General features: G+C 43.9%; 3 protein-coding genes and 3 pseudogenes across 8 annotated transcripts in view; 3 read left to right on the top strand and 3 right to left on the bottom strand.

Moving 5' to 3' along the window:
• Positions 1 to 7,220: 7,220 nt before the first annotated feature.
• Positions 7,221 to 16,117, bottom strand: LOC311148408 (uncharacterized protein). The gene is made up of 2 exons (XM_084185377.1): positions 15,906 to 16,117; positions 7,221 to 9,557 (listed from the first exon to the last, which is right to left on the bottom strand). Exons 1-2 carry the CDS (start codon positions 16,081 to 16,083, stop codon positions 8,293 to 8,295), a joined length of 1,443 nt encoding a protein of 480 aa, XP_084041503.1. The 5' UTR covers positions 16,084 to 16,117; the 3' UTR covers positions 7,221 to 8,292.
• A 17,949-nt stretch (positions 16,118 to 34,066) lies between these two features.
• On the bottom strand, positions 34,067 to 34,987 carry LOC311148423 (annotated as a pseudogene). Its single transcript has one exon. The product of its transcript is annotated as an uncharacterized misc_RNA (transcript).
• A 37,062-nt stretch (positions 34,988 to 72,049) lies between these two features.
• Positions 72,050 to 98,650, top strand: LOC311148866 (uncharacterized protein). 3 transcript variants are annotated; one of them, XM_084185860.1, is made up of 2 exons: positions 72,050 to 72,303; positions 97,026 to 98,650. In XM_084185860.1, exons 1-2 carry the CDS (start codon positions 72,120 to 72,122, stop codon positions 97,970 to 97,972), a joined length of 1,131 nt encoding a protein of 376 aa, XP_084041986.1. In that variant the 5' UTR covers positions 72,050 to 72,119; the 3' UTR covers positions 97,973 to 98,650. The 3 variants fall into 3 exon arrangements, with proteins under 3 accessions (XP_084041986.1, XP_084041988.1, XP_084041987.1); XM_084185862.1 differs by lacking the exon at positions 72,050 to 72,303 and adding an exon at positions 72,801 to 72,833; XM_084185861.1 differs by lacking the exon at positions 72,050 to 72,303 and adding an exon at positions 74,822 to 75,009.
• A 2,651-nt stretch (positions 98,651 to 101,301) lies between these two features.
• On the top strand, positions 101,302 to 106,126 carry LOC311148772 (annotated as a pseudogene). Its single transcript has 3 exons — positions 101,302 to 101,506; positions 104,952 to 105,083; positions 105,368 to 106,126. The product of its transcript is annotated as an uncharacterized misc_RNA (transcript).
• Positions 106,127 to 106,883: 757 nt separating this feature from the next.
• LOC311149276 (small ribosomal subunit protein mS35-like) lies at positions 106,884 to 119,992 on the bottom strand (annotated as a pseudogene). Its single transcript, XR_014615657.1, has 8 exons — positions 119,851 to 119,992; positions 119,674 to 119,711; positions 118,435 to 118,602; positions 118,227 to 118,279; positions 117,066 to 117,212; positions 111,494 to 111,603; positions 111,221 to 111,290; positions 106,884 to 108,922 (listed from the first exon to the last, which is right to left on the bottom strand). The product of XR_014615657.1 is annotated as a small ribosomal subunit protein mS35-like (transcript).
• Positions 119,993 to 124,785: 4,793 nt separating this feature from the next.
• Positions 124,786 to 144,179, top strand: part of LOC311148771 (potassium voltage-gated channel subfamily KQT member 1-like) — a gene marked incomplete at both ends in the record, with an annotated part of 216,911 nt that continues 197,517 nt past the window's right edge. Inside the window, one exon of the mRNA XM_084185734.1 lies at positions 124,786 to 125,297. Within this exon, the coding sequence (XP_084041860.1) occupies positions 124,786 to 125,297 (512 nt within the window). The remainder of the gene's footprint in view (positions 125,298 to 144,179) is intronic.

Here is a 144,179-nt window from a genome sequence, read left to right as displayed (position 1 = left end):
GCATCTCCTTCCTGAGCGGTATGACGGCTGCGTGGTCCCATGGTGTTTATACTTGCGTACTATTGTTTGTACAGATGGTCCCGTGTAGCTCAGTTGGTAGAGCATGGTGCTTGCAACGACAGGGTTGTGGGTTCGATTCCCACAGGGGGCCAGTATGAAACATTTATGCACTCACTAACTGTAAGTCGCTCTGGATAAGAGTGTTTGCTAAATGACTAAAATGTAAATGTAATGAACGTGGTACCTTCAGGCGTTTGGAAATTGCTCCAAAGGATGAACCAGACTTGTGGAGGTCTACAATTTTTTTTCTGAGGTCTTGGCTGATTTCTTTTCATTTTCCCATAATGTTAAGCAAAGAGGCACTGAGTTTGAAGGTAGGCCTTGAAATACATCCACATGTACACCTCCAATTGACTCAAATGATGTCAATTAGCCTATCAGAAGCTTCTAAAGCCATGACATAATTTTCTGGAATTTTCCAAGCTGTTTAAAGGCACAGTCAATTTAGTGTATGTAAACTTCTGACCCACTGGAATTGTGATACAGTGAATTATAAGTGAAACATCTGTCTGTAAACAACTGTTGGAAGAATTACTTGTGTCATGCACAAAGTAGATGTCCTAACCGACTTGCCAAAACTCTAGTTTGTTAACAAGAATGGTTGAAAAACGAGTTTTAATGACTCCAAACTAAGTGTATGTAAACTTCTGACTTCAACTGTATATATTATATAGAGTAGGGGGAACACAATCACTGTGGTGAAGTGTGTGTACCAATGGTAAATAAGGCTGGTGAGGGGAGGATGGCTCGTAGTGGTGGCCGGGGTGAGTGGAATGGTATCAAGCACATGGTTTTCATCTGTTTGGTGTTGTTCCATTCACTCCATTCTGGCCATTGTTATGGGCCATCCTCCTGTCACCAGCCTCCACTGGCTTTTATATATATATATATATATATATATATGAGAGAGACCCACAATGTATAGCCAATGTGTATTTTATGTTGACTTTGACATGCTGTGGCTGTGGTTTTCGAGGGCCTTGTTTGCTAATCATACACATATTTCATTAGTGATTATATATATATATATATATATATATAAGCAATCAAAGAAAAAATCTCAAAAATCTCTCAAATGAATAATATGCAACCATTCAAACAACTGCATTAGCATGAGTAGAGAAAACGTATTTCACTTACCAGTCTAAAGTGGCGTCCTCTCCTTCCAAAAACATATCTTCAGCTGTTGAGTCTAAACTATATTCACTAAGTCCACATCTACTGGTTCTGTAACACTTTCCCGGTCGATTTCTGCTATATTATTGTCCAAATCAGTATACCTGGACTTTGATTGAGCTTTTCCAGTATTAGTAGCCATATTGTACTTTCAAAATTTGCAGAAAACGTTGTTTACTAAATCGACCTGTGCATAATGCGATGCGCCACTTCCTTGTTTAGATTTCCAATGGACACTAAACGGCGTTGTGCACGTGCTGAATACACAGGCTTTTCCTCAGACAAAGGACCATCTCATACTCCTGTAAAGCCCAGCTCATCTAGCTAGCTGTGTTTCAAAATGATAGGTGGTCATTGAACCAAGATACAGTCATTCAAGTGAACACCGCCCGCCTCATTGGTGTGTAATCATGTCAGTTCTTGGTGGGCTCAAATAGCTTTTGTGTAGCCTATACGTCATGCAGAATGATGGAAAGTATCTGAGGAGTATCTGAGTATCTGAGGATAGCAGAAAAACAGAACTTGACTGGGTGAAACAAGGTGTAGGGTTTATATTATGTCTAAATGTTTTGTTGCAAGTTGAACGAGTCAGAATTCAGGCGAAATGCTGTATAAAACATGGGTCGTGTTAGGATATAAAAATGGATTTTATCAAACAAAACAACTCTACATTTTATCTCTGGGATCCTCAGGCTGACAAATCAGAGCAAGATTACTGAATGTAAGAATATTATTTACCTTTAGAGGTGAATGTATCAAACCAGTTGCCTTGATACAGTGGGGGAAAAAAGTATTTAGTCAGCCACCAATTGTGCAAGTTCTCCCACTTAAAAAGATGAGAGAGGCCTGTAATTTTCATCATAGGTACACGTCAACTATGACAGACAAATTGAGAAAAAGAATTCCAGAAAATCACATTATAGGATTTTATATGAATTTATTTGCAAATTATGGTGGAAAATAAGTATTTGATCACCTACAAACAAGCAAGATTTCTGGCTCTCACAGACCTGTAACTTCTTCTTTAAGAGGCTCCTCTGTCCTCCACTCGTTACCTGTATTAATGGCACCTGTTTGAACTTGTTATCAGTATAAAAGACACCTGTCCACAACCTCAAACAGTCACACTCCAAACTCCACTATGGCCAAGACCAAAGAGCTGTCAAAGGACACCAGAAACAAAATTGTAGACCTGCACCAGGCTGGGAAGACTGAATCTGCAATAGGTAAGCAGCTTGGTTTGAAGAAATCAACTGTGGGAGCAATTATTAGGAAATGGAAGACATACAAGACCACTGATAATCTCCCTCGATCTGGGGCTCCACGCAAGATCTCACCCCGTGGGGTCAAAATGATCACAAGAACGGTGAGCAAAAATCCCAGAACCACACGGGGGGACCTAGTGAATGACCTGCAGAGAGCTGGGACCAAAGTAACAAAGCCTACCATCAGTAACACACTACGCCGCCAGGGACTCAAATCCTGCAGTGCAAGACGTGTCCCCCTGCTTAAGCCAGTACATGTCCAGGCCCGTCTGAAGTTTGCTAGAGTGCATTTGGATGATCCAGAAGAGGATTGGGAGAATGTCATATGGTCAGATGAAACCAAAATAGAACTTTTTGGTAAAAACTCAACTCGTCGTGTTTGGAGGACAAAGAATGCTGAGTTGCATCCAAAGAACACCATACCTACTGTGAAGCATGGGGGTGGAAACATCATGCTTTGGGGCTGTTTTTCTGCAAAGGGACCAGGACGACTGATCCGTGTAAAGGAAAGAATGAATGGGGCCATGTATCGTGAGATTTTGAGTGAAAACCTCCTTCCATCAGCAAGGGCATTGAAGATGAAACGTGGCTGGGTCTTTCAGCATGACAATGATCCCAAACACACCGCCCGGGCAACGAAGGAGTGGCTTCGTAAGAAGCATTTCAAGGTCCTGGAGTGGCCTAGCCAGTCTCCAGATCTCAACCCCATAGAAGATTTTTGGAGGGAGTTAAAGTCAATGTTGCCCAGCGACAGCCCCAAAACATCACTGCTCTAGAGGAGATCTGCATGGAGGAATGGGCCAAAATACTAGCAACAGTGTGTGAAAACCTTGTGAAGACTTACAGAAAACGTTTGACCTGTGTCATTGCCAACAAAGGGTATATAACAAAGTATTGAGAAACTTTTGTTATTGACCAAATACTTATTTTCCACCATAATTTGCAAATAAATTCATAAAAAATCCTACAATGTGATTTTCTGGATTTATTTTCCTCATTTTGTCTGTCATAGTTGACGTGTACCTATGATGAAAATTACAGGCCTCTCTCATCTTTTTAAGTGGGAGAACTTGCACAATTGGTGGCTGACTAAATACTTTTTTTCCCCACTGTACAAGTGTTTTGTTGTTGTGCACTATCTTCAAACAATAGCATGGTATTTTTTTGCTGTACTACCTACTGTAAATTGAACACTGCAGTTAGATGACCAACAATTTAAGCTTTCTGCACATATAAGACATGTACACTACCAGTCAAAAGTTTGGACACACCTACTCATTCAAGGGTTTTTCAGAAGATAGCCCTATTTTGTAAAAGACCAAGTCCATATTATGGCAAGAACAGCTCAAATAAGCAAAGAGAAATGACATTCCATCATTACTTTAAGACATGAAGTCAATACGGAAAATGTCAAGAACTTTGAAAGTTTCTTCAAGTGCAGTTGCAAAAACCATCAATCGCTATGATGAAACTGGCTCTCATGAGGACCACCACATAAATGGAATACCCAGTTACCTCTGCTGCAGAGGATAAGTTCATTAGAGGTACCAGCCTCAGAAATTGCAGCCCAAATAAATGCTTCACAGAGTTCAAGTCACAACTGTTCAGAGGAGACTGTGTGAATCAGGCCTTCATGGTCGAATTGCTGCAAAGAAACCACTACTAAAGGACACCAATAAGAAGAAGAGACCTGCTTGAGCCAAGAAACATGAGCAATCCACTACTAAAGGACACCAATAAGAAGAAGAGACCTGCTTGAGCCAAGAAACATGAGCAATGGACATTAGACGGGTGGAAATTTGTCCTTTGGTCTGGAGTCCAAATTGGAGATGTTTGGTTCCAACCGCCATGATGGTTTGGGATGAGTCGGACAGCAGAGTGAAGGAAAAGCAGCCAACAAGTGCTAAGCATGTGGGAACTCCTTCAAGACTGTTGGAAAAGCATTCCAGGTGAAGCTGGTTGAGAGACACTAAGAGAGTGCAAAGTTGTCATCAAGGCAAAGGGTGGCTATTTGAAGAAGAATTTCAAATATAAAATATATTTTGATTTGTTTAACACTTTTTTGGTTACTACATGATTCCATTTGTTATTTCATAGTTTTGATGTCTTCACTATTATTCTACGATGTAGAAAATAGTAAAAATTAAGAAAACCCCCTGGAGTACGTGTGTCCAAACTTTTGACTGGTAGTATTTGATACACTGCCGATTTTGCAGGTTTTCCTACTTACAAAGCATGTAGAGGTCTGTAATTTTTATCATAGGTACACTTCAACTGTGAGAGACGGAATCTAAAACAAAAATCCAGAAAATCACATTGTATGATTTTTAAGTAATTAATTTGCATTTTATTGCATGACATAAGTATTTGATACATCAGAAAAGCAGAACTTAATATTTGGTACAGAAACCTTTGTTTGCAATTACAGAGATCATAAGTTTCCTGTAGGTATTGACCAGGTTTGCACACACTGCAGCAGGGATTTTGGCCCACTGCTCCATACAGACCTTCTCCAGATCCTTCAGGTTTCGGGGCTGTCGCTGGGCAATACGGACTTTCAGCTCCCTCCAAAGATTTTCTATTGGGTTCAGGTCTGGAGACTGGCTAGGCCACTCCAGGACCCTGAGATGCTTCTTACAGAGCCACTCCTTAGTTGCCCTGGCTGTGTGTTTCAGGTCGTTGTCATGCTGGAAGACCCAGCCACGACCCATCTTCAATGCTCTTACTGAAGGAAGGAGGTTGTTGGCCAAGATCTCGCGATACATGGCCCCACCCATCCTCCCCTCAATACGGTGCAGTCGTCCTGTCCCCTTTGCAGAAAATCATCCCCAAAGATTCCACCTCCATGCTTCACGGTTGGGATGGTGTTCTTGGGGTTGTACTCATCCTTCTTCTTCCTCCAAACACGGTGAGTGGAGTTTAGACCAAAAAGCTCTATTTTTGTCTCGTCAGACCACATGACCTTCTCCCATTCTTCCTCTGGATCATCCAGATGGTCATTGGCAAACTTCAGACGGGCCTGGACATGCGCTGGCTTGAGCAGGGGGACCTTGCGTGCGCTGCAGGATTTTAATCCATGACGGCGTAGTGTGTTACTAATGGTTTTCTTTGAGACTGTGGTCCCAGCTCTCTTCAGGTCATTGACCAGGTCCTGCCGTGTAGTTCTAGGCTGATCCCTCACCTTCCTCATGATCATTGATGCCCCACGAGGTGAGATCTTGCATGGAGCCCCAGACTGAGGGTGATTGACCGTCATCTTGAACTTCTTCCATTTTCTAATAATTGCACCAACAGTTGTTGCCTTCTCACCAAGCTGCTTGCCTATTGTCCTGTAGCCCATCCCAGCCTTGTGCAGGTCTACAATTTTATCCCTGATGTCCTTACACAACCCTCTGGTCTTGGCCATTGTGGAGAGGTTGGAGTCTGTTTGATTGAGTGTGTGGACAGGTGTCTTTTATACAGGTAACGAGTTCAAACAGGTGCAGTTAATACAGGTAATGAGTGGAGAACAGGAGGGCTTCTTAAAGAAAAACTAACAGGTCTGTGAGAGCCGGAATTCTTACTGGTTGGTAGGTGATCAAATACTTATGTCATGCAATAAAATGCAAATTAATTACTTAAAAATCATACAATGTGATTTTCTGAATTTTTGTTTTAGATTCCGTCTCTCACAGTTGAAGTGTACCTATGATCAAAATTACAGACCTCTACATGCTTTGTAAGTAGGAAAACCTGCAAAATCGGCAGTGTATCAAATACTACCATTTTATAAATGGTATAATTGCGTGATATGATAGCATCTTGCAAACCCGCTCCCCCCGTCGCCCCAAGATTATGAATGCTTTTGACAGTGAAGTAAAAATACTTTAAAGTACTACTTAAGTTGTTTTGTTGGGGTATCTGTACTTTACTATTTATATTTTTGACAACTTTTACCTCACTACATTCTTAAAGAAAATAATGTACTTTTTATTCCATACATTTTCCCTGACACCCAAAAGTACTCGTTACCTACAAGTGTGATCGGGGATTTCTATTGGAGAAGCAGTTTCTGCCTGTCTTCATACTGTACCAAAGATTTTTCACAACTAAACCTCATTGTTCTGTGACTATACTGGGTAATGTTTTCATCCCTGTCTGTGTGGCAACAACAGTATCCGGTGTGTCGTGTAATTAGAATAGTCCACCTGCTGGACTGCAGTGCAACATGGCCAATTCGGCTAGTGTACTGAATGACAGTAAATATACGGCTTTATGATAAGAGTGGGAGACTGTTGAAAAAGCCTACAAACAAAGCGCATCCTCCTTCCTTGACGTAATAACTGATGGGTATGTAATTCGATACGAGAAAGGTTGTACTGCTATCGTTAGTTCAACCCTCTCAGAGCAGATGGGTTCAAGGAAGGGAGCTGCATTTCGAAAGAAACTTCAATGAAGTATGACACAGTACAATATTATGCAGTGCACATGAGAAGATTGAGAAAAAATGTAATGCTTCTTGATGGACCTTTAAAGTGCTTTAAAATGTATATCAATTGTATGGATTGCTGATTAGATTAGAAACATCTAAATAAATGTTTGATTTTATTATCTTTAAAAATTCACTTATCTCAAACGTTTTATTTAAAGGAGCTTTCTAGCAACACAAGATAGACTGATCATGGAACACTGTCAAAAGAGATGGAGAAGAGAGCAGGTAAAGACACCTTAATGAACAAGGTTATCAACATTTATTCTGTTGTGGGAAAAAAAAACATTCAATCTCTGGATGAAGAAAAACACATTTCACAAGGCTAATTTATATGAATGGGTCCACTTGAGCGTTTCACACCAATTGTCTTAATGCTTGTTAAAACATGGAAAACGAAATAAAAATGTATTTTCCCTCAAAGAGTGGATACTGGCATCAAACTCATAGGTAATAACACAAATGGTAGGAATCTTTCAGCTCTTGAGGACACTTGAGGAAACATAAGCACAAAGTAACTGATATTGGGAAAACTACTTTATCAAAACATACAGAGTATACCAAACATTAGGAACATCTTAATATTGAGTTGCAGCACCTCCCCTACACTGATTGAAATGGATTTAACAAGTGACATCAATAATGCATCATAGCTTTCACCTGGATTCACCTGGTCAGTCCGTGTCATTGAAAGAGTAGGTGTTCCCAATGTTTTGTACACTCAGTGTACATAATGTAGCAGACTAACATTTTAAACAAATGTTTACTCTAAAAAACAAAAATATGTTTTATGTACAAAGGGAAGACAGTTTCCCAAATGTCTGTTGTGTCATCCTATAATTAACAACTAGACTCCTGTTTCTCAGAAATCCACTAACTGCTCTGTTAGACAGTGATGGGGAGTTCTTACGTTCAAGCAGTAATTCAGTCATAACTTATTCACCCAAGAATAGTGTTCTGAGGGGCATCTCCTCTCACAGGTGGAAGTTACAATGTGACGCTCAATTTTCTGTCTTCAGACCTTTCCCCAAACAGCACACCGTTAAGTTCTTCCTCTAGTGACTATTCTATCATTTTGAAATGAAAGACAGTGTTTTCTCATTGTGGTCTGATTGTTATTTAATGTACCTGATTGGGAAAAGCATTTTCTAAATTGAGGATATCTATTCTCTCCCGAGTCCTTATGGTCATTTCAGATTGGTGCCAGCGCAGACTCCTTTACCACAGTCACTAATGATACCGTTTCTCTCCAGTATGAATCCTCATGTTGAATTTCAGAAGGCCACTAGTGCTGAGAATCCTTTGCCACAAATGGCAATGATATTATTTCTTCCCTTTGTGGATCCTCATGTGTAATTTTACATTTCCACTCCGATTAAATGTCTTGCCACAATCAGGACAGCAAAAAGGCTTCTCCCCTGTGTGAATCATAATGTGTCTTTTCAGAGCGCTGCCAGTGCTGAATCCTTGGCCACAATCATGACAGTGATAAGGTTTCTCTCTTGTGTGGGTCCTCATGTGTGTTTTTAGATTTCCCTTCTGGTTGAATCCTTGGCCACAATGACAACAGCTATATGGTTTCTCCCCTGTGTGAATCCTCATGTGTATTTTTAGATCTCCATTCTGACTGAAACATGAACCACAAACAGGGCATGAAAAAGGTTTCTCCCCTGTGTGTATTCTCATGTGTATTTTTAGACTACCATTCTGTTTGAATCCTTTGCCACAATGACAACAACGATATGGACTCTCCCCTGTGTGAATCCTCATGTGCACTATCAGCTTACTGTTCTTGCTGAACCCTTTACTACAAACATCACAACAAAAACTAGCTGCAATGTGAGTTTGGAAGTGATCTTTCATACTTTCTGTGGACTGAAAGCATTTTCCACACACACCACAAATACCTTCATCTTTTTTATGAGTTTGCACGTGTTTAACTAATGAACCCATTTGAAGAAAAGACTTGCCACACACCTTACAACAGCAGCGAGTATAATTACTTCGACTGGGTGATTTCAGGAGGGACAACTGTGTAGATTCCCTACCCTTAGTATTGATATGGGACCTTTGTCCTTTTACCATCTTTGTTCTCTTTGATATGACTGGCTTAAAACCTGACTGAAGTCCTCCTGTCTCCATACCACTGACACGTTGACTGTTTTCACTCTGATCTGCAGAACAGTCTGGATGTACTGTACAGAAAGGCTGAGAGACACCGGTTGGTTCTGCTTCTACATAGATCTCTCCATCAGGTTCTGTTTTGATCTTTTCAGTTTTCGTATTGGGTAGAGTGTCTCTCTCTCCGTTTCCTTCCTTTGGGGCTTGATAGAGATGTGAGAGCTGAGTTGGGTCCTCATCACAGTCACTTTTCACACAGACAGGTTTGAATATGAACTCTATGGTATCTGCCTCAAGCCCTTGAATCTGCTCTTCCTCCTGACTGGTCCTGAGTTCCTCCTGTTCCTCTTTAATCTGTGTGGGCTCTGGGTCCTCCTGCACCAGACTGGGGCTCCACTCCTGCTCACAGTGCTGCTGCTCAGGGGGAACCTCCTCTTCAGAGACAGCGAGAGTGAGCTGTTGGACGTCTGGAAGAAAGGATGAAATAGAAAATTCAATAACATTGTAGACCTACCTCCTGTCTGGTATGCCTGCAATAATTAACTTCTACTAGTCAAATATAAAAGTAATGGGTCTTTCTCAATTAATTCAATCACATTTTTGACTGCACCCCTTTTGATTTTAACAAAACATTCCATACGTTTGCCCATGGCAGAAATGGTCAGAAAATATATTTTTGGACCTGAACGCCAAAACAAAGTTGACCCATTTTGCAAAACCCCACCTTACCATGAGACAACCATATCTTTCTTAATCACTGAAAAAGATAACAGTTGCCAAACTATTTTTGAAATGTCTTTAAAAAAAATTTTCAATAACAGTTAGGTCATTTAACATCTATGATCTAAAAACGTGTGAGATTTTTCTTCATTTTCTCATATGTTGTAGCTTAGACCCAATTTTACATCTGAGGTACAGTGCATTCGGAAAGTATTTAGACCCCTTGACTTTTCTAAATGTTGTTACGTTACAGCTTTATTCTAAAATGGATTAAATCGTTTTTTTCCACTCATCAATCTACACACAATACCCCATAATGATAATGATCGAAATTGTTGCACATTTATTAAATATAAAAAAACAGAAATATCACATTTACATTAGTATTCAGACTCTTTACTCAGTACTTTGTTGAAGCACCTTTGGCAGCGATTACAGCCTCAAGTCTTCTTGGGTATGACGCTACAAGCTTGGCACACCTGTATTTGGGGAGTTTCTCCAATTCTTCTCTGCAGATCCTCTCAAGCTCTGTCATGTTGGATGGGGAGCGTCGCTGCAAAGCTATTTTCAGGTCTCTCCAGAGATGTTCGATCGGGTTCAAGTCCGGGCTCTGGCTGGGCCACTCAAAGACATTCAGAGACTTGTCCCCAAGCCACTCCTGCGTTGTCTTGGCTGTGTGCTCAGGATTGTTGTCCTGTTGGAAGGTGAACCTTCGCCAAAGTCTGAGGTCCGGAGCGCTCTGGAGCAGGTTTTCATCAACGATTTCTCTGTACTTTGCTCCGTTCATCTTTCCCTCGATCCTGACTTGTCTCCCAGTCCCTGCCGCTGAAAACTATCCCCACAACATGATGCTGCCATCACCATGCTTCACCATAGGGATGGTGGCAGGTTTCCTCCAGACATGATGCGTGGCATTCAAGCCAAAGAGTTCAAACCTGGTTTCATCAGACCAGAGAATCTTGTTTCTCATGGTCAGAGTCCTTTAGCCGATTTTTGGCAAACTCCAAGCGGGCTGTCATGTGCCTTTTACTGAGGAGTGGCTTCCGTCTGGCCACTCTACCATAAAAACCTGATTGGTGGAGTGCTGCAGAGATGGTTGTCCTTCTGGAAGGTTCTCCCATCTCCACAGAGAAACTCTGGAGCTCTGTCAGAGTGACCGTAGGGTTTTTGGTCACCTCCCTGACCAAGGCACTTCTCCCCCGATTGCTCAGTTTGGCCAGGCGGCTAGCTCAAGGAAGAGTCTTGGTGGTTACAAACTTCTTCCATTTAAGAATGATGGAGGCCACTGTGTTCTTGGGGACCTTCAATGCTGCAGACATTGTTTGGTACCCTTCCCCAGATCTTTGCCTCGACACAATCCTGTCTCGAAGCTCTACAGACAATTCCTTCGATCTCATGGCTTGGTTTTTGCCCTGACATACACTTTCAACTGTGGGACCTTATATAGACAGGTATGTGCCTTTCCAAATCATGTCCAATCAATTGAATTTACTACAGGTGGACTCCAATCAAGTTGTAGAAACATCTCAAGGATGATCAATGGAAAGTCTCATAGCAAAGGTTCTCATAGCAAAGGTTCTGGATACTGTAAATAAGTTATTTGTTTTTCATTGAATACAATTATTATTATTTAATTTGCAAAAAATTGTAAAAACCTGTTTTCTATTTGTCCTTATAGGGTATTGTTTGTAGATTGATGAGAGAAATAGTTATTTAATACATTTTAGAATAAGGCTGTAACATAACAAAATGTGGAAAAAGTCAAGGTCTGAATATTTTCCGAATGCACTGTACATGCATGCATACACACACACAGTACCAGTCAAAAGTTTGGACACACCTACTCATTCAAGGGTTTCTTTATTTTTACTATTTTCTACATTGTAGAATAGTGCAGACATCAAAACTATGAAATAACACATATGGAATCATGTAGTAACCAAAACAAATGTTAAACAAATCAAAATATTTTATATTTGAGATTCTTCAAAGTAGCCACCCTTTGCCTTGATGACAGCTTTGCACACTCTTGGCATTCTCTCAACCAGCTTCATGAGGTAGTCACCTGGAATGCATTTCAATTAACAGGTGTGCCTTGTTAAAAGTTAATTTGTGGAATTTCTTTCCTTCTTAATGCGTTAACAAGCCAATCAGTTGTGTTGTGACAAGGAAGGGGTGGTATACAGAAGATAGCCCTATTTGGTAAAATTATTATTATTATGGCAAGAACAGCTCAAATAAGCAGAGAAACAACAGTCCATCATTACTTTAAGACATGAAGGTCAGTCAATACGGAAAATGTCAAGAACTTTTAAAGTTTCTTCAGGTGCAGTCGCAAAAACCATCAAGCGCTATGATGAAACTGGCTCTCATGAGGACCGCCACACGAAAGGAAGACCCAGAGTTACCTCTGCGGCAGAGGTTAAGTTCATTAGAGGTACCAGCCTCAGAAATTGCAGCCCAAATAAATGCTTCACAGAGTTCAAGTAACAGACACATCTCAACATCAACTGTTCAGAGGAGGCTACATGAATCAGGCATTCATGGTCAAATTGCTGCAAAGAAACCACTACTAAAGGACACCAATAATAAGAGGACACTTGCTTGGGCCAAGAAACACGAGCAATGGACATTAGACCGGTGGAAATCTGTCCTTTGGTCTAGAGTCCAAATTTGAGATTTTTGGTTCCAACCTCCGTGTCTTTGTGAGACGCAGAGCAGGTGAACGGATTATCTCTGCATGTGTGGTTCCCACTGTGAAGCATGGAGGAGGTGGTGTGATGGTGTTGGGGTGCTTTGCTGGTGACACTGTCTATGATTTATTTAGAATTCAAGGCACACTTAACCAGCATGGCAACCACAGCATTGTGCAGCGATACGCCATCCCATCTGGTTTGCGCTTAGTGGGACTATCATTCGTTTTTTTAACAGGACAATGACCCAAAACACACCTCCAGGCTGTGTAATGGCTATTTGACCAAGAAGGAGAGTGATGGAGTGCTGCATCAGATGACCTGGCCTCCACAGTCACCCGACCTCAACCCAATTGAGATGGTTTGGGATGAGTTGGACCGCAGAGTGAAGGAAAAGCAGCCAACAAGTGCTCAGCATATGTGGGAACTCCTTCAAGACGGTTGGAAAAGCATTCCAGGTGATTACCTCATGAAGCTGGTTGAGAGAATGTGCAAAGCTGTCATCAAGGCAAAGGGTGGCTACTTTGAAGAATCTAAAACATATTGAACACTTTTTTGGTTACAACATTATTCCATGTGTTATTTCATACTTTTGATGTCTTCACTATTATTCTACAAATGTAGAAAATAGTAAAAATAAAGAAAAACCTTTGAATGGTACTATATTTTTTTGTTGTTGTTGTTGTTGTTGTTACTGCTCGACAAAAAAAATCTGTCGACCAAAAGCCTAACGACCAAATAAATCGGCCAGTCGACTAATTGGGGTCAGTCCTACCGCACACCCACTCACATACAGTGCATTCGGAAAGTATTCAGACCCCTTGACTTTTTCCACATTTTGTTACGTTACAGCCTTATTCTAAAATGGATTTAACCATTTTCCTCACCAATCTACACACAATACCCCATAATGACAAAGCAAAAACTGTTTTTTTAGAAATGTTAAAAAAAATTATAACTGAAATATCACATTTACATAAGTATTCAGACTCTTTACTCAGTACTTTGTTGAAGCACCTTTGGCAGCGATTACAGCCTTGAGTCTTCTTGGGTATGACGCTACAAGCTTGGCACACCTGTATTTGGGGAGTTTCTCCCATTCTTCTCTGCAGATCCTCTCAAGATCTGTCCGGTTGGATGGGGAGCGTCGCTGCACAACTCTTTTCAGGTCTCTCCAGAGAGTTGGGCCACTCAAGGACATTCAGAGACTTGTCCCGAAGCCACTCCAGCGTTGCCTTGGCTGTGTGCTTAGTGTTGTCCTGTTGGAAGGAGAACCTTCGCCCCAGTCTGTGGTCCTGAGCGCTCTATAGCAGGTTTTTATCAAGGATCTCTCTGTACTTTGCTCAGTTAATCTTTCCCTCGATCCTGACTCGTCTCCCAGTCCCTGAAAAACATCCCCCCAGACGTGACGCTTGGCATTCAGGCCAAAGAGTTCAATCTTGGTTTCATCAGACCAGAGAATCTATTTCTCATGGTCTGGGAGTCCTTTAGGTGCCTGAGAGTCCTTTAGGTTCCTTTTGGCAAACTCCAAGTGGGCCGGCATGTGCCTTTTTACTGAGGAATGGCTTCCGTCTGGCCACTCTACCATAAAGGCCTGATTGGTGGAGTGCTGCAGAGATGGTTGTCCTTCTGGAAGGTTCTCCCCTCTCCACAGAGAAACTCTGGAGCTCTGTCAGAGTGACCATCGGGTTCTTGGTCACCTCCCTGGCCAAGGCTCTTCTCCCCCGATTGCTCAGTTTGGCCGGGCGGCCAGCTCTAGGAAAAGTCTTGGTGGTTCCAAACTTCATCCATTTAAGAATGATGGAGGCCACTGTGTTCTTGCGGACCTTCAATGCTGCAGAATTTGTTTGGTACCCTTCCCCAGATCTGTGCCTTGACACAATCCTGTCTCGGAGCTTATTTGTTAATGTCTTTAAACTAATGAGCTGTATGTGGGAGAGAGGATAAGGACATGCCATGTGTTATTTATGTCACTGGTGGGTGGCAGAAGGTCTGCGTGCCAAGATAGATTGGGGGCCACCTGCTAATCTTAGATGGAGTACGTGATGGAATAGCCTGTCTAGGGTGCCACACGATACCATGTAGGGGGATCCTATTGTAGGAGATGAGTGATACTCAATAATGGTTGGCAACTGTTGGATGGAAGTAGCTCGGAAAGCATTATATAAACAGAGGTTTTCTATGTAAGTGATTCGGATGACAATAGGCTACGCCCGTACCACTTGTCATGTGAATCCAGTACTGTAACTATTAAATAACTATGAATCAACTCTTCATCTAAGTGTTTAACTATTCTCTTACATCCTGAAGTACTAGATAACAGAGAAACTCGTCATAACAGAGCTCTACGAACAATTCCTTCGACCTCATGGCTTGGTTTTTGCTCTGACATGCACTGTCAACTGTGGGACCTTATATAGACAGGTGTGTGCCTTTCCAAATCATGTCCAATCAATTGAATTTACCACAGGTGGACTCCAATCAAGTTGTAGAAACATCAAGGATGATCAATGGAAACAGGATGCACCTGGCTCAATTTCGAGTCTCATAGCAAAGGGTCTGAATACTTATGTAAATAAGGAATGTCGTTTATTATTTTTAATACATTCGCAAAAAAATTTAAAAACCTGGTTTTTTCCTTTGTCATAATGGGGTATTGTGTGTAGATTGATGAGGAAAAACATGTATTTAATCAATTTTAGAATAATTCTGTAACGTAACAAAATGTGGAAAAAGGTTAGGTGTCTGAATCCTTTCCGAATGCACTGTACAACCACAAAGAAGAAACCATATAAATGAATGCAAAAAACTGCATCTCCTCTTCTCCTGTGCGTTTGGTAGTGGTAATTGCGTTTGGTAGTGGTAATCGAGCGAGCATTGTAGTAGTTTTCCTTTGTTCGTAGCTAGTGCAGTAATACCCACAGTGCAGTAATACCCACAAGGATGGGGTTTTGACTCATTTGTGGCCCAAAAAGGAGAAGCTTTTTGTCCGGTTAAAGCGAGCAGAGTGGAGTATGGGAACCATGCGCACGTCTACTGTATGCGACGCTAATTTCACCCCGGAAGATTTCGATGGCTTAGTATAACAGGGGGAAGTCAGGATTCGGAATGAGACTGACTGAAACCAGGTGCTGTGCCGAGCGTGAATATACCTTTTGAATGGTTGATCATTCAAATCCAATATTCACATTCTGACAATTTTACCATGGACAAACATGTATGTAGCTACAGTTTCGTTCAAATAAAGAAAGGGTGCGGCCCAAATATTCCTCTTTTTTTATTGGTTTCATGTGGAACGACTAATCCTAAACTTCTTCTCAAAAATAACTACCTTTGCCATTGCGCCAATGTCCTATAAAATGAAGGTTGAGTTAGTTAGACAAACGTAATGAGTTAGCCTACCTGCTCTGTGTAGGTTTTTCTCAGGTTGAAGAACAATGTCAATGTCGAGCAGCCTCTGTAGACGGACAACTTCCTCCTGATACTCTGCTATAGTTTTTTCAACAACCCCGAATATCTCCTCAGCAGCAGCTGTTAATCTCTCGTTGAGGAAAACCCTCAACAACTGTATTTTAGACATTTGTAGAAAATGCAAGTTGAGTAGCTAGCTAGCCAGATAGATAGCGCGTTGTGTTGTTTTCATCACGTCCGGTATTAGCGACAAAAGCATCCGGTTGCAAAAATGCGTCACTCGTTACTACAGCCACAAAGTCATAATTATGGCTGAACCCCTCCTATTCCTTCTTCTTCTTCTTTTTCCGTGGGGGGTTTATCGGCGGTTGGCATCCAACATTATGGTGCATTACCGCCACCTACTGTACTGGAGTGTGGGCCAGCGACCGGGAGAAACTAAATCCTTGTTGCCAGCCCCGTTGCTCTTAAAAAAGATAACAACATCTTTGAGACTATATCTAATGACGTTCTACTCAATATACTCTTTAAACTAATTTCCTGTATCCCCTTCTCCCTCATACTAGATCTCATCCTCTCTCTTTCCCTCTGATACTGCCCACACTGTTGCAATACATACTCCACGGTCTCTGTTTCCTGACAATAATCACACTTTCCTGTTGCAAGCTTTCCTATCACATTTAATGTCTTATTCAACTGGCTGTGTCCCACCCTTAATCTTGTAAAAATAGCCTCCTCTCTTCTGTCCCTTCCTGCTGTCCTCCCCTCCCCGACTTATAGATCAGTCTTTTTGCCTCTGCCTTGCTTGTTGAAACTTCAACATCAACACCCCCGACCTAATTTCCCTTCAAGAGACGAAATGTCTGCAGTACCAAATCTACTGTAATTAAAAATAAAAAATAAAAATGCACACGTAAATATATACATAAATAAATGGATGAATGTATGCACACAGAAATAGATAAATAATTATTTTAATAATGAATCCACTTTTTCATTTTATTCATTTATATTATTTATTCATTTATTTATTTCTGTATTTCTTCCTCCAATATGAAAATGAGGGGGTGTCAAACAAACGTATATGGGTGGTATCTAACACACCATTGGTTGATCAATGCCAAAGTGTGTTGCTCGATTGCATTTGCCTGGGGATGTTAGGCTATATAAGTTATCCTTTATGAGCTTTTGTGCCGAATACATTACGTTGTTACAGGGGTCAAGCTTATGGGCATGTGGCAGCAGTGTGTAGGAGTGAGGTTCCTAGGTGTGAGAAGTGTGCAGAAGGGCATGAGACAAAGGAATGTGTAGCATTGGGGAAAGGAGTGGTATGTGTTAATTGTAGGGGTGCCCATGGGGCTGGGGATCAGAAATGTCCAGTGCGAGAGAGGCAGGTTGAGGATTCCAGGGTTAGAGTAGTGCAGAAGTTGTCGTATGCTGAGGCAGTGAAGAAAGTAGAAGAAGATGGGTCAAGGGGGAGGGATCCTGTGAGGAGTGGTGTGAATATTAGATCATCTATGTTTTAATTTCAGTCTCCTCCATTTCCACTAACTGAAGTTCATTGTAAGGATTTTTATTTTATTAATAGTGTAAAATTAACAGCTATACAGAAAGACTCATGTGAAGGCCTAATTATAGAGGAGGAACTTCTAGATGCAATTAAAGCCTTCAAGTCTTGGAAAACTCCAGGGCTGGATGGCATACCAGTTGAGGTATTATATATCAAATATTTGTTCTATGTACTCAAAGGTCTGTTATTAACATGTTTTAAACACTCCTATAAAAATGGTAGACTATCAGATAGTGGTCCTCTGTAGCTCAGCTGGTAGAGCACAGCGCTTGTAACGCCAAGGTAGTGGGTTCGATCCCTGGGACCACCCATACACAAAAATGTATGCACGCATGACTGTAAGTCGCTTTGGATAAAAGCGTCTGCTAAATGGCATATTATATTATTATATATTATATTATATTATATTATATTATATTATATTATATTATATATATTATATAGATACTCAGCAAGAAGGTGTACTGGATAATACTTATTTTCCACCATAATTTGCAAATAAATTCATTAAAAATCCTACAATGTGATTTTCTGGATTATTTTTTCTCAATTTGTCTGTCATAGTTGACGTGTACCTATGATGAAAATTACAGGCCTCTCTCATCTTTTTAAGTGGGAGAACTTGCACAATTGGTGGCTGACTAAATACTTTTTTTCCCCACTGTATGTGATATTTCTGTTTATTATTTTTAATAAATTAGAACCATAAAAACAACAGCTGTTTTTGCTTTGTCATTATGGGGTATTGTGTGTAGATTCATGAGGGGGAAAAAAACAATTTAATCAATTTTAGACTAAGGCTGTAACATAACAAAATTTGAAAAAAGTCAAGGGGTCTGAATACCTTCTGAAGGCACTGTATATTATATATACAATATCTTATACAATGTGTTACAGTTATGTATAGAAACGGCAGGTGTAAAATAGTAAATAATGGCTACTTCTCAGAAAGTATTAAATTGTCAAGAGGAGTAAACAAGGCTGTCCACTATCGGCATATCTATTTATTATGGCCATCGACATTTTAGCTATTAAAATCAGATCCAACAATAATATCAAGGGGCTAGAAATCTAGGGCTAAAAAACAAAGGTGTCATTGTATGCTGACGATTCATGTTTTCTTTCAAATCCGCAATTTCGATCCAGCCTCATAGAGGATTAAAACCGAATTATGATAATTGCACCGTATTTTTTTTAAATACAACTTTTACATTACTGTGTAGTTTACCAATAAAATAGTCAGATGGTGAAGTGGACATACTCGGTATTCATATCCCAAAAGAAATAAATTATCTCACTACAATACATTTGAATAGAAAGTTAGCCAAATTAGATAAGATTTTGCTATCATGGAAAGGACAACACCTGTCTCTTTGTGGAAAAATCACCCTGATTAATTATTTAGTCATGTCCCAGTTTACCTATTTACTTATGGCCCTGCCTACACCTAACGACTTGTTTTTTAAATTATATGAGCAAAAAATATTCACATTTATTTGGAACGGCAAGCCAGACAAAATTAAACAGGCCTATTTACAGTGCATTCGGAAAGTATTCAGACCCCTTGACTTTTTCCACATTTTGTTACGTTACAGCCTTATTCTAAAATTGATTAAATTAAATTTTTTCCTCATCAATCTACCCACAATACCCCATAATGACAAAGCAAAAACTGGTTTCTATAAATATTTGCTAATTTATTACAAATAAAAAACAGAAAAACCTTACATTTACATTACATTTTTTGTCATTTAGCAGACGCTCTTATCCAGAGCGACTTACAGTTAGTGAGTGCATACATTATTTTATTTTTCATACTGGCCCCCCGTGGGAATTGAACCCACAACCCTGGCGTTGCAAACGCCATGCTCTACCAACTGAGCTACACCTTATTTACATAAGTATTCAGACCCTTTGCTTGAGACTCGAAATTGAGCTCAGGTGCATCCTGTTTCCACTGATCCTCCTTGAGATGTTTCTACAACTTGATTGGAGTCCACCTGTGGTAAATTCAATTGATTGGACACGATTTGGAAAGGCACACACCAGTCTATATAAAGTCCCACAGTTGACAGCGCATGTCAGAGCAAAAAACAATCCATGAAGTCGAAGGAGTTGTCCGTAGAGCTCCGAGACATGATTGTGTCGAGGCACAGATCTGGAGAAGGGTCCCAAAAAATTTCTGCAGCATTGCAGGTCCCCAAGAACACAGTGGCCTCCATCATTCTTAAATGGAAGAAGTTAGGAACCACCAAGACTCTTCCTAGAGCTGGCCGCCCAGCCAAACTGAGCAATCGAGGGAGAAGGGCCTTGGTCAGGGAGGTGACCAAAAACCAGATGGTCACTCTGACAGAGCTCCAGAGTTCCTCTGTAGAGTTGGGAGAACCTTCCAGAAGGACAACCATCTCTGCAGCACTCAGGCCTTTATGGTAGAGTGGCCAGACGGAAGCCACTCCTCAGTAAAAGGCACATGACAGCCCGCTTGGAGTTTGCCAAAAAAGCAGCTAAAGGACTCTGACCATGAGAAACAAGATTCTCTGGTCTGATGAAACCAAGATTGAACTCTTTGGCCTGAATGCCAAGCGTCACGTCTGGAGGAAACCTGGCAACATCCCTACGGTGAAGCATGGTGGTGGCAGCATCATGCTGTGGGGATGTTTTTCAGCGGCAGGGACTGGGAGACTAATCAGGATCGAGGGAAAGATGAACGGAGCAAAGTACAGAGAGATCCTTGATGAAAACCTGCTCAAGAGCGCTCAGGACCTCAGACTGGGGCAAAGGTTCACCTTCAAACAAGACAATAACCCTAAGCACACAGCCAAGACAACACAGGAGTGGCTTCGGGACAAGTCTCTGAATGTCCTTGAGTGGCCCAGAAATTATTAAATATTAGAGCACTGGACCTCTCACTAAAGGCTTCAGTCATACAAAAACTATACTTAAATCCTAACTGGTTCTGTAGCAAATTAGTAAGAATGGCTCACCCCATGTTCAAGAATTGACTTTTTCTCTTCATTCAGATTACAACCTCTCACTTTTGGTTATTTGAAAATGATATCTCCAAAATATAGCTATTTCTAAAACAAGCAATAGAAAGCTGGTTGCAATTTCAATTTAATCCACCAGAAAAGACAGATCAAATATTAGAAAAAATATTATGGTTAAACTGAAATATAGTAACTTATAAAAAAAACTTTTGTGGGGGGAAGAAATGTTTAAAAACTGTATAATCTTTGTAAATGATATCATAAATTAGGACTGGTGGAGTTATGTCACACATGCAGTTAACAAAAATATATGGCAGCTAGAAATCAAAACTGGATGGTCTTCAGAGACATATGGGAGGGGTTGAGTGTAGCTGAAAAGATAACTAATGTAAAATATACTGTCCATGGAATGTATGTAGTATGTATAAGCTGGAAGTGGAAGCCTAAGTATTGTCGTCCATCAGTTTACTCCAATTAGGGGAGGGGTGGAAGGGTTAGGGCAAAATAATACAGAAGGAAAATATATTAAAGTATTTAAAATAATATATATATTTGCAAAAATATATATTTATATGGGGGATTGGAAATGAGGCAGCCAATTACATTGATAGAAGCCACAATCTATCTGAAATATTAAAGCTGATCTACCCCCTAAATATATTTTTAAAATATGAATAAAATAATAGGATGCAATGTTCAACACAAAATATAAGATTTGAATTTAGTTAAACTACCATCAAGTTACTGCAAAATGTAGTTCAATTACTAGTTGAACTAAGTGTAGTTCACTACTCCCCAACACTGGATCCAGCTGCGACCGGAAGTGACTTTTTCGTAGCAGGTTAGGAGAACTTATGCATCAGGTTAGGATAATTAACGTAGCAGGTTAGGATAATTAGGTTAAAGTTAGGAACATAGTTAAGGTTAGCGAAAATGCTCTCCTAACCTGAAAAATCACTTCCAGTCATAGCTGTATCGAAGTGTACTGAAAAGAGTGTGTCCCGAATGACGAATGGTACTTGTACATATTCACGAATTGGGTGTGGGAATTTCCACGAGGAGTTGATAAACATCTGCAAATAGGGCACTGACAGCTGTCAGTGTAGCTAACTAAAATGCTAACCTTATTTAGCTAGTTAGCTATCTTGCTAACCTAGCTAGATAATGTTATAATAATATGCCATTTAGCAGATGCTTTTATCCAAAGCGACTTACAGTCATGCGTGCATACATTTTTGTGTATGGGTGGTCCCGGGGATCGAACCCACTACCCTGGCGTTACAAGCGCCGTGCTCTACCAGCTGAGCTACAGAGGACCACTATCCGTTATCTGTTGTTGCTGGGTTTTTTTAAACTACACTGTGTACAAAAGATTAGCCAGCTGGCTCAATGGCTGGTTCTGGAGCTGGATTTGTCATAAGCATTGATTTAGGGAAAACTTCGCCACAGATGGAAACCACTGGCCTATCTTTGACTTCGCCATCTATTGTTATCTCCAAAGTTTTGGCATTTCCATAAATTGCGGCCGCGATTCCGCCATAGAAAAAGTTAGAAAGAATAAGATGAAGCTCCAGTAATATTGATCTCTATTGAAAGATAGCTGATATGGACACGGTGCAACCTTTGGTTGGTAGGCTGCTGGCAGGCTTCAGCCCGTGCTCATGGTTCTCACAAGGGAAGTGAAATGATCGGCTACAATGACTTTGCTCCTGATCATGCACTCCACAAATGACATGCAACTAACTATACGTTTCTTGAATTTTCTTTCACAGGTGCCGTTTCATTATAGACACTTGTGGAAAAAAATACCTAATTGTCATACTTGAGTAAAAGTTTTTATTTTTATTTTTTTATTTCACCTTTATTTAACCAGGTAAGCCAGTTGAGAACAGGTTCTCATTTACAACTGCGACCTGGCCAAGATAAAGCAAAGCAGTGCAATAAAAACAACACAGAGTTACATATGGGGTAAAAAACATAAAGTCAAAAATACAACAGAAAATATATATACAGTGTGTGCAAATGTAGCAAGTTATGGAGGTAAGGCAATAAATAGGCTATAGTGCAAAATAATTACAATAGTATTAACACTGGAATGTGTTAGAATCCTGACTAGAATCCTGACTAGAACCAAGAAATTTGATCATATTACTCCAGTGCTAGCTTCCCTACACTGGCTTCCTGTTAAGGCAAGGGCTGATTTCAAGGTTTTACTGTTAACCTATAAAGCGTTACATGGGCTTGCTCCTACCTATCTTTCCGAGTTGGTCCTGCCGTACATACCAATACGTACGCTATGGTCACAAGACGCAGGCCTCCTAATTGTCCCTAGAATTTCTAAGCAAACAGCGGGAGGCAGGGCTTTCTCCTATAGATCTCCATTTTTATGGAACAGTCTGCCTACCCATGTGAGAGACGCAGACTCGGTCTCAACCTTTAAGTCTTTACTGAAGACTTATCTCTTCAGTAGGTCATATGATTGAGTGTAGTCTGGCCCAGGAGTGTGAAGGTGAACGGAAAGGCTCTGGAGCAACGAACAGCCCTTGCTGTCTCTGCCAGGCCGGTTCCCCTCTCTCCACTGGGGTTCTCTGCCTCTAACCCTGTTACAGGGGCTGAGTCACTGGCTTGCTGGTGCTCTTTCATGCCGTCCCTAGGAGGGGTGCGTCACTTGAGTGGGTTGAGTTACTGACGTGATCTTCCTGTCTGGGTTGGCGCCCCCCCTTGGTTTGTGCTGTGGTGGAGACCTCTGTGGGCTATACTCGGCCTTGTCTCAGGATTGTAAGTTGGTGGTTGAGGATATCCCTCTAGTGGTGCGGGGGCTGTGCTTTGGCAGAGTGGGTGGGGTTATATCCTTCCTGTTTGGCCCTGTCCGGGGGTTTCTTCGGATGGGGCCACAGTGTCTCCGGACCGCTCCTGTCTCAGCCTCCAGTATTTATGCTGCAGTAGTTTATGTGTCGGGGGGCTGGGGTTAGTTGGTTATACCTGGAGTACTTCTCCTGTCTTATCCAGTGTCCTGTGTGAATTTAAGTATGCTCTCTCTAATTCTCTCGTTCTCTCTTTCTCTCTGAGAACCTGAGCCCTAGGACCATACGTCAGGACTACCGGGCATGCTGACACCTTGCTGTCCCCAGTCCGCCTGGCCTTGCTGCTATTCCAGTTTCAACTGTTCTGCCTGCGGTTACGAAACCCCTACCTGTCCCAGACCTGCTGTTTTCAACTCTTAATGATCGGCTATGAAAAGCCAACTGAGAGACCTGAGCCCTAGGACCATACGTCGGGACTACCGGCCGTGGTGACTCCTTGCTGTCCCCAGTCCGCCTGGCCTTGCTGCTATTCCAGTTTCAACTGTTCTGCCTGCGGTTATGGAACCCCTACCTGTCCCAGACCTGCTGTTTTCAACTCTTAATGATCGGCTATGAAAAGCCAACTGAGATTTATTCCTGATTATTATTTGACCATGCTTGTCACTTATGAACATTTTTGAACATCTTGGCATGGTTCTGTTATAATCTCCACCCGGCACAGCCAGAAGAGGACTGGCCACCCCTCATAGCCTGGTTCCTCTCTAGGTTTCTTCCTAGGTTTTGGCCTTTCTAGGGAGTTTTTCCTAGCCACCGTGCTTCTACACCTGCATTACTAGCTGTTTGGGGTTTTAGGCTGGGTTTCTGTACAGCACTTCGAGATATTAGCTGATGTACGAAGGGCTATATAAAATAAAATTGTTTGATTGATTGATTGAATGCTAGATGTGCAAGAGATTATGTGCAAATAGAGATACTGGGGTGCAAAAGAGCAAAATAAATAACAATATAGGGATGAGGTAGTTGGGTGGGCTAATTTCAGATGGGCTGTGTACAGGTGCAGTGATCGGTAAGGTGCTCTGACAACTGATGCTTAAAGTTATTGAGGGAGATAAGAGTCTCCAGCTTCAGAGATTTTTGCAATTCGTTCCAGTCATTGGCAGCAGAGAACTGGAAGGAATGGCAGCCAAAGGAGGTGTTGGCTTTGGGAATGACCAGTGAGATATACCTGCTGGAGCGCAGACTACGGGTGGGTGCTGCTATGGTGACCAATGAGCTAAGATAAGGCGGGGATTTGCCTAGCAGTGATTTATAGATGGCCTGGAGCCAGTGGGTTTGACGACGAACATGTAGTGAGGACCAGCCAACAAGAGCGTACAGGTCACAGTGGTGGGTAGTGTATGGGGCTTTGGAGACAAAACGGATGGCACTGTGATAGACTACATCCAATTTGCTGAGTAGAGTGTTGGAGGCTATTTTGTAAATGACATCGCCGAAGTCAAGGATCGGTAGGATAGTCAGTTTTACTATTTTCTAAGATACCTTAATAGAAAATGACTCAAGTAAAAGTGAAAGTCAGCCAGTAAAATACTACCTGAGTAAAAGTCTGAAAGTATTTGGTTTTAAACATACTTAAGTATCAAAAGTAAATGTAATTGCTCAAATATATTTAAGTATCAAAAGTAAAAGTTTAAATAATTTCAAATTCATTTTATTAAGCAAATCAGATGGCACAATGCCAGGGGCACACTCCAACAATCAGATATCATATACAAACCAAGCATTTGTGTTTAGTGAGTCCGCCAGGGATGTTCACTTGATAAGTGTGTGAATTGGACAATTTTTCTGTCCTGCTAAGCATTCAAAATGTATGGAATAAAAAGTTAATTATTTTCTTTAGGAATGTAGTGAAGCAAAAGTTGTCTAAAATATAAATAGTAAAGTACAGATACCCAAAAAGACGACTTAAGTATTACTTTAAAGTATTTTTACTTCACTGTCAAAAGCATTCATAATTTAGGGGCAAGATGCTATCATATCACACAATTATACCATTTATAAAATGGTAATATATACACTACCAGTCAAAAGTTTGGACACACCTAGTCATTCAATGGTTTTTCTTTATTTTTACTATTTTCTACATTGTAGAATAATAGTGAAGACATCAAAACTATGAAATAACACATATGGAATAATGTAGTAACCAAAAAAGTGTTAAACAAATCAAAATATATTCAAATGGCCACCCTTTGCCTTGATGACAGCGTTGCACACTCTTGGCATTCGCTCAACCAGCTTAGCACTTGTTGGCTGCTTTTCCTTCACTCTGCCATCAGACTCATCCCAAACCATCTCAATTGGGTTGAGGTCGGGGGATTGTGGAGGCCAGGTCATCTGATGTAGCACTCCATCACTCTCCTTCTTGGTCAAATATCCCTTACACAGCCTGGAGGTGTTGGGTCATTTTCCTGTTGAAAAACAAATGATAGTCCCACTAAGCCCAAACCAGATGGGATGGCGTATCTCTGCAGAATGCTGTGGTAGCCATGCTGGTTAAGTGTGCCTTGAATTCTAAATAAATCACAGACAGTGTCACCAGCAAAGCACCCCCACACCATAACACCTCCTCCTCCATGCTTCACGGTGGGAACTACACATGCAGAGATCATCAGTTCACCCACACCGCGTCTCACAAATGGCGGCTGGAACAAAAAACTCAGGACTCATCAGACCAAAGGACACATTTCCAACGGTCTAATGTCCATTGCTCGTGTTTCTTGGCCCAAGCAGATCTCTTCTTCTTATTGGTGTCCTTTAGTAGTGGTTTCTTTGCAGCAATTCGACCATGAAGGCCTGATTCACACAGTCTCCTCTGAACAGTTGATGTTGAGATGTGTCTGTGACTTGAACTCTGTGAAGCATTTATTTGGGCTGCAATTTCTGAGGCTGGTAACGCTAATCCTCTGCAGCAGAGGTAACTCTTGGTCTTCCATTCCTGTTGTGGTCCTCATGAGAGCCAGTTTCATCATAGCGCTTGATGGTTTTTGCGACTGCACTTGAAGAACGGGCATGGGCCGTGCCGGACTGGACACACGCACCACTGGTCTGGTGCGAGGAGCAGGAACAGGCCGGGCCGGACTGGCGACGCGCACCACTGGCTTGGTGCGAGGAGCAGGAACAGGCCGGGCTGGACTGGCGACGCGCACCACTGGCTTGGTGCGAGGAGCAGGAACAGGCCGTGCCGGACTGGACACACGCACCACTGGCTAGGTGCGAGGAGCAGGAACAGGCCGGGCCGGGCCGGGCTGGCGACGCGCACCACTGGCTTGGTGCGAGGAGCAGGAACAGGCCGGGCCGGGCTGGCGACGCGCACCACTGGCTTGGTGCCAGGAGCAGGAACAGGCCGGGCCGGCGACGCGCACCACTGGCTTGGTGCGAGGCGCAGGAACAGGCCGGGCCGGGCTGGCAACGCGCACCACAGGCTTGGTGCGAGGAGCAGGATCAGGCCGGGCCGGACTGGCGACGCGCACCACAGGCTTGGTGCGAGGAGCAGGAACGGGCCGGGCCGGACTGGCGGCGCGCACCACAGGCTTGGTGCGAGGAGCAGGAACGGGTCGGGCCGGACTGGGAACACGCACCACTGGCTTGATGCGGGGAGCAGGAACGGGCCGGACCGGACTGGCGACACGCACCACTTGCTTGGTGCGAGGAGCAGGACTGGGTTCCTTTATTAACCCCCGCTCCTTCTGCTGCCTAACCAGCTCCTCTCGCTGTGCCTCTACTTTTTCCTTCTCCCTTTTAGCCTCCTGTAGCGCCTTACTCTGAACGAATAACACCTGCTCCCTCTGAGCCAACAGCCCCCGTAACATGGTGGCCTCCTCTCCTAACCTGCAGATCCGCCCTTTCACGATCTCCTGCTGCCTAGTCGTCCACACCGTGTGCCCCCCCCAAAAAAATGTTCTTGGGGTTGCCTCTCGGGTCTCCGTTGTCGGCACTGTTGGTGCCGTTTCTCCTCTCCTACCCGGGCTTCCTCCTTCATCGCCTTCCGATAACGGACGGCCTCCTCCTCTGTAATTCTCCCCCAACCGAGGAGGACATCTACTAATGTTACCTCCTGTTGAGTCCCAGGCGTTTGCTCCTTCTCGGCACGCTGCTTGGTCCTTGTTTGGTGGGATCTTCTGTCACGTTCGTTTAATGACGGGTCAGACCAAGGCGAAGCGTGATATGCGTACATGTTTATTAACTTACAGTGGGGAAAAAAAGTATTTAGTCAGCCACCAATTGTGCAAGTTCTCCCACTTAAAAAGATGAGAGAGGCCTGTAATTTTCATCATAGGTACACGTCAACTATGACAGACAAAATTAGAAAACAAAATCCAGAAAATCACATTGTAGGATTTTTTATGAATTTATTTGCAAATTATGGTGGAAAATAAGTATTTGGTCACCTACAAACAAGCAAGATTTCTGGCTCTCACAGACCTGTAACTTCTTCTTTAAGAGGCTCCTCTGTCCTCCACTCGTTACCTGTATTAATGGCACCTGTTTGAACTTGTTATCAGTATAAAAGACACCTGTCCACAACCTCAAACAGTCACACTCCAAACTCCACTATGGCCAAGACCAAAGAGCTGTCAAAGGACACCAGAAACAAAATTGTAGACCTTCCCTCAGGGAAGTTGCCGTCACTCTTCTCTATTTTTATAAATGATTTGCACAAAGCTAGAATGACTATGTATGCAGATGATTCCACACCCTACATGTCAGCACCCAAAGCCAGTGAGCTCAGTGAAATTCAAAATAAGGAGTTACAGTCAGTACCAGAATGGGTGATTAATAAACTGTCTTAAATACATCTAAAACTAAAAGCATTGCAATTGGTTCAAAACATTCTCTAAGACCTAAACCTAAAATGGAGTTGTACATAAAGGGTGTGACCATTGAGCAAGTAGAGGAAGCTAAATTCCTAGAAATAACTTTGAATGGTCAATTATCATGTTCAAAGTTGTTGTGCAGATAGGGAGGGTTATGTCTGTTATAAAAAGATGTTCTGCGTTTTTGACACAAAAATCAACTGTACTAGTTGTTCAGGCTCTGGTCTTGTCCCACCTTGATTATTGTCCGGTAATATGGTCAAGTGCAGCAAAGAAAGACCTAGCAAAGCTGCAGCTGGCTCAAAACAGAGCAGCACGTATAGCCCTTAACTGCACATACAGAACTAACATCAACAACATGTTGTCACGCCCTGACCTTGAGAACCTGTTATTCTCTAGTTAGTTTGGTCAGGGTGTGAATGTTGACATATCTAGTTTATCTATTTCTATGTTGGCCGGGTGTGGTTCCCAATCAGAGGCAGCTGTCGATCGTTGTCTCTGATTGGGGATCATACTTAGGCAGCCATTTTGCCTACCTATGTTGTGGGATCTTGTTTCTGTTTCGGCTTGTTGCTGTTAGCTTTTAGAACTTCACGTTCAGTTGCTTTTGTTATTTTGTCAAGTGTTTATTTAATAAATTAAACATGTACGCATACCACGCTGCACCTTGGTCCGATCCTTTACACAACGAACGTGACACATGTATGCAAGTCTTTCCTGGTTGAGGGTCGACGAGAGATTACCTGCTTCTCTTCTAATTGTTATGAGAAATATTATTGTGACAAAAATTCCAGATTGTCTGCATAATCAAATAACATTCAGCTCAGACACCCATACGTACCCCACAAGACATGTTACCAGGGGTCTCTTCACAGTCCCCAAGTCCAAAACAAATGTACGGCAATGCAGTTTTATACAGAGCCATGATCGCAAGGAACTCTCTTCCAACTCCAATTACTCAAGCAAACAGCTAAATTACCTTTAAAAAACGGATTAAACAACAACTCCTTGAACGGCGGTGACTTCCTTGAGAAATAATATTGTAGGAAACAATAATAGTATATTAATAACATATTAATAGTATACTCAGGGCTCAGTTCGTAGAGCATGCTGCTTGCAAAATGATCCAGTCATATTCCTATCAATAGCTAGGTTTCCATGCAATTGGCGACTGATTTTAATGCGAATATTCAAACATCTGCATTCAGAAAATATGCGAATTTTCCTACCAGCGGTGTGTTTCCACCAAACTGACTTGTTGCAAATATGAGTGTGTGATGACTTAGTACACACAAAATGTACTTTTTCACTTAAGTTTTCATGTACCGAATAAAAATCTAATGTTCAATGTGTTTCCAGCTCATTTTCAACTCTACTGTCACAAAAACAACTCTGTCACAAAGACTGTTGCGTTGAATAGTAACAGCTGGTCTCTAGCCAATAGCTCACAGATACAGTGCTGGTAGGCTGAGCAAGAATGGTTTTATTTGTCAGACGGCAGTCAAGCATCGATCATCATGTCACCAGAATAGGACCCTCAATATTTATTGGAAAGGAGCATCAAGCTCATACTATGCACTTTTACCACCCTGTGAAGTTCATCATAACCTATAGTGCATTCGGGAAAGTATTCAGACCCCTTGACTTTTTCAAAATGTTGTTACGTTACAGTCTTATTCTAAAATGGATTAATTTGTTTTTTTCCTCATCAATCTACACACAATAGTGGTCCCATAATGACAAAGTAAAAAAAGGTTAATAAATGTGCAACATTATCTAGAAACCTGTTTTCGCTTTGTGATTATGCGGTATTGTGTGTAGATTGATAAGGAAACATTTTAATTTAATCAATTTTAGAATAAGGCTGTAACGTAACAAAATGTGGAAAAAGTCAAGGGGTCTGAATACTTTGCAAATGCGTTCTAACTGTCAAACATTTAAATGTTTCCAATGTTTTAGATTCGTGCAATGAACACAGTCAGAGGAAAGAGAAATGTGCAGGTAAAGACACTTCACAATAAACATGTGTTATCAACATTTATTCTGTTATAGAAAGGTGGATAAAATATACAATCGCTAGATGGAAAAAAAAACATGTTTCAGAAGGTTCATTTACAGTATATGAATGGGTCTACTTGAGCATAGCAGAATCATTTTCTTAATGCTTGTCAAAACATGGCAAACAAATTAAAAATGTATTTTCCCCTCAGAGTGGATATTTGCATCAAGCTCAGAGGTAATAATAATGGTAGGATTCTTCCAGCTCCTGTGGACACTAACTGATATACAAAGTAACTGATATTGTGAAAACTACTTTTATTCTGTTACCAAACTTTGAATCTGCACAGTTCTTCCTTTAAATGTGTTTTTGTAAAATCTTCTGTGGAAATTGTTAAAAGTGGTCCTTGTGCATAGAGTTCTATGGTTTGTTAAACATTGAAATCAATGGTTTTTGTTTGGTATAAACGTTAAAGTGAAAAGTCTGAGTCTCAGCGTAATTCTGTTACCATAGAATTGCCCTTTAACAACTTGAAAACAGATGTAATGTGGCAGAATTCAACATATTGACAAAAACATATTTTATGTAGAGATGGAGGACATAGTTTCAAATGTCTGTTGTGTCATCCTATAACGAATGACCAGGGACTCCTGTTGCCCAGAAATCCACTAACTGCTCTGTTAGACAGTGATGGGGAGTTCTTATGTTCAAGCAGTAATTCAGTCATATTTTATTCACCCAAGAGATGTGTCCTGAGGCACATCTCCTCCCACAGGTGGAATATACAGTGCCTTCAGAAAGTTTTCATACCTCTTGACTTATACCACATTGTGTTGTGTTACAGCCTGAATTCAAAATGGATTAAATAAAACATTCTCAACCATCTACACACAATACCATATGATGACAAAGTGAAAACATGTTTTTAGATTTTTTTTCACATTTACTGAAAATGAAATATAGAAATATTTCATTTACAGTATTCACACCTCTTTGCTATGACACTCCAAATTGAGCTCAGGTGCATCCAATTTCCTTTGATAATCCTTGAGATGTCACTACAACTTGGAGTCCACCTGTGGCCAATTCAATTGTTTGGAGATGATTTACAAAGAAACACACCTGTCTATATAAGGTCCCACGGTTGACAGTGCATGTCAGAGCACCAGTCAAAAGTTTGGACACACCTACACATTCAAGGGTTTTTCTTTATTTTTACATTGTAGAATAATAGTGAAGACATCAAAACTATGAAATAACACATATGGAATCATGTAGTAACCAAAAAAGTGTTTAACAAATCTAAATATATTTTATATTTGAGATTCTTCAAATAGCCACCCTTTGCCTTGATGACAGCTTTGCACACTCTTGGCATTCTCTCAACCAGCTTCATGAGGGAGTCACCTGGAATGCATTTCAATTAACAGGTGTGCCTCGTTAAAAGTTAATTTGTGGAATTTCTGTCCTTCTTAATGCGTTTGAGCCAATCAGTTGTGTTGTGACAAGGTAGGGGGGGTATACAGAAGATAGCCCTATTTGGTAAAAGACCAAGTCCATATTATGGCAAGAACAGCTAAAATAAGCAAAGAGAAACGACAGTCCATCTTTACTTTAAGACATGAAGGTCAGTCAATATGGAAAATGTCAAGAACTTTTAAAGTTTCTTCAAGTGCAGTCGCAAAAACCATCAAGCGCTATGATGAAACTGGCTCTCATGAGGACTGCCACAGGAATGGAAGACCCAGAGTTACCTCTGCTGCAGAGGTTAAGTTCATTAGAGTTACCAGCCTCAGAAATTGCAGCCCAAATAAATGCTTCACAGAGTTCAAGTCACATCTCAACATCAACTGTTCAGAGGGGACTGTGTGAATCAGACCTTCATGGTCGAATTCCTGCAAAGAAACCACTACTAAAGGACACCAATAAGAAGAAGAGACCTGCTTGGCCCAAGAAACACGAGCAATGGACATTAGACCGGTGGAAATTTGTCCTTTGGTCTAGAGCCCAAATTGGAGATTTTTGGTTCCAACCTCCGTGTCTTTGTGAAACGCGGTGTGGGTGAACGGATGATCTCTGCATGTGTAGTTCCCACCGTAAAGCATGGAGGAGGAGGTGTTATGGTGTGGGGGTGCTTTGCTGGTGACACTGTCTGTGATTTATTTAGAATTCAAGGCACACTTAACCAGCATGGCTACCACAGCATTCTGCAGCGATACGCCATCCCATCTGGTTTGGGCTTAGTGGGACTATCATTTGTTTTTTAACAGGACAATGACCCAACACACCTCCAGGCTATGTAAGGGATATTTTACCAAGAAGGAGAGTGATGGAGTGCTGCATCAGATGACCTGGCCTCCACAATCCCCCGACCTCAACCCAATTGAGATGGTTTGGGATGAGTCGGACGGCAGAGTGAAGGAAAAGCAGCCAACAAGTGCTCAGCATTTGTGGGAACTCCTTCAAGAATGTTGGAAAAGCATTCCAGGTGAAGCTGAATGACAGAATGCCAAGAGTGTGAAAAGCTGTCATCAAGTCAAAGGGTGGCTACTTTGAAGAATCTCAAATATAAAATATATTTCTATTTGTTTAACACTTTTTTGGTTACTACATGATTCCATGTGTTATTTCATAGTTTTGATGTCTTCACTATTATTCTACAATGTAAAAAATAGTAAAAATAAAGAAAAACCCTTGAATGAGTAGGTGTGTCCAAACCTTTGACTGGTACTGTATACCATTAAGTCCAAGGAATTGTCCATAGATCTCCAATATAGGATTGTGATTAAACATATCTGGGGAAGGGTATAAAACAATTTCTAGAGCGTTGAACATTTCCAAGAGCACAGTGGTTTCAATCATTGGGAAATTGAAAAACTATGGAACTACCCAGACTTTGCCTAGAGCTGGCCTTCCGACCAAACTGAACAACCGGGCAAGAAGGACCTTGGTCAGGGAGGTGACCAAGAACCCAATGACCACTCTGGCAGAACTACAGAGTTCCTTGGGTGAGATGGGAGAACCTGCCAGAAGGACAACAGTCTCTACATCACTTCACGAATCACTGAATGCAAAGTGGCAGCATCAAGCTATGGGGATGTTTTTCAGCGGTAGGGACTGGGAGACTGGTAAGGATAGAGGGAACAATGAATGGAGCCAAATACAGGCAAATCCTTGATGAGAACCTGCTTTAGAGTGCAAATGACCTTAGACTGGGGCGAAGATTTACGTTCCAACAGGACAATGACCTCAAGCATACAACCAAAGCAACGCTGGAATGGCTTCAGAACAAGAATGTGAAAGTCCTTGAGTGGCCCAGCCAAAGCCCAGACTTGAATCCCATTGAAAATCTGTGGAAAGACCTGAAGATTGCTGTTCACCGCCACTCCCCATCTAATTTAAGAGCTTGAGAAAATCCCCAAATCCAGATGTGCAAAGCTGATACAGACATACCCATGACGATTGAAAGCTGTAATTGCCGCCAAAGGTGCTTCTACAAAGTATTGACTTGGTTGTGAATGCTTATGTAAATGAGATATTTCTGTATTTCATTTTCAATATATTTGCAAACATTTCTAAAAGTTTTCACTTTGTGATTATGGGGCATTGTGTGTAGATGGGTGAGGGGGAAAAAACAATATAATCAATTTTGAATTCAGGCTATTACACAACAAAATGTGGAATTAGTCAAGGGGTATGAACACTTTTTGAAGGCACTGTCCAATGTGCATCTCAATCTTCTGTCTCCAGACCTCTCCCCAAACAGAACACTGTCATGTTTTCTCCCTCTTGTGATTGTTCTTCATGTTACTTTATCAGAGTTCTATCATTTAGAAAAATACTGCCAGTATCACACATTTACAGTCCTTCCTTGGTGTGTTTGATTGTTATTCAATGTACCTGATTGGGAAATGCATTTTCTACTATGAGGACATCAGTATGGTCTCTCTCCTGTGAGTCCTCATGTGCACTTTTAGATTGGTGCCAGTGCTGAATCCTTTTGTCTTTTCTCTCCTGTGTGAATCCTCACGTGCACTGACAGATTACTGGCAATGCTGAATCCTTTGCCACAATCAGGGCAGCTATGTGATTTCTCTCCTGTGTGGGTCCTCGTGTATTTTTAGATGTCCACTCTGAGTGAATGATTTGCCACAATCAGGGCAGCAAAATGGCTTCTCTCCTGTGTGAATCCTAATGTGTCTATTCAGAGTGCTGCCAGTGCTGAATCCTTGGCCACAATAATGACAGCCATATGGTTTCTCTCTTGTGTGGTTCCGCATGTGTCTTTTTAGATTACTGTTTAAGGTGAACCCTTTACCACAAACGTGACAACAAAACCTATCTGCAATGTGAGTTTGGAGGTGATCTGTCATACTTTCTGTGGACTGAAAACATTTTCCACACACACCACAAATACTTTCTTTATCCTTTGTATGAATTTGCACGTGTTTAATTAATGTACCCATGTGATGAAAAGACTTGCCACACACCTTACAACAACAGGGAGTAGCATGACTTTGACTGGGTGATTTCAGGAGGGACAACTTTGTGGATTTCTTAGTATTGATATGGGAGCTTTGTCCTTTCATCATCTTTGTTCTCTTTGATATGACCGGCTTAAAACCTGGTGGAGGTCCTCCTGTCTCCATACCACTGACACTTTGACTGTTTTCACTCTGAGCTGCAGAACAGTCTGGATTTACAGCAAAGAAAGGCTGAGAGCACTGGTTGGTTCTGATTCTATGTACCGTATTTTCCGCATTATAAGGCGCACCGGATTATATGAATGGCCTATTTTAGAACTGTTTTCATTTATAGGGCGCACCGGATTATAAGGCGCATAGAATAGAAGATACTGCAGTCAAACGTTTGACTGGGGTTGCGTTATGCATCCACTAGATGGAGCTGTGCTAAAGGGAATGTCAACAAAACAGTCAGATAAAGTCAAACTTTATTAAGCGTTCTGACAACTCCGTTCACTCCCATGGTAACGTTGTTCAAACGTTAATGTGCATATTAACAATATCTCCCAGCCTTGCTCACTCTTCTCCCAAACGTGGAGGGGAACTTTTCCCTGATTCAGTAAACACGTAGTAAAAGAAACAGTCTGATACCACTAAATCAAACGTTAATGCATAACTCAACATTGTTCAGTTACGTATAACACGTAAAGCTCACTTTTTCAGTTCATTCCCCGTCCACGAATCCCTCGAATTCTTCTTCTTCAGTGTCCGAATTGAACAGTTGGGCGACTACGGCATCCAACCTGCCCGGCTCCCTCTCGTCATTATCCGAGTCAGTGTCGCTGCTGTTGCCTGGCAGTTCAGAGATTATTCCTGCCTTCGTGAAAGCTTGGACCACAGTTGAGACTGATATATCAGCCCAGGCATCCACGATCCATTGGCAGATAGTGGCGTAAGTCGCCCGGCGCTGTCTCCCCGTCTTGGTGAACGTGTGTTCGCCTTCTGTCATCCACTGCTCCCATGCAGCTCGCAGTCTAGCTTTGAACGCTCTGTTGACACCAATATCTAGCGGCTGGAGTTCTTTAGTTAATCCACCCGGAATGACGGCAAGCTCTGAATTAGTTTGCTTCACTTGTTTTTTGACAGCATCGGTGATATGGGCGCGCATGGAGTCGTATATCAATAGGGACGGAGCTGTGTGGAAAAAGCCACCCGGTCTCTTGACGTAAATTTCTCTCAGCCACTCACTCATCTTTTCCTCATCCATCCATCCCTTCGGGCTAGCTTTGATGACGACGCCGGCTGGAAAGTTTTCTTTTGGCAAGGTCTTCCTCTTGAAAATAACCATGGGTGGAAGTTTCTGGCCATTAGCCTGGCAGGCGAGAACTACAGTGAAGGATGACTTCTCATTCCCTGTGGTGCTTACAGACACCGTACTGGTCCCCGTTTTCTCCACAGTGCGGTTCACGGGAATATCAAAGGTGAGTGGAACCTCGTCCATGTTGGTGATGTGCTCTGGCCGGATCTTCTTTTCAGTGATCTTCTTTTTGCAGTATGCGCGGAAAGTGACCAGCTTTTCTTGGTAATCTTTTGGCAGTTGCTGCGAGACGGTAGTTTGTGTGCGGATGGAGAGATTACGTCTTTTCATAAAACGAAAGCACCAAGAAGGACCGCCTCGAAATTCATCGATGATCATGTCCCGTGCTAGCGCTGTTGCCTTCATTCGAATAGTGACTGTAGAGACGCTTCTACTTGCTGCTCTCTGTTCAACAACCCACTGTTCAAGTTTGTCCTCTAACTGTGGCCATCTCGCTTTGTTCCCTCTGAAACTCTGTCTAGTCTTCTTTACTTGGCGCAGGTCATCTTCTTGCTTCCTCCACTTCCGTACCATTGATTCATTAATGTTGAATTCTCTTGCTGCTGCTCTATTCCCATATTCTACTGCATGACCGACAGCCTTGAGCTTGAACTCTGCGTCGTAAGCGTGTCTCTTGAAAGGTGCCATTTTGGGGTCTTTATACACACACAAGTGGTGTGGGACTGTGAGTAAGCAGTCCTCTCTATCAGGTTCTGTTTTGAGCTGTTCAGTTGTAGTATTGGGTAGAGTGTCTCTCTCTCCGTTTCCTTCCTTTTGGGCTTGATAGAGATGTGAAGGCTGAGTTGGGTTTTCATCACAGTCACTTTTCACACAGACAGGTGTGAATATGTTATCTGTCTCAAGCCCTTGAAGCTGCTGTTCCTCCTGACTGGTGCTGAGTTCCTCCTGTTCCTCTTTAATCTTTGTGGGCTCTGGGTCCTCCTGCCCCAGACTGGGGCTCCACTCCTGCTCACAGTGCTGCTGCTCAGGGGGAACCTCCTCTTCACAGACAGAGAGAGTGAGTTGCTGGAGGTCTGGAGGAAAGGAGAAAGGATGAAACAGAAAAGTCAATGACATGTAGACCTACCCCCTGTCTGGTACGCCTGCAATAATTAACTTCTACTAGTCAAATATACATTAACTGTAATCCTAAACTTTGTCAAAAAAATACCTACCTTTGACATTGCTCCAATGTCCTATAAAATGAAGGTTGAGTTAGTTAGACAAACGTAATGAGTTAGCCGCAGGTTCCCAAAGTGGGGACGACACTGCAGGGAGTCCACAACCAGATCTCAAAATATAAATACAATTTTATTTGTAATGAATATTGCTAACAATAACAGATTACATTAATGTTGGGGAAGGGATCAGTGGAAAAAGTTGAGGGTGCAATACAATTTAATATTATTCATCCACAATTTATGTTCTTAACCCTTAGATGCACAACATGGGCCTGGGTAGCCCAATAATGGACTAATTGAGCCTAACGTTACTCCTTATAGTCCAAGGACCTTACATGTTCTGTTTAGAGGCTGTAAACATCTGCTCTGGCAGCAAAAACAGCAAAATACTCCATCTAAATGTGAATATACACGGCCGTGACGATGACCGAAGAGAATTCTCTCGGGAGGTAATGCGGTCGGCATTTGATGATGAAGTATTCCAGATCGGGAGAACAAAAGGACTTGAGTTCCTGTACGTTACCACAATCACACCATGAGTAGTTAATCATGAAGCATACACCGCCACCTTTCTTTTTCCCCAGAGAGGGGAACGATGTACGGAGAACCCTGGCTGTATGGACGTGGACAGTATATCCAGAGAGAGCCATGATTCCGTGAAACAGAGTATGTTAACAAAGCCACCGAGCCGCTCACGAGGACCACCGTCACTTACGAGGACTGTAATCTCGTTCTCCATGGCCAACATGAGTAAGACATTTAAGTGTGTTAACCCTTGCAAGGCTGCCGGCCCAGACGCGATCCAAATACCCGTCCTCAGCGCATGTGCAGACCAGCTGGCTGTAGTTTTTACGGACATATTCAATCTCTCCCTATCTCAGTCTGTTGTCCCCACTTGCTTCAAGAGGTCCACCATTGTTCCTGTACCCAAGAAAGCGAAGGTAACTGAACTAAATGACTATCGTCACGTATCACTCACTTCTGTCATCATTAAGTGCTTTGAGAGGCTAGTTAAGGATCATATCACCTCCACCTTAACCGACAACCTAGACCACTACAATTTGCATATTGCCCCAACAGATCCACAGATGACGCAATCGCTATCGCACTGCCCTATCCCATTTGGACAAGAGGAATACCTATGTAAGAATGCTGTTCAACGACTACAGCTCAGCCTTCAAAACCATTGTGCCCTGCAAGCTCATCACTAAGCTTGGGGCCCTGGGTCTGAACCCCATCCTGTGCAACTGGGTCCTGGACTTCCTAACGAGCCGAACCCAGGTGGTGAAGGTAGGCAACAACACCTCCGCTATGCTGATCGTCAACACGGGGGCCCAACAAGGGTGCGTGCTCAGTCCCCTCCTGTACTCCCTGTTCACCCATGACTGCGTGGCCACGCACGTCTCCAACTCAATCATCAAGTTTACAGATGACCAATAACGACAAGACAGCCTACATGGAGTAGGTGAGGGCCCTGGTGGAGTGGTGCCAGGAAAATAACCTCTCCCTCAATGTCAACAAAAACGAAGGAGCTGACTGTGGAGTTCAGCACACAGCAGAGACAGTACGCCCTCATACACATCGACGGAGCCGCTGTGGAGAAGGTGAAAAGCTTCAACTTCCTCGGCGTACACATCACTGACAACCTGAAAATGGTCGATCCACAGACAGTGTGGTGAAGAAGGTGCAACATCGCCTCTTCAACCTCAGGAGGCAATAAAAAATAGTCTTGGCCCCTAAGACCCTCACAAACTTCTACAGATGCAGAGAGCATCCTGTCAGGCTGTATCACCGCCTGGTACGGCAATTGCACCATCCGCAACAGCAGGGCTCTCCAGTGGGTGGTGCGGTCAACCCAACGCATCACCAGGGGCACACTGCCTGCCCTCCAGGACATCTACATTACCTGGTGTCACAGGAAGGCCAAGAAAACCATCAAGGACCTCAGCCACCCGAACCACGGCCTGTTCACCCCGCTTCCATCTAGAAGGCGGAGACAGTACAGGTGCATCAAAGCTAGGACCAAGAGATTGAAAAACTGCTTCTATCTTCAGGCCATCAGACTGTTAAATAGTCACCACTAGCCGGCCTCTGCCCAGTACCATGACCTGAACTTAGTCACTGTTACTAGCCGGCTACCACCTGGTACTCTACCTGCACCTTAGAGACTGCTGCCCTAGGTACATAGTCATTGAACACTGACCACTTTAATAATGTTTACATACTGTTTAACCCACTTCATATGTATATACTGTATTCTAGTCAAGGCTCATCCTATATAACTACTGCTGTACACACCTTTTCTATTCCTATACTGTCTATACACACCATCATACATACTGTATATATACTGTATATTTATATTCCAGACTGACATTGCTCGTTCTGATATTTCTTAATTTCTTTCTTTGTATTGTTTTGTATTGTTTTGTATTACTGCACTGTTGGAGCTCAAAACATAAGGATTTCGCTGCACCTGTGTCACACCCTGGCTCTGGGGACTCTATATGTTGAGCCAGGGTGTGTAGATTTCTATGTGTTCTTGTTCTATGTCGGTATTCTAGAGTTGTGTTTTCTATGTTGGCCAGTATGTTTCTCAATCAGAGGCAACGAGTATCAGCTGTTGCTTGTTGTCTCTGATGGGAGCCATACTTAAGCAGCCAGTTTACCCACAGTAGTTGTGGGATCTTGTTCCTTTTGGTTTGTTCCGTGTTGGTTGTGTTTAACCTAGGACGTCACGTTATCGTTTATTGTTTTGTTTGTGTTATCACTAAAGATAATAAAGTATGTTCGCTCATCACGCTGCGCCTTGGTCTACTCCGTTCAACGATCGTGACAGAAGATCCCACCATACCAGGACCAAGCAGCGTGTCCAGGAGCAGGCAGCCTGGACATGGGAGGAAGCGCCGGGTAAGGAGCTGGAGAGGTTGGCGATGGCCCATGTGGGCCAATTGTGGTCCTGGGAGGACATGCTCGGGGGAAAAGGGCCATGGGCTAAGGTTAAGGCCCTGGCGAGAGAGGAGCAACGGCGTCAACAGTGTCGTCGTCGGACGGACGAGAGGCAACCCCAAAATATTTTTAGGGGGGGGCACACGGCATGGGCGACTGGGCAGCAGGAGGCTGCCACAGGGCGAATTTGGAGATTAGGAGAGGAGGCCACCGGGTTTGGGGGGCCAGGAGGCAGGTTGGCGGAGCCTGGATGGAGAGCAGAGCCAACTCCCCGTACTCAGGCATGGCAGCATGAGACTGGGCAGGTTCCGGGGTATGCGGAGCTGCGTACTGTGCCACGAGTGGTCCGGCATAGTCCGGTACGTCCTGTGCGAGCACCCCGCACGTGTCGTGCGAAGGTGGGCATGCAGCCAGGACGGAGTGTGCCGGCTCAGCGCTCGTGGCCTCCAGTGCCTCTCCTCGGTCCCGGATATCCTGCGCCAGTGTCACGTGCTGTTATGTCAGTACGGGTACACAGCCCTGTACGTCCTGTGCTGATGCCTCACACAGAGTGTGTGAAGGTAGGCATTCAGCCAGGACGGGTTGTGGCAGCTCTTCACTCCAGGTCTCCTATCCGTCTCCACAGCCCGGCCCGGCCTGTTCCTGCTCCCCGCACCAAGCCAATGGTGCGCGTCGCCAGCCCGGCCCGGCCTGTTCCTGCTCCCCGCACCAAGCTAATGGTGCGCGTCGCCAGCCCGGCCCGGCCTGTTCCTGCTCCCCGCACCAAGCTAATGGTGCGCGTCGCCAGCCCGGCCCGGCCTGTTCCTGCTCCCCGCACCAAGCTAATGGTGCGCGTCACCAGCCCGGCCCGGCCTGTTCCTGCCACTCGCACCAAGCCTACGGGGTGCGTCGCCAGCCCGGCCCGGCCTGTTCCTGCCCTTCGCACCAAGCCTACGGTGCGCGTCGTCAGCCCGGTAAGGCCCGTTCCTGCTCCACGCACCAAGCCAGGGGTGCGCATCGTCAGCCCGGTACGGCCCGTTCCGGCTCCACGCACCAAGCCAGGGGTGCGCATCGTCAGCCCGGTCCGGCCCGTTGCTGCTCCACGCACCAAGCCAGGGGTGCGCATCGTCAGCCCGGTCCGGCCCGTTCCTGCTCCACGCACCAAGCCAGGGGTGTGCGTCGTCAGTCCGGCACAACCCGTGCCTGGGTCACCGGTGCCTGGTCGGGTACCGGTCAACTGCTCCACACCGGAGCTTAAGCAATCCGCTCCTACGATGTCCAGTCCAGCTCCAGCCAGCGGGGCCAGACCGGACCAGGGGCGCTACGGGGGGATTATTGGAGGGTGGTGGGCAAGCCCGGAGCCGGAACCGCCTCCGAGGAGGAATGCCCACCCAGCCCTCCCCTGTTTGGTTTAGGTTGAGGCGCGGTCGCAGTCCGCGCCTTTGGGGGGGGGTACTGTCACACCCTGGCTCTGGGGACTCTATATGTTCAGCCAGGGTGTGTAGATTCTATGTGTTCTTGTTCTATGTCGGTATTCTAGAGTTGTGTTTTCTATGTTGGCCAGTATGGTTCTCAATCAGAGGCAACGAGTATCAGCTGTTGCTTGTTGTCTCTGATTGGGAGCCATACTTAAGCAGCCAGTTTACCCACAGTAGTTGTGGGATCTTGTTCCTTTTGGTTTGTTCCGTGTTGGTTGTGTTTAACCTAGGACGTCACATTATCGTTTATTGTTTTGTTTGTGTTATCACTAAAGATAATAAAGTATGTTCGCTCATCACGCTGCGCCTTGGTCTACTCCATTCAACGATCGTGACAACCTGCGATAACATCTGCAAAATATGTGTATGCGACCAATAAAATTTGATTTGATTCTTAATTGCAGTATGGTTCTAGAAACATAAAGCCCCCTGTAACATGGAAATATGGCTGTGTAGGAACCCTAACCCTATAAAAAGGTGTGTAGTAATATGAAAGATACGTTACTTATGTTTCAAAAAACTTACCGTGTTTTAGCAGTCAGAACAAGCGTTCGGGGCTCTTAACAAAACTCCCCTGGCCAGAAGATACTATCGGCAATAGGTGCTAAAGGTAGTTAGCATCTATGAATGGGTTAGGGCCTGGGAGACTCACATGGATATTGGTATCCACAGTACTCCATCAATGACAAATTTTTTATTCTTATTTTTTTACCCCCTTATTCTCCCCAATTTCTATCTTGTCTCATCGTTGCAACGGGCTCGGGAGGCGAAGGTCGAGTCATGCGTCCTCGGAAACATGCTAGAGCTTCCCCGGTCAACTGCAAGTGCTGTTATTGTGAAGTGGAAACCTCTAGGAGCAACAACGTCTCAGCCGCAAAGTGGTAGGCCACACAAGCTCACAGAACAGGGCCGCAGAGTGCTGAAGCGCGTAAAAATCGTCTGTCCTCGGTTGCAACACTGCCTCTGGAAGCAACATCAGCACAATAACTGTTCGTCGGGAGCTTCATGAAATGGGTTTCCATGGCCGAGCATCATGCACAATTCAAAGCGTCGGCTGGAGTGGTGTAAAGCTCGCCAACATTGGACTCTGGAGCGATGAATCACGCTTCACCATCTGCCAGTCCGACGGACAAATCTGGGTTTGGCGGATGCCCCTTAGTTCCAGTGAAGAAAAATCTTAATGCTACAGCATCCAATGACATTCTAGACGATTCTGTGCTTCCAACTTTGTGGCAACAGTTTGGGGAAGGCCCTTTCCTGTTTCAGCATGACAATGCCCCCATGCACAAAGCGAGGTCCATACAGAAATGGTTTGTTGAGATCTGTGTGGAAGAATTTGACTGGCCTGCCCAGAGCCCTGACCTCAACCCCATCGAACACCTTTGGGATGAATTGGAACGCCGACTGCGAGCCAGGCCTAATCATCAGTGCCCAACCTCACTAATACTCTTGTGGCTGAATGGAAGCAAGTCCCCGCAGCATTGTTCCAACATGTAGTGGAAAGCCTTCCCAGAAGAGTGGAGGCTGTTATAGCAGCAAAGGGGGGGGCCAACTCCATATTAATGCCCATGATTTTGGAATGAGATGTTCAAAGAGAAGGTGTCCACATACTGTTGGTCATGTAGTGTTTGTACAGTGCATTCGGAAAGTATTCAGACCTCTTGACTTTTTCCACATTTTGTTACGTTACAGCCTTATTCTAAAATGGATTAAATTAAATGTTTTCCTCATCGATCTACACACAATACCCCACAATGACAAAGCGAAAACAGATATACCTTATTTACATAAGTATTCAGACCCTTTGCTATGAGACTTGAAATTGAGCTCACGTGCATCCTGTTTCCATTGACCATCCTTGAGATGTTACTACAACTTGATTGGAGTCCACCTGTGGTAAATTAAATTGATTAGATAGGATTTGGAAAGGCACACACGTAGAGCTCCTAGACAGGATCGTGTCGGGGCACAGATCTGGGGAAGGGTACCAAAAAATGTCTGCAGCAATGAAGGTCCCCAAGAACACAGTGGCCTCCATCATTCTTAAATGGAAGAAGTTTGGAACAACCAAGACTCTTCCTAGAGCTGGCCACCCGGCCAAACTGAGCAATCAGGGGAGAAGGGCCTTGGTCAGGGAGGTGACCAAGAACCCGATGGTCACTCTGACAGAGCTCCAGAGTTCCTCTATGGAGATGGGAGAACCTTCCAGAAGGACAACCATCTCTGCAGCACTCCACCAATCAGGTTTTTATGGTAGAGTGGCCAGACGGAAGCCACTCCTCAGTAAAAGGCACATGACAGCCCGCTTGGAGTTTGCCAAAAGGCACCTAAAGGACTCTCAGACCATGAGAAACAAGATTCTCTGGTCTGATGAAACCAAGATTGAACACTTTGGCCTGAATGCCAAGGATCACGTCTGGAGGAAACCTGGCACCATCCCTATGGTGAAGCATGGTGGAGGCAGCATCATGCTGTGGGGATGTTTCTCAGCGGCAGAGACTGGGAGATTAGTCAGGATCGAGGCAAATATGAACGGAGCAAAGTACAGGGAGATCCTTGATGAAAACCTGCTCCAGGGCGCTCAGAACCTCAGACTTTGGCGAAGGTTCACCTTCCAACAGGACAACAACCCTAAGCACACAGCCAAGACAACGCAGGAGTGGCTTCGGGACAAGTCTCTGAATGTCCTTGAGTGGCCCAGCCAGAGCCCGGACTTGAACCCGATCGAACATCTCTGGAGAGACCTGAAAATAGCTGTGCAGCGACGCTCTGCACAGAAGAATGGGAGAAACTCCCCAAATACAGGTGTGCCAAGCTTGTAGCGTCATACCCAAGAAGACTTGAGGCTGTAATCACTGCCAAAGGTGCTTCAACAAAGTATTGAGTAAAGGGTCTGAATACTTATGTAAATGTGATATTTCTGTTTTTATTTTTATGAATGTGCAAACATTTATAGAAACCTGTTTTTGCTTCGTCATTATGGGGTATTGTGTGTAGATTTGAGGGGAAAAATATATTTAATCAATTTTAGAATAAGGCTGTAACGTAACAAAATGTGGAAAATTCAAGGGGTCTGAATACTTTCTGAATGCACTGTACATGTAGGTAGGGGTAAAAGTGACTACGCAATCAATATACATAATAAACAGAGTAGCAGCAGCTTGTGTGAAAGTGTGTCTGTGGCATCAATATGCATGTGTTTATTTTGATATTATTTTCTCCCCAATTTCGTGAGATCCAATTGGTAGTTACAGTCTTGTCCCATCGCTGCAACTCCCGGACGGACTCGGGAGAGACGAAGGTCGAGAACTATGCGTCCTCCGAAACACGACCCCGCCAAGCCGCACTGCTCACTTAACCCGGAAGCCAGCCGCACCAATGTGTCGGAGGAAACACTGTACAGCTGGCGACCGAAGTCAGCGTGCATGCGCCACAAGGAGTCGCTAGAGCGCGATGGACATCTCGGCCAGCCAAACCCTCCCCTAACCCGGACGACGCTGGGCCAATTGTGCGCCGCCTCATTGGTCTCACGGTCGCGACACAGCCTGGGATCGAACCCGGGTCTGTAGTGACGCCTCTAGCACTGCGATGCAGTGCCTTCGACCACTGCGCCACTCGGGAGGCCTCAATGTGTGTGTGTGTGTTTTGTGTGTGTGCATGTGTGTGTGAGCGTATGTAGTGGGTGAGTGTGTGTGTAAATGTGTGTGTTGGAGTGTCAGTGTAATATGTGTGAGTGTGTAGGTAGAGTCCAGTGAGTGTGCATAGAGTCAGTGCAAGACAGTTAGTGCAACAACAACAAAAAGGGGGGTCAATGCAAATAGTCCGGGTAGCAATTTGTTCAGCAGCCTTTTGGTCCCAGACTTGGCGCTCCGGTACCGCTTGCCGTACGGTAGCAGAGAGAACAGTCTATGACTTGGGTGGCTGGAGTCTTTGAAAATGTTTAGGCCTTCCTCTAAAACCGCCTGGTATAGAGGTCCTGTATGGCAGGGAGCTCGGCCCCAGTGATGTACAGAGCCGTACGCACTACCCTCTGTAGTGCCTTACAGTCGGATGCCAAGCAGTTGCCATACCAAGCAGTGATGCAGCCAGTCAAGCTGTATAACTTTTTGAGGATCTTCCTGAGGGGGAAGAGGCGTTGTCGTGCCCTCTTCACGACTGTGTTGGTGTGTTTGGACCATGATAGGTCCTTAGTGACACAGAGGAACTTGAAGTTCCACAAGAGCCCCGTTGATGTGGATGGGGGCTTGCTTGGCCCTCCGTTTCCTGTAGTCCACGATCAGCTCCTTTGTCTTGCTGATGTCGAGGGAGAGGTTGTTGTCCTGGCACCACACTGCCAGGTCTCTGACCTCCTCCTTATCGGCTGTCTCATTGTCGTCGGTTTCTTACACCACAGATTATCCATTATATTGACCAGATACTGTAGTGGCCGCTCTAACATTGAAACAAAAATATACTTAAAAAACAGAAGGCAGTCGGGAGGAGGCAAGATCAGGTGGGACCATTCTACCAATGAGAGGGCAGATCCGCATATGAACAACAGGCACAACGGTTTCCACTAGTTACCACAGCCACAACGTCAAAATTGGCTATATCGTAAAGATTCATGAAAACAAAACGTTTTAATTTAAGGTTATGGCTAGCATAAGGTTAGCTGTGTGGTTAGGGTTAAGTTTAAAATCACATTATAAGAAGATACATTTTAGAAATAGGCGGGCGGGGTTTATGACTTTGTGGCAACTCGTGACGACCAGGCACAACTCCGATATGAAGTGTTTTCAGTACACTCATAATAATCTAATCATTTTAACCCTAAACATTTAAATTTAAAAAAATAAAGTACCCTGACGCTGAACATTAACATCGCTTGCGGTACGGTTATGGAAGCATAAGGGCCTTATCTTTCATATCAGCAAGAAATAATAATAAAAGGTTAAATTGATACACACCTTTATAGGGTTAGGGTTAGTGTTCCCACATGGCCATGTCTCCATGTTACAGCGTGTGTTTACAGAAGACAGAGGGACCACCTGTGCTAATTAGCTATCTAGCATGCTAAAACACCTGTGTGTAACGGAAGAAGACCGCCAGAAATGTGTTGTCATTGAAAAATACTGTTGGCTGCAACTGTGATAAAGCCGGTTAAAACAGTGTACAGTAAGTGTGTATTTTGCATTTGTGAATTTATAATGATGTGATATGAACGTAAAGGGCTTTATGTTTCTAGAACCGTTTCGCAATTGAGAATCGATTTACGTTTAGATGGAGTATTTGGCTGATTTGGCTGCCAGAGCCAGTCTACCTCTGAAAATAACATAAGGTCCCTGAACCTTTAAGAGTAATGGTAAAGTTTGGTTCCTTAAAAGCCTATTTATGCTTGATCCGAAAATGTGATTGGAGGCTCCGTATAGAGGGTCTGACGCAATTGCGGAGCCTCCGGAGGCCTGCAGAGGCCAAATTGAGCTCCGTACCGCATCGGCGTGTGGTTTCCAAATTTTGTAACAATGTATAGCTCCGCATTGACATGATTGGTTGACAGTAGGTGGAGGCGAGAGGTCCTGTATAAACACAAACACACTTCATTGACAACTTCCTTGAAACCACTCAGAGTGGTGATCTGCTCTGATTCGGCTTCAGTGTTGAGTAGTGTGAAGACGGGCAGGTCAGATAGGGGAGACTTGTTTGTGGAGATGATGGTGCTGTTAATGGGATTGGAGTGGTGGTAAGCTTTTGCTGGGTTCTCGCCCATGTGGGTGTGGAGGGTAATGAGAAGGCTGATGTGGTGGCTAAGAGTGCAGTGAGGAGAGAGGGGGTAGATATTCAGATCTCGCTGGGCCGCAGGGAAGTCAAGACCTTGATCTGGGGAAAAGGGCCCGAGTGGGATGCTAGTAATAATGGGAGGCAATTTTATCTTGTGCACTGGTCAGTTGAGGAAGAGGTGGGGAGTATGGGATGTAGGAGAGAGGAAGTTGTGTAGACTACGGTTTGGGAACACAGGTTTGAATGCCACGTTGTGGATGATAGGGAGACATGAAACAGGTCTGTGTGAGGAGTGTTTAGTGGAGGAAACGGTGGAGCATGTGTTGATATTTTGTGAATTGTATGATGTAGATGGGAGAGATTGTGTGAAAGGGTTAGAGAGGCTGGACGGGGTTAGGGCTTGGGTGGTGTAGTGGGGGGGCAGAAAGTGGAGGGAAGTGACGTCTAGGGCTCTATTTCACTTTCTTAGAAGAACAGGTCTAATGAAGAAAATGTTATGTAGGTAGGCCATGACTGGCCTCACATGCTATGCTACTTGCCTCATACATTTACATTTTAGTCATTTAGTAGACGTTCTTATCCAGAGCGACTTACAGTTAGTGAGTGCACACATTATTTTTTTATTTTTCATACTGGCCCCCCGTGGGAATCGAACCCACAACCCTGGCGTTGCAAACGCCATGCTCTACCAACTGAGCTACATCCCTGCCGGCCATTCTCTTCTCAACCCAACCCAACCCAACCCAACCCAACCCAACCCAACCCAACCCAACCCAACCCAACGCTGGGCCAATTGCGCGCCGCCCCATGGGTCATACTATGAATATGCATAGCCATCTCGATACAACTCCGATATAAAGTGTTTTTTCTCAGTTGCCGGGATGTGACGTGTCCTACTTATATCAGTACACTCGTAACAAATGAAGCATTACGAAACTTCTATTCGATCAAATAAACCTCACGTAGCAAATAAGCCATTAATTTTTTTGTTGACCAAATTCGACTCATTGATCTCCATACAAAAAAACTCCTTGCTTGGTGGGCGAAACAACGAAAAAATGCCACCTGCTGGAGGTAGACCGATTTTCCGCCGAGTTGGGCCTCTCTTCCTCTTTGCCTATCGTTAGCCTACCTGCTCTGGTTATGTTTATCTCAGGTTGAAGAACAATGTCGAGCAGCCTCTGTAGACGGACGACTTCCTCCTGATACTCTGCTACCGTTTTTTCAACGACCCCGAATATATCCTCAGCAGCAGCTGTTAATCTCTCGTTGAGAAAAACCCTCAACAACCGTATTTGAGACATTTTTTGATAATTCAAGTTGATTAACTAGCTGTATTGCTTTAGGTATCAATACCGCTACGAAGCAGGCAAAAATAACTAAGTACTTCCAGGTTACGGATCGTTGGAATCCTTCAGAATAAGAGTCTTCTACTTCTGTGGGTTTTGTGGCGGGCTACAACCCAAAAATGTGTGTTGCCGCCACCAACTGGACGGGTTTTTACCTTGAAACCAAAACAAGGTAAAAATAAAATCCATATGTAATAGGGAAACTAACTTAATTCACCCAAATAAAAATAGTACACAAAACAAAACTCCCACTTCTTCCTTCTTTCAAATCTCCTTATCTCCCTTCTCAGGCTCTAGGGCCTGAGATGGTGGTACGGCTTGTGACAATATTCCATGTAATTCCTTTGCAGAGAAATCGTTCAGCCCCAGGAACCGCTCCGCCGCATCCACAATGATTTCTATCTTCCTGTACCTTCTCTCCACCTTGGCAGTGCCATTAATCACCATAGCTATAAAGGCCACAAAGTCCACCTTCTTAACCTTTAAAATATCAGGATCCTGCTAGTGAAAGGCAACCCCTGCAGCCTGCAGTGAAGGCCTATCCACCACCATGGACTTTTTAGGTGCACCATTCAAACCCTCAACCCTTTTAACAGCTGCTGCATATGAAATGCTCTGGACAGGCCTGACTTTGGCCACCTCATTCTGTTTCACCCTTGTGGGGCATTCGAAAGATGTGGCTTCATGGTTCCCACCACAATTGCAACATGTCACATTTTCATCACTTTAATAACACATGATATGATATTTTCCACAACTTGGACATCTCAGCTTCACCCTTCTGCAAACACTTGAAACATGCTTTACAATGATCACACTGCATTGGTCTTGGGATAAATGCTCTGTCTCTGTAGTTAATATACAGTGAGGGAAAAAAGTATTTGATCCCCTGCTGATTTTGTACGTTTGCCCACTGACAAAGACATGATCAGTCTATAATTTTAATGGTAGGTTTATTTGAACAGCGAGAGACAGAATAACAACAACAAAATCCAGAAAAACGCATGTCAAAAATGTTATCAATTGATTTGCATTTTAATGAGGGAAATAAGTATTTGAACCCTCTGCAAAACATGACTTAGTACGTTGTGGCAAAACCCTTGTTGGCAATCACAGAGGTCAGACATTTCTTGTAGTTGGCCACCAGGTTTGCACACATCTCAGGAGGGATTTTGTTCCACTCCTCTTTGCAGATCTTCTCCAAGTCATTAAGGTTTCGAGGCTGACGTTTGGCAACGTTTAGCTCCCTCCACAGATGTTCTATGGGATTAAGGTCTGGAGACTGGCTAGGCCACTCCAGGACCTTAATGAGCTTCTTCTTGAGCCACTCCTTTGTTGCCTTGGCCGTGTGTTTTGGGTCATTGTCATGCTGGAATACCCATCCACGACTCATTTTCAATGCCCTGGCTGAGGGAAGGAGGTTCTCACCCAAGATTTGACGGTACATGGCCCCGTCCATCGTCCATTTGATGCGGTGAAGTTGTCCTGTCCCCTTAGCAGAAAAACACCCCCAAAGCATGATGTTTCCACCTCCATGTTTGACGGTGGGGATGGTGTTCTTGGGCTCATAGGCAGCATTCCTCCTCCTCCAAACACGGCGAGTTGAGTTGATGCCACAGAGCTCAATTTTGGTCTCATCTGACCACAACACTTTCACCCAGTTCTCCTCTGAATCATTCAGATGTTCATTGGCAAACTTCAGACGGGCCTGTATATGTGCTTTCTTGAGCAGGGGGACCTTGCGGGCGCTGCAGGATTTCAGTCCTTCACGGCGTAGTGTGTTACCAATTGTTTTCTTGGTGACTATGCTCCCAGCTGCCTTGAGATCATTGACAAGATCCTCCCGTGTAGTTCTGGGCTGATTCCTCACCGTTCTCATGATCATTGCAACTCCACGAGGTGAGATCTTGCATGGAGCCCCAGGCCGAGGGAGATTGACAGTTATTTTGTGTTTCTTCCATTTGGGTATAATCGCACCAACTGTTGTCACCTTCTCACCAAGCTGCTTGGCGATGGTCTTGTAGCCCATTCCAGCCTTGTGTAGGTCTACAATCTTGTCCCTGACATCCTTGGAGAGCTCTTTGGTATTGGCCATGGTGGAGAGTTTGGAATCTGATTGATTGATTGCTTCTGTGGACAGGTGTCTTTTATACAGGTAACAAGCTGAGATTAGGAGCACTCCCTTTAAGAGTGTGCTCCTAATCTCAGCTCGTTACCTGTATAAAAGACACCTGGGAGCCAGAAATCTTTCTGATTGAGAGGGGGTCAAATACGTATTTCCCTCATTAAAATGCAAATCAATTTATAACATTTTTGACATGTGTTTTTCTGGATTATTTTGTTGTTATTCTGTCTCTCACTGTTCAAATAAACCTACCATTAAAATTATAGACTGATCATTTCTTTGTCAGTGGGAAAACGTACAAAATCAGCAGGGGATCAAATACTTTTTTCCCTCACTGTAATTAGATTTGTTTAAAATTTTTGGTTACTACATTATGTGTTATTTCATAGTTTTGATGTCTTCACTATTATTCTACAATGTAAAAAATAGTAAAAAATAAAGAAAAACCCTTGAATGAGTAGGTGTCCAAACCTTTGACTAGTAGTGTATATATATTTTCAAATACTTTTTTCCCTCACTGTACTCCAATTCTCCTTGATTCTACCGCCATTAGATTCAGAATCCACTTCATTTTTTATTTGTTAATTTTTTTTATTTAACCTTTATTTAACCAGGTAAGCCAGTTGAGAACAAGTTCTCATTTACAACTGCGACCTGGCCAAGATAAAGCAAAGCAGCGCGATAAAAACAACAACACAGAGTTACATATGGGGTAAAACAAAACATAAAGTCAAAAATACAACAATATATATATACAGTGTGGGCAAATGTAGCAAGTTATGGAGGTAAGGCAATAAATAGGCTATAGTGCAAAATAATTACATTTAGTATTAACACTGGAATGATAGATGTGCAAGAGATGATGTGCAAATAGAGATACTGGGGTACAAATGAGCAAAATAAATAACAATATAGGGATGAGGTAGTTGGGCGGGCTAATTTCAGATGGGCTGTGTACAGGTGCAGTGATCGGTAAGCTGCTCTGACAACTGATGCTTAAAGTTAGTGAGGGAGATAAGTGTCTCCAGCTTCAGAGATTTTTGCAATTTGTTCCAGTCATTGGCAGCAGAGAACTGGAAGGAATGGCGGCCAAAGGAGGTGTTGGCTTTGGGGATGACCAGTGAGATATACCTGCTGGAGCGCATACTACGGGTGGGTGTTGCTATGGTGACCAATGAGCTAAGATAAGGCGGGGATTTGCCTAGCAGTGATTTATAGATGGCCTGGAGCCAGTGGGTTTGGCGACGAATATGTAGTGAGGACCAGCCAACAAGAGCGTACAGGTCACAGTGGTGGGTAGTATTGTCACGGATTCTGCCGAGGCTGCTCCTCCTCCTAGTTCGGGCAGGCTTCGGCGTTCGTCGTCCCCGGAGTACTAGCTGCCACCGTTGAATATTTCTATGTTTGATTGCTTTTGTCTGTCTATTACACCTGTGTCCGTTTGTGTCTGATTACGTGTTCTATAAGTTGCCTGTTTTGTATTGGTTAGGTTGTGTGTTGTTTTTCGCCTGTCCGTAGTGCTGCGTGTTTTTCTCTGTTTTGTTGTTTTACGCATAGTTGCGTAATTGCTCGCCTCTGTCGTTTTGAGGCCGTTCATTGTATCTTTGCCTTGTGGATTACAAGTAAACTTTGTTGGACTAAGCTTCGGTGTCCTGCGCCTGACTCCCACACTACATACACCTCAGCCTTGACAGAACAACACACCAGTATGGAGTCAGCAGGAGCAGTGGCGGCACCCAAGTCGCTGGAGGATCGGATCAGCGACCAAGACACCATGATCCGGAAACTTGGGGCCGCCATGAACGAGGTGTCCAACACTCTGCGCCGGTTGGTTACGGGAGAGGTGCCCACGCCTTCTCACACCATCCCATCACCAACGGCCAGTCCTCCTCTCTCAGCACCGGGACTCAGTGGCATTTGGCTCTCGCTCCCGAGGGCATATGATGGTTCTGCAGCCGGGTGTCAGGGGTTTTATCCTGCAGGTGGAACTCTACCTGGCCACCATACACCCAGCGCCCTCGGGATACGAGAGCGTCTCCGCCCTCATCTCCTGTCTATCCGGCAAGGCGTTGGAGTGGGCCAACGCCGAATGGAGGGGAATAGACGCCGCTACCATCACCTACGCGGAGTTCTCCCGCCGCTTCAGGACTGTCTTCGATCATCCACCTGAGGGGAAGGCGGCGGGGGAGCGTCTGTTCCACCTCCGACAGGGGAAGAGGAGCGCACAGGAGTTCGCCCTGGAGTTCCGGACTCTAGCGGCGGATGCGGGGTGGAATGAGAGGGCCCTCATCGACCATTACCGGTGTAGCCTACGAGAGGACGTTCGTCGTGAGCTGGCCTGCAGGGACACCAACCTATCCTTCGACCAGTTGGTGGACATCTCCATCCGTCTCGACACCCTGCTGGCTACCCACGGACGTCCCGAGTGGGGGTCGTCCATTCCACCCTCCAGCACCTCCGAGCCGATTCCCATGGAGCTCGGAGGTGCTGGCGCTAGAGAGAGGAGGAGAGAGAGCCCGAGGGGGGCCATCCCCTGCACCAACTGTGGCCGTGGAGGACACACCGCGGCCAGGTGCTGGGGAGGGTCTCCTGGGAGAGTGGACCACAGGTCACACACTGGGGAGTCATTCCAGGTGAGTAGGCGCCCCACTTACCCAGAGCTCTCTGTTGGTCACATGTGTATACCTGTGAGATTTCCACAGGTGGCACCTCATTCCCAGCATAAGGCGCTAGTAGATTCAGGCGCAGCTGGGAATTTTGTTGATCGTGCATTTTGTTATAGGTTAGGAATTCCCCTTCGGCCGGTAGAAGCCCCCTTTACTGTTCATGCCCTAGACAGCCGGCCGTTGGGGTCGGGGTTGATCAGAGAAGTCACAGCACCACTTAAGATGACGACGCAGGGGGGTCATGAGGAGATCATTCAGTTTTATCTGATTGACTCTCCTGCGTATCCCGTGGTGCTGGGGCTTCCCTGGTTAAGCGCCCATGATCCTACCATTGCGTGGCAACAGAGGGCTCTTATGGAGTGGTCTGCCCAGTGTGTAGGGAGATGTCTAGGTGTTTCCTTAGGGGCGACCTCGGTAGAGAGTCCGAACCAAGTGCCCGCAATGCGCATTCCCCCTGAATATGAGGATTTAGCACTTGTGTTCAGCAAAACGAGGGCAACACGGCTACCACCTCATAGACAGGGGGATTGTGCGATAGATCTCCAAACAGGAGCGGCACTTCCGCGGAGCCGTGTGTATCCCCTGTCTCAAGAGGAGACAGCGGCTATGGAGACTTACATAGCCGAGTCCTTGGCACAGGGATACATACGGTCCTCCACTTCCCCGGTTTCCTCGAGTTTATTTTTTGTGAAGAAGAAGGACGGGGGTTTGCGCCCGTGTATTGATTACCGTAGTCTCAATCAGATCACGGTTAAGTACAGTTACCCTCTTCCACTGATTGCGACTATGACAGAATCATTACGCGGAGCGCGGTTCTTCACAAAGTTGGATCTCAGGAGCGCGTACAATCTGGTGCGCATTAGGGAGGGGGATGAATGGAAAACAGCATTTAGCACCACCTCGGGTCATTACGAGTATCTCGTCATGCCATACGGGTTAATGAATGCTCCTTCAGTCTTCCAATCCTTTGTTGACGAGATTTTCCAGGACATGCATGGGCAGGGTGTGGTAGTATACATCGACGACATCCTAGTGTACTCTTCTACACGAGCCGAGCATGTAGCCCTGGTGCGCCGAGTGTTGAGGAGACTGTTGGAGCATGACTTGTATGCCAAGGCAGAGAAATGCTTGTTCTTCCAGGAGTCCGTCTCCTTTTTGGGTTATCGGTTGTCCGCGTCTGGTGTGAAGATAGAGGTTGACCGTGTGTCGGCCGTGCGTAATTGGCAAACTCCAACCACTGTAAAAGAGGTGCAGCAGTTTTTGGGTTTTGCTAATTACTACCGGAGGTTTATCCGGGGCTTTGGACAGGTTGCAGCTCCCATTACGTCCCTGCTAAAGGGGGGTCCGGTTCGCTTGCAGTGGTCAGCTGAGGCGGACAGGGCATTTGTCAAACTGAAAAACCTGTTCACCTCGGCTCCGGTGCTGGCGCATCCGGATCCCTCTTTACCATTCCAAGTAGAGGTAGACGCGTCCGAGGCCGGTATTGGGGCAGTCCTGTCGCAACGGTCCGGCACGCCACCTAAGCTCCGCCCCTGTGCGTTCTATTCTAAGAAGCTCAGCTCGGCGGAGCGCAATTATGACGTAGGGGACAGAGAGCTGTTAGCTGTAGTCCAGGCCCTAAAGGTGTGGAGGCATTGGCTTGAGGGGGCTCAACACCCTTTCCTCATTCTGACTGACCACCGTAACCTGGAGTACATCCGGGCAGCTAGGAGATTGAACCCTCGTCAGGCTAGGTGGAACATGTTCCTGACCCGGTTTGTTTTTAAGATCACATACATCCCAGGGTCCCAGAACGGTAAGGCAGACGCCCTGTCCCGGTGGTATGACACAGAGGAGAGGTCCATTGAACCTACTCCCATACTGCCGGAGTCTTGTCTGGTGGCTCCGGTGGTGTGGGAGGTCGATGCGGAGATCGAGCGGGCACTGCGTACCGACCCTACTCCCCCCGAGTGTCCTGTGGGGCGGACGTACGTTCCGCTCGAGGTTCGTGATCGCCTTATCTATTGGGCTCATACATCACCCTCATCTGGACATCCAGGTATTGGCCGGACAGTGCACTGCCTTAGCGTGAAATACTGGTGGCCAACGTTAGGTAAGGATGTGAGGGTTTATGTCTCCTCCTGCTCGGTGTGCGCCCTAGACATTTGGCCAGGGGAAAGTTACATCCCCTGCCCGTTCCACAACGACCATGGTCCCACCTCTCGGTGGATTTTGTGACCGACCTACCCCCCTCCCAGGGGAATACCACCATTGTGGTCGTTGTGGATCGGTTTTCCAAGGCCTGTCGTCTCCTCCCAATGCCGGGTCTCCCTACTGCCCTACAGACCGCTGAGGCCCTATTTACCCACGTGTTCCGGCACTATGGGGTCCCCGAGGATATTGTGTCTGACCGAGGTCCCCAGTTCACCTCCAGAGTCTGGGGGGCGTTCATGGAACGCTTGGGGGTCTCGGTGAGCCTTACCTCGGGGTACCACCCAGAGAGCAATGGGCAGGTTGAACGAGTCAACCAGGATGTGGGTAGGTTTCTGAGGTCCTATTGCCAGGGCCGGCCGGAGGAGTGGTCTAGGTATATCCCCTGGGCAGAGATGGCCCAGAACTCTCTCCGCCACTCCTCCACCAACTTAACACCTTTCCAGTGTGTTTTAGGGTATCAGCCGGTCCTGGCACCTTGGCACGAGAGCCAGATCGAGGCCCCTGCGGTGGATGAGTGGATTCGGCGCTCGGAGGAGACGTGGGACGCTGCCCATGTCCATCTGCAGCGGGCCATCCGTCGACAAAAGGCGAGCGCCGATCGCCACCGCAGTGAGGGACCGGTGTACGCACCGGGAGATCGAGTCTGGCTCTCGACTCGAAACCTGCCCCTCCGCCTGCCCTGCCGGAAGCTGGGTCGGCGGTTTGTGGGGCCCTTTAAAGTCCTGAGAAGATTGAACGAGGTGTGTTACAGGTTACAACTGCCTATTGATTACAAGAATATTAACCCCTCGTTCCATGTGTCTCTTCTCAGGCCGGTGGTAGCTGGCCCACTCCAAGAAGATGAGATAGGAGAGACCCCTCCGCCCCCTTTGGACATCGAGGGGGCCCCGGCGTACAGGGTCCGGACCATCTTGGACTCGAGGCGCCGGATGAGTGGTCTCCAGTATCTCGTGGAGTGGGAGGGGTACGGTCCGGAGGAACGGTGCTGGGTGCCTAGGAGGGACATCCTAGATCCATCCCTCCTGACGGAGTTCCACCGTGGGCATCCCACGCGCCCGGGTCCGCGACCTCCTGGCCGTCCCCGAGGCCGGGGTCGGCGCACGGCTGGAGCCGCGCGTCAAGGGGGGGGTACTGTCACGGATTCTGCCGAGGCTGCTCCTCCTCCTAGTTCGGGCAGGCTTCGGCGTTCGTCGTCCCCGGAGTACTAGCTGCCACCGTTGAATATTTCTATGTTTGATTGCTTTTGTCTGTCTATTACACCTGTGTCCGTTTGTGTCTGATTACGTGTTCTATAAGTTGCCTGTTTTGTATTGGTTAGGTTGTGTGTTGTTTTTCGCCTGTCCGTAGTGCTGCGTGTTTTTCTCTGTTTTGTTGTTTTACGCATAGTTGCGTAATTGCTCGCCTCTGTCGTTTTGAGGCCGTTCATTGTATCTTTGCCTTGTGGATTACAAGTAAACTTTGTTGGACTAAGCTTCGGTGTCCTGCGCCTGACTCCCACACTACATACACCTCAGCCTTGACAAGTATATGGGGCTTTGGAGACAAAACGGATGGGACTGTGATAGACTACATCCAATTTGCTGAGTAGAGTGTTGGAGGCTATTTTGTAAATGACATCGCCGAAGTCAAGGATCGGTAGGATAGTCAGTTTTTTACGAGGGCATGTTTGGCAGCATGAGTGAAGGAGGCTTTGTTGCGAAATAGGAAACCGATTCTAGATTTAACTTTGGATTGGAGATTCTTAATGTGAGTCTGGAAGGAGAGTTTACAGTCTAACCAGACACCTAGGTATTTGTAGTTGTCCACATACTCTAGGTCAGACCCGTCGAGAGTAGTGATTCTAGTCGGATGGGCGGGTGCAAGCAGCGTTCGGTTGAAGAGCATGCATTTAGTTTTACTAGTGTTTAAGAGCAGTTGGAGGCTACTGAAGGAGTGTTGTATGGCATTGAAGCTCGTTTGGAGGTTTGTTAACACAGTGTCCAATGAAGGGCCAGATGTATACCGAATGGTGTCGTCTGCGTAGAGGTGGATCTGAGAGTCACCAGCAGAAAGAGCGACATCATTGATATACACAGAGAAAAGAGTCGGCCCAAGAATTGAACCCTGTGGCACCCCCATAGAGACTGCCATAGGTCCAGACAACAGGCCCTCCGATTTGACACATTGAACTCTATCTGAGAAGTAGTTGGTGAACCAGGCGAGGCAGTCATTTGAGAAACCAAGGCTATTTAGTCTGCCAATAAGAATGCGGTGGTTGACAGAGTCGAAAGCCTTGGCCAGGTCGATGAAGACGGCTGCACAGTACTGTCTATTATCGATCACGGTTATAATATCGTTTAGGACCTTGAGCGTGGCTGAAGTGCACCCATGACCAGCTCGGAAACCGGATTGCATAGCGGAGAAGGTACGGTGGGATTCGAAATGGTCGGTGATCTGTTTGTTAACTTGGCTTTCAAAAACTTTCGAAAGGCAGGGCAGGATGGATATGGGTCTGTAACAGTTTGGATCTAGAGTGTCACCCCCTTTGAAGAGGGGGATGACCGCGGCAGCTTTCCAATCTCTGGGGATCTCAAACGTTACGAAAGAGAGGTTGAACAGGCTAGTAATAGGGGTTGCGACAATTTCGGTGGCTAGTTTTAGAGAGAAAGGGTCCAGATTGTCTAGCCCAGATGATTTGTAGGGGTCCAGATTTTGCAGCTCTTTCAGAACATCAGCTGTCTGGATTTGTGTGAAGGAGAAGCGGGGGGGGCATGGGCAAGTTGCAGCGGAGGGTGCAGAGCTGGTGGCCGGGGTAGTGGTAGCCAGGTGGAAAGCATGGCCAGCCGTAGCAAAATGCTTGTTGAAATTCTCGATTATTGTAGATTTATCGGTGATGATAGTGTTTCCTAGCCTCAGTGCAGTGGGCAGTTGGGAGGAAGTGCTCTTATTCTCCATGGACTTTACAGTGTCCCAAAACGTTTTGGAGTTAGTGCTACAGGATGCAAATTTCTGTTTGAAAAAGTTAGCCTTTGCTTTCCTAACTGCTTGTGTATATTGGTTCCTAACTTCCCTGAAAAGTTGCATATCGCGGGGGCTATTTGATGCTAATGCAGTACGCCACAGGATGTTTTTGTGCTGGTCAAGGGCAGTCAAGTCTGAGGAGAACCAGGGGCTATATCTGTTCTTAGTTCTGTATTTTTTGAATGGGGCATGTTTATTTAAGATTGAGAGGAAATTACTTTTAAAGAACAACCAGGCATCCTCTACTGACGGAATGAGATCTATATCCATCCAGGATACCTGGGCCAGGTCAATTAGGAAGGCCTGCTCGCTGAAGTGTTTTAGGGAGCATTTGACAGTGATGAGGGGTGGTCGTTTGACCGCGGACCCGTTACGGACGCAGGCAATAAGGCATCATCCGCTTCCGCCATCTTTTTCAGTCTCCCCACTCTCAAAGCCTGGACAAACCACTGTTCCGTCTACCGACTAGCCGTTCTTCCAAATGTTTGTAAATTGCGGATTCATGGCCAGAATAAGAGTCCCGTCCTGTACACGTTGTAAATGAATAATTAGGCCGAAAATGCACAATTATCGATATGTTTTATACTAGTTATCATACAAAGAATAATTGAAAGTATTTCCATAAGATATTATGTGATTTGACCCACTTCATATGTATATACTTTATTCTAGTCAAGGCCATCCTATTCGACTATTGCTTTACATACTGAATACTATTTTGTCCTACGTATTCTTCCGATATACAGTGGGGGAAAAAAGTATTTAGTCAGCCACCAATTGTGCAAGTTCTCCAACATAAAAAGATGAGAGAGGCCTGTAATTTTCATCATAGGTACACGTCAACTATGACAGACAAATTGAGAAAAAGAAATCCAGAAAATCACATTGTAGGATTTTTAATGAATTTATTTGCAAATTATGGTGGAAAATAAGTATTTGGTCACCTACAAACAAGCAAGATTTCTGGCTCTCACAGACCTGTAACTTCTTCTTTAAGAGGCACCTCTGTCCTCCACTCGTTACCTGTATTAATGGCACCTGTTTGAACTTGTTATCAGTATAAAAGACACCTGTCCACAACCTCAAACAGTCACACTCCAAACTCCACTATGGCCAAGACCAAAGAGCTGTCAAAGGACACCAGAAACAAAATTGTAGACCTGCACCAGGCTGGGAAGACTGAATCTGCAATAGGTAAGCAGCTTGATTTGAAGAAATAAACTGTGGGAGCAATTATTAGGAAATGGAAGACATACAAGACCACTGATAATCTCCCTCGATCTGGGGCTCCACGCAAGATCTCACCCCGTGGGGTCAAAATGATCACAAGAATGGTGAGCAAAAATCCCAGAACCACACGGGGGGACCTAGTGAATGACCTGCAGAGAGCTGGGACCAAAGTAACAAAGCCTACCATCAGTAACACACTACGCCGCCAGGGACTCAAATCCTGCAGTGCCAGATGTGTCCCCCTGCTTAAGCCAGTACATGTCCAGGCCCGTCTGAAGTTTGCTAGAGTGCATTTGGATGATCCAGAAGAGAATTGGGAGAATGTCATATGGTCAGATGAAACCAAAATAGAACTTTTTGGTAAAAACTCAACTCGTCGTGTTTGGAGGACAAAGAATGCTGAGTTGCATCCAAAGAACACCATACCTACTGTGAAGCATGGGGGTAGAAACATCATGCTTTGTGGCTTTTCTGCAAAGGGACCAGGACGACTGATCCGTGTTAAGGAAAAAATGAATGTATCGTGAGATTTTGAGTGAAAACCTCCTTCCATCAGCAAGGGCATTGAAGATGAAACGTGGCTGGGTCTTTCAGCATGACAATGATCCCAAACACACCGCCCGGGCAACAAAGGAGTGGCTTCGTAAGAAGCATTTCAAGGTCCTGGAGTGGCCTAACCAGTCTCCAGATCTCAACCCCATAGAAAATCTTTGGAGGGAGTTTGAGTTTGAGTTTGAGTTTATTTTTACAGGGACAGTGCACATTAATCAACGTTTCAGTAAAAGTGCCGGTTTTAGCCAGCCGGCTAATTTTCAACCGCAGTCCCTGGGCAGGTTATTAAAAACAATTACAATATAGACAATAACAACATAGAACAAGACATAGCATACAGACATAGCAACATAGGACAAACAAGACGTAGGATACAGACCGAGCAACATAGAACAAAAAGCAGCAAGACAAAATTAATAAAAGCAACAAAGTGTTTCCACACCTCACAAGTTACAGACAACAGACATGAAAAGCGGCAACACACAGCTAGGGACCATGTTCACAAATCTGATTGACCTTTAGCCATGTCTTCAAGCATTTTGTGAAAGTGTGATATGTAGTGCAGTTATGTGTGTCTGATGGCAGTGTATTCCAGACATGGGAAGCTCTCACAGAAAAAGCGGATTTACTAAAGGTGCTTTTCCTTAGGGGAACTACACAGTCACCTCTCATGGCAGACCTTGTGGATCTGCTGCCATATGTTTGGGTTTTCTGTTTAACAAAAATACTGAGTGGAGGGGGAGCCAAGCCATTTAGGATCTTGAATACAAGACATGCATCGGTGTATTGCACAAGATTTTCCCAACTCAGGAGCTCATGCTTTCTAAGGATGTGACAGTGATGATGGCTATTGGGCTTCCTATCAAGCACTTTGAGAGCCTGTTTGTAGACAGACTGAATAGGTCTTACTGTTGTACAGCAAGCTTGGGCCCAACTAGTGAAGCAGTATGTTAAGTGGGGGAGTATCATAGATTTGAAGTACAGTTTTGCTACCTCTGTAGTCAAACAATTTCGTATAAATCGGAAATTAGCTAGGTTGAATTTGGTTATTTGAATTACCTTTTTCACATGCTTTTTAAAAGAGAGGTTGGAATCAAGTATGATGCCAAGGTACTTAAAATCAGATACCCCCTGGAGCTTCTCCCCTGACACATAGACTTCTGGCTCAGTAGCATCTGTTGCCCCCTTTGTGAAGAACATGCAAACAGTTTTTTTCACATTGAGATGCAAACACGAGTCACTGAGCCACTTTGTAACCTGGACCATTACAGTAGTGAGTTCTTGTGCAGCTTGTTGTTTGCTCTTTGCATGCACATATATCACTGTATCATCTGCATACATTTGAACTTCAGACCCAGTACAGACAGAAGGCAGATCATTAATGTACAGGCTGAACAGGAGGGGCCCCAGTATTGACCCTTGGGGCACACCCACATCATAGCTAAGAGTGGGCGACAGCTCATTGCTCACTCTGACACACTGAGTTCTGCCTTCAAGGTATGATTTCATCCATCTCAAGGCATCGGGGGAAAAGTTGAACTTGGACAATTTTGTGATGAGAATCTCAGTTGAAAGTCTGTGTTGCCCAGCGACAGCCCCAAAACATCACTGCTCTAGAGGAGATCTGCATGAAGGAATGGGCCAAAATACTAGCAACAGTGTGTGAAAACCTTGTGAAGACTTACAGAAAACGTTTGACGTGTGTCATTGCCAACAAAGGGTATATAACAAAGTATTGAGAAACTTTTGTTATTGACCAAATACTTATTTTCCACCATAATTTGCAAATAAATTCATTAAAAATCCTACAATGTGATTTTCTGGATATTTTTTTCTCATTTTGTCTGTCATAGTTGACGTGTACCTATGATGAAAATTACAGGCCTCTCTCATCTTTTTAAGTGGGAGAACTTGCACAATTGGTGGCTGGCTAAATACTTTTTTTCCCCACTGTACTACATATTCTATCCACATACTGACCATAGTCTTTATACATCTCATCACATATATATACATATTTATACTCTGGACTCTGACATTGCGCATCCTAATATTTATATATTTCTTAATTCCATTCTTTTACTTTTAGATTTGTGTGTATTGTTGTGTAATGTTAGATATTACATTTACATTTTACATTTTAGTCATTTAGCAGACGCTCTTATCCAGAGCGACTTACAGTTAGCGCATACATTATTTTTATCGAACCCACAACCCTGGCGTTGCAAACGCCATGCTCTACCAACTGAGCTACATCCCCTGCCGGTCATTCCCTCCCCTACCCTGGACGACGCTGGGCCAATTGTGCGCCGCCCCATGGGTCTCCCGGTCGCGGCCGGCTACGACAGAGCCTGGATTCGAACCAGGATCTCTAGTGTCACAGCTAGCACTGCGATGCAGCGCCTTAGACCACTGCGCCACTCGGGAGGCCATTACTGCACTGTTGGAGGCCATTACTGCACTGTTGGAGCTAGGAACACAAGCACTTCACTACATCCGCGATAACATCTGCTAAATATGTGTAAGTGACCAATACATGTATTATTATTATAGAAAATTGTTTAAACCTAAATCGACAATGTTTTTTGTGTGTGTATTCCTATCATGTATTGCACTGTATACTGTACATCATTTCCTGTACATTGTGTCGCTGTAAAAGGGGGGTCCATTCTACTCAGAAGTACTTCTAGTTTCCAAATCCACAAAGTTTACATCCAGAGGAGCGTTGCTGCTCATTTTGCTACACAACGTACAGAAAATTGTGCATGGTGCAATATGTACGGCCAATATGAAAAAACTATTGGATTTAAACTGATTGGCCGCAAAATGGGCAGTGATGCCCCTCTGGGATTTGGAAACTAGAGGTGCTCATGAGTAAAATGAACCCCCTCTTTTACTGCGACACTATATGTATGTCAATATGTATGTCCAATTTGAAAAACTTACTGAACATCATGCAATATGAATGGGCTAAATAACAATGGGATTTAAATGGGTTTCCTATAGTTGATTATAATAATAATGATAGTAATAATGATGATGATGATGGTCCTCTGTAGCTCAGCTGGTAGATTACGGCGCTTGTAACGCCAAGGTAGTGGGTTCGATCCCCGGGACCACCCATACACAAAAATGTATGCACGCATGACTGTAAGTCGCTTTGGATAAAAGCATCTGCTAAATGGCATATTATTTATATTATTATAATGATAATAATATGATTTACATTGTTATTACTATTATTATTCATAGTAGCCTTATAAATCATGTTTTGTTACTTTTATTACTATTGTTACCATAATAACTATCTAGTTGTATATATTATTGTATAGATTATTGTATTGTATAGATTATATTATTATTATTATTAGTTGTATTATTGTTTCATTTACACCTGCACTGTTTGAGCTCAGAGCGTAAGTTTTTTTTTTAGTAATCATTACTTTCAATCATATTATTTGTGCTATTAAGGCTACTATTTATTTTTATTTTTTGATATTGTAAAAAAAATTATACGCCTGCTAACATAAATAAAAAGTTACGAATTTCGACATTTTTGGATGACTTTTTACCATCTTCATTGTGGGACTTTTATTTTGAAGGGAAATCTTCAAGGTCACGGCCTTATTCTTGTTAGGTCTAGCTGGCGTCTGTGCGGCAACAACAGTATCAGGCAGAAGAAATAGACGGGGTTTATGACTTCCTAACCTAACGTAACAGGCGTAGAAATACTTTGTGGCTGTGGTAAATTAACTAGTGACGGGGCTTCTCCATGGGTCCCAACCTTACTATAGCTCAATCGTCCCGACTGCCTGATTCTTCTCAGAAGCCTAACTACATTTTCGCACTCCACTCCAGCAGCTGGCGATAGGGAAAATGTGTTTACTCGTGCACCACCAGTGGCGGCTCCTGAAAAAATTCTCAGGGGGGGCAATTTTTCTGATGATTTAGGTGACCTACACACATTTTAAAAAAGATATGTCCAGCAACAACATGAAGACAGGGGCAGCATATAAGTCAATACCAGAAGCATTTATTGACTGATCTCAAAAGTGTTGGCTTACCAGGGTTGGTGGAGCCCTCAGTTTCATCTTTGCCTCGCAAAGCTAACTCAAACACTCCGCAAAACTTCACACACTGGATTAGCCGGCTGAGGATGTGGCGGTTCTTGCTAATGTCGTAGTAAATATATTTGTTATAGTGAATATGGAATATGATATGTTGAGTAAAATGTTGTGCTAAGATCTATTTAGGTCAGGAGCTGGTTATAAGTTCTGTTCCTATCCAATAACAATGGACAAAAGGGTCCTATCTTGTCAGCCTTGTCAGCAGGTGGCCAAGGACAACACCCACGCCATAGGCCTCTCAGTTCTTCCAACTCACGAGTTCTTGCTCTGAGGACACACACACACACACACACAAACACACACACACACACACACACACATCATCACTGTTAAACACACACACACACACACACAAAAATCCCCTCTCTTAGGCTGAACATTTGAAGACAGAGAACCCGACTCAGAGCCAATGCAACAGTGACAGTAGCCTGGAGGGGACCTCGCCCAACTCATCAGGACCAATCAGAAGATCAGAACTACTAGATTCAACCTACTTCATTTATTGCATAAAATGTCTGCACACAATGTTTCGGGGCTCTCTTCAGATAATAATAATGATATAATAATGATAATAATAATAATAATAATAATAATAATAATAATAATAATAATAATAATAATATGCCATTTAGCAGACGCTTTTATCCAAAGCGACTTACAGTCATGCGTGCATACATTTTTGTGTATGGGTGGTCCCGGGGATCGAACCCACTACCTTGGCGTTACAAGCACCATGCTCTACCAGCTGAGCTACAGAAAGTGGATACTCATGGATGCGCATTGCAATTGTAAAATGTCAACACAATTGGAGACACCACGTCATTTTTGGAGACATGTTATTGACAGTAAACTATTGTAGATGCGACTGCTAACTAAATAAAACATTTTAGCTGGCTAGCTAATCATCTTAGCTAAATGTGGGGCAAACAATTCAGTTATTTACCGTTAATTTGAGGGATTGGGGTGAAAGAAATCGAGTTACATAGTGATACTTTACGATATACTGTATTGACAATATCGCAATATTTTAGCGCTAGTTGGCTGTACCTGCACCAAAACACCATTATTGTTCCTTCATAGCTTGTTCTCAATCTTTTCACATTGGGAGCCAATTTGTTTTCAGCACTTTTATTTCCATGACTGATCAAAACTCGTTCTCATGGCTTTCTGATCCCTCTGCAACAGACATATGGTGCGCAATAAAATCACAGTATCGAATCGCAATACGTATAGAATCATGAGACTCGCAATGCTGATGCATATATCTTATCGTGAGGTTCCTGGCAATTCCCAGCCCAAGTTCATTTGCCACAACAAATCTCTTCGCTAGCAAACGCGGTCTTCTCCAAAACGGCAATGTGTCTCCAGCAATGTTTACTTTTTTGACGTTCTATGGCATCTCCACTTTCCAAGCATATATGACCACATGTAATATTTTGGTAAGTGATGCAAATAGTGAACTATGTAGGGCCAGGATGTAAAATATATGTAGCTGCAGCAATTTCTCTTATCTGATATGGTAAGTAATGGGGCTTAATTTATAGCTCCCTAAGAGTTTGACGAACGGGTCCGTGCACGCGATTCCAGATATCTTTACCTCTGAATAAACTGCCTTTATTATACCATATCCACCCTGTCCAAAGTCTCTACTTGGTCTCAGTTCTCCAGTAAACTTGTGATTATCAACACTAACCTCATCGTTGTGGCGGCGGACAGCTAGCCTGTATCCCTCATCAAGTTGAGTGGCAATGTTATTTTTCCGTTCGTACCAATTTTTGGAAAATCCTCGGGTGTAGGACTTTCCGCCTTTAGTAGAAACCTGTTGAATTATTAAATTTGGTCTGGGAGGTCCTAATTGTTTCGTTGCCAATTTATCTTCATTTGTTCGCCGACAAAAAGGAACTTCTTTCAAAGACACAATCCGCTCTTTTCTCAGTTACGTTCATGGTTACGTTACGTTACGTATGACGAAAGCGCGTAAGTGCAAGCCCTCAGACACCCATAGAGATTGTATTGAAGGCTCTGAAATTTGAAAAAAATAGATTTTACATTAGAGGCTATGAGAGACTTCTGGGCGATTTTCAACCTGACTGAAATCGCCCCAAAAGGGGGGGGAGCCATTTGAAGCACGACTTTAGCCTGATTCGACATTTAGTGGCAGTGTGGCACTGTGGCAGATCAGACGTATAGATTACAACACTGATAACTACTGTTGCCGTGATATAATTGATTAGAAAAAAAATCCCTTCCTTTTCCCGTTTGGCAGTGCGTCGCCCATATCGCCCTATTGAACAGGCCGCCCCTGAGTGAGGGCCAGCCAACGAGAGCGTACAGGTCACAATGGTGGGTAGTAAATGGGGCTTTGGTGACAAAACGGATGGCACTGTGATAGACTACATCCAATTTGCTGAGTAGAGTGTTGGAAGCTATTTTGTAAATGACATCGCCGAAGTCAAGGATCGGTAGGATAGTCAGTTTTACGAGGGCATGTTTAGCAGCATGAGTGAAGGAGGCTTTGTTGCGAAATAGGAAGCCGATTCTAGATTTAACTTTGGATTGGAGATGCTTAATGTGAGTCTGGAAGGAGAGTTTACGGTCTAACCAGACACCTAGGTATTTGTAGTTGTCCACATATTCTAAGTCAGACCCGCCGAGAGTAGTGATTCTAGTCGGGCAGAAGGGTGTAGGCAGCGTTCGATTGAAGAGCATGCATTTCGTTTTACTAGCGTTTAAGAGCAGTTGGAGGCCACAGAAGGAGTGTTGTATGGCATTGAAGCTCGTTTGGAGGTTTGTTAACACAGTGTCCAATGAAGGGCCAGATGTATACAAAATGGTGTCGTCTGTGTAGTGGTGGATCTGAGAGTCACCAGCAGCAAGAGCGACATCATTGATATACATAGAGAATAGAGTCGACCCGAGAGACTGCCAGAGGTCCAGACAACAGGCCCTCCGATTTGACACATTGAACTCTATCTGAGAAGTATTTGGTGAACCAGGTGAGGCAGTCATTTGAGAAACCAAGGCTATTTAGTCTGCCAATAAGAATGCGGTGATTGACAGAGTCAAAAGCCTTGGCCAGGTCAATGAAGACGGCTGCACAGTACTGTCTTTTATCGATCGCGGATATTATATCGTTTAGGACCTTGAGTGTGGCTGAGGTACACCCATGACCAGCTCGGAAACCAGATTGCATAGCGGAGAAGGTACGGTGGGATTCGAAATGGTCGGTGATCTGTTTGTTAACTTAGCTTTCAAATACTTTCGAAAGGCAGGTTAGGATGGATATAGGTCTGTAACAGTTTGGATCTAGAGTGTCACCCCTTTTGAAGAGGGGGATGACCGCGGCAGTTTTCCAATCTCTGTGGATCTCAGACGATACGAAAGAGGTTGAACAGGCTGGTAATAGGGGTTGCGACAATTTCGGCGGCTAATTTTAGAAAGAAAGGGTCCAGATTGTCTAGCCCAGCTGTTTTGTAGGGGTCCAGATTTTGCAGCTCTTTCAGAACATCAGCTATCTGAATTTGGGTGAAGGAGAAGCGGGGGGGGGGGGGGGGGGGTAGCCTGGTGGAATGCGGAGGGTGCAGAGCTGGTGGCCGGGTAGGGGTAGCCTGGTGGAAAGCATGGTCAGCCATATCGGTAGTGACAGTGTTTCCTAGCCTCAGTGCAGAGGGCAGCTGGGAGGAGGTGCTCTTATTCTCCATGGACTTTACAGTGTCCCAAAACTTTTTGGAGTTAGTGCTACAGGATGCAAATTTCTGTTTGAAAAAGTTAGCCTTTTCTTTCCTAACTGATTGTGTATATTGGTTCCTGACTTCCCTGAAAAGTTGCATATCGCGGGGGCTGTTCGATGCTAATGCAGTACGCCACAGGATGTTTTTGTGCTGGTCAAGGGCTGTCAAGTCTGGGGTGAACCAGGGGCATGCTTATTTAAGATGGAGAGGAAAGCACTTTTAAAGAACAACCAGGCATCCTCTACTGACGGAATGAGGTCAATATCCATCCAGGATACCCGGGCCAGATCAATTAGAAAGTCCTGCTCGCTGAAGTGTTTTAGGGAGCGTTTGACAGTGATGAGGGGTGGTCGTTTGACCGCGGACCCATTACGGACGCAGGCAATGAGGCAGTGATCGCTGAGTTCCTGGTTGAAGACAGCGGAGGTGTATTTAGAGGGTAAATTAGTCAGGATGATATCTATGAGGGTGGCCATGTTAACAGATTTAGGGTTGTACCTGGTAGGTTCCTTGATAATTTGTGTGAGATTGAGGGCATCTAGTTTAGATTGTAGGACGGCCAGGGTGTTAAGCATATCCCAGTTTAGGTCACCAAGCAATACGAACTCTGAGGATAGATGGGGGGCAGTCAATTCACATATGGTGTTCAGGGCACAGCTGGGGGCTGAGGGAGGTCTGTAGCAAGCGGCAACAGTGAGAGACTTATTTCTGGAAAGGTGGATTTTTAGAAGTAGAAGCTCAAACTGTTTGGGCACAGACCTGGATAGTATGATAGAGCTCTGCAGGCAATCTCTACAGTAGATTGCAACTCCGCCCCCTTTGGCAGTTCTATCTAGATGGAAAATGTTGTAGTTGGGAATGGACATTTCAGAATCTTTGGTGGCCTTCCTAAGCCAGGATTCAGACACTGCTAGAACATCACAGTTGGCGGAGTGTGCTAACGCAGTGAATAACTCAAACTTAGGGAGGAGGCTTCTGATGTTAACATGCAAGAAACCAAGGCTTTTGCGGTTACAGAAGTCAACAAATGATAGCGCCTGGGGAGCAGGAGTGATACTGGGGGCTACAGGGCCTGGGTTTACCTCTACATCACCAGAGGAATAGAGGAGGAGTAGAATAAGGATACGGCTAAAGGCTTTAAGTACTGGTCTTCTAGTGCCTTGGGTACAGATAAAAAAAGGGGCAGATTTCTGGGCGTTGTAGAATAGATTCAGGGCATTATGTACAGACAAGGATATGGAAGGATACGAGTACAGTGGAGGTAAACCTAAGCGTTGGGTAAAGATGAAAGAGATAGCATCACTGGAGGCACCGATTGAGCCGGTCTCCGCATGTGTGGGGGTTAGGACAAAGGAGCTATCTGAGACAGGTTGAGCAGGACTGGGGGCTCTACATTGAAAAAGTACAGTTAGAACTAACCGAAACAGCAATAGGCAAGGCATATTGACATGGGAGAGAGGCATAAAGCAGTCACAGGTGTTATTCGAGAGAGCTAAGACAACAGCTGGTAATGGCGACGAAAGTTTGAGCTGAGGCTAAACAGATAAACAGGAATGGGTGGAGTAAAAGGCCAGCAACACTCCATATTATTCCGAGCCCCATGAAATGACACCATATACAGTGAGGGAAAAAAGTATTTGATCCCCTGCTGATTTTGTACGTTTGCCCACTGACAAAGAAATGATCAGTCTATAATTTTAATGGTAGGTTTATTTGAACAGTGAGAGACAGAATAACAACAACAAAATCCAGAAAAACACATGTCAAAACTGTTATAAATTGATTTGCATTTTAATGAGGGAAATACGTTTTTGACCCCCTCTCAATCAGAAAGATTTCTGGCTCCCAGGTGTCTTTTATACAGGTAACGAGCTGAGATTAGGAGCAAACTCTTAAAGGGAGTGCTCCTAATCTCAGCTTGTTACCTGTATAAAAGACACCTGTCCACAGAAGCAATCAATCAATCAGATTCCAAACTCTCCACCATGGCCAAGACCAAAGAGCTCTCCAAGGATGTCAGGGACAAGATTGTAGACCTACACAAGGCTGTAATGGGCTACAAGACCATCGCCAAGCAGCTTGGTGAGAAGGTGACAACAGTTGGTGGTCGATTATTCGCAAATGGAAGAAACACAAAAGAACTGTCAATCTCCCTCGGCCTGGGGCTCCATGCAAGATCTTACCTCGTGGAGTTGCAATGATCATGAGAACGGTGAGGAATCAGCCCAGAACTTCACGGAAGGATCTTGTCAATGATCTCAAGGCAGCTGGGACCATAGTCACCAAGAAAACAATTTGTAACACACTACGCCGTGAAGGACTGAAATCCTGCAGCGCCCGCAAGGTCCCCCTGCTCAAGAAAGCACATATACAGGGCCGTCTGAAGTTTGCCAATGAACATCTGAATGATTCAGAGTAGAACTGGGTGAAAGTGTTGTGGTCAGATGAGACCAAAATTGAGCTCTTTGGCATCAAGTCAACTCGCCGTGTTTGGAGGAGGAATGCTGCCTATGACCCCAAGAACACCATCCCCACCGTCAAACATGGAGGTGGAAACATTATGCTTTGGGGGTGTTTTTCTGCTAAGGGGACAGAAAAACTTCACCGCATCAAAGGGACGATAGACGCGGCCATGTACCGTCAAATCTTGGGTAAGAACCTCCTTCCCCCAGCCAGGGCATTGAAAATGGGTCGTGGATGGGTATTCCAGCATGACAATGACCCAAAACACACGGCCAAGGCAACAAAGGAGTGGCTCAAGAAGAAGCACATTAAGGTCCTGGAGTGGCCTAGCCAGTCTCCAGACCTTAATCCCATACAACATATGTGGAGGGAGCTGAAGGTTTGAGTTGCCAAACGTCAGCCTCAAAACCTTAATGACTTGGAGAAGATCTGCAAAGAGGAGTGGGACAAAATCCCTCCTGAGATGTGTGCAAACCTGGTGGCCAACTACAAGAAACGTCTGACCTCTGTGATTGCCAACAAGGGTTTTGCTACCAAGTACTAAGTCATATTTTGCAGAGGGGTCAAATACTTATTTCCCTCATTAAAATGCAAATCAATTTATAACATTTTTGACATGCGTTTTTCTGGATTTTTTTGTTGTTATTCTGTCTCACTGTTCAAATAAACCTACCATTAAAATTATAGACTGATCATTTTTTTGTTTGTCATTTAGCAGACGCTCTTATCCAGAGCGACTTACAGGAGCAATTAGGGTTAAGTGCCTTGCTCAAGGGCACATCGACAGATTTTTCACCTAGTCCGCTCGGGGATTAGAACCAGCGACCTTTCGTTTACTGGCACAATGCTCTTAACCACTAAGCTATCTATAAGCCACTGTCTTTGTCAGTGGGCAAATGTACAAAATCAGCAGGGAATCAAATACTTTTTTCCCTCACTGTATACATTCTACAGACCCTACTGAGTATTACCTATAATATTTTTACTGTGGCACCCAGAATAGTTTTTGCTCTTTAAGCCAATATGCATTCCATATACAGTGATTAGCATTGTGTCCATTTATTTGACTTTGTAACATGTTTTAAAACCCAATTTAATGCACATGTCACTTAAATATGAACAATTATAAATTACTGTTAATGTTTAGAATATTTTTTATATATATCATTCATAATCACAGGTTATTGACACGTTTCTACTATTACGTGGGGTACTTTTATTTTGAGAAATTCCTTGACCCGGAAGTACTTTTCAAGTGTTGCTGATGAAACGCTGATAACCTACCGGATGCTTTTGTCTTTCATGCTGTGCCACGTGATGAAAACAACACCTTTTGCTAGCTAATATCTACTCCACTTGCATTATCTAAAAATGTATAAAATACAGTTGTTGAGGGTTTTTCTCAACGAGAGATTAACAGCTGCTGCTGAGGATATATTCGGGGTCGTTGAAAAAACGATAGCAGAGTATCATGAGGAAGTTGTCCGTCTACAGAGGCTGCTCGACATTGTTCTTCAACCTGAACCTGATATAACGTTAAAGCTACACAGAGCAGGTTTGTTAGCTACTCAGTACACATTACTTTTGTCTAACTCAGGGGCGCAATAGAGACATCGATATGGAGGTATATCATTGACATAATGATTTGAGTGTGTAGAATAGATTTGTATTTGTAAACACAATTTGCAAGTGTGTAACTGATGAGTTGTGAACATGAAATAATAATATGTACAGTAGTTGTAAACACGTTCTCAAACGTGTAACTGATGAGTTGTGAACATGGAGAAAAAAATGTGATTGTAATGGCATTTGCAAACGTGCAAAGCAATAATTGCATCTGTACACCTGCACATATCAATTTCGCACCCTCAGACTTTTGGTAGAGCAAGAGAGAGAGACCTGTTTCTTCTAACCAATCAGGTGAGGTTTTTCATAGACCAGCATACTCTACACTGTTTGGTTGATGACAGCTCACATGGGCTGTGTTGTCTGGCGCAACCACCTGTCAATCACGACGTGCGTTACCAGGTTACCACTGAGACTGATTGCACACCAAAGAAGCCCAACTGTTAGTTGTCATGGCTGGTAAGTTTACATTTCTTTATTTTATGGCTAGGTAACAAGCTTATTTCTTCTTTGTAATACGTTTTTGAAAGCTATTGTCCAAGTCATTGTTATTAAGCGATTGTAACTCTTACGTTGTAGTCTGACGCTAGCTTCCGAAATCAATTAGGTGAAGTTATTTTGCAAACATTTTTAAAGCTTGATTCTGTATGGAGCCATAGCTAGCTAGCTAGCATAATCATTAGAAATTGAATTATTCACCTGCTAAGACCTAGCAACTGACATAAATCACATGATTTATTGATCACCCAGTTAGATCTGGAGTTTTAGTAGAAGCCCGACTGAAGGTAGAAAATAAACTCAGCAAAAAAAGAAACTCCAGATAATTTGTAAAAATCCAAATAACTTCACAGATCTTAAACTGTTTCCCATGCTTGTTCAATGAACCATAAACAATTAATGAACATGCACCTGTGGAACGGTCGTTATGAAAACTTAGGACACTAAAGAGGCCTTTCTACTGACTCTGAAAAACACCAAAAGAAAGATGCCCAGGGTCCCTGCTCATCTGCGTGAACGTGCCTTAGGCATGCTGCAAGGAGGCATGAGGACTGCAGATGTGGCCAGGACAATAAATTGCAATGTCTGTACTGTGAGACGCCTAAGACAGCGCTACAGGGAGACAGGACGGACAGCTGATCGTCCTCGCAGTGGCAGACCGTGTGTAACAACACCTGGACAGGATCGGTACATCCGAACATCACACCTGTGGGACAGGTACAGGATTGCAACAACAACTGCTCGAGTTACACCAGGAACGCACAATCCCTCCATCAGTGCTCAGACTGTCCGCAATAGGCTGAGAGAGGCTGGACTGAGGGCTTGTAGGCCTGTTGTAAGGCAGGTCCTCACCAAACATCACCGGCAACAATGACGCCTATGGGCCTGTGGTCCTCTGTAGCTCAATTGGTAGAGCATGGCGCTTGTAACGCCAGGGTAGTGGGTTCGATCCCTGGGACCACCCATACCTAAAAATGTATGCGCACATGACTGTAAGTCGCTTTGGATAAAAGCGTCTGCTAAATGGCTTATTATTATTATTATTATTATTATTATTATTATTATTATTATTATTATTATAAACCCACCGTCACTGGACCAGGCAGGACTGGCAAAAATTGCTCTTCACTGACGAGTCGCGGTTTTGTCTCACCAGGGGTGATGGTCGGATTTGCGTTTATCATTGAAGGAATGAGCGTTACACCGAGGCCTGTACTCTGGAGCGGGATCGTTTTGGAGGTGGAGAGTCCGTCATGGTCTGGGGCGGTGTGTCACAGCATCATCGGACTGAGCTTGTTGTCATTGCAGGCAATCTCCTGCAGGCTCATCCTGACATGACCCTCCAGCATGACAATGCCACCAGCCATACTGCTCGTTCTGTGCGTGATTTCCTGCAAGACAGGAATGTCAGTGTTCTGCCATGGCCAGCGAAGAGCCCGGATCTCAATCCCATTGAGCACGTCTGGGACCTGTTGGATCGGAGGGTGAGGGTTAGGGCCATTCCCCCAGAAATGTCCGGGAACTTGCAGGTGCCTTGGTGGAAGAGTGGGGTAACATCTCACAGCAAATCTGGTGCAGTCCATGAGGAGGAGATTCACTGCAGTACTTAATGCAGCTGGTGGCCACACCAGATACTGACTGTTACTTTTGACCCCCCCTTTGTTCAGGGACACTATTCAATTTCTGTTAGTCACATGTCTGTGGAACTTGTTCAGTTTATGTCTGTTGTTGAATCTTGTTATGTTCATACAAATATTTACACATGTTAAGTTTTCTGAAAATAAAAGCAGTTGACGGTGAAAGGACGTTTCTTTTTTTGCTGAGTTTAATTTGTTTAGCTTTGACAATGGCTGCACGCTTGTGAGTATTTAGCTACTGCCCTTTGGTTAATGTAAAACCCTATCTAAACTATTTACAATGGTCTGTCCCCACTCTCCAGGCTGCAATCCACTCAGAGTTAGACGGGGTCCGTTCAGGCCTCCGTTAGCTCCACAATGCCCTGGTGGACGTGAAAGACATCCATAACTCCTTGGAAAAAGCATCAACACCATTGAGAATCTAAAGGATGTAAAATATGCTGGGATGCAACACAGTCAGCTAGCCTCAGCCGTGGAGAACCTGAAGAATATCTTCTCAGGTATGTTCAGCTGCACCATTACATGCCACTTGATTGGGAATTATTATTGTTGGCTTGCATTGCATTTGATGTGACACTACAGTTACAATGTATTTGTATATTCACCAAGGAACTTGTATACACAACCAGAGGAAAAAATACTCTAGACAACCTTTACTCCACACACAGAGACGCGTACAAAGCTCTCCCTCGCCCTCCATTTGGAAAATCTAACCATAATTCTAAATTCCTTAATCCTGCTTACAAGCAAAAAACGAAAGCAGTAAGTACCAGTGACTCACTCAATATGGAAATGGTCAGATGACGCGGATGCTATACTACAGGACTGTTTTGCTAGCACAGACTGGAAAATGTTCCGGGATTCATCCAATGGCATTGAGGAGAATACCACCTCAGTCACCGGCTTCATCAATAAGTGCATCGACGACGTTGTCCCCACAGTGACCGTACGTACATATCCCACCCAGAAGCCATGGATTACAGGCAACATCCGCACCAAGCTAAAGGCTAGAGCTGCCGCTTTCAAGGAGCGGGACACTAATCCGGACACTTATAAGAAATCCCACTATGCCCTCAGAAGAACCATCAAACAGGCAAAGCGTCAATACAGGACTAAGATTGAATCCTACTACACCGGCTCTGACACTCGTCGGATGTAGCAGTGCTTGCAAACTATTACGGACTACAATGTCTACTGCCCCGTAGCACTCACGTCGGTCGCCATAAAGTGTTTTGAAAGGCTGGTCATGGCTCACATCAACACCATTATCCCGGAAACCCTAGACCCACTCCAATTCGCATACCGCCCCAACAGATCCACTGATGACGCAATCTCAATCGAACTCCACACTGCCCTTTCCCACCTGTACAAAAGGATGCCTATGTGAGAATGCTGTTCATTGACTACAGCTCAGCGTTCAACACCATAGTGCCCTCGAAGCTAATCACCTAGCTAAGGACACTGGGACTAAACACCTCCCTCGGCAACTGGATCCTGGACTTCCTGACGGGCCGCCACAGGTGGTAAGGGTAGGTAACAACACATCTGCCACGCTGATCCTCAACACGGGGGCCCCTCAGGGGTGCGTGCTTAGTCCCCTCCTGTACACCCTGTTCCCCCACGACTATGTGGCCAAGCACGACTCCAAATTAAGTTTGCCGACGACACAACCGTGGTAGGTCTGATCACCGACAACGTTGAGACCGCCTATAGGGAGGAGGTCAGAGACCTGGCAGTGTGGTGCCAGGACAACAACCTCTCCCTCAACGTGAGCAAGACAAAGGAGATGATCGTGGACTACAGGAAAAGGAGTGACGAACACGCCCCTATTCACATCGACGGGGCTGTAGTGGAGCTGGTCGAGAGTTTCAAGTTCCTTGGTGTCCACATCACCAACAAACTATCATGGTCCAAACACACCAAGAAAGTCGTGAAGAGGGCACAACAACACCTTTTCCCCCTCAGGAGACTGAAAAGATTTGGCATGGGTCCTCAGATCCTCAAAGTTCCACAGCTGCACCATCGAGAGCATCCTGACCAGTTGCATCACCGCCTGGTATGGCAACTGCTCGGCATCCGACCGTAAGGCTCTACAGAGGGTTGTGCGTACAGCCCAGTACATCACTGGGGCCAAGCTTCCAGCCATCCAGGACCTAAATACTAGGCGGTGTCAGAGGAAGGCCCAAAACATTGTCAAAGACTCCGGTCACCCAAGTCATAGACTGTTCTCTCTGCTACCGCACGGCAAGCGGTACCGGAGTGCCAAGTCTAGGTCCAAAAGGCTCCTTAACAGCTTCTACCCCCAAGCCATAAGACTGCTGAACAATTAATCAAATGGCCACCCGGACTATTTGCATTATTATCTATGCATAGTCACTTTACCCCTACCAACATGTACAAATTACCTCGACTAACCTGTACCCTCGCACATTGACTCGGTACTGGTACCCCCTGTATATAGCCTCATTATTGTTATTTTATTGTGTAACTTTAATTTATTGATTTATTATTACTTTAGTTTATTTAGTAAATATTTTCTTAACTCTATTCTCTTAACTGCATTGTTGGTTAAGGGCTTGTAAGTAAGCATTTCACGGTAAGGCCTACACCTGTCGTATTCGGCGCATGTGACAAATGATTTGATCTGAACGTGGAGTGCTCATGGAATGAGCTCATGTACGGCACGGGCAGCAAGAACACGCACAACATTAACCTCATTCGAAAATATACTGAACAACATAGAAATGCAACAATTTCAAAGATTTTACTGAGTTACAGTTCATATAAGGAAATCAGTCAATTGAAAGAAATTCATTAGGCCCTAATCTATGGGATTTCACATGACTGAATACAAACATGCATCTGTTGGTCACAGATACCTTAAAAAAAAGGTAGGGGCATGGATCAGAAAACCAGTCAGTATCTGGTGTGACCACCATTTGCCTCATGCAGCGCGGTACTTATCCTTTGCATATAGTTGATCAGGATGATTGTGGCCTGTGGAATGTTGTCCCACTCCTCTTCAATGGCTGTGCGAAGTTGCTGGATATTGGTGGGAACTGGAACACGCTGTCGTACACGTCGATCCAGAGCATCCTAAACATGCTCAATAGGTGGCATGTCTGGTGAGTATGCAGGCCATGGAAGAACTGGGACATTTTCAGCTTCCAGGAATGACGCCATACACGTGGTCTGCGGTTGTGAGTCCGGTTGGACGTACTGACAAATTCTCTAAAACGACGTTGGAGGCGGCTTAGGGTAGAGGAATTAACATTCTCTGGCAACAGCTCTGGTGAACATTCCTGCAGCCAGCATGCCAATTGCACGCTCCCTCAACTTGAGACATCTGTGGCATTGTGTTGGGTGACACAACTGCACATTTTAGAGGGGCCTTTTATTGTCCCCAGCACAAGGTGCACCTGTGTAATGATCATGCTGTTTAATCAGCTTCTTGATATGCCACACCTGTCAGGTGTATGGATTATCTTGGCAAAGGAGAAATGCTCACTAACAGGGATGTAAACAAATTTGTGCACAACATTTGAGAGAAATAAGCTTTCTGTGCGTGTGGGAAAATTTCTGGGATCTTTTATTTCAGCTCATGAAACATGGGACCAACACTTTACATGTTTTATTTATATTTTTGTTCAGTGTACTTTGGGAAGGTGCAGGGCCTGTCGTACGACCTGGCCAAGCAACTGTGGATAGTGCTGCAGTGCGCCATGGGCAAGGATGGAGACTATAGTGAGCAGTGACACTGGTGCAGTGCTTCCCAATACATTACAACACCTTGACCGGTTCTTCAAGCTCTACCATAACACTGTGCAGAGGACCTGACGGCCAACAAGATAGTGTCCCTCCTCACCTGGGTCCTCAATTAATACTTACAAAAGTATGTCTGTACTGCCCTCTCTGTAACTCATGCATAGGGCCCTGTGTTTTGGTTAATCATGTCACATGCAGTAGTTGGTACAAACCGTTGCGCCTGGCACCTACTACCATACCCCGTTCAAATGCACTTAAATATTTTGTCTTGCCCATTCACCCTCTGATTGGCACACATACATAATCCATATCTCAATTGTCACAAGGCTTAAAAGTCCTTCTTTAACCTGTCTCCTCCCCTTCATCTACGCTGATTGAAGTGGATTTAACACAGCGGTTCCCAAACTAGGGGTCATGGGGTCGCCTGATATGAAAATGTTGTTGCGTGAGAATGTCAAATCCTGGTCCCAAAAAAAGTATAATACAAAAAACAAGTATAATATTGGCTTTGTCTCTCAAAACCATTGTAATGTGGTTAACCTTCATCGAAATAAAAATTATTCACACATAAAAGTTAAAAAATCAACCAGAGAGCGCCCTTCGATGGTGGGAAAAGGCCGCTCTTGACCGTTGCACTTGAATCATTCCCACGGTGAATGGCTAGACCCGCTACGCTATGAAACCACACACTATTGCCGAGACTTTGATATTACCGGCCGCAATTGATATGGTGAAAACAATGTGTGGAGAGGCGGAGGCACAGAAATTCACATCAGTACCTTTGTCAGATAACACAATGAAACTAAGAATTTATGCTATAACTAGCAATCAAGAGGAAACAGACTACCGACCCGTAGCACTGACGTCTGTAGCCATGAAGTGCTTTGAAAGGCTGGTCATGGCTCACATCAACACCATTATCCCAGAAACCCTAGACCCACTCCAATTTGCATACCGCCCCAACAGATCCACAGATGATGCAATCTCTATTGCACTCCACACTGCCCTTTCCCACCTGGACAAGAGGAACACCTACGTGAGAATGCTATTCATTGACTACAGCTCAGTATTCAACACCATAGTGCCCTCAAAGCTCATCACTAAGCTAAGGATCCTGGGACTAAACACCTCCCTCTGCAACTGGATCCTGGACTTCCTGATGGGCCGCCCCCAAGTGGTAAGGGTAGGTAACAACACATCTGCCACACTGATCCTCAACACGGGGGCCCCTCAGGGGTGCGTGCTCAGTCCCCTCCTGTACTCCCTGTTCACCCATGACTGCATGGCCAGGCACGACTCCAACACCATCATTAAGTTTGCCGACGACACAACAGTAGTAGGCCTGATCACCGACAACGATGAGACAGCCTATAGGGAGGAGGTCAGAGACCTGGCCGTGTAGTGCCAGGACAACAACCTCTCCCTCAACGTGACCAAGACAAAGGAGATGATTGTGGACTACAGAAAAAAAAAGAGGACTGAGCACGCCCCCATTCTCATCGACGGGGCTGTAGTGGAACAGGTTGAGAGCTTCAAGTTCCTTGGTGTCCACATCACCAACGAACTATCATGGTCCAAACACACCAAGACAGTCGTGAAGAGGGCACGACAAAGCCTATTCCCCCTCAGGAGACTGAAAAGATTTGGCATGGGTCCTCAGATCCTCAAAAAATTTGACAGCTGCACCATCGAGAGCATCCTGACTGGTTGCATCACCGCCTGGTATGGCAACTGCTTGGCCTCCGACCGCAAGGCACTACAGAGGGTAGTGCGTACGGCCCAGTACATCACTGGGGCCAAGCTTCCTGCCATCCAGGACCTCTATACCAGGCGGTGTCAGAGGAAAGCCCTCAAAATTGTCAAAGACTCCAGCCACCCTAGTCATAGACTGTTCTCTCTGCTACCGCACGGCAAGCGGTACCGGAGTGCCAAGTCTAGGTCCAAAAGACTTCTCAACAGCTTCTACCCCCAAGCCATAAGACTCCTGAACAGCTAATCATGGCTACCCGGACTATTTGCACTGCCCCCCCACCCCATCCTTTTACGCTGCTGCTACTCAGTTAATTATTTATGCATAGTCACTTTAACTCTGCCCACATGTACATATTACTTAAACTACCTCAACTAGCCGGTGCCCCCGCACATTGACTCTGCACCGGTACCCCCCTGTATATATAGCCTCCCTACTGTTATTTTATTTTACGTCTGCTCTTTTTTTCTCAACACTTTTTGTTGTTGTTTTATTCTTACTTTTTTGTTTAAAATAAATGCACTGTTGGTTAAGGGCTGTAAGTAAGCATTTCACTGTAATGTCTGCACCTGTTGTATTCGGCGCATGTGGCCAATAAAATTTGATTTTGATTTGAAACTCCCCACCTAATGCTCTCCAAATGGACGTTAGCTGTGAGGGCTGAGATGCCCGTGCATTGATTTTGTTCACTACATCGGGGGATGCTATTCACGAGGACGTATTGTTCTGTCTCACGATTCCCGAGCTTGAAACGGCACATGGGATGTTCAGTGGGCTGCGTGGCTATATTGATGAAAAGTAGATTCCATGGGATTGAATGGTGGGCTTTTGCACAGATGGGGCTCCATCTATCACGGGATGGTGGGCAGGCCTCTGCACTCTGAGGAAATACAAAATAATTCTACAGATGAGTGACTGAATTAGCTAAATCCGTTTGACTGTGATCCTGGCTTAGTTGACATGCCAGTAAGTGAAAGTGAACAGCTCATCGAGCTGTCATGTGACCAAATGCTGCAGACAACTCATTCACGTGTCACTATGGAGGAATTTTGGTGCCGTCTCCCTCCGAGCATTAAAACTCATGGTACGCTGATTCAGTGCTCTCGTCTGCATTAAAAACAAATATCGATCCAGGTTGGATGTGACAGGAGAGATGAGGTGCACACTGTCGACCACTCCCCCTGACGCTCCGAAGCGACATGCATCAAGCACACCCATCTTATTAGTGGTGGTGAGATAAGAGCAATTATATCAGACTAATTTGCAATTGACTGTCAAAGCCTCACATTAAAAGTATATGATGGTAAGTTGGGAATACAATCAGAAATACTGTTAGAATGTTTTGCAATTGACTGCCATAGCCCCTATAAAATAAAGTAAACATTGGCTATTTATTATAATTTATTTTTTCACAGGGTTGGGTCTCGGGAATTTTCAGATATCAAAATGTGGTCGCGGGCCAAAAAAGTTTGGGAACCCCTGATTTAACAAGTGACATCAATAAGGGATCATAGCTTTCACCTGGTCAGTCTGTCATGGAAAGAGCAGGTGTTCTTAATGTTTTGTTTTCTCAGTATATTTGATTCTGTTATATAGAATACTAATTAATCATTATGTGATCGTCCTAGATATTGATTCCGCTTTTATCAAAATCTTACTAAACGAGCACCATTGTGAGAAGTGGTGGAGCGCTGCTCAGGTGTGCTCTGGCAGCACTACACCCCTGCAGTCCGCTGCACCGAACGAGCAATTGAAGCGTAGCCAACTCTTTTGCCTTTTTGTGATGCAAAAACGAGAGACCGTGTGTGGCTGTTTCATGAAAATCTGGGAATATTTGGCCAAGGAAACATTTCTGATTGGTCTCAGGGAATGTAAAACAGGATGGGAGACTTATACAGGATTATATGTTGAATGAGCAACTATGAGCATGGAGAGCCTCACAAGTTTGATGTAATTACTTTTATATCGTTCAGTCTAATATGGCTATTTACTTTTGTAGCTCTTCATCAGAAACATGCTTTTGTAAGTGGTTAGGAGGCCTATCTCTCTAAGTTTAGCAGGAATTTAGCCAGAAAGGATTTGAGAAATATTGGTTGACGTTAGGCCTATGACATTGGCCTATGTCTTGCGCTGCACAGAATATCAGATCTCAACGATTGGAGAAGTGTTTAACATCACCATTAGGCTTAGGCTACCACATCCTTAAGATATATATTTTTTCATCAGTGCAACGTGACTGCAAGAGACAGGTTGGAATGTATGACTGAAATACGGGACAAATTGACAGTTTTTTTCTAAATTGGTGGTGTTTGAATTTGTTGATAGAATGCAGGACATTGTTTGGTTGCGGGACAAAGGGCCAAAATGCGGGACTGTCCTGCACAATCCGGGACATGTGGTCACCCTAACTCTAGACAGATAGCATAGTAGCCCACACATGAATAGTAATGTTAATCCTAATTGTATGGTTACGGTCTAAAAGTTTCATTACTTACAGGGCTGTGAAAACAATGAACACAACACTGGGACGCAAACCAGGTGTATGTTGGATCATCTGGGCCTTTCCCAGGCATGTAGGACAACTTGCACCTCACTGAAGACCACTATTGAATAGGGGTAGGATATGGTGCTAGTACTTCAGGGGAGTTGGTGGTGCAGAATGCAGCCCTTCTCACTCGGTAGCCTACTGGAGGCAGGAACAAAGCTAGGCCCCTCTTGGTTCTCACTAGCAAAGACTGTGTCCTTCACCCTTGATGGTAGGAAGGTGCACTAGTCAAACATAATGGTACTAAAACCATAGACAAATGGCTTGAAACAGAGCAATTACACAGAACTCAGGTTTGGGTTAGTGTTGAGATTTCATGTTGGACTCACTAATACCAATCTTCCCCAAAGATTGTAAATTAACCCCTTTTTAAGTTTGTACATACAGTGGGGGGGGGGGAAAGTATTTAGTCAGCCACCAATTGTGCAAGTTCTCCCACTTAAAAAGATGAGAGAGGCCTGTAATTATCATCATAGGTACACATCAACTATGACAGACAAAATGAGAATTATTTTCTCCAGAAAATCACATTGTAGGATATTTAAATGAATTTATTTGCAAATTATGGTGGAAAATAAGTATTTGGTCACCTACAAACAAGCAAGATTTCTGGCTCTCACAGACCTGTAACTTCTTCTTTAAGAGGCTCCTCTGTCCTCCACTCGTTACCTGTATAAATGGCACCTGTTTGAACTTGTTATCAGTATAAAAGACACCTGTCCACAACCTCAAACAGTCACACTCCAAACTCCACTATGGCCAAGACCAAAGAGCTGTCAAAGGACACCAGAAACAAAATTGTAGACCTGCACCAGGCTGGGAAGACTGAATCTGCAATAGGTAAGCAGCTTGGTTTGAAGAAATCAACTGTGGGAGCAATTATTAGGAAATGGAAGACATACAAGACCACTGATATTCTCCCTCGATCTGGGGCTCCACGCAAGATCTCACCCCGTGGGGTCAAAATGATCACAAGAACGGTGAGCAAAAATCCCAGAACCACACGGGGGGACCTAGTGAATGACCTGCAGAGAGCTGGGACCAAAGTAACAAAGCCTACCATCAGTAACACACTACGCCGCCAGGGACTCAAATCCTGCAGTGCCAGACGTGTCCCCCTGCTTAAGCCAGTACATGTCCAGGCCCGTCTGAAGTTTGCTAGAGTGCATTTGGATGATCCAGAAGAGGATTGGGAGAATGTCATATGGTCAGATGAAACCAAAATATAACTTTTTGGTAAAAACTCAACTCGTCGTGTTTGGAGGACAAAGAATGCTGAGTTGCATCCAAAGAACACCATACCTACTGTGAAGCATGGGGGTGGAAACATCATGCTTTGGGGCTGTTTTTCTGCAAAGGGACCAGGACGACTGATCCGTGTAAAGGAAAGAATGAATGGGGCCATGTATCGTGAGATTTTGAGTGAAAACCTCCTTCCATCAGCAAGGGCATTGAAGATGAAACGTGGCTGGGTCTTTTCAGCATGACAATGATCCCAAACACACCGCCCGGGCAACGAAGGAGTGGCTTCGTAAGAAGCATTTCAAGGTCCTGGAGTGGCCTAGCCAGTCTCCAGATCTCAACCCCATAGAAAATCTTTGGAGGGAGTTGAAAGTCTGTGTTGCCCAGCGACAGCCCCAAAACATCACTGCTCTAGAGGAGATCTGCATGGAGGAATGGGCCAAAATACCAGCAACAGTGTGTGAAAACCTTGTGAAGACTTACAGAAAACGTTTGACCTGTGTCATTGCCAACAAAGGGTATATAACAAAGTATTGAGAAACTTTTGTTATTGACCAAATACTTATTTTCCACCATAATTTGCAAATAAATTCATAAAATATCTCATTTTGTCTATCATAGTTGACGTGATGAAAATTACAGGCCTCTCATCTTTTTAAGTGGGAGAACTTGCACAATTGGTGGCTGACTAAATACTTTTTTTCCCCACTGTATATTATAATGACAGCACACCAATCATCTTAGGCGAAAGGGTCAAAATGGTATACAGATGGTGTCCATGAAGATTAGTTACAAGTGGGTGTTCAATTCTGTGTCAGGCTCTCCAAACTGCTTTATTTGATCAACTTACACAGAAGCCCCTGGCTCTGTATCCGTCTTGTCCATCTGCAGAGCCTTGTGCAGCCATTCTGTGATGTTGGACTGTGGAAGGGTGAGAGAGTGTAAGCTGGTCTTTCTGCACAACTCAACCTTGTTAACCTTTTTAATAACCAATAATAATAATAATAGCTCTGGGTGACCCATCTCCACACTGGAACACATTCACAGTCGGATATATAAATGAGAGAACCATGTACAGTTGAAGTCGGACGTTTACATACACCTTAGCCAAATACATTTAAACTCAGTTTTTCACAATTCCTGACATTTAATCCTAATAAAAATTCCCTGTCTTAGGTCAGTTAGGATCACCACTTTATTTTAAGAATGTGAAATGTCAGAATAATAGTAGAGAGAATTATTATTTCAGCTTTTATTTCTTATATCACATTCCCAGTGGGTCAGAAGTTTACATACACTCAATTAGTATTTGGTAGCATTGCCTTTAAATTGTTTAACTTGGTTCAAAAGTTTCGGGTAGCCTTCCACAAGCTTCCCACAATAAGTTGGGTGAATTTTGGCCCATTCCTCCTGACAGAGCTGGTGTAACTGAATCAGGTGTGTAGGCCTCCTTGCTCGCACACGATTTTTCAGTTCTGCCCACAAATATTCTATAGGATTGAGGTCAGGGCTTTGTGATGGCCACTCCAATACATTGACTTTGTTGTCCTTAAGCCATTTTGCCACAACTTTGGAAGTATGCTTGGGGTCATTGTCCATTTGGAAGACCCATTTGCGACCTAGCTTTAACTTCCTGACTGATGTCTTGAGATGTTGCTTCAATATATCCACATAATTTTCCTTCCTCATGTTGCCATCTATTTTGTGAAGTGCACCAGTCCCTCCTGCAGCAAAGCACCCCCACAGCATGATGCTGCCACCCCCGTGCTTCACGGTTGGGATGGTGTTCTTCGGCTTGCAAGCATACCCCTTTTTCCTCCAAACATAACAATGGTCATTATGGCCAAACAGTTCTATGTTTTTTCATCAGACCAGAGGACATTTCTCCAAAAAGTACGATCTTTGTCCCCATGTGCAGTTGCAAACCGTAGTCTGGCTTTTCAATGGCGGTTTTGGAGCAGTGGCTTCTTCCTTGTTGAGCGGCCTTTCAGGTTATGTCGATATAGGACTTGTTTTACTGTGGATATAGATACTTTTGTACAGTGAGGGAAAAAAGTATTTGATCCCCTGCTGATTTTGTACGTTTGCCCACTGACAAAGAAATGATCAGTCTTTCATTTTAATGGTAGGTTTATTTGAACAGTGAGAGACAGAATAACAACAAAAAAATCCAGAAAAAGGCATGTCAAAAATGTTATAAATTGATTTGCATTTTAATGAGGGAAATAAGTATTTGACCCCCTCTCAATCAGAAAGATTTCTGGCTCCCAGGTGTCTTTTATACAGGTAACGAGCTGAGATTAGGAGCACACTCTTAAAGGGAGTGCTCCTAATCTCAGCTTGTTACCTGTATAAAAGACACCTGTCCACAGAAGCAATCAATCAATCAGATTCCAAACTCTCCACCATGGCCAAGACCAAAGAGCTCTCCAAGGATGTCAGGGACAAGATTGTAGACCTACACAAGGCTGGAATGGGCTACAAGACCATCGCCAAGCAGCGTGGTGAGAAGGTGACAACAGTTGGTTCGATTATTCGCAAATGGAAGAAACACAAAATAACTGTCAATCTCCCTCGGCCTGGGGCTCCATGCAAGATCTCACCTCGTGGAGTTGCAATGATCATGGGAACGGTGAGGAATCAGCCCAGAACTACACGGGAGGATCTTGTCAATGATCTCAAGGCAGCTGGGACCATAGTCCCCAAGAAAACAATTGGTAACACACTACGCCCGCAAGGTCCCCCTGCTCAAGAAAGCACATATACAGGGCTGTCTGAAGTTTGCCAATGAAGATCTGAATGATTCAGAGGAGAACTGGGTGAAAGTGTTGTGGTCAGATGAGACCAAAATCGAGCTCTTTGGCATCAACTCAACTCGCCGTGTTTGGAGGAGGAGGAATGGTGCCTATGACCCCAAGAACACCATCCCCACCGTCAAACATGGAGGTGGGAACATTATGCTTTGGGGGTGTTTTTCTGCTAAGGGGACAGGACAACTTCACTGCATCAAAGGGACAATGGACAGGGCCATGTACTGTCAAATCTAGGGTGAGAACCTCCTTCCCTCAGCCAGGGCATTGAAAATGGTTCGTGGATGGGTATTCCAGCATGACAATGACCCAAAACACACGGCCAAGGCAACAAAGGAGTGGCTCAAGAAGAAGCACATTAAGGTCCTGGAGTGGCCTAGCCAGTCTCCAGACCTTAATCCCATAGAACATCTGTGGAGGGAGCTGAAGGTTCGAGTTGCCAAACGTCAGCCTCGAAACCTTAATGACTTGGAGAAGATCTGCAAAGAGGAGTGGGACAAAATCCATCCCTGAGATATGTGCAAACCTGGTGGCCAACTATAAGAAACGTCTGACCTCTGTGATTGCCAACAAGGGTTTTGCCACCAAATACTAAGTCATGTTTTGCAGAAGGGTCAATACTTATTTCCCTCATTTAAAATGCAAATCAATTTATAACATTTTTGACATGCGTTTTTCTGGATTTTGTTGTTGTTATTCTGTCTCTCACTGTTCAAATAAACCTACCATTAAAATTATAGACTGATCATGTCTTTGTCAGTGGGAAAACGTACAAAATCAGCAGGGGATCAAATACTTTTTCCCCCTCATTGTACCAGCATCTTCACAAGGTCCTTTGCTGTTGTTCTGGGATTGATTTGCACTTTTCGCACCAAAGTACGTTCATCTCTAGGAGACAGAACGCGTCTCCTTCCTGAGCGGTATGACGGCTGTGTGGTCCCATGGTGTTTATACTTCCGTACTATTGTTTGTACAGATGAACGTGGTACCTTCAGGCGTTTGGAAATTGCTCCCAAGGATGAACCAGACTTGTGGAGGTCTACAATTTTTTTCTGAGGTCTTGGCTGATTTCTTTTGATTTTCCCATGATGTCAAGCAAAGAGGCACTGAGTTTGAAGGTAGGCCTTGAAATACATCCACAGGTACAGTTCCAATTGACTCAAATGATGTCAATTAGCCTATCCGAAGCTTCTAAAGCCATGACATCTTTTTCTGGAATTTTCCAAGCTGTTTAAAGGAACAGTCAACTTAGTGTATGTAAACTTCTGACCCACTGGAACTGTGATACAGTGAATTATAAGTGAAATAATCTGTCTGTAAATAATTGTTGGAAAAATTACTTGTCCCTAACCGACTTGCCAAAACTATAGTTTGTTAACAAGACATTTTGGAGTGGTTGAAAAACTAGTTTTAATGACTCCAACCTAAGTGTATGTAAACTTCCCACTTCAACTGTATGTGCTGTAATGTACTGTGAACATTTAGACATTGAGCAATGCACAGACACACACAACAATGCCTGAATATACATTTTACACACAAAGAAACAGTCATGAGCGCAGACACATGCATTCAATCAGTGACGTTACCCACTCTAAAACCTAGAAGTAGTAGTTTCTCTCGCTCTGAAAGGGCCACAGATTTGTGGAGCGATAGTTAACAATGCTTCGTGGGTGACAGTTGTCAATGTGTTCAGAGGGTCCCTGGTTTGTGCCCAGGTTGGGGCAAGGAGAGGGACGGAAGCAACACTGTTACAGTACATACAGAAACACACACCCATTCACAGAAAATCTGAGAGAATATCTATAATTTATTGCAGGCAGGCTAAATGTAATGCAGGCAGGCTAAACAAACAATACATTTCTGATCTGGCATTTACGATAGCAGCAGCGACCATATTTAGTGTATAACCTAAGATAATAGAAAGGTATGATTGGACTGGTGCCCAGATATCACTGATGCTACATGAGTCACAGAGAGGGCAGTAAAGACTTACTTTTGTAAGTATTAATTGAGGACACAGGTGAGGAGGGACACTATCTTGTTGACTGTCATGTCCTCTGCACCCTCATGGACACGGTGTTATGGTAGAGCATGAAGAACCTGTCAAGGTGTTGGGAAGCACTACACCAGCGTCACCGCTCACTGTGGCCTCCAGCCTTACCCATGGCGCGCTGCAGCGCTATCCACATTTGCTTGGCCAGGTTGTCCGTCAGGCCCTGCACCTTGCCAAAGTAGTTTCAAATGAGGTTCATGTTGTGAGTGTTCTTGCTGCCCATGTGGGACTGATCGTACATGAGGTCATTCCATGAGCACTCCAGGTTCATCAGCTTGTGCTGGCCCTCCAGCTCAGCTTGCTTTATCATTAACGGAGTGTCTGCCACCATCTCAGGCACTGCACACGAAGGGTGGAGAAATATTAATATACAAATACATTGTAACTGTACAGTGTCACATAAAATGCAATGCAAGCCAACAACAGTTCCCAATCAAGTGGCATGTAAGAGTGCAGCTGAACATACCTGAGAAGATATTATTCAGGTTCTCCACGGCTGAGGCTAGCTGACTGTGTTGCATCCCAGCATATTTTACATCCTTCAGGTTTTCAATGGTGTTGATGCTTTTTCCAGGGAGTTCTGGATGTCCTTCATGTCCCCCAGGGCTGACGGAGGCCTGAACGGACCACGTCTAAGTGGAATTGGATTGCAGCCTGGAGACAGACAATTTGTAAATGGTTTAGATAGGGTGTTACATTGTCAGCCAATGTCAAAGCTAAATACATTATTTTCTACCTTCAGTCATGCTTCTACTAAAGCTTCAGATCTAATTGGGTGATCAATAAATCATGGGATTTATGTCAGTTGCTAGGTCTTAGCAGGTGAATGATACATTTTCTAATGATTATGCTAGCTAGCTATGGCTCCATACAGAATCTAGCAAGCTAGCGAGCTAGCTTTAAAATAGTTTGCAAAATAACTTTACCTAATCGATTTCGATAGCTAGCATCAGACTGCTACACTAGTTACAAACTCATAATAACAATGACTTGGACAATAGCTTCCAAATACGTATTACAAAGAAGAAAAAAGCTTGGAAGCCATAAAAGAAAAACATTTAAACTTACTCTCCATTACAGGTAACAGTTGGGCTTCTTTGGTGGACATTGGGGGTTTTGGATAAAAATAAGGTCTGTGGTAAACACAGGCTTAGGAGATCTTTAACCTCAGACCTTATTTTTATCCAAAAACCCCATTATGTACCTATTAATTTCCCCTATAGGAATGGCCAGGGGTGTAGGAGCAACTCTGACATTGGGGGGACTCTGACATTGCTACGGGGGTCTGTTTGTTTGTTTGTTGAAAAACAGGTTTTAAACGCTAATTTCTAGTGACTTTTGAGAAAAGTACAGCATAGATTAAAAAAAGTTTTAGAGTTAATTTCCTGCAATTCTACATATCTTGCCATGGGGCGTAGAGAGAACGTTGCAGTTTTAAATCAAGTTTTCTGCTATTCTACAAATTTTGCTTTGGGGCGGAGATAAGATTTAGCCATTTTATAACTAATTTCCTTAAATTCTACACATTTTGCCATAGGGTGGTTGAGGAATGTTTGCAGTTTTTAATGATATCTGAGTGAGAGTGAATAACAAAGTCAATGCCCCAACCCCCCCCCCGTCGGTAATTTGACCATGATTACTATACGTTTAGATAGATTGGTAAATTAGTTAAGATAGCTGACATAACGAGAAAAAAAACTAATTTTGAAATTGCACCTTTTATATACAGTGGGGGGGAAAAGTATTTAGTCAGCCACCAATTGTGCAAGTTCTCCCACTTAAAAAGATGAGAGAGGCCTGTAATTTTCATCATAGGTACACGTCAACTATGACAGACAAAATGAGAAAAATAAATCCAGAAAATCACATTGTAGGATTATTAATGAATTTATTTGCAAATAATGGTGGAAAATAACTATTTGGTTAATAACAAAAGTTTCTCAATACTTTGTTATAGACCCTTTGTTGGCAATGACACAGGTCAAACGTTTTCTGTAAGTCTTCACAAGGTTTTCACACACTGTTGCTGGTATTTTGGCCCATTCCTCCATGCAGATCTCCTCTAGAGCAGTGATGTTTTGGGGCTGTCGCTGGGCAACACGGACTTTCAACTCCCTCCAAAGATTTTCTATGGGGTTGACATCTGGAGACTGGCTAGGCCACTCCAGGACCTTGAAATGCTTCTTACGAAGCCACTCCTTCGTTGCCCGGGCGGTGTGTTTGGGATCATTGTCATGCTGAAAGACCCAGCCACGTTTCATCTTCAATGCCCTTGCTGATGGAAGGAGGTTTTCACTCAAAATCTCACGATACATGGCCCCATTCATTCTTTCCTTTACACGGATCAGTCGTCCTGGTCCCTTTGCAGAAAAACAGCCCCAAAGCATGATGTTTCCACCCCCATGCTTCACAGTAGGTATGGTGTTCTTTGGATGCAACTCAGCATTCTTTGTCCTCCAAACACGACGAGTTGAGTTTTTACCAAAAAGTTATATTTTGGTTTCATCTGACCATATGACATTCTCCCAATCCTCTTCTGGATCATCCAAATGCACTCTAGCAAACTTCAGACGGGCCTGGACATGTACTGGCTTAAGCAGGGGGACACGTCTGGCACTGCAGGATTTGAGTCCCTGGCGGCGTAGTGTGTTACTGATGGTAGGCTTTGTTACTTTGGTCCCAGCTCTCTGCAGGTCATTCACTAGGATAAAAAATTGCATTTTATGCGTCCCCTGCCAAAATGAAAAAATCTGCCGCGCAATGACGGGCGGCTCTTTCTCCAATAACAAACGACGGCTCCCTTGGCAGAGGTCGGGTAAAAAGCTACTAAAAATAAACACGGATTTCAGCACCCAAAGAAAAGCTTGCAGTTACACGGCACAAACATGGGTACAAGGAAATCATTAAAGAATTGACTTTTTCAAGTATGGACTGATAGCGACTCGAGGTAGTTGGTGGACACTCACCGCAACTCAGATTTCTGCCACCTAAAGCTAATTTCCTGCATTTCTACAACATTTGACATGACCCATTGCCCTTCTACCCAGTTATTTTTAGAATGGTACCATGTTCAAAAGTTCAAACCAACTCTTGAGTTGATTTGGTCATGCAATTTTGAACATGGTGACCTTGCCCCTATCATTGTTTTTTGGTTAAGTTAGCTCAAGTTGAAGAACATATAGTTTTATACCCTCAGCATATGAACAAATGATGTACTCAGAACAGGAGTTGCATAGGGCTTTATCTGAAGGAGGAGTTATTGGCTGGTTCATGTGATTTTTTTAGGCTGCATTTTGTGATGAGATTGACAAGCACCTTTTATTAGGGCTCTGATTGATAACCACTTTTTAGGGATGGTAAGAGCCAGATGTGTCAGACCTTTACAGTGCTGAAGGACAGTGCATTCCTCTGAATACTAAGCATTTTCTGTAACATTAATGCCCTATTAACTAGGGATGGGCATTTTAAATGATTTCACTATATTTTCTCGCCCATCCGGATACGGATAGTAAAAGAATTATGAAAAATGTTTGATTCTCTTAACCAATCAGAATGAAGCAAAATGCCACAACAGCAGACAGTGCACAGTTGTTTTCAGCGTGCTATTCCGGTGTTTGTTGGCTAACAGTAGCCTAGGCAAACAGCAACAGTAGCCTAGGCAAACAGCAACAGTAGCCTAGGCAAACAGCAACAGTAGCCTAGGCAAACAGCAACAGTAGCCTAGGCAAACAGCAACAGTAGCCTAGGCTAACAGCAACAGTAGCCTAGGCTAAGAGCAACAGGGAAAGAGATGATGTTCGCCATCATAGAACTGATTCTGTTTAAAAAAACGTTCTGGTGAGTGTTTTGCATTGATCAGTGTCAGGTCTTGGACCCTCCGTTGGTGCACGGCTGTAGGCTAATCGCTATTTTAAGTTGGGAAAATAGCATAGAATTGTAATGGCTGAACGGAGGGCTAAATGCTGTATGATAGTAAAATATATTTTCATGTAAAACGCAACCCATAACCCATGTCCCATGAGAGAGAAAATGAGCTTGAAAATAAAACAGTCACTTTGTGCATCCTCAGAACTCTAGGCTATATTTACAGTGCGCAATTGTAAACAATGTACTGTCAAAGCCACGTGACATCTGAAGCAGCAGTATCTCAATGTGCCTTATAAAAACTAAAATATACACTACATGACGAGAAGTATGTGGACACCTGCTCGTTGAACATCTCAATCCAAAGCCCCTTTGCTGCTATAACAGCCTCCACTCTTCTGGGAAGGCTTTCCACTAGATGTTGGAACATTGCTGCAGGGACTTGCTTCCATTCAGCCACAAGAGCATTAGTGAGGTTGAGCACTGATGTTGGGTGATTAGGCCTGGCTCGCAGTCGGCATTCCAATTCATCTCAAAGGTGTTCGATGGGGTTGAGGTCAGGGCTCTGTGCAGGCCAGGCAAGTTCTTTCTTAACACCACTCCTGCCGACACTTGGCATTACGCATGGTGATCTTAGGCTTGTGTGCGGCTGCTCGGCCATGGAAACCCATTTCATGAAGCTCCCGACAAAGTTATTGTGCTGAGGTTGCTTCCAGGGGAAGTTTGGAACTCTGTAGTGAGTGTTACAACCGAGGACAGACGATTTTTACGCGCTACGTGCTACAGCACTCGGCGGTCCAGTTCTGTGAGCTTGTGTGGCCTACCATTTTGTGGCTGACGTACAGTTGACCGGGGCAGCTCTAGCAGGGCAGACATTTGACTAACTGACTTGTTGGAAAAGTGGCATCCTCTGACGTTGCCACGTTGAAAGTCACGGAGTTCTTCAGTAAGGCCATTCTACTGCCAATGTTTGCTTTCTTGGCTGTGTGCTCGATTTTATACACCTGTTAGGTATGGTTGTGGCTGAAATAGCCGAATCCACTAATTTGAAGGGGTGGCCACATACAGTACCAGTCAAACGTTTGGACACACCTACTCGTGCCATTTACTGAGGAGTGGCTTCCGTCTGGCCACTCTGGTGGAGTGCTGCAGAGATGGTTGTCCTTCTGGAAGGTTCTCCCATCTCCACAGAGGAACTCTGGAGCACTGTCAGAGTGACCATCGGGTTCTTGGTCACCTACCTGACCAAGGCCCTTCTCCCCCGATTGCTCAGTTTGGCCGGACGGCCAGCTCCAGGAAGAGTCTTGGTGGTTCCAAACTTCTTCCATTTAAGAATGATGGAGGCCACTGTGTTCTTGGGGACCTTCAATGCTGCAGACATTTTTTGGGAACCTTCCCCAGATCTGTGCCTCGACACAATCCTATCTCGGAACTCTACGGACAATTCCTTCGACCTCATGGCTTGGTTTTTGCTCTGACATGCACTGTCAACTGTGAAGCCTTATATAGACAGGTGTGTGCCTTTCCAAATCATGTCCAATCAATTTAATTTACCACAGGTGGACTCCAATCAAGTTGTAGAAACATCTCAAGGATGATAAATGGAAACAGGATGCACCTGAGCTCTATTTCCGAGTCTCATAGCAAAGGGTCTGAATACATATGTAAATAAGGTATTTCAGTTTTTTATTTTTAATACATTTGCAAAGATTTCTAAAAACAAGTTTTCACTTCGTCTTTATGGGGTATTGTGTGTAGATTGAGGAAATGTGTTTTATTTAATCCATTTTAGAATAAGGCTGTAACAAAATGTGGAAAAAGTCAAGGGGTCTGAATACTTTCTGAATGCACTGTATATACAGTACCAGTCAAAAGTTTGGACACACCTACTCATTCAAGGGTTTTTCTTTATTTTTACTATTTTCTACATTGTAGAATAATAGTGAAGACATCAAAACTATTAAATAACACATGGAATCATGTAGTAACCAAAAACGTGTTAAACAAATCAAAATATATTTTAGATTTGAGATTCTTCAAAGTAGCCACCCTTTGCCTTCATGACAGCTTTGCACACTCTTGGAATTCTCTCAACCAGCTTCATGAGGTAGTCACCTGGAATGCTTTTCCAACAATCTTGAAGGAGTTCCGACATATGCTGAGCACTCGTTGGCTGCTTTTCCTTCACTCTGCGGTCCAACTCATCCCAAACCATCTCAATTGGGTTGAGGTCGGGGGATTGTGGAGGCCAGGACATCTGATGCAGCACTTCATCACTCTCCTTCTTGGTCAAATAGCCCTTACACAGCCTGGAGGTGTGTTTTGGGTCATTGTCCTGTTGAAAAACAAATTATAGTCCCACTAAGCGCAAACCAGATGGGATGGCGTATCGCTGCAGAATGCTGTGGTAGCCATGCTGGTTAAGTGTGCCTTGAATTCTAAATAAATCACTGACAGTGTCATCAGCAAAGCACCATCACACCACCACCTCCATGCTTCACGGTGGGAACCACACATCCGGAGATCATCCGTTCACCTACTCTGCGTCTCACAAAGACACGGCGATTGGAACCAAAAATCTCTGGACTCATCAGACCAAAGGACATATTTCCACCGGTCTAATGTCCATTGCTCGTGTTTCTTGGCCAAAGCAAGTCTCTTCTTCTTATTGGTGTCCCTTAGTAGTGGTTTCTTTGCAGCAATTCGACCATGAAGGCCTGATTCATGCAGTCTCCTCTGAACAGTTGATTTTGAGATGTGTCTCTTACTTGCTCTGTGAAGCATTTATTTGGGCTGCAATCTGAGGTGCAGTTAATTGACGATTTCTGAGGCTGGTAACTCTAATGAACTTATCCTCTGCAGAAGAGTTAACTCTGGGTCTTCCTTTCCTGTGGTGGTCCTCATGAGAACCAGTTTCATCATAGCGCTTGATGGTTTTTGCGACTGCACTTGAAGAAACTTCCAAAGTTCTTGAAATTTTCCGCATTGACTGACCTTCATGTCTTAAAGTAATGATGGACTGTCGTTTCTCTTTGCTTATTAGAGCTGTTCTTGCCATAATATGGACTTGGTCTTTTACCAAATAGGACTATCTTCTGTATACAACCCCTACCTTGTCACAACACAATTGGCTCAAACGCATTAAGGAAAGAAATTCCACAAATTAAGTTTTAACAAGGCACACCTCTTCATTGAAATGCATTCCAGGTGACTACCTCATGAAGCTGGTTGAGAGAATGCCAAGAGTGTGCAACGCTGTCATCAAGGCAAAGGGTGGCTATTTTGATTTGTTTAACACTTTTTTGGTTACTACATTATTCCATATGTGTTATTTCATAGTTTTGATGTATTCACTATTATTCTACAATGTAGAAAATAGTACAAATAAAGAAAAACCCTTGAATGAGTAGATGTGTCCAAACTTTTGACTGGTACTGTACATTTGTATATATAGTGTATGTCAAACAGTGTTGAGAAAAAATTACCATGTAAAATTCAACGACTAAAACCAGATATAAAGTATGTATATTTTTAAATAAGATCACCAAAATAAAAACTAGACGGTCGAGAAGAATCAAATTCTCAAAATTGCATGGCATGGGGCCTCCATTGATTTTGTTAAATGTTTTGAGTCACTCAGATAGCATAAGCCATGGCAAAATGTGTAACATTTCAGGAAATTTGCTTTAAAACTGAACATTTTCTCTCAGCTACATTGCAAAATGTGTAAAATTGCAGGGAATTTGCTTCAAAATGTTACATTTTCTCTTATCCCCATGGCAAAATGTGTAGAATTGCAGGAAATTCAGTTTAAAACTGCAATTTAATGAAGTATGCTTTGAAGTGATTTGAAATGCATCAGATGCCTGAGACTGCGTTTTCCACCACCATCAACAAAACACCACCAAATTAATGAATTTCTCGTGGAAGAATGATGTCGCATCCCTCCAATAGTGTTCCAGACACTTGTAGAATCTGTGCCAAAGTGCAGCTGTTCTATTAAGACACTTTATGTTGGTGTTTCTGATAGTCTTAGCTTTCAGGGATGGGGTCATAATTGCCAATAGCCCAAACCGTTCAAACATTTCATAGGAAGATCACGATTGCATCCAATTAATTTCCCCAGTCATTCTGTGCGGAGTCCTGTGCAACTTGTGAGCATTGTAGAGGGAAACAGAAGACTCATATGTTCCTGAGAATCTTCGCTTTCAGTGATGCTCGTTAGTATAGTGGCAAGTAAACAAAACACAAAGCGGATTTAACTTCTTTATGAAAACAGCCCTAATGTTGGAAACAAACATCATTATGTTGTCATCCAGAGTCACATGTATTTATTTTCCAATTCAAAGCACACTATTTTACACATAGCAGGTTTATAAAGGATCAAAGACTTTGGTAAGTGTAATTTTAAAGTTAGAGGTTAGGCCTAAATGTAATAATGTCAGCATTGAGTTCTCGGTTTCATCCTTTCTCCTTTCCTCCAGACCTCCAGCAACACACTCTCTCTGTCTGTGAAGAGGAGGTTCCCCCTGAGCAGCAGCACTGTGAGCAGGAGTGGAGCCCCAGTCTGGGACAGGAGGACCCAGAGCCCATACAGATTAAAGAGGAAGAGGAGGAACTCAGGACCAGTCAGGAGGAAGAGCAGATTCATGGGTTTGAGACTGATATTAAAGACTCCATATTGACTCCTACATGTGTGAAAAGTGACTGTGATGAAGACCCAACTCATCCCTCACATCTCTATCAAGCCCAAATGGAAGGACACGGCGAGAGAGACACTACAACTGAACAGATCACAACAGAACCTGATGGAGAGGACTACAGAGAATCAGAACCAACCAGTGTCTTCCAGCCCCTCTCTGCAGTAAATCCAGACTGTTCTGCAGCTCAGAGTGAAAACATTGAACGTGTAGGTGGTATGGAGACTGGAGGACCTCCGTCAGGTTTTAAGCCAGTCATATCAAAGAGAACAGAGATGGTAAAAGGACAAAAGTCCCGTATCAATACTAAGGGTAAGAAATCGACACAATTCTCCCTCCTGAAATCACCCAGTCAAAGTCATGCTACTTCCTATTGTTGTTCCTGCCCTGTTTGTGGTACATGCTTCAACCAGAATGAAGATCTGAAAAGACACATGAGGAGCCACACGGGAGAGAATCCATATTATTGCCATGATTGTGGCAAAACATTCATTCGTAGTGGACATCTAAAAATACATATGCGGATTCACACAGGGGAGAAACCTTTTAATTGTCGTCATTGTGGCCAAGGATTCAACCAGAATGGAAATCTAAAAAGACACATGAGGATTCACACAGGAGAGAAACCTTATCACTGTCATTTTTGTGGCAAAGGATTCTGCAACAGCAGTAATCTGAAAAAACACATACGGATTCACACAGGTTCAGGGTTTGGGTCAATTCCAGTTTAATTTGAAATTCCAATTCATGAATTTACGTTGAATATAATTCGAATTTCAACTATCTTTAAGTTGTTGAATTGGAATTAGACTGTTTGGACTGTTGAGTTGGAACTGTAAAAACATTTAATCTTTGGAATTGAATTAAAATTAATGGAATTTATGCTGCAGGATTTGTTTTAAATAACTTCAACTTGTATTTATATATTTACACTATAGCTAAGCTGTCTGAACAGTGACATGATCAGCCTGAGGGAATTTAATTAGAATTGAAATCTTGGAATTTACCTAACATTGGAATTGGGAGGAATTGAATTACTGACCAGGAATTTGAATTAAATGGAATTTACAGGGAGAGGGAATTGAATTAGAATTGAATTTGTGGAATTAACCCCAACCCTGTACAGTAGGGGGTGGCAAAGCATTAAATCAGAGTGGATCTACACAGGGGAGAATGCTATTGTGGCCATCAAAAGATACACGAGGACTCACACGGGAGAAACTATATCATTGCAGTGTTAATGACCGATGTTTCAGGAATGACACAATCTAAAAAGTACTCACATGGGAGAGACAATTAAGATGCAATTATTGATATGCTTAAGTGGGCCCATTCATATAAATGAAGATTTTTCTTCATCCAGGTATGGTGTGTTTTCTTCACAACAAAATAAATGTTGATAACCTTGTTCATTGAAGTGTTTTTACGTGTTCTATTTTTTGACAGTGTTCCATGATCAGTCTTCTATTTTGTGATGTTAGAAAGGTTCTATGCAAAACGATCCTCTGATGAGGTAGATAAAAGTGCAATATTAAACATTTAAAATGTTTGACCGTTGAACTGATCGTGGGTTCAACATTTCATGTCTTGACTACATTACTGTGATGATTATCCATCTGAGAATGAATAATAACCCAACCAGTGGTTGTGATGGATTCAACTCACTATTCACTGCTATTGCCCCAATATTTATAGTGTTGGCTGTCTGTGGGGTGGAGGCCAGGTTCAGGCTGTGCTGGCAGGTCCCTACAGTATGGGCAGCCTTCACGGCTCAATGGGTCAATGTTACTACTAAAATCCTTTCCCTCCCTCACCCGTGAGCTGGACTCCAAACCCTGCATAAACACTGCAGTTTGTAAGCGAGTGGAACAGAAGAGAGCAAGGGAGAAATTTTACATTTGAGTAATTTAGCAGACGCTCTTATCCAGAGCGACTTAGTGAGTGCATACATTTTATCTCGCAAGAAGAATGGCAGGATCTCTCTCCCCCCACCTATCCTCCTCCCTCTCTCCCCCCACCTCCCCCTCCCCCCCCCCACCTACCCTCTCTCCCCTCACCTACCCTCCTCCCTCTCTCCGTGCCTCGACGCAAGGTGAGGATCACAAAAGGAACACCTGGAAAACACGGATGTAGCCACCCCCCCCCGGCCCATTCGACTACCTTTTCAGAGGTGCTCGGCCCCACAGCCACAGGAATGTCAAACAAGGCTTTCAGGAGGGCTCCAGCTCCCCAGGCTCGCCTTTCACACGACAGGAAGTGGCATTCAGAGCTGCATCTACATGTCCCACTCACTCCTCCAGAAACACCTACGTCTGGGTGAATAAGTGAGTGGGTGTGTGTGAGTGAGAGAGAGAGAGAATTGGAGAAAGAGATAAAAAAAGTGGGAAAGGGGGATAAAAGGAGGGAAGTAGGGAGAGGAAAGAGAGAAACAAGGGATAGATAGAGAGAGAGAGAGCAATAAAGCCCTTTGAATTTAATTGAATTGAGAGAGAGGAGAGAGAGAGAGAGAGAGAGAAATAAAATGGGAGGGGGATAAAGAGGAGGGAGGTAGGGAGAGGGAAGAGGAGACAGAAACAGGGAGAGAGAGAGTGTGTGTACAGCAAGCTGTAGGCATATTAGTTAGCTATAGTTAGCTAATAGTCTAGAAAGGTTTGATTCATAAGATCTTCACACAGTGCAGAGTTCAATATCGCAATTTGAAAAATGCACAATCGAAACAACACACTGTGTAGTACAGAGTATAAGTCAGCTTTCAACTGTTTGGTCTACTTTTTATCCTTGAGCAAAGCCAATGCATCCATGTCTACGGAACATTCATGATTCACCAACTCCTCAGACACAACATTCTAAGGAACAAATGTACTATACCTTAAATTAAAATGTGCAAGAGCTCAGATATTTAGTCCCTGAGAGTCAAGGAAGGCATGTCAAAGACACTTGATGCACAAACTGGCAAAATACAGCAAATAAAGATTGCATCTTCACGTTTCAAAGCGTTCTACAAACTATTTCAAACCTATACTGAACAAAAACTTCAACGCAACATGCAACAATTTAAAATATTTTACTGAGTTACAGTTCATATAAGGAAATCAGCCAATTGAAATAAATTCATTAGGCCCTAATCTATGGATTTCACATAACTGGGAATACAGATATGCATTTGTTGGTCACAGATACCTTAAAAGAAAAGGTAGGGGCATGGATTAGAAAACCAGTCAGTATCGGGCGTGACCACCATTTGCCTCATGCAGTGCGACACATCTTCTTCGCATAGAGTTGATCAGGCTGTTGATTGTGGCCTGTGGAATGTTGTCCCACTCCTCTTCAATGGCTTTGCGAAGTTGCTGGATATTGGCGGGAACTGGAACAAGCTGTCGTACACATCGATCCAGAGCATCCCAAACATGCTCAATGGGTGACATGTCTTAAAATCTCCTAATCTAGTTTTAAGAATCAAGGCTGCTAGCTACAATTATGCTAATCCTCTCATGTCTGCCCCTAACAACAGCAGGTATTGTGGGGAGGGGGAACAATGGGTTGTGGCATTCACTCTCTGTCTAGGACTCACTGATTACTTGAATTGAGGGTGGGTCAGGTTGCTTTAGTGCTGAGAGTGTGGACTGATCATCTATTATGGTAAAATAAATAAAGTTTACTAAATTGAGTTGTCTCAAAGTCAATAATATAGGCCAAAGGAAGTATTCAAATGCTTTTTCGGCATTAGGATATAATGCGAATAGCAACTGCTAACAAATATAAGTTTACACTATGCGTACTGCTACTAGTAGTAGGGTACATAAATGAAATCCGGTTGCAGAGATCAGACATAATGCCCTTGCAATTAGAAGCGCAGAAAACAATTAGGTTTTGGCATATGGAGAGATTCCGCGCACGCACGCCCTCATCTCGAGGTAGCCTATGTAGTCCTGACACGTCTGAGAAGGGACACTCATAGCTGGCGCAAGCAGTCCGACCAAGTTCAAGAAACCTAGAAAATGTTCACGGTCCTCTCTTCAACTTGAATTGGAACATTATTTGATTACATATTACACGCGCAATGACTGTTCCATGCAGTTTGATAAGAATTATGAGTTTGGTGTACCACACGGAATCTAGGTGTTCACCGACTTTTTATTATAAATACTGCTGAATTCGTTGATTCCCAGGTATTTTCATTGAGTGAAGAATCAAAGAGAAGAGGCGCACAGCTTCTGAAGTATTACCAAGAAGAGGCAGCCGAAACTGTTGCCTTACGAGAAATTGTAAGTGTACTGTATTTGTTCAGTTCTTTATCGGAATTTGAATATTGATTATACACTGCTCATAAAAATAAAGGGAACACTTAAACAACACAATGTAACTCCAAGTCAATCACACTTCTGTGAAATCAAACTGTCCCCTTAGGAAGCAACACTGATTGACAATACATTTCACATGCTGTTGTGCAAATGGAATAGACAACAGGTGGAAATTATAGGAAATTAGCAAGACACCCTCAATAAAGGACTGGTTTTGCAGGTGGTGACCACAGACCACTTCTCAGTTCCTATGCTTCCTGGCTGATGTTTTGGTCACTTTTGAATGCTGGCGGTGCTTTCACTCTAGTGGTAGCATGAGACGGAGTATACAACCCACACAAGTGGCTCAGGTAGTGCAGCTCATCCAGGATGGCACATCAATGCGAGCTGTGGCAAGAAGGTTTGCTGTGTCTGTCAGCGTAGTGTCCAGAGCATGGAGGCGCTACCAGGAGACATGCCAGTACATCAGGAGACGTGGAGGAGGCCGTAGGAGGGCAACAGCCCAGCAGCAGGACTGCTACCTCCGCCTTTGTGCAAGGAGGAGCAGGAGGAGCACTGCCAGAGGCCCTGCAAAATGACCTCCAGCAGGCCACAAATGTGCATGTGTCTGCTCAAACGGTCAGAAACAGACTCCATGAGGGTGGTATGAGGGCCCGACGTCCACAGGTGGGGGTTGTGCTTACAGCCCAACACCATGCAGGACGTTTGGCATTTGCCAGAGAACACCAAGATTGGCAAATTTGCCACTGGCGCCCTGTGCTCTTCACAGATGAAAGCAGGTTCACACTGAGCACGTGACAGACGTGACAGAGTCTGGAGACGCCGTGGAGAACGTTCTGCTGTCTGCAACATCTTCCAGCATGACCGGTTTGGCGGTGGGTCAGTCATGGTGTGGGGTGGCATTTCTTTGGGGGGCCGCACAGCCCTCCATGTGCTCGCCAGAGGTAGCCTGACTGCCATTAGGTACCGAGATGAGATCCTCAGACCCCTTGTGAGACCATATGCTGGTACGGTTGGCCCTGGGTTCCTCCTAATGCAAGACAATGCTAGACCTCATGTGGCTGGAGTGTGTCAGCAGTTCCTGCAAGAGGAAGGCATTGATGCTATGGACTTGCCCGCCCGTTCCCCAGACCTAAATCCAATTGAGCACATCTGGGACATCATGTCTCGCTCCATCCACCAACGCCACGTTGCACCACAGACTGTCCAGGAGTTGGCGGATGTTTTAGTCCAGGTCTGGGAGGAGATCCCTCAGGAGACCATCCGTCACCTCATCAGGAGCATGCCCAGGCATTGTAGAGAGGTCATACAGGCACGTGGAGGCTACACACACTACTGAGCCTCATTTTGACTTGTTTTAAGGACATTACATTGTTGGATCAGCCTGTAGTGTGGTTTTCCACTTTAATTTTGAGGGTGACTCCAAATCCAGACCTCCATGGGTTGATACATTTGATTTCCATTGATCATTTTTGTGTGATTTTGTTGTCAGCACATTCAACTACAGTGGGGAAAAAAAGTATTTAGTCAGCCACCAATTGTGCAAGTTCTCCCACTTAAAAAGATGAGAGAGGCCTGTAATTTTCATCATAGGTACACGTCAACTATGACAGACAAATTGAGGGAAAAAAATCCAGAAAATCACATTGTAGGATTTTTAATGAATTTATTTGCAAATTATGGTGGAAAATAAGTATTTGGTCACCTACAAACAAGCAAGATTTCTGGCTCTCACAGACCTGTAACTTCTTCTTTAAGAGGCTCCTCTGTCCTCCACTCGTTACCTGTATTAATGGCACCTGTTTGAACTTGTTATCAGTATAAAAGACACCTGTCCACAACCTCAAACAGTCACACTACAAACTCCACTATGGCCAAGACCAAAGAGCTGTCAAAGGACACCAGAAACAAAATTGTAGACCTGCACCAGGCTGGGAAGACTGAATCTGCAATAGGTAAGCAGCTTGGTTTGAAGAAATCAACTGTGGGAGCAATTATTAGGAAATGGAAGACCACTGATAATCTCCCTCGATCTGGGGCTCCACGCAAGATCTCACCCCGTGGGGTCAAAATGATCACAAGAACGGTGAGCAAAAATCCCGAACCACACAGGGGGACCTAGTGAATGACCTGCAGAGAGCTGGGACCAAAGTAACAAAGCCTACCATCAGTAACACACTACGCCGCCAGGGACTAAAATCCTGCAGTGCCAGACGTGTCCCCCTGCTTAAGCCAGTACATGTCCAGGCCCGTCTGAAGTTTGCTAGAGTGCATTTGGATGATCCAGAAGAGGATTGGGAGAATGTCATATGAAACCAAAATATAACTTTTTGGTAAAAACTCAACTCGTCGTGTTTGGAGGACAAAGAATGCTGAGTTGCATCCAAAGAACACCATACCTACTGTGAAGCATGGGGGTGGAAACATCATGCTTTGGGGCTGTTTTTCTGCAAATGGACCAGGACGACTGATCCGTGTAAAGGAAAGAATGAATGGGGCCATGTATCGTGAGATTTTGAGTGAAAACCTCCTTCCATCAGCAAGGGCATTGAAGATGAAACGTGGCTGGGTCTTTCAGCATGACAATGATCCCAAACACACCGCCCGGGCAACGAAGGAGTGGCTTCGTAAGAAGCATTTCAAGGTCCTGGAGTGGCCTAGCCAGTCTCCAGATCTCAACCCCATAGAAAATCTTTGGAGGGAGTTGAAAGTCCGTGTTGCCCAGCGACAGCCCCAAAACATCACTGCTCTAGAGGAGATCTGCATGGAGGAATGGGCCAAAATACCAGCAACAGTGTGTGAAAACCTTGTGAAGACTTACAGAAAACGTTTGACCTGTGTCATTGCCAACAAAGGGTATATAACAAAGTATTGAGAAACTTTTGTTATTGACCAAATACTTATTTTCCACCATAATTTGCAAATAAATTCATAATAAATCCTACAATGTGATTTTCTGGATTTTTTTTTCTCATTTTGTCTGTCATAGTTGACATGTACCTATGATGAAAATTACAGGCCTCTCTCATCTTTTTAAGTGGGAGAACTTGCACAATTGGTGGCTGACTAAATACTTTTTTTCCCCACTGTATGTAAGGAAAAAAGTATTTAATAAGATTATTTCATTCATTCAGATGTAGGATGTGTTATTTTAGTGTTCCCTTTATTTTTTTGAGCAGTGTATGTGCAGCGATATGGAATCCAATGTCAAATGATTGATTACATTTCAATTTTAATTATTATCAAACGTATAATTCATGATCTATTGGAGGCCATTTTCTACAATACTTTTATTTGCATCTGCCAAGTGGACAGGTGTATCATGTCATATCTAACTGCGCAATGCAAATTTTTATTAATGAGTTGCTGGATGCGTTGATGGATAATATGCTTTTATGTAACTCCTTAGTTACTTGTAACCTGGCGATATTCCACTATGACACCATCCAAGAGAATGTGAACTGTTTTCATCTGCACTGTCCAACACTGGAGAGCTGCATCCTCAGCCACAGAGACCTTATACTGTACAACATCACCAAAGGTGAGCCTCCATTTGAAACAATTTAGACCCTGGAACTAAGTTGTAGGCTACTTTAGTGGTGTTTGTTTCTATAATAAAACAAGCCAAACAGCTGTTTATTTCTGCTAATTAGTAAAATAAAATAAAAAGTTTAACCATTAACTTATTGAAAACCATTTATAAACTCTGTTATAGCTTACATTGAGTGATTGAGATGGTAGCCTATAGGCTTCAGTGAGATGATCCATCACCTGCTACACTCTGACAGTGTTTGACTGTGAGGTTGGTTTTCTTGTCTCATACAGGTGTGGATCCAGACCTGTTGGTGTTTGGGTAGTACTCTACTTCCCACCTCTACACCAGAGTCAATGCCTCAGAGCCCCTGGCCTCAGACAAGCGCCGGTTAATCTGACCACCCCTCCCCCCTCCCCTGCCTCTAACAGTAGCCCCTAATGTCAGGACAACCAGCACCACCATCGCACCCCAGAGCTCTACTCTGGGCACGATTCATTCCCCCATCACATCCACCCCCTCCTCCACCATAATGCCCACCCTGGGGACCCATGCCCCCACCACCACCACTCCCCCGGCCTCCACCACAGCTGCCCCCTACACCGCCCAGACCACCCCTGCCTATCCATCAACCCACAGGGAACCCACCACTACCCTACAGCCCCCCACCCCCACCCCTACCCAGCAACCCACAGCCGGGGGTGCCACTACCACCAGCTCCCACCCTGGCCCCTGCAGCCAACATGAACGGCAGTAACAAGCAGGACCCAATAACACCAAGGGCTACGTGGGCAGGAACCACACAGCGGCTGTGGGGGGAGAAGGCGGCCAGGGTAGCCAGGGTGAGTCCCCCTCCCGGGGTGGTTTGGGCCCAGGGTGGCACGTGGTGGCTCAAACCATGCTGGTTGCTGCAGTGACGGTCGTCACGGTGCTGCTGCTGGTGAGCTGGAAGGGGTCGGAGGAAGAGGAAGGGGCGGTACAGGACCACCTGGAGGGGGAAGGGGGGGTCCATCACCCTCATTAAGTATGTAATCATCAGGGAGAGCTTGTGAGGTAACTGTGGGGGTCAACAACCGGGACCAACAAAGCTTGTAATGTAGTGTAATGCTTATTCCACTAGAGAACTGTTTACATCAGAAACAATAATTCAGCAAGAGGCGACGGCGACCACTTAGTGGTGTAGATAGTTTTGCAACTTTTGCAAGCACATGCTAAAGCTGTAAGACCAAAGTTGCTGTGAGGATTGTGGTTACCGTTGTTTGGTAATAGCTTGAGACTTGGAGTAACTTCTGATGCATTTTGAGGTCACTTGCATTTTGATGCGGTCGAATGAAATCAAACAGATTGATGCCAAACTCTATACACTGTGTCCAGTGTCTGCTCTGCTCTTAAGTGCATTGATGGGGGCTTCCAAGCACAAATGCTGCTACAAGCCCCGTTTTGTTCTGAGGCAGTAAGTTACTAAATGGACTGTGGTGTATGGGAATATTTTAGGCTTAGACCCATCTTGCCACCACTCCTCCAGAATATCTCTCCTGCGCATCGGGTTTCACCTGACCCAGAACCACATGGACCAGAGCAGAAACTCTTTTGAAGGGTTATTATTTTTTTAAAAGATGATCGGCCCATTGCTGAATGCGTCCTTTCAGTATGGTGCTTCTCTTTGTCTCCCTGGGCCAGAAGGGAGAAGGGGATGGGGTTGAAGCCAGGAAGAAGGTGGGGGGGTTTGGTAATACAGTAAACATCTGTCCAATGATGTAAAAAGCACTTGTTTAAATAACATTAAGAACTTAGCCCAAATTTCAGAACTTGAGAAAAAGAAAAGCTTTATATTTACAATGCAAGGAATACATTTTTGCTTCAAGCTCTGTTTTACATTGGATAATAGCATAACATGTATTGGACAATTGTATTACAGAAATATAACCGAGGTCTATTTATTTTTTGTCAATAAATATTTCACAAAAGACAGTAACAGACATAACATTCTGTGTGTGGTGAAATCAGATAGGTTTGTCTCTTAACGTTGCATTGGTCAACATCAGGGTGTATATAGATGGCCCCGTGTAGCTCAGTTGGTAGAGCATGGCGCTTGCAATGCCAGGGTTGTGGGTTCGTTTCCCAAGGGGGGCCAGTATGAAAAATGTATGCACTCACTAACTGTAAGTCGCTCTGGATAAGAGCGTCTGCTAAAATGACTAAAATGTAAAAATGTGTAGAAGTTGAATTCTGGTCTTTGTACTACACTACCTTGATGACTACACTGTCCCGCGATTGGACCTGAAGTGATAACGCTGCAAAACTGTTCAAGTGGTGAGGAAGTGGCTATGCTTAAAAGACACATCACAGGTGACGTTGTCTTCCTGAGCCAAAGAGGGGGGTTTAGGTGTCCCTGAATATTGAGTGGATTTACACTGCTACCTGACTGACTCACCTGTTGAACATGCTCAACAATGACAATGTAACAGTTAAGGAGTTAGCCAGAGCCTCCCTCCCTCCCTCTGGACCTACGGAGGAGGAAGGTTCCACTGCCAGGGACACAGGAAAACTTCCTGGGCTTCAGGAGGAAGGAAAATGGAAAATTGGACACTCGTGATGTGGGCTTTGGAGTCTGGTCAGACTGGCCGGACCTCAACGACCTGTGCAACTGGACTGATATGCAAACTGAGCCAGTGACGGTCTCTGATGCAGTTGTGGTAGATCGCGGTGTTGTTGTGGGGGCTTCTGTCACCCATGATGGAACATCTCATCCTACATCCAGGACAACACTCCTTGGTATCAGATGGATGCAGCTACTGCAACACTGGACTGGCCTGACGCTGCAGGGGAAACTCGCTGCTCTGGACTGTGCCGGCCAATGTCTCCCATTCCATGTACCAGAATGCTGCCGTTGGCGAGGACATTCTCACCTATACTGTTAAGGCAAGGCTGCAAGTTCTACAACAAAATATAAATCTAGCACTCTGGTACCCTGCAAACCATGACCCATTTTGCATTTTACATGAGTCAAATGTAATGGAGTCCATTGTCCATGTTGTGAATGGCTGCTGTTCATACAAGGATTTGTACATTGCTAGACATGACCGCCTTGTTGACCTGATAGCCAGCGAGGTGAGAAAGTCTCACCAACAGCACACATGCATAAACATTGTTGTGTAAGGGGAAGCTGGTTTGATGTTGTGTTTTCCTGTGTGCAAAATACTCCAAATATTGTTGTTGTGGGGGGAGGCGCTCATTTGGGAAGTGGGCTGCTCATTTGACGGCTACATGGAGCCCCATGGCACACTTGGACAGCCTCGGGTGTAGGTACAAGCTGGTAGCGCTGATATCTCGGCCATGTACACAGGCTTGCAGTGCGGCCCTGACAAAAACTAGGGCAAAGCAATTGGCTAGGTACTGCTCTGTTTCAGCTGTCGTGGGCAGCCTAGCTGTTTGGAGGAGGTGCTTTCTGTACCCTTGAGTGCCATGCATACAGGGACCCTTGAAATGTTTGGATCCTTTTTTTGTACATTTGATTGGTGGATTCAAATAAAGTATTTAATGTGTGTGTATCTGTATGTATAGTGTGTGTGTGTGTATTTGTATGTATATTAGAGGTTCAGTAGTTTCTTCACAGCTTCTCTGTACTGGAGTACGCTGCCCTCGCTCTCTCCCTCGTTCTTCAGTCTGGTCACAGAGTCCCTGTACTCCTGTACCTCTGGTCTCCCCAGCAGTTCCTCCCTCACCGCCTCTCCCGCTGCCCACACGAGGTCCAATGTGGACAGGGCGTTCTTCTGAGAGGGGCTGTTCTCCCAGCTGTACTCCTCCATGTCTGCCACAGTCTTCTCAGACTCCCAGGCCTCCACTTTCTAGACAGAATAAGTGGAATAGCACAACATTGTTCGCTACATAAGTTCAGACAAAATGCTAACCAGGATTAATCAGTTTGACTCAATATATGACAGATGAGAGGTATGTGACACATTAAGATAAGGCGTCCCACAGGGGTCTGTGATTGCCCCTCTTGGGATTGTGGGTTTGGGGACAGAGCAGTGTGGAACCTCGAGTGCCCTAGTTACCCTTCTGTGATGCTCTGCTCTCCTGTCCTCTCAAAGAGATAGGGTTTCTCCATACGTGGTGCGGAGTTCCTCCACCACAGCCTGTCTCCCTCCGATCACATTCCCCAGAGGACAATAGGCCCATTGTGTGGGAGCTTAAAGCAGGGGACGACACAGCCATAGCAGCTCCCCTGCAGCCCTGGTTCTTGGGGTTAATGACCCTCATTACATCTATATGGTCCCTAATATCCAGGCTGGCTGAGGGCCAACCCCTCCAGCGGACAGGGTGGTACGATGGGGATGGCTGGAGAAGAGATTCTCTCCTTTCCTCTTTAGCCTGACTGTCAGGATTATTACACTATCTTCACAGGGTCAACTAGTGTTGCAGTCCCTTTCAATCACATTGATTCAGTTAGTTTGCTTTAGAATCTAAGCCATTTGATTCAACATACAGTAGTTCACGTTTTAATCAAACCGAGTTAAAACAGGTAGCTGACCATTGGTCCCAGACTCCATATCTCCCATTGCTTTCGTCTCCACAGGGTGTAGCCCAGTGAATGAGAAGTGGGCGACGATAGGGCGGCAGGTAGCCTAGCGGTTAGAGCGTTGGGCCAGTAAGGTTGCTGGTTCGAATACCCAAGCCGACAAGGTGAAAAATCTGTCAATGTGCCCTTGAGCAAGGCACTTAACCCTAATTTGCTCCAGGGGTGCAGTACTACTATGGCTAACCCTGTAAAAACAACACATTACACTGCACCTATCCGGTGTATGTGACAATAAAACATATTTTACAGACAGTGATGATGTTGACAGACCAACAAGCACCTGTTTTACAGGAGGACATTTGTGGGTTTTATTACTGGAGTGGAGCACAGAGTACTGGGGCACTCAAATAAGAGATGGACAGATTAAATAGTCACTTGTGGATTGGAGTGCCTCTAGTGCCCAGCGGGGGAGATGGTACGGTACAGTACACTCCCTGCTGTGCTGTGGTGGAGGACTGTGGTCCGTCACGGTGGAGCACCGGCCTGGATCAACAGCCCACAGTGGAATTAGCAACAGGCCCAGAGAGTCGAGAGTCCATCTCACTGAGTGAAGTGATAGAATCGCCTAAGCGGCGGCTAACAAGCGACCTCTTTGTGGGCTAGTGTTACTACCGGAGCACGGCTTCCCCCTCACAGCTTCCACCAACCTGCAGGCTGCACAGTGCCTTCCATTGTGTATGCAAAGGGCAGCGGACAGTGTTCCGCTTCCCGGCTCGTACTCCAATCCCCAGAGACACAAAAAGCCAAGGCTTTTTACCAGCTAAACCCTGCTGCCTTGGCGAGAGAACTCCCAAAGGCACAACAGGGAGAGCCATTAAGTCCCTTGTGGCTGTACTCTCATGTGAAAGCAGCCTGTGCTGGTAACCCTGATGGTGGATTTCTCAGGTGTTGGTTGGAGTTGGCGTGCTGTGAATAAGTGGCAGGGTCAGCATCTGATACTGGAGTCTATTTTCTCCTGTTTAGAGGGGAAATGACAGTGGGACAATGCTGCTGTATACCATCCCTCTACCTATTCTCCTCATGCATCATAGCTCCCTTATGGGCTTACTCTTTCACACCAAGGGGAGACGGGATGCAAGCTAGATCAGCATGGGGGGGGGGGGGGGGGGGACTTGAATAGTGAATCCCTGTAATATGCATGACTTCCATGAAAGGCAACATAAAAGCCTGTAATGCTCTTTCTATTTACAAAGCCGTAATGTATATCCAAGCCGTTTACCTCTAGGGACGGTTTAAGGTATCATGCATCTCTTTCCTAGTCCATCAGGGGTCTCTGATGCTCTGCACAGTGATGGCCTTGGCTGCCTGACCATCCGTCTACTCACTGTCTACCTATTAGCAGTTGGGCTGGCTAGGTTGTGAGGTTAGGTGGAGGATCATGTCTACTCAAGCGCTTTGGTATTGACCAGGGTCGCCTTTAGGAGGACGCAACATACTGAACGGAGTAGATAGACATGTCATGAATAGAGCTGGGAATATATTGTATATCTGACCTTTCCATATTCTGCCCTGCTGAATGTGTCTCTGGACTTGACTAGTCAGAGTAGTGGAATAAGACACTTACCCACGACTCGTGATAGAGGACAGTCAGGAGGTACATGGCGTAGTCATAATTCTGCTGTCTCACAGGGCAGCTGAAGGAGCAATGGGGAGAAAAGAAAGAAAAACATTTATCAGGAAATACAGGGTTAGTTGAAATAAAACCTCTCCATTTAAAATACATTACTGTAAAGCAATGACAATAGTGAAGGACCAACACCTTATTTAGCCTCTTTTAGTCAAGAGGAATTAGAAGTAATTGGTAATAGCACATTGAACAACAGGTGGTGCTGCTTACCTGTCAGTGGTGATGGTGAGTGTGTCCGTCTCTTTGCAGTACCTCTCTCCTACCAGTTTAACCATCTTCTTCCTGGCATGGTCGTCCATGTTCAGACTGGAGAGCTTCACCTGAGTGGACAAAGACACAGAAATCTGACATTATAATACTGAAACTTATTGGCTTTGGCTAAATTGATTCAAATAAAACCATTAATGCCCTCAACACATCAAAAACAATAGATGCAGTCATCCCTGCTAATGTTGAAACTCTGCAGCAGTAAGTCAGTTAATCTTTAAACTCAGTCTACTGAATGGAATTGAAATAATGGAAAATGACCAGCAGATATGGTTCATGCTGCAGAAAACATTCTTCCCCCTTACAGCTTTGTGACAGCTGAAGTTCTTGGAAGAGAAGACGTGAATTACGAGATGCGAAGAGGCTTTTCAGGAGAAGGATTATAGAATAGCATCTTTGCGAGTAGGCTATCCTCTCGCATTGTTCCAGCACAATGTCAACCAAAACAAAACCTTAAAAAAGGTCACACTTCTCAGTATTGAGACTAAGACCCTGACCCCATTGGTCAAATCCCCATACTTTCATCAGATGAGTCACATACTAATTTAAAGTGAGGCCATGCTACTGAGTGATCAGTAAACACTGTGCAGATCGGGTGGAAAACAAAAGATTACTGCATGTCTAATGGACATCGCGCTGCTTGCTTAGCGAGTACCAGTTCCTTCTGATTTGGCTCATACGGAGGCTCAAACACAGGCCTTGCAAACACACGTAACCACCCTCCTGAAGCGTCTTACAATCAATCTAATTTATTTTATAAAGCCCTTTTAACGTCAGCAGTTGTCAAAGTTTAATACAGATACCCAGCCTAAAAACCCAAAGCAATGCAGACGCAGAAGCACAGTGGCTAGGAAAAACTCCCTAGAAAGGCAGGAACCTAGGAAGAAACGTAGAGAACATTCACGCCTCGGAGAAGCTAGCTATTCGGCAGTGGGAACACTTCAGGCTTAGGAATGGGTTTCACACGTGCTACACATGTATGTACCTCACATGGGAGAGTTTATACACAAGGCTCGGCGTATCACATAAGTACAGCGCATTCCGAAAGTATTCAGACCCCTTGACTTTTTCCACATTTTGTTATGTTTTACCCCCCCCCTCAATCTACACAAAATACCCCATAATGAAAAGCAAAAACATGTTTTACTCAGTACTTTGTTGAAGCACCTTTGGCAGCGATTACAGCCTCTAGTCTTTTTGAGTATGACGCTACAAGCTTGGCACAATTGTATTTGGCGAGTTTCTCCCATTCTTCTCTGCAGATCCTCAAGCTCTGTAAGGTTGGATGGGGAGCGTCGCTGCACAGCTATTTTCAGGTCTCTCCAGAGATGTTTGATCAGGTTCAAGTCCGGGCTCTGGCTGGGCCACTCAAAAACATTTATAGACTTGTCCCGAAGCCACTCCTGCATTGTCTTGGCTGTGTGCTTAGGGTCGTTGTCCTGTTGGAAGGTGAACCTTCACCCCAGTCTGAGGTCCTGAGCGCTCTGGAGCAGGTTTTCATCAAGGATCTCTCTGTACTTTGCTCCATTCATCTTTACCTCGATCCTTACTAGTCTCCCAGTCCCTGCCGCTGAAAAACATCCCCACAGCATTTATGCTGCCACCACCATGCTTCACCATAGGGATGGTGCCAGGTTTCCTCCAGACGTGACGCTTGGCATTCAGGCCAAAGAGTTCAATCTTGATTTCATCAGACCAGAGAATCTTGTTTCTCATGGTCTGAGTCCTTCAGGTGCCTTTTGGCAAACTCCAAGCGGGCTGTCATGTGCCTTTTACTGAGGAGTGGCTTCTGTCTGGCCACTCTACCATAAAAGCCTGACTGGTGGAGTGCTGCAGAGATGGTTGTCCTTTGGAAGGTTCTCCCATCTCCACAGAGGAACACTGGAGCTCTGTCAGAGTGACCATCGGGTTCTTGGTCAACTCCCTGACCAAGGCCCTTCTCCCCCGAATGCTCAGTTTGGCCGGACGGCCAGCTCTAGTAAGAGTCTTGGTGGTTCCAAACTTCTTCCATTTAAGAATGATGGAGGCCACTGACATTTTACATTTACATTTTAGTCATTTAGCAGACGCTCTTATCCAGAGCGACTTACAGGAGCAATTAGGGTTAAGTGCCTTGCTCAAGGGCACATTAACGTCATTTAGCAGACGCTCTTAGCCAGAGCGACTCACAAATTGGTGCGTTCACCCTATAGCCAGTGGGATAACCACTTTACAATTGGGGGGGGTAGAAGGATTCCTTTATCCTATCCCAGGTATTCCTTAAAGAGGTGGGGTTTCAAATGTCTCCGGAAGGTGGTGAGTGACTCCGCTGTCCTGGCGTCGTGAGGGAGCTTGTTCCACCATTGGGGTGCCAGAGCAGCGAACAGTTTTGACTGGGCTGAGCGGGAACTATGCTTCCGCAGAGGAAGGGGAGCCAGCAGGCCAGAGGTGGATGAGCGCAATGCCCTCGTTTGGGTGTAGGGACTGATCAGAGCCTGAAGGTACAGAGGTGCCGTTCCCCTCACTGCTCCATAGGCAAGCACCATGGTCTTGTAGCGGATGCGAGCTTCAACTGGAAGCCAGTGGAGTGTGCGGAGGAGGGGGGTGACGTGAGAGAACTTGGGAAGGTTGAACACCAGACGGGCTGCGGCATTCTGGATGAGTTGTAGGGGTTTAATGGCACAGGCAGGGAGGCCAGCCAACAGCGAGTTGCAGTAGTCCAGACGGGAGATGACAAGTGCCTGGATTAGGACCTGTGCCGCTTCCTGTGTAAGGCAGGGTCGTACTCTCCGAATGTTGTAGAGCATGAACCTGCAGGAGCGGGTCACCGCCTTGATGTTGGCGGAGAACGACAGGGTGTTGTCCAGGGTCACGCCTAGGCTCTTCGCACTCTGGGAGGAGGACACAGCGGAGTTGTCAACCGTGATGGCGAGATCATGGAACGGGCAGTCCTTCCCCGGGAGGAAGAGCAGCTCCGTCTTGCCAGGGTTCAGCTTGAGGTGGTGATCCGTCATCCATACTGATATGTCTGCCAGACATGCAGAGATGCGATTCGCCACCTGGTTATCAGAAGGGGGAAAGGAGAAGATTAGTTGTGTATCGTCAGCGTAGCAATGATAGGAGAGACCATGTGAGGATATGACAGAGCCAAGTGACTTGGTGTATAGGGAGAAAAGGAGAGGGCCTAGAACTGAGCCTTGGGGGACACCAGTGGTGAGAGCACGTGGTGCGGAGACAGCTTCTCGCCACGCCACTTGGTAGGAGCGACCGGTCAGGTAGGACGCAATCCAGGAGTGAGCCGCGCCGGAGATGCCCAGCTCGGAGAGGGTGGAGAGGAGGATCTGATGGTTCACAGTATCAAAGGCAGCAGACAGGTCTAGAAGGACAAGAGCAGAGGAGAGAGAGTTAGCTTTAGCAGTGCGGAGAGTCTCCGTGACACAGAGAAGAGCAGTCTCAGTTGAATGACCAGTCCTGAAACCTGATTGGTTTGGATCAAGAAGGTAATTCTGAGAGAGATAGCAAGAGAGTTGGCTAAAGACGGCACGCTCAATAGTTTTGGAAAGAAAAGAAAGAAGGGATACTGGTCTGTAGTTGTTGACATCAGTGGGGTCGAGTGTTGGTTTTTTGAGAAGGGGAGCAACTCTCGCTCTCTTGAAGACGGAAGGGACATGGCCAGCGGTCAAGGATGAGTTGACATGCACTGTCAACTGTGTGACCTTATATAGGACAGGTGTGTGCCTTTCCAAATCATGTCCAATCAATTGAATTTACCACAGGTGGACTCCAATCAAGTTGTAGAAACATCTCAATGATGATCAATGGAAACAGGATGAACCGGAGCTCAATTTCGAGTCTCATAGCAAAGGGTCTGAGTACTTATTAAAAATAAAAAACAGAAACCTTATTTACATAAATGTGCAAAAAAAATTACACTTTTTTTTTCGCTTTGTCATTATGGGGTATTGTGTGTAGATTGATGAGGATATTTATTTATTTAATCAATTTTAGAATAAGGCTGTAACTTAAAATGTGGAAAAAGGGAAGGGGTCTGAAAACTTTCCGAATGCACTGTACATAGTTGGATAGCAATTACGAGGGATGCAGGAGTATTATCTTTTCATTCAGATTATATCATAAAGCTGGGAGTGTTTTTTGTTATTCCCATGACAGCCAGGCTGTTGTGTGGCGAGCCTGAGAACAGTGGGCTGAAATTGTATCAGTCTGTTTCATCTGTATCCTGGACCCTGCTTATCCTGCAATCTATCTTTGATTCTCAGACTAATCCAGGGGGATTAATGGCTAAATAATTCCTGTGTCGAGGTCGTAATCTAAGGGGAACGTGTCAGTGGAGCAGATGGCTGGTGATTAATCACAAAATTCTTCTAGAGGTTTTTCATTTTTGTTGTTGAAAACTGTCAATTGTTTTTAGGTTCCATGCCTATTGCCGTTCTCTATTTGTGACAAGTATGTTCATATGATGGAATATTGCAATCATACAGCGCTATGAAAAAGGTATGCATTGTAGAAGTATCTTAGAGCAGTGTTTCATAGGCTTAAAAGGAAAGATTCACCCATTTTGAATGTTATTTTTTTTGCATCTCTGAGTAATATCCTATCGATTCCCTGGGTCATTTCATGTTTATCTGAGTTATTGGCGTTCCAGCAGGCAAATCTTCGGTCGGTATGACGTAGCATTGCGATAAAGCCGCTCTCACTACACTGGAAGTTAATAGGAATATGACTTTTAGATTGCGTTTATCATACATGTCAGATTTCACTACTGGCTGATGTCAACTCGCGAGGTTGTCTTCTCTCGAATGAGCCATTGATCATATTTTTGCGGTATATTCCTACCTCGAGAAATGTGTAATTTAACAGAGAATCTAGCACATTTCTCGTATTTGTCTGCCTCTTCAGTCCAGGGTGCATTGCATGGTGCCGTTGCAAATGTCAGACCCCACTCTGAGGCACATCAATCTGCAGGTTGAACATGGTGAGACTGTAAACTCCTAAATTGATAGTGCAGTTTGTTTAAGTGATTTTACAGCTAACTGGCTACTTCACATGCTGATATTGTCTTTGTTATTATTGTATGTAGCTACGTTTGCTAGCTAGCAAGCCCATAGAGCATTGCATTGTGGATTTTGTAGTCGATGTGAGCTGCAACAGATTTCCACAACGGTTTTCACGTTGCTACCAACCTTATTATAAAACCCCAAAATGAAACATTTGTTCACAAAAAATATTGTTCTCACAGTGTTATTTAACACTGTACATTATAGGAATGAGTGGTTTTGGGTGGATTTTTCCTTTAAGAGCATAGATCCGGACAATGGAGACATTTCCTGAAAGGTCAACCAAACATGAGATGAGAGCTGTTAAGAGAATCTCAAGATCCCTTCTACACAAAAGAGGATAACTCTGCACTTTATATGGATTTGGTTGAGAAGGGTCAAATACAGGTCAAAGAGTCAAATTGAACTCTTTGCTAGTATTTTAAATCTGTAACCTAAACCCCCTGAAGACAGACACTCACTCTGAGGTGGACTATGCGGGCAGATGGGTTTCTGAGGGAGGTGCCGGCAGACACGTAGTCCTTGCTCTTTACTTTGACAGGGAAGTGTTCATCACATTTAGCATCTGTGTCCAGGGCAGAGGGCCACTCTGTGCAGAACACTTATCACTTAATTGTGTCGTCCCGACACAATTAAGTGATAATGCCAGAGAAGCCAGTGTTTGGAGGATATATTGACACAGGTGTTGTTATGCCCGAGACGAAGTCTAGGGCCGGAAAACCGTGCCAATATATCCTCCAAACACCAGCTTAGAGGGCATTATCACAATATATTCAAATAATGATTAACATATTTTCATTAAAAACATTTTGCTGAATTTATTCCACAAGATATAGTCCCGACACAAATCTAGGGTTGCTATCCAAGCCGGCTGGTCGTTCGTTCTATCGGTTCGGTTGCCAGTCTTTCCTTGCTTGCTAGCCAGCCAACTTCGGCTAACACAGTCAAACAGTGCAGCCAGAATAACAAAGCAAAGTAGCTGCATTTGTGTTTGTTTAAGCTGTTTTCTAGTGATTTTTTTTGTATACATCCATAACAATGGATGATGCGTGATTTTGCCTGCCAGGACACTGTTCAGAGGAGCTAGCCAACTACACAGCTAACACAATCACTTCAAACTGAAGCTGGAATGACAGCAAACTAGCTGCATTTCGTGTTTTAAAAATGATGCCGATTCATGATTTCGACTGGCTGAGAAAAGTTGCCTGTCTGTCTCGTCCCGACACATTCATAACTATGAGACAGCTGGAGATTGAATTTCAATATTGAATTTTTTTTGCAAATGTCGGAGAGAGGCAGCAAGATTAATACAGATCTCTGCTGTTGAAAACCAAACACTAGTCTAAAAGAAATGGGAGATAATGTCTAGATGCTTTTTACAGTGGAGATTTAAGTTTATAAATGGCCTGGCTGGGCTGATGAGACAGTGGATTGTGCAGTAAAATGGAATAGTGAATAGGCATTTCAACGTCTTAGCCGGTGGTAACTTGTGGAATAGACACCGGCTGGAACACGGTTTTAACCAATCAGCATCCAGGATTAGACCCACCAGTTGTATATTTATTGATGAAATACTATCACTACAGTAACAGTGTTTCTCAATAAGCAATTTTATGACTTACGCTTCAGAGTGTTTCTTTATGGCTGCTGGAGTTAAATGCAAAAAGTTTGGAATCTGAAACAGACAAGAGTTTTCATAAATGCCTGTATGATCTGACAGCACAATACAATATGTAGCCTTAATGGTACAAATTATTTATATCCCAATGCCAGATAGCCTGTCACATAATCAAAAGCTCTGACATGTCAGGTTGGAGGTGAGGAACTGACCTTGACGAGCTCCAGGTTGCCCTTCTTCTCCGGAGGCACCCCTCTTTTCACTGGGAAGCCTATGCGGACGGGCAGGGGCACAGAGCCCTGTCTGAAGGGGGCAGCGGTCGGGTACACTGCAGTCCAGTCCTGGTCTACAGCCATCCTGTCTGTCCTGGGGTCACCCGCCTGACACACACCATGGAGACAGGGAACAGAGAGAAAGGAGACTAATTAGACTTCAAAATATAGCTTTACTTCTGTCAATATACATCTTGGAATAAACTTGATAAATTCCTCACAATTTGTTTTATTGGTAAAGAATCTGGGCTGATCACATGCCCCTCTACCCAGGGACCATAATGTGCAGTAACCAGAAAGAGTAATGTTGGCCTACTTATGTGGTTGTTGGGTTGTGTAGTCTAAATTTGTTCTGTCTTTGTATAGTTCCACTTACATTTGTACACTAGAGGGCACTATGTTGGGTCACTGTTCACTTAGGCACACATGTAGCCAAGATTTGGAATGATGGCTTGCGAGACTAGCACACAAGTGACCAGAAAGTTGTATTTATTTAGGTGACAATTAAGTGGGGATGCCCAGGTATGTAGTGCAAACAATTCTCACAGTTTACACCTTGGAACTATAACGTTATGCGCCTATGGTAAATAGTTAACTTGTATGGCTACATCTGCCAGTATGTAATGTTTTTATCTTTACTCCTATAAATGCCAAAAATCTACATTTGGATTAGCTTGCATATTGTAACGGGCTAATGTGATAGTGGTACGGTTTGGCGTAGCACAGAGGATTTTCGACCAACCTTAACTTGGCAATACCATCTTTGTTCTTGATTTGGCCAAACGTATAGTATCTTCAAAAAAGATTCCGTGTCCAGTTGCAGGCAGTTCGTTAGATTTGTTTGCATGCTCCGTTATTAAAATATTGTTTTACTATTAAATGTTACAGAAGCCATCTGTAACATTACATGTAAAAGTCAAAATTGTTAATATGAATGGTAATTTAAATGTCTATTTGCGGGACGAAGCTATCACTCTTTAAGGTTGGTCGAAAATGTTTGTGGTACGCCAAACAGTACCTATCCTGTAACGGATAATGGAGCATCACATTAGCCCGTTACAATCCGGTAGCTACACTTGGATTGGAAAGGATTTGTTTTGCAATCCCACTTGACTGTGCTCGAGTGAGTATCATGAACTTTGATTCGTAACAACAAAGCATTCCTTGTTGTTCGCTCACCGCTCTCCTTGGTCTTCTGTTGCCTCTGTCAGGAAAGCCTAAAATTGATATTGATTGTGTCAGAAAAACATATCCAACTTCATTATGCTAACCATGTTGTCTCCAATTTTCTTATGAAACAGTTAGTTACAGACATAATCGTTCCTCGTCGTAACAGTATATTGCATGTAAACTCACCTTTATTCTGACTAGAATTATTGGTAGACAAGGCCGTCGCGTATGTAGCCCTGTTTAACGGGTTAAGCACATTAATTCCATAAATGCGACCATTTATTTGTCCTAAGGACAACATTGATTTGTTCAATGTATGCGCAGCCATGTTTGAGCACGCAATGTCAACCTATGGCAAGTCGAGAGGGACCGTTGTTTAGCGAAACAGAACGTGCAGACAAGATTGGGTATCAGTGCCCCTTTTGATATAGATAATGAACTGCAATTTGCGAACAGGTGAAAGGATTTAGCCTACAAAGGTTTATTATGTATATCGTAAAATGTAGGCCTATTTTTGAATTTCAGAATTTCTTCATCTGTTAGACTACATTATAAGAGCTCAAATAATATTTAATGGTGTTTATGTAGTCTGAATACCAGTCTCTTTCGCTAACATTCCACTCTGTTCTTGCCACTCCTTACCAAAGAGACTGGCCTTTTGGCAATCTCAATGTTCAATATGTGCTGGATTTACAGAGAAGTTGCACATTGGTTGTTGGAAATAACATTAAAATTTTCCATGACAACATGTCAAGAGACTGGTACCCAGGCTAGTGTTTATGGGCTATTTAGGCCATTCAACTGATAAACTAGAGATATCCTAGATCTCATTATCTAAAAAAGTACCGCTACTGTTTCTGATTGTATCCTTATTCTTCCTTGGTTCATCCTTGGTAGACACTAGACAATACCATTTATTTGAGCCGCTGAGGTCACGTGCGTCAGGTGGATAATGTTGTGCGCAAGATTAAAGGGTCCGTCCTCCACTTATGTGTTTCAGCAGCATCCCTGCCGCTCCGCGCTTACCGCCACCAGCTGTTGCTTTTAGCAAGCACAACACTATCCAGTTCGTGACAGACGCACTTCAAAGAGATAAGCTGCGAAGGCTCATTTCTGAATTCTAATGTTCCCTTTTTCCATGGTGTCTGTCCACTGTAATTTACGCACAAACATGTCTTACGGTTGGGTACCACTTTGAAGGGAAGATAGGCTAACTGTATGTCCTCAGCTGAAAGGTAAGTTCACTTTATTTTTATTTTTATTATTATTATTATTATTTTTACATGAAATGAATTTAGGCTATCTGAAATTATTTTATTTTTTTACAATGAAAATATGTTAGAGTTATAGCCCTATAGGACATTTGAAATAACTAATAGCTGAAATGGAAACATCTTAATATTCTATGGCAAATATTTCTGTATTTTGTGTTGTCTGGCAGATACTTATTTTTTTAAAGCTCATCCAACACATCTGATCTGTTCGTTTGATGGCTCACAACATAGTTATAGGCCGGTTGTCAGTTTCTTATAAAGGTAAAGAGAAACATATTGACAGATTTGTTTGTGTTAAATATGCATAAAACCATGTGCTCTAATCATAATATTTACAGTGGCTCAAATAGCTTCTAACTCACTTCCAAGTCCATTTTCAACATCCTCCCAGTCTCCACACAAACATGTTTTGCATAAACCATGTTTGTCCCTAGACATTTGAATATTCAAACTAATAAGATGCCACTGTAAGGTTAAGAAGATGATATTCCTATGTGGAATGATTGATGATGGATTAACTGAAGGTGCCTAAGGACTCCTATGCCTGACAGAGTTATTGTGTGTTTGATGGTTGTCCAGCGTAGCAGAGAAACTCAATCTATGGGCTGGGTCAGCAGCAGTGTTTGTGAAAACAGACTGTCATCAGGGTTGCTATCTCCTGTTACGTTCCAGCCTCACACCACAAAGACTTGTTTCCGACGGCTTTAGTGACTATGATCCGTTCACTTTTCAGACCCAGGTCAGTTTCCTTAAGGACAAGGTATTGACCCCTACTAAATAGTGCCCATGACTTTTATGGTGGATAATGTTAGTCTATAGAGACATGATGGACTATGGCCTAAATTCAGTCAACACTATCAGGATGGTATTTCATCTGAGGAAAAGCTCTTGTGTCATCCTCTATAAATGTGTTGTAGACCTTGTGTGTGGTGACCTCTGGTCTGTACCATTGGCTAAGGAATGGATCATGCAGGGTGCCACACACACACACAAACACACACATACACACACACACACACACACACACACACACACACACACACACACACACACACACACACATTATCTGTTACCAAACTCAGATGGTCTAATGCCTCTCAACCTTGGACTGCTTGACATCCATCATCATTACCAGTTTGAATAAATGTACCAGTATTGTGTCTGTTTGTTATGCTGTTGTAAACACATGTGAAAGGAGATAGCTATAATGATGATGCATTTCGATCCCGGGCTGTGTCGCAGCTGTCCGCGACCAGGAGACCCATGAGGCGACGCACAATTGGCCCAGTGTCGTCCGGGTTAGGGGAGGGTTTGGCCAGCTGGGATGTCCTTGTCCCATCGCACTCTAGCGACTCCTGTGGCGGGCCGGGCGCATGCACGCTGACATGGTCGCCAGTTGTACGGTGTTTCCTCCGGCACATTAGTGTGGCTGGCTTCCGGGGTAAGCGAGCAGTGAGTCAAGAAGTAGTGCGGCTTGGCAGGGTTGTGTTTCGGAGGACGCATGGCTCTCGACCTTCGCCTCTCCCGAGTCCGTACGGGAGTTGCAGCGATGGGACAAGACTGTAACTATCAATTGAATTTCAAGAAATTGGGGAGAAAAAGGGGTAAACAGTACAAAAAAATTATAATTATATATATATTTTTAATGATGCATAGAGATACCACACTTCTCCAAATCTATAGGCACAATGGTAATCCCCTTTCCGTCCTCATCACCATGCAACATTAATGGACCATAATCCTCTGTGTGAGCTCTCAGGCCTCAGGCCTGGGACGTGACTTCTACTTAAGTACAGGCACAAGTCATCAGATTCATATTTTAACTTTGGACAAGAACAGAACATTTAGAGATTCTGAGACCTGGAAGTGTTAATGTCTGATTTCCCATTGTAAACTAGTGAGATATAGCATCATCCACCAGAAAAGTCAAGTGCACTAATTACCTGAACAAAAAATAAACGCAACATGCAACAATTTCAAAGATTTTACTGAATTACAGTTCATATAAGGAAATCTGTCAATTGAAATAAATTCATTAGGCCCTAATCTATGGATTTCACATGACTGGGAATATAGATATGCATCTGTTGGTCACAGATACCTTAAGAAAAGGTAGGGGCGTGGATCAGAAAACCAGTCAGTATCAGGTGGGATCCCCATTTGCCTCATGCAGCACGACACATCACCTTCGCATAGAGTTGATCAGGCTGTTGATTGTGGCCTGTGGAATGTTGTCCCACTCCTCTTCAATGGCTGTGCAAAGTTGCTGGATATTGGCGGGAACTGGAACATGCTGTCGTACACGTCGATCCATAGCATCCCAAACATGCTAAATGGGTAACATGTTTGGTGAGTATGCAGGTCATGGAAGAACTGGGACATTTTCAGCTTCCAGGAATTGTGTACAGATCCTTGCGACATGGGGCTGTGTTGTCCGTAGCTTATGCATGCCCATACCATAACCCTACCACCACCATGGGGCACTCTGTTCACAACGTTGACATCAGCAAACCGCTCGCCCACACGACGCCATACAAGCTGTCTGACATCTGCCCGGTACAGTTAATCCGTGTAGAGCACACTTCTCCAGCGTGCCAGTGGCCATTGAAGGTGAGCATTTTCCCACTGAAGTCGATTACGACGGCGAACTGCATTCAGGTCAAGACCCTGGTGAGGACGACGATGAGCTTCCCTGAGACAGTTTCTGACAGTTTGGTCAGAAATTATTTGGTTGTGCAAACCCACAGTTTCATCAGCTGTCCGGGTGGCTGGTCTCAGATGATCACGCAGGTGAAGAAGCCGGATATGGAGGTCCTGGGCTGGCATGGTTACATGTGGTCTGTGGTTGTGAGGCCTTTTGGCGTACTGACAAATTCTCTAAAATGACGATGGAGGTGGCTTATGGTAGAGAAATGAACATTCAATGCTCTGGCCACAGCTCTGGTGGACATTCCTGCAGTCAGCATGCCAATTGCACGCTCCCTCAAAACTTGAGACATCTGTGGCATTGTGTTGTGTGACAAAACTGCACATTCTTTAATTGTCCACAGCACAAGGTGCACCTGTGTAATGATCATGTTGTTTAATCAGCTTCTTGATATGGCACACCTGTCAGTTGGCTAGATTATCTTGGCAAAGGAGAAATGCTCACAAACAGGGATGTAAACAAATTTGTGCACAAAATTTGAGAGAAATAAGCTTTTTGTGCGTATGGAACATTTCTGGGATCTTTTATTGCAGCTCATGAAACATGGGACCAAGACTTTACATGTTGCGTTTATATTTTGTTCAGTATAGTAGGGGCAATACTTTTTCCTTAAGGAAACTGACCTGGGTCTGAAAAGTGGTGAACGGATCATGGCCACTAAAACTGTCGGAAACAAGTATTTGTGGTGGGAGGCTGAAAGGCAACACTTGTTACCTTACTGTGGTCAATAACTCTGGTCCTGGAGAGCTACACGTTGTGGCTGTCAGCTTTTGTTTCAGTGCAGCACTAACACCCTATTTCATCTAATCACGGTCTTAATGATTATTTAATGAGTTGCTGTTTAGGGTTTAAGTGCCGGTCAGAACCAAAGACTGCAAAGAGCCAACCATCTCAGAGCCAGGGTTGGTGACTGGTACTGTGTTACAGGGTTCAACTGTAACTGTTAACACCCTGCCCATTAAATCTAACCTATCTGATCTCATCTTCTCCTCTGCAGTTCTGTAGCCTAACAAAGAGTACTTTAGCCTCTGGGGTGGACGTGCCTCGTCGTTAGCTGTTTATCTTCTCCCACCTGGACCGCAGGTCTGACCTTTAACCCAGCCTCCTGCTCCTCTGAACCGGACCGTTCTCTTTGGCAGTATGAGCAAGAAGCGAGGATGTCCCTTCCAGCTGCTGAACCGTGCGCACAGAGACTATGGTGGTAGTGGTGGTGGAGGATCCAAGACCTTCGGGCCAAACAGCCATGCCACCACCAGCCTTACCAACCCGGGACCGAGCCCCATGGATAGGAGCCAAGGCCTGGGCACCATGGACAGTGACAGGTGCCTGGCCCTGGATGAGGCCGCTGCTGCTGCTGCTGCTGCTGACAGTACACGCTACTTTCCTGTTTCACTCGAACTTGAGCCCACAGCGGTTAATAATGGATCAGACATTCCCTGCAGCCCGCAGACGGACACAAAGGACCCACCGCTGCAGATCGACGGCCAGCCCCCTGCCTACTGCCCTAACCCTCCTCTCCCTCCAGCCAGAAGGCTGCGGTCCACCATACACTCCCAGAGCCCCTACATCACCAAGACTAGCATGCAGGGGGATGTCTACAACTTCCTAGAGAGACCTGCTGGATTGAGATGCTTCCTCTACCACTTCTTGGTGTGAGTACCTACAGTTCCTTTTCATCCTTTGCTGGTCACTTTAACATACCGGTAGGCAGCTAAAGGGCTACCCACTCGGCACACACTGGTTGAATCAACATTGTTTCCACGTAATTTCAATGAAATTCTGTTGAACCAACGTGGAATAGACGTTGAATTGACGTCTGTGCCCAGTGGGTAGACGGCTTCCCTAGATAAGTGGTTTTCAACCGGTGTGCCGTGAGGAACGCTCAAGCGGTGTGCCTTGAGGAACTCTCAGGTGTGCCGCGACCCTTTTCCTAATCTTGATCATTTTTTTTGAAATCTCACGAATGTGACCTGTGGAATGCACATGTAATTTTGACTTGGGAACACCAGTGCCGCTCAGATAATACATTGAATGGCGCATGGTTACATCTGTATCATTTTTTCAAGTCCGTTGTGCTCAGGCTGTTACATTTGAATCATTTGAGGGGGGCGCATCAAGAGCAAAGTCATTTGTATAATTTTAATTTGCCTGTGAGAACCATTAGCATAGGCAAGTAATAATAATAATAATAATATGCCATTTAGCAGACGCTTTTATCCAAAGCGACTTACAGTCATGCGTGCATACATTTTTTTTTTTTTTGTGTATGGGTGGTCCCGGGGATCGAACCCACTACCTTGGCGTTACAAGCGCCGTGCTCTACCAGCTGAGCTACAGAGGACCACGTCTGACTAGGCTTAGCTATACCACAGCCTCTGCCATAGAAACAAACAGAGCATGGTTTTGTGTCTGTGGTTGCACTTTTACAATGCAGAAAACCTCTCGTCTCTAGCTCAAACTGTTCAAAACTAAATACCTATTTTACCAGAGCTACATTTACTCTTAAAGGGGTACACACAAATTATTCACCATGAGTAAGGAACTATGCAAACTATGAAAATAGTTCAAATAAACACTATTTAACCTAATTACAAAAGTTTGTCAGAGAAAATAGATGATATGGTTCAGATGAGATGGATCATTACAACTAAATAAATTAATAAGGACATTTTAAGTGTGCCGCAACATTTTTTATCCCATGAAGGTGTGCCATGGTTAAAAAAAGGTTGGGAACCACTGCCCTAAATTAAACTCATTCCTAAATATAACATGAAGTATATCTTTATGAATAACATTAACATTCTCATTTTGAAGTAGTTAGAATTTGTGTCTTTCAAATTTTCTGCAAAGTTTGAAAGCCACACATTTTCTATTTGAACCCAAAAATTAAAATGATCAGTGTGCATGTTTTACCAAATGAAATTTGGCAAATTGAAGCTAAGTTAAATCCAGAGGATATTTTATCATTTGAATAACTTTGCAGAGCTGAATTAGTGAAATTACATACTTTTTGTTACGTTGTATAATGATTTGAAGACAGGCGCAGGAATACGTATTAGGGGTTTTATTTACTCCACCCAACTCAAACACATATATATATATACAAAAGGGATGTAACCCAAACAATGGGAACCAGGTGTGCGTAATGAGACAAGACAGTCCGGGGTTGGTGGTAATGATCCATGTCGGTGACGCCTAGAAAGCTGGTGACGTAGACCTCCGGAACTGGTGAATGGAATGAGCAGCAGTACCGGTGGGATCCGTGACACTTTTTTACATCTAGACATTCATGTAAACATTCAAGTGCCTCTAGTTTGTTCATATATTTGAGATTATATATTTATAAACCAGAAGTTTAATGTTTGGATTATAGTACAGCATCAGTAAAATACATTGAAAAATATAAGACAACTCAAAATTGAATATGTTCTGGTTCCAAACTTCCCAGTAACTAAAGGAGAGGGTGTCTAGACTGTCACTGTGGCCCTCTTTGTGTATCTCTCTTATCTGTGTGTGTCTTTCTGAGACCACAGAGCAGGCAGGAGGTCAACACATTCCTGTCAACCACACCTCTGCTCCTTGTCCCACTGCTTCTCTTCCCCTACCTACCATCAACAAATCAGCCCTGCTCATGCATGAAACATAGTGCTTAACTCTACCTGGTCAGGGAAACACTGCAATGGCTGCTGTTTAAAACAGACCAATAAAACAGCATTTTACTAACTCTAGGTCTGAAGTTAGGATTCATCTCTACACCGTCTGGACATATGTACTTCTGGATTCTTAGTGGAGATCAAGAGGCACCCAAATCAAACATTGATTTGGTGATAATTGACTGTTTCTTTGATGCAGTATTGACCCATTAACTACTGTGTATACAGTGCCTTGCAAAATATTCATCCCCCTTGGCGTTTTTCCTATTTTTATTTGGATTTCATGTAATGGATATAAACAAAATAGTCCAAATTGGTGAAGTTAAATGAAAAAAATAATTGATTTCAAAAAATTCTAAAGAATAAATAACGGAAAAGTTGTGCATGCATACAGTGGGGAAAAAAAGTATTTAGTCAGCCACCAATTGTGCAAGTTCTCCCACTTAAAAAGATGAGAGAGGCCTGTAATTTTCATCATAGGTACACGTCAACTATGACAGACAAAATGAGAATTTTTTTTCCAGAAAATCACATTGTAGGATTTTTAAATGAATTGATTTGCAAATTATGGTGGAAAATAAGTATTTGGTCACCTACAAACAAGCAAGATTTCTGGCTCTCACAGACCTGTAACTTCTTCTTTAAGAGGCTCCTCTGTCCTCCACTCGTTAACTGTATTAATGGCACCTGTTTGAACTTGTTATCAGTATAAAAGACACCTGTCCACAACCTCAAACAGTCACACTCCAAACTCCACTATGGCCAAGACCAAAGAGCTGTCAAAGGACACCAGAAACAAAATTGTAGACCTGCACCAGGCTGGGAAGACTGACTCTGCAATAGGTAAGCAGCTTGGTTTGAAGAAATCAACTGTGGGAGCAATTATTAGGAAATGGAAGACATACAAGACCACTGATAATCTCCCTCGATCTGGGGCTCCACGCAAGATCTCACCCCGTGGGGTCAAAATGATCACAAGAACGGTGAGCAAAAATCCCAGAACCACACGGGGGGACCTAGTGAATGACCTGCAGAGAGCTGGGACCAAAGTAACAAAGCCTACCATCAGTAACACACTACGCCACCAGGGACTCAAATCCTGCAGTGCCAGACGTGTCCCCCTGCTTAAGCCAGTACATGTCCAGGCCCGTCTGAAGTTTGCTAGAGTGCATTTGGATGATCCAGAAGAGGATTGGGAGAATGTCATATGGTCAGATGAAACCAAAATAGAACTTTTTGGTAAAAACTCAACTCGTCGTGTTTGGAGGACAAAGAATGCTGAGTTGCATCCAAAGAACACCATACCTACTGTGAAGCATGGGGGTGGAAACATCATGCTTTGGGGCTGTTTTTCTCTAAAGGGACCAGGACGACTGATCCGTGTAAAGGAAAGAATGAATGGGGCCATGTATCGTGAGATTTTGAGTGAAAACCTCCTTCCATCAGCAAGGGCATTGAAGATGAAACGTGGCTGGGTCTTTCAGCATGACAATGATCCCAAACACACCGCCCGGGCAACGAAGGAGTGGCTTCGTGAGAAGCATTTCAAGGTCCTGGAGTGGCCTAGCCAGTCTCCAGATCTCAACCCCATAGAAAATCTTTGGAGGGAGTTGAAAGTCTGTGTTGCCCAGCGACAGCCCCAAAACATCACTGCTCTAGAGGATATCTGCACGGAGGAATGGGCCAAAATACCATTAACAGTGTGTGAAAACCTTGTGAAGACTTACAGAAAACGTTTGACCTGTGTCATTGCCAACAAAGGGTATATAACAAAGTATTGAGAAACTTTTGTTATTGACCAAATACTTATTTTCCACCATAATTTGCAAATAAATTCATTAAAAATCCTACGATGTGATTTTCTGGAATTTTTGACATGTACCTCTGGAATCATAGTTGACATGTACCTATGATGAAAATTACAGGCCTCTCTCATCTTTTTAAGTGGGAGAACTTGCACAATTGGTGGCTGACTAAATACTTTTCTTCCCCACTGTATGTATTCGCCCCCTTTGCTATGAAGCCCCTAAATAAGATCTGGTGCAACCAATTGCCTTCAGAAGTCACATAATTAGTTAAATAAAGTCCACCTGTGTGCAATCTAAGTGTCACATGATCTCAGTCTATATACACCTGTTCTGAAAGGCCCCAGAGTCTGCAACACCACTAAGCAAGGGGCACCACCAAGCAAGCGGCACCATGAAGACCAAGGATCTCTCCAAACAGGTCAGGGACAAAGTTGTGGAGAAGTACAGATCAGGGTTGGGTTATAAAAAAATATCAGAAACTTTGAACATCCCGCAGAGCACCATTAAATCCATTATAGAAAAACGGAAAGAATATGGCACCACAACAAACCTGCCAAGAGAGGGCCGCCCACCAAAACTCACGGACCAGGCAAGGAGGGCATTAATCAGAGAGGCAACAAAGAGACCAAAGATAACCCTGAAGGAGCTGCAAAGCTCCACAGCGGAGATTGGAGTATCTGTCCATAGGACCACTTTAAGCCGTACACTCTACAGAGCTGGGCTTTATGGAAGAGTGGCCAGAAAAAAGCCATTGCTTAAAGAAAAAAATAAGCAAACACGTTTGGTGTTTGCCAAAAAGGCATGTGGGAGACTCCCCAAACATATGGAAGAAGGTACTCTGGTCAGATGAGACTAAAATTGACCTTTTTGGCCATCAAGGAAAACGCTATGTCTGGTACAAACCCAACACCTCTCATCACCCCGAGAACACCATCCCCACAGTGAAGCATGGTGGTTGCAGCATCATGCTGTGGGGATGTTTTTCATCGGCAGGGACTGGGAAACTGGTCAGAAATGAAGGAATGATGGATGGCGCTAAATACAGGGAAATTCTTGAGGGAAACCTGTTTCAGTCTTCCAGAGATTTGAGACTGGGACAGAGGTTCACCTTCCAGCAGGACAATGACCCTAAGCATACTGCTAAAGCAACACTCGAATGGTTTGAGGGGAAATGTCTTGGAATGGCCTAGTCAAAGCCCAGACCTCAATCCAATTTAGAATCTGTGGTATGACTTAAAGATTGCTGTACACCAGCAGAACCCATCCAACTTGAAGGAGCTGGAGCAGTTTTGCCTTGAAGAATGGGCAAAAATCCCAGTGGCTAGATGTGCGAAGCTTATAGAGACATACCCCAAGAGACTTGCAGCTGTAATTGCTGCAAAGGGTGGCTCTACAAAGTATTTACTTTTTTTTTTTTTTTGGGGGGGGGGGGGGGGGGGGGTGAATAGTTATGCACGCTCAAGTTTTCAGTTTTTTTGTCTTATTTCTTGTTTGTTTCAAAATAAAAAATATTTTGCATCTTCAAAGCTGTAGGCATGTTGTGTAAATCAAATGATACAAACCCCCCCCAAAAATAAATGTTTTAATTCCAGGTTGTAAGGCAACAAAATAGGAAAAATGCCAAGGGGGGTGAATACTTTCGCAAGCCACTGTATTTGTTAGATTATTACAGGCTGTAGTGTAGGCATAAGTTTGTCATATACAGTCATTTTGAAAGAGGTATTTGATGTTAAGTCCCCTATATGGGGGACTTTGAGCGGTTCTGGACCGGTTTTGGTGTACAATGCACTCTGTGAACGTCGTAGGGTCCCGTGCCTTATAGTGCCATTTGTCTGCTCTCAGCTCCAACTGTCTCAGCGGAGCTGTCCTGAAGTGTCAGCTTTCAGACCTGAAGTGTCAGCTTTCAGGAGTGACGTGTCAAATTTTCTGGCCTATCCAGATAAAGGAACAATTTCCTGTGCCTGTGAGACTCACAGCTGCTCTTGCAATAGCGCATATGAACCAGGAGAGTCTCGACATGAAAAAATACTAAATAATTTCATAGAATTGAAAAAATACCCCTTTCTCTTGGTCACATACAGACGAAATCACTTCGTGCTTAAAGCTGAAGTTGTAACAAGTCTGCACACATTTGAATAGTGTCTCTGCGCCACTCAGTGGACGTTGTCGTCAGTTATATGAAATAGTGCCAATATTGTACTGTCACTAAGTACAGTTATAACAAAGGTGAAATCTTATAGTAAGTCATTTATAATTTGATTGTTACTATATTTAGAGACCGTTTCAGTCATTTCAAGTCCTATTGCCCAACCTTTTTTGAATAGTAAAAAAATAATATATGATTTTTCATATTTTCGTTGTATTTGTACTATGTACTTGAGCTTGTGTCCTCAAAATGGAGTACACCTTTACCAGTTATTGTTGATGGCCATCTCATGAAATATTATTATGTTTAGGTATGTCTATTTAGGCAGAAATCTAAATGTTGCCCTATCATTCAAGAGGTTGGATAATACCGCTTCTACTGTTTATTGACTTAAACAGTGGATGTTGAACATGAGGTTAAGCGGTTGCCACCATGTATACTCCATGTACTGTAGCTATAGAAATCCATGTTGCATGTTTCATGCTATAATCCCAGGTTATGTGATGATGGGGAATGGTTGACTCAATGGGGTACTCAGCATGATGGGGGACTCAGCATGACAATGTGAATGGAAACTGCATTGAGTCGTCCAGCTCTTGTTACCCTTTCCTCTGTGTGTGTGTTGTGTTTGTGTGGCCTGGCCTCTCTGAAGATAATCCTCCCCACCAGTAATTGAAGCTATAATGTTCCCCATCCCCACTCACACAGAGAGAACCCGAGAACCCCTTGACTCATACAAAATTAAAGGTCCAATGCAGCTGTTTTTATCCCAATATCAAACAATTTCTGGGTAACAACCTTACTGTGATTGTTTTCAATTCAAATGGTCAAAAAGAAACAAAAATAGCTTCTTAGCAAAGATACATTTCTCAAGCAAGAATTTTGCTAGGACTGTCTGGGAGTGGTCTGAGTGGGGAAGGGAAAACTGAAAACTAGCTGTTATTGCAGAGAGGTTTGGAACTCTCTTTCTTATTGGTCTATTAACTAATTTACCGCCTGGTGATGTCACCAGGGAGGCCAAAACTCCATCCCACCAAAACAGGCTGAAATTTCAGGTGGTCTTTTCAAATAGCTCTTACACTAAAAGGGCATTATCATACTTTTCACACTTTCACAGTATTATTCCAATCTCATAGTGTGGAAATATATATAAAACACAGGAAATTAACGTTTTTGACTGCACTGGGCATTTAAACCCCTCTGATTAATCCTTGCTGTTAAGTAACTCTTGATGGGTATCAGTTATTCTGCTGGCCCTCCTCTCCGCTCTGCTCCACTCTGCTCCGCTCCATCAGGCCTCCCAGGACACACAGGAGAGGAGAAAAAGGAAGGATGCATAAAGGGTTGTGTACAGCAACCATGACAGGCTAATAGGCCTGCTCTTCATTATGATGACACAGACCGATAGGCAGGCAGAGAAGGGTGAGTGGTTCTGTGCCAGCCTGCCAGCGTTGCCAGCCCTATCCATCACTCCTCTTGTCTGGCTGGTCAAGACCAGAGCCAGGGACAGGCACTACGTAGTGAGAAGGAGAAGAAACAGGCTGAACCCACGCCACGTTATCAGCCCAGAAATGACATCCGTCCCTGGGCCACACATGGACACACGGACACGCACATAATGACAGGTACAAAGACATGCATACACTCTCTGTCTCTGTATCTCACTCACACACACACACACACACACACACACAGACGCACACACACACACAAACACACATACACACACACACACACACACACAGAGACACAGATAAATATAGTCTAGTACGGAAGAAATCCCTTTGGCTACCCACAGCGTACTCAGACAGGTGTCCATAAAGAGTCTTATGCAATGTCATGCAGTGCAGTCAGCAGGCACTGCAGGCTCACCAGAGAACAGACACTCCGGATCTCTGACGAACATGTCTTGAGTAGTACCCAGTAGATTTGAGTCTTTTATATAACATTATCTAACACAGGGGATAAGGCATGTGTTACCTCAGCCTCACTCAGCCCCTCAGACCACAGGCTCCTTTGATCCGTGGCTTGCCAAGCCTCTTATTTTCCTCAATGGCAGTGGACTGACGTAGCCCCCAATGTGGAAATGCAGTCAGTGGTAGAAAAAGTACCCAATTGTCATACTTGAGCAAAAGTAAAGGTACCTTACTAGAAAATGAATATACTTAAGTATCAAAGTAAAAGTATAAATAATTTCAAATTGCTTATTTTAAGCAAACCTGACAGCACAATTTTTTATTTATTTATGGATAACCAGGGGCACAATACAACACGCAGACATCATTTACAAATGAAGCATTTGTGTTTAATGAGTCCGCCAGATTAGAGGCAGTAGAGATGCCCGGGGATGTTCTCTTGATAAGTGTGTGAATTGGGCCATTTTCTTGTCCTGCTAAGCATTCAAAATGTAATGAGTACTTTTGGGTGTCACGGAAAATGTATGGTGTAAAAAGTACATTATTTTCTTTAGTGAAGTAAAAGTAAAATGTGTCAAAAATATAGATACCCAAAAAAACTACTTAAGTAGTACTTTACAAATATTTATACCACTGAATTCAGTTTATTGACTAAAGTCAGACAGCTTTACTGATTTTATTTCTGATGGAAGTGCATATTCTGTTAATGTTCCACCACACACAGCAGATTATTATTTTTTACCTATAAGGTTGGCTGGCTGTGAACCATGATGCTGCTAATCTCTGATGATCTTTCCATCCATTCATCTTCAGCTATATAAGTCAATTTATTTCCATTTCTCTATACGATGCACAAGATAGCTAAGCGAGGAGGATTGTTCTGATGCTGTGGACGCTGAAGTATCCTGCCTAAACCCATAGTGGATGGGTGAGGGCCTCGCAGAGCAGGCTGCTGGTCAGATGTAATGATCAGAATAGGCATACACTATTTCATAGTCAGCTTGCATGTTTGAACCTGCTAGGCAAAACACACCCAGGCACTCTGTAGAACATTGTTTCAGTTGAGTAATAGGGTCTTTCTATAAACTAGGGTAGCAGTGAGGATTCCCTACTCTGGACAACTTGTTACAGCTGTTGATAAGTCATTGATAGTGTCGTGGAAATTCTACTTTATCAATGAGGAGAGACAAGGTCAATCACCAATCAGGATATTACTTTATTCAAAACATATTAATAAGGGAGCAGGTCACACCACACACACACAAGTGAATAGAGTGAGTGCTCTGTAATAATGAGGCTGGTCGACCCAACACTATTGAGTGTTGGGCCGAGAGCTCTGACATACAGAGGTCTTATATAGTTTAACAAAAAATGCTTAGTCATGGCTGGTTCCACCCCTCCACGTCAGCTCGGAAGAAAACAAGCTACCTCGGTTCTTCTCGTGGCTATGTGTATCGGTTCATAGCGCACTAACAAGTGATAACGTTAGTTCCGTTACTCCCCTCCATTCAAGCCAGCCTGTTCACCTCACATCCTTACACAGCTGTGCCCTTGAAAGATAACAGAAGAACAGGATGAACTGAAACACTGTGGTCACTTCTCAGAGGCTCTTTGTCTTATGCCGTGTGACCAAGTTACTCAGAAGCAAAGATGATACAAAACAATAACAGGTTGTTCTGTCCCTCAAGTTTTATCTATATCCCGAGTCGCAAGTTATCTCTGAGTCGCCCCATGTCCTTGACAATACGTAGAGTGGAACCATCCCTTCTCAGAAGCACAGTATTGCAAGTTATCAAAATCTCTTTACCAATGTTAAGCATATAATTGTTAACTATTAATATAAAACAAAGCAGGTAATTTTTACTCTCACAATAGTAATCTGCAAAATAAATTCATGTCATTTCATTTAGATACAGTGAGGGAAAAAAGTATTTGATCCCCTGCTGATTTTGTACGTTTGCCCACTGACAAAGAAATGATCAGTCTATAATTTTAATGATAGGTTTATTTGAACAGTGAGAGACAGAATAACAACAAAAAAATCCAATTGATTTGCATTTTAATGAGGGAAATAAGTATTTGATCCCCTCTCAATCAGAAAGATTTCTGGCTCCCAGGTGTCTTTTATACAGGTAACGAGCTGAGAATAGGAGCACACTCTTAAAGGGAGTGCTCCTAATCTCAGTTTGTTACCTGTATAAAAGACACCTGTCCACAGAAGGCCTCGAGGACGGCCAGGACTGGCTGAACCACAGATTATAACAGACCGCCTAGCTTTGCCACTCAGCTCCGCTGTAGGACCACAGCAAGCTGTGTGTGGGTACAGGTGCATACTAAGAAAGAAAAATCCTCTATTGCTTAGATGCAATAGGTTACATTTATCCACCTTTTTTTAAGGTACTGTATCTGCGACCAACAGATGCATATCTCAAATCAAATCAAATCAAATTGTATTGGTCACATGCGCCGAATACAACAGGTGCAGACATTACAGTGAAATGCTTACTTACAGCCCTTAACCAACAGTGCATTTATTTTTAACAAAAAAAGTAAAAATAAAACAACAACAAAAAAAGTGTTGAGAAAAAAAAGGAGGATTCTTCTGTATTCCTAGTCATGTGAAATCCATAGATTAGGGCCTAATTCATTTATTTAAAATGACTTATTTCCTTATATGAACTGTGACTCAGTAAAATCTTAGAATTTGTTGCATGTTGCATTTATATTTTTGTTCAGTATATTTAGTCAGGCAATGTCCACATTATTCGTACATATTTTAGAATGTAATAATAATTTGAATGCCAATGCATTTGCAAAACCAAAAAAATGTATTATTCTTAAAGTAGTAATGACCTACTTTTTTTTAAACACTTTTTTGCATGTTTTTTTGTGAGCACACAAACGTTTTGCATGGATCAAATAAAATGTTATAGGTCACATGCGCCGAATACAACAGGTGTAGACTTTACAGTCAAATGCTTACTTATGAGCCCATTCCCAACAGTGCAGAGTTAAAAAGTAAGACAAATATTTGCTAAAGAAAAAACAGAATTGTAACACAATAAAACAATAAGTAGTACCAGTACCGAGTCAGTGTGCAGGGGTACGAGGTAGTTGAGGTAATACAGTATGTACTTGTGGGTAGGGGTTAAAGTGACTTGGCAATCAGGATATATAATAAACAGAGTAGCAGCAGTGTATGTGAACTGTGAAAGTGTGTCTATGTGTGAGTGTGTGTGGCGTCAATATGCATGTGTGTGTGTGTTTTGTGTGTGTGAGCGTATGTAGTGTGTGAGCATATGTAGTGTGTGTGTGTGTGTGTGTGTGTTGGAGTGTCAGTGCAGTATGTGTGAGTATGTGGCTAGAGTCTAGTGAGTGGGCATAGAGCCAGTGCAAGGTAGTCGATGCAAAACAATTAATATAAAGAAGTAAATAATTAAGGGGGTTAATGTAAATAGTCCGGGTGGCCATTTGATTAACTTATGGCTTGAGGGTAGAAGCTGTTCAGGAGCCTTTTGGTCCCAGACTTGGCGCTTCGGTACCGCTTGCCGTGTGGTAGCAGAGAGAACAGTCTATGACTTGGGTGGCTGGAGTTTTTGACAATTTTTAAGGCCTTCCTCTGACACCGCTTAGTATAGAGGTCCTGGATGCCAGGAAGCTTGGCCTCCTATTGTGCCCTCTTCACGACTGTGTTGGTGTGTTTGAACCATGATAGGTACTTAGTGATCTGGACACCAAGGAACTTGAAACTCTCGATCCGCTCTACTACAGCCCTGTCGATGTGAATGGGGTTGTGCTCGGCCCTCCGTTTCCTGTTGTCCACGATAAGCTCCTTTGTCTTGCTGACGTTGAGGGAGTGGTTGTTGTTCTGGCACCACACTGCCAGGTGTTGGAGTCGTGTGCGGCCACACAGTTGTGGGTGAACAGGGAGTATAGGAGGGGACTGAGCACGCACCCCTGAGGGGCCCCTGTGTTGAGGGACAACGTGGTGGATGTGTTGTTCCCTACCCTCACCACCTGGGGGCGGCCCGTCAGGAAATACAGGATCCAGTTGCAGAGAGAGGTGTTCAGACCTAGGATCCTTAGCTTAGTGATGAGCTTGGAGAACACTATGGTATTGAATGCTGAGCTGTAGTCAATTAACAGCATTCTCACGTACCCTACTGTTGAAAAGTTTGGGGTCACTTAGAAATGTCCTTGTTTTTTTTTGTCTATTAAAATAACATCAATGTGATGAGGTGTGAATGAAGGAGTCAGGTGCAGGCAGATAAAACACTGAAGTCCAGAGTTTATTCCGTTTACGGAAGTCGTGACAGTACCCCCCCCCCCCCCCCCCCCTTGATGCGCGGCTCCAGCAGTGCACTGACCCCGGCCTCGGGGACGGCCAGGAATGGCTGAACCACAGATTATAACAGACCGCCTAGCTTTGCCACTCAGCTCCGCTGTAGGACCACAGCAAGCTGTGTGTGGGTACAGGTGCATACTAAGAAAGAAAAATCCTCTATTGCTTAGATGCAATAGGTTACATTTATTACTAGGGCTGTGACGGTCTTGGAATTTGAGGTTGTACACAGTCACCGACATAGCCGTTCAAAAAAGGGGAGGTCACAATTCTGTTTGTACACTTGTTTACATGGATATTTGAAACAAGCCATTACACTTCGTTATTATCATGGCATTTCATTATTATTATTCAGGTTATTACTTATAAATATTAATCAACAAATTAAGAAATGCCAGGTTGGAGAGGATCTGTCGTATATTCGTACTGACACAACATTAACGGAGTCAAAATAAAGATATATGCCTAGCTTCTCCTTTTGGCTTTTCTGCATATAATTTTTTTTTCGACGCACAAAACCATTCAAACTAAGTCCGATTGTGTTTTCTCCCACTTTTCCTGAAATATTCGCATAACATCATAAACCCTGCTGCTGCAGTCATTCAATGGCAGTGGCATTGGCATATGTTCTTCAAAGAGAGGACTTCGTAATGAGAGAAATAATGTAGCCTAAGCTACTGAAAATAGGACTTTTACAAGATTAAATCATGACAAAAAAAAGAAAGATCAAGTCCAGACAGGCTACTTTAGGAAACTTTCTGAATGGACATACAGTGACTTCAGAAAGTATTCCCACCCCTTGACTTTTTCCTGTTATTTTTCGATTTTTAAACAACTAATTGACCGAAGTCTGTTGCACAGTTTCTCTAGAGATAAATCAGATCCAGCCTGAACTGTGCAATGTTGTAGGGAGTTGTAGTTTCCAACAGGCCAATATTCTACAGTTTAACGCATAAAACAAGGTAATTAACTACAATGACCATAATCCATTGTGCATGTACGTGTCCGGTCTGTGATTATTTTATGCCTGCTACAGAAGTGACAGAAGAATGCCCAATCGTGAGGTGATATTGAGAGCAGCTGTTGCTTTGCCCAGGTATCTCTACCTGAAAATACATGATGTAAGTGATTGATATTTGGTATTCAGCAGTCATAAAAGTATGTCTTATTTACATTGAAGAACTACAAAAAAAATTGTCAGACAGCATAGGCAGCATCTCTATAGAGATGAGATGATGACATAGAATGAATAATAATGTCATCAAATAAAACAAATGTAATATAGGCTACACAACAACTGCCATATTTTATTAAAGTAAAGTAATGTGAATAAATTACGGTTAATAAGTGATAAGCAGTAATGGGCAGTCACTACCATCATGGGATCTTTATCAATTGTTTTATTCTGTGTTGTTACGCCATTCAACCCACATAATGCATAGTGCATTCAATGTTTAAAAAAAAATTTGAAATCGAAAACCGTGATAATTTTTTTACGAGCAGAAACCGAACCGACCTCAAAAAGCACTAATCGTTCAGCACTACTTTTTCCACATATTGTTGTGTAACAGCCTGCATTTAAAATTGATTACATTTAGATTTTTCTATCACTGGCCTACACACAATACCCATAATGTCAAAGTGGAATTATGTTTTTGTTTTTTTATGTTTACAAAGTAAAAAAAAATGAAAAGCTGAAATGTCTTGAGTAAATAAGTATACAACCCCTTTGTTATGGCAAGCATAAATATGTTCAGGAGTAAAAAGTTGCTTAACAAGTCACATAATAGGTTGCATGGACTCACTCTGTGTGCAATAATAGTGTTTAACATGATTTTTGAACGACTATTTAATATCTGTACCCCACACATACAGTTATCTGTAAGGTCCCTTAGTCAAGCAGTGAATTTCAAACACAGATTCAACCACAAAGACCAGAGAGGTTTTCCAATGCCTTGCAAAGAAGGGCACCTATTGGTAGATGGGTAAAAAAAAAAGCAAACATTGAATATCCCTTTGAGCATGGTGAAGTTATTAATTACACTTTGGATGGTTTATCAATACACCCAGTCACTACAAAAATACAGGTGACCTTCCTAACTTAGTTGCCGGAGAGGAAGGAAACTCATAGGCCAATGGTGACTTTAAAACAATTACAGAGTTTAATGGCTGTGATAGGAGAAAACTGAGAATGGATCAACAACATTGTAGTTACTTCACAATACTAACCTAATTGACAGAGTGAAAAGAAGGAAGCCTGCACAGAATACAAATATTCCAAAACAGGCATTCTGTTAGCAACAAGGCAGCAAAGTAATACTGCAAAAACTGTGGCAAAGCAATTCACATTTTGTCCTGAATACAAAGTGCTATGTTTGGGGCAAATCCAATACAACACATTACTGAGGACAACTCTCCATATTTTCAAGCATAGTGGTGGCTGCATCATGTTATGGGTATGCTTGTAATCGTTAAGGACTGGGGAGTTTTTCAGGATATAAAATAAACGGAATGGAGTTAAGCACAGGCAAAATCCTAGAGGAAAACCTGGTTCAGTCTGCTTTCCACCAGACACTGGGAGATTAATTCACCTTTCAGCGGCACAATAACCTAAAACACAAGGCCAAATCTACACTGGAGTTGCTTACCAAGAAGACAGTGAATGTTCCTGAGTGGCCAAGTTACAGTTTAGACCTAAATCTACTGGAAAATCTATGGCAAGACCTGGAAATGGTTGTTGAGCAATGATTAAGAACAATTTGACAGAGCTTGAAGAATCTTTTAAAGAATACTGGCCAAATGTTGCGGAATCCAGGTGTGGAAAGCTCTTAGAGACTTACCCAGAAAGAATCACAGCTATAATCTCTGCCAAAGGTGCTTCTACAAAGTATTGACTCAGGGGTGTGAATACTTACGTAAATTAGATATTTCTGTATTTCATTTTCAATAAATGTGCAAAAATGTCTAAAAACATGTTTTCACTTTGTCATTATGCGGTATTGTGTGTAGAAATCAATTTAATCCGTTTTGAATTCAGACTGTAACACAACAAAATGTGGAATAAGTCAAGGGGTATGAATATTTTCTGAAGGCACCGTACAGGCCTATAGAAGGAATCAGCGAACTCACACACGCACACCCCCGTAAAAGCACCCGTCAATCAAAGCCACCAGCGTATGTCAGACACAAGAGCAAATATATTCATCCTTTCCTTAAAACATATTTTAAAAAACTGTGTTAAATGTAGAAACGGGCCAGCTACATTTCCTGGTGATAAGCAAACCACAATATCCAGAATTCATAGCGATTTCAGGATGTGGAGGACCGCCACGTGGAGGTGTATCCAATTGATGTGAGAAATACCAAAACGTCTGTGTTTGTAGCTGCCATTACCCAACACAAGAAGAGGTTCACCAGCTGAAGAACATTCTGAAACCTGCCTGGAACATTCAACCAACACAACATCCATATTGAGTTAGACTGATGTTGTAGTATAATTTAGAATGCCTTGTATGCTCACAACTGCATTGTGGTATAGATATTGCTAGCTGTTGTACATATGTATATAATGGTGTTTTATATCATATTTTTTACAAGTGCACTGACAAGTGACTAAATGATTCCAGCTGCATTAGAAACAAACAAAGAGTTGACTTCAACTTCTTGATCAATTCAGTATTTGGATAAACTAGCTTCAGTCTTACTGCTAAAACAAATGATGCAGGGAGTTGGTTTATCATTTAAACTTAATTTGTTGGCAAGTAAACATTTTTTAATAAAACAGTAGATTAGTCTGTCAATAAGACTATGTTTATTTGTTCTCGAGACCCAGGTGAGTTTACACAGCAGTATGCAGCAACAGTTATGGCAATGTATGACATACTGTATATACAGTAGAATGAAAATATACAACTACTACCACACTTATAATAAATACTACAGTTCTACAAAGGGAACACTTGCATATAGTGTGTTTGGGTGGTGCAGTGAGGTGTTCGGAGTCACTTAAATACAAGGGAAGATTGTTGTTATCGGACCTTTCACATCTCCTCTTGAGAGTCATCAATTTCTTTGTTTCCAAGTGGTATTGTCTGTGAGAGAAAGACGAAAACGCTATTACACATTCATGGGCAATCGTTGTGTACTGTCTGTATTCCTACAGTAGCAGCATGGTGTAGAATATGAGACATCTCACAGACACACTGTCACGGATACAGGTATCCTGTATGTGTATTTGTGTTTTTCCTCTCCTTCTGCCCTATTCACAGGTGTCCCTTGTGTTCCTGATTGGAGGTCGTTGATGTGTCCCACCTGTCAGTCATCAGTTCATCTGCTGATTGCTGAGGTGGACCAATCAGTAGACACTCCTCCTGATTGCACCACCTGTTTCTGGTTTCCATTACCCAATCACATCACACGTCTCCTGGTTTAAAAACCCAGTCAGTTGTGTTTCTTATGTTACGGGTCTCTTTACCATCCACCCTAGACTTTTAAAGCCACAGGGTTCGTAACACACGCTAGCTAGCTACAACACATGTATAGTTACTCCTAGACTAATTTGAGTCATCAAGCCAAAGTCATTCCACCATCAAAACATTTATCCAAAACTGAGGCCTAAAATGCACTGTAGTCTAACGTTATAGCTAGCTAGCATAGCTATAACGTTAGACTACAGTGCATTTTAGATATAGCAAACACAGCTAGCTAGCTAAACTTGGCTAGCTTGCCTTTTAGTGGTACTAGCAAGCCCCGTTATGGCCGACTCGATCACCAAATTGTACTGTACTGAACTCAGCCTCCTGTAAAAAGAGAGCTTATATTGCTAGCTAGCTACCGACAGCAAAACAACTTGTTTGTAATTTACCCTCCTGAGTCCTGGTCCAGCTGGTCTAGGCTGCTGCCGCTGCTTGCTGGTAATAATTATTCTCGCTCTCTCAACTCCTCTTCAGTGTATTCTGGCTCAAATAAATAGGGCTGTATATTTCTATCTAAAAGAACATAAAATGTTTTGTCGTTCAGCTCTTCTTGGAAAGAGGAATCATCAGAAGCAGCCATTGTAGCTAATTATTTAGCAATCTCGGATAGACAGTGCACAATAACATAGCTCCTGTGAACCTGTAAACTAGTAACGTCCCCATTTTGAAAAGCCTGCTTTCGAGGCTGGGAACAAGGATGGCTCCCATCAGGCTGTAGTCTTTACAAAGCCAGGGAGAATGAGTCAACGTAGATATACTGCAATGTCCTGGCAGACAAGTCCAATGGCTCTATTGAACAAGAACAACCATATCTACTCGCTGCTAGCGTGATCATGCAATCGGTGAAAAACACAAAGGCCACAATAAATGCTGCAAAACATGACTATTCATTTTTAGATCAGACAACAGGCTCAATCAACAAATGACATCATTGGTTGAACTCTCCCGGCGCGAAAATATATACTACATAATTATGTCTGAAACACCCTCTCATCACTCATAATTATGTAGGGGGACTGGAAAAACACCCCAAATAGTGTCTAGCGGCGAAGTTTCCCTGTAATAGACATTAAGTTAGCAGTTACACAGGGCCCCGTGTAGCTCAGTTGGTAGAGTATGGCGCTTGCAACGCCAGGATTGTGGGTTCGTTTCCCACGGGGGGCCAGTATGAAAATGTATGCACTCACTAACTGTAAGTCGCTCTGGATAAGAGCGTCTGCTAAATGACTAAAATGTAAATGTAAAATGTAATTGCTTATAATCATTACTAAACACTCCCTGTGACGAGGTGTGAATGAAGGAGTCAGGCGCAGGAGGTAAAATACCAAAGTCCAGAGTTTAATCCGTTTACATAAATCAAACGCCCAAAGCGTCAAACGAAACTATTACAAGGGAAAAGATCCACCTTGGCATAAACACAGTGACTAGTAGCTCAACCGAGCTACACGCTCTCATAACAATCACTCACTCACTCACTCACAAAGACAAGAGGAACAGAGGGAACACTTATACACATACTAATTAGGGGAATGAGCACCAGGTGTGTGTGATTGACAAGACATGACAAGTGGAGTGATGAGAATGGGATCGGCAGAAGCTAGTACTCCGGTGACGACGAACGCTGAAGCCTGCCCAAACCAGGAGGGGGGGGGCAGCCTCGGCGGAAGTCGTGACACTCCCGCTATTAGGTAAAGTTTATCTACATGAAAATAAAGTTAATTAAAATAAAAAGTCATCTTAAAATGAATGTTTATTTTGTTTTCATGATGATCTTCAACCATAACCGTCAGTTACATGGTTATTGAATTACGTCACAGCCCAATTTATTACGTACACCACCATACAAACAGCACAGGCATCGCAACCCCACAGGAATACAAATGTTTTTGTCATGGTTCATATTGAAGGGGGGATTGGGACTCCACTGCACCCTCTCTCTAGTGGGGCTGAGGGATATGCGGTTACTGTAATAACGCTGGATCAACCACCAGCTGTTTTGTTTTAATCAGATCCCAGGGGTTTTGTCCTTCCAATCAGGTTCTCTAATGGTTGTGACCTGGTTTTTCCCAACTAAAACCTCCTGGGGCATCAGGATACACAGAGAGGGTTTTGGTCCTTTAGGATATTACAGTAGGAGGAATACACAGTACCTCAGTCTAGCTGTATTGATTGATTGATTTAATTTATTGGATAA

This window comes from Coregonus lavaretus, assembly GCF_964263955.1.
Source record: "Coregonus lavaretus genome assembly, chromosome: 21".
Taxonomy (NCBI): domain Eukaryota; kingdom Metazoa; phylum Chordata; class Actinopteri; order Salmoniformes; family Salmonidae; genus Coregonus; species Coregonus lavaretus.
The sequence above is the reverse complement of the archived record's forward strand: the minus strand, read 5'-3'. Positions and strand labels throughout refer to the sequence as shown.

Excerpts from the sequence above, each read along its gene's own strand:
- LOC311148408 (XM_084185377.1), bottom strand. The coding sequence starts at position 16,083 with ATGTCTAAAATACAGTTGTTGAGGGTTTTCCTCAACGAGAGATTAACA. Across the intron at positions 9,558-15,905 it reads GAAAAACCTACACAGAGCAG|ACGTCCAACAGCTCACTCTC; the intron begins GTAGGCTAACTC and ends CCTTTCTTCCAG.
- LOC311148866 (XM_084185860.1), top strand. The coding sequence starts at position 72,120 with ATGTATAAAATACAGTTGTTGAGGGTTTTTCTCAACGAGAGATTAACA. Across the intron at positions 72,304-97,025 it reads GTTAAAGCTACACAGAGCAG|ACCTCCAGCAACACACTCTC; the intron begins GTTTGTTAGCTA and ends CCTTTCCTCCAG.